The sequence below is a fragment of the Pleuronectes platessa genome, chromosome 19, assembly GCF_947347685.1.
Source record: "Pleuronectes platessa chromosome 19, fPlePla1.1, whole genome shotgun sequence".
NCBI lineage: Eukaryota > Metazoa > Chordata > Actinopteri > Pleuronectiformes > Pleuronectidae > Pleuronectes > Pleuronectes platessa.
Window position 1 is genome coordinate 4,146,953 of NC_070644.1, and position 141,295 is coordinate 4,288,247.

The following is a 141,295-nucleotide window of genomic DNA, read 5'->3' on the forward strand; positions in this document are numbered from 1 at the left end:
TGATACATTAAAACAGTGAAGTTAAAAGGAGGGGAAAGTATTCGCTCCGGACCCTGACCTGCACATTAGCCACATCTTTCATTCAGCGCAGTCTGAGGGATACTTTTGAAGTGGATTTTTTTTTTTTGTGGATGGCATATTTAGAAAGTGAAAATGAATAATTTCTCTTTGACATGTACGAAATATGCTTTCAGGGACATACAGTAAATACAACTGAGGACACTGAGGTCAGTTCGGAAACAACTTGGGAGAAGTTTACATTGGATGCTGCAATAATAAAATATTTTTATAGTGATGTGGTTTTTTAGTGTTGGTCCGTCCACAATTCTGGTCCAGACTGAAATATCTCAACTTATCCTTTGTACAGAGATTAATGAGAGATGCCTCAGACTTTCTCCTCCCTGATGGCTTTTCATTTAGTGCAATTATAAGGTTGAACTACTTAGAATTACGATGGTGATCCCTTACTTTTACCTATAGTGCCATCATCAAAAAATAGCATGACACTTATGTGAATATGATCTAATTCTGCCAAATTCGATGAAAGGCTCATCATTTCTTGGCAGCATTTTTCATCTTTCAGCTCCTTGTTTTTATTTACAGCCTGGGGCTTATGCTTTCATTCCCTCTTATTGGTCTCAGTAGCGTCTCATCCAGCTTGCAGCAGAATATATCAGATGCAGTTTAATGACAAAGCCCCCCATTGGCTGAGGTTAGTATGACAGAACTGTTGGAGGAAGTCAGGTTGCGAGGGCGGTTGTTCTTTTTCCAGATTACCACTGAGAGCCAACACAGTTTTTCTTTAAAAGTAAGGCCACGATCATTTCCTAACCCTATCCACGTATTCATAACTGTGATGAAGCCCTTAAATATGCCTGGATCTTAATTTTAACGATCTATGTAGTTTCAAAGCCCTGGGTACAGCTCTGTTCAGAACATTAAGTATATTCACAGGTGAATAGAAGCCTTTGAGGTCTGTCAAAATGACAGAGACTATAGTAAGCCAAAAGTAAAGCCAAGCGTGACCAAACAGAGATGTGTGTGAGACAAGAAAAATCCAATATCTGTCCGTCTGCTTGATGTAAGAGGGCAGAGAGAAGGAGTCAACCCCTCCTCCATTCTCAAATCCTAGAAGGGAACCAAACCCACCCCCATCCAAAGCCACACCGCTCGTATGAGAATATCTTAAATTCAGCCGGGATCTGCAAGTTTCATGAGCTGGCCGTCTCCCTTCTCAATTTCTCAGCGTGGTGTCAAAGCAATCTCGACAGTGACATGTGACAGTCTGAGCGCTGAATCAGAAAATCAGCTCATTTCAGAGCGAAACCCTTTTCTCTCTGTTATTAATCTATTCTTATCTCACACCCTCAAAACCTCTCCCTCTCTCTGCGTCCAGCCCCAAAATCTCATTATACTGGAAATTTGAGGGGGAAAATGTTACACCATAGGATTACCTATTATCATCTGGCACTTGGGGGAGAAATGGCAAAGAAAAGAAAAAGTCTCTAGTGATGCATGGAGCTCTGTGTTGATTCCAGCTAACTCCAAACTTAACATGCTATTATGCTCAACCTGACCAAGGTAATTAACTTCTTCAAAGCAAGTTAAGTACTCATGGGGCAGATTTGGAAGCATTGACATTTTTGAGTTACTGATGTTGCTGGATGAGACTCATCAAAGTTGGAGAACCATAAAAAAATTCAAAACCATCTGGTCGGTTTGGAGATATTTGCCAGGATAAGTGAACAAATTTGGCCTGCTGATGGCACTTCGCCAAAATCAGTAGGATTCATCTTCTGGGAACATCTGTACAAAATGTCATGGCAGTCAAACTGCTTTTGGACCAGCACTGAACTGAGCTGAGAATATCCAAATATTCTCCAGAGATTCGAATGTCCGAATGATCCTCCTCTTCAGGATTCACCGCTTGCGAGTTGATGACAAATAAACACACAACAGGCTCAAAAAAGGAAAAACAAACAAAGGAATCCAAATATCTCTGCAATAAAAAGCGGTGCCATACATGTAGAAGACACTGGTGAAGATGTCAAGAGAGCTTTTGGTGATAATAGCGAGCACCAGTGTCGATTTGCTATAAACAAAAACATGCAGCAGAATTTATTGCCATATCCTCCTCTGCCTGCTGCGGAAACCCTCACCTGAACAAACCTGAGATTTCTGTGTTCTTGTGAACTTGTCGAGAACCGTTACACCTCAATGCCTAAGTATTCAACAAATAAAACCTCTAACCTTCTGTTTCAACTAAAAGAAAAGTCTGAGGATGGCCAAAACTCCTATCATTCATCCCAAAGCTGGCCTTAAAGTCTCTACTAAATGTCAGTAATCCATTCAATAGATGTGGAGAAACCCCACATATTCATGACATCGCTAAAGAAGTCAGAAAATCACAAAAGTCATAAGGGTTCATCCTCTGGAAACCATGAATGTTTGAATAGCATTTTTGTACCAGCTCATTGAGTCGCTGTTGAGATAATTCCTGTTCTGCATTTACACAGTTTTCTGAATGGGACGTCTCAGCCTACAGTTCCTGGAGCAACTGTGATAAATCAACCAAAAACCAGTGGAAGTGGAAGTGGAAGAAACTGAATTTGATAGGCAAATGTTACCATGACAACATATGTGCTCCTCACTGGTCGGGATATAGACAAGATTGAATGAGGACATTGGATTTCATGAAAATCATCATTTGCAATTATAATTTTCAAGAGACACTTTCCAAACACATTCAAGGATTTACTTAAGCTCCTCTCTGCCTGTTCAAAGTATCCATTTTCCTTTCTTTCTGGGAAGAAAATGTGCCGACTCCCTCCTCTGACCCGCGCCAGCCGTGCAGACAGTGCTGAGGATGCTGGGATATATGCCTGGAGTGGTTGGAGCTCCTCTGTGACCAAATACTCATCTTCTCACTCGTTCCAAAAGAACCCATTAATATTTCAAATTAATGCAAATAACCTTAAATGATGAAGAATTGCCCCATATCAAAATTCAATTACTGTTAAACACTGATGAATCACTGATTGAAAATTATGAATAATTTCTTTGACACAATGAGTCTCACAGAAAAACGTGGCTCTCTTAATAAGGACCGAGAGTTAAAATGTGACTACAAAAGAAGGCTTTCACAATAAAAGCACGTTATTTCACCGCAGACCTGTACCTTTCTCTGAATATCTGTCATCAAGGGGTTTTACTGTAGGAATATAAGTTGTAGAACATTTCTCTTCGCTTGCATGTGAACACTCAATGTGTTAAAAACATTGTTTTCAATGTGTGTACGAATCTGTAAATGTGTTGTACTCGCTCGTGTACTGAGATTTGTGAATGTATAGAATAAACATATGCATGTACATAAATCAGCAAATATGATTTTAGTATATTCAAAATAATCTTTAAAAATAAGGTATGCACTTTAACATGGGTAAAAGCTGTAATAGTATTGCTTCAATAGTAACCCTATTTAACACGAGGCTATGTAGATATATGGGGGAGGGGGGTGTTATTCCCTCAACACACCTAGCCTGTGGCAGTGTGAGGTGGGCGTGCTTGTCAGTTTTCTTGTTCATGCAGTTGTGTGTATTAAAAGGAGCAGGTCTCTTTTTTTATCATCCAGATGAAAACAGTACAAACTGAATTGGAACGCAGTAGAGCACATACCTCCCCCAAAAGTCTTCTTATTGTAACAGCCTTAAAATTCAGTCAAGCTGCCATCTCTTAGATATCAGTTCCCTATCTCTTAGATATCAGTTCCCTATCTCTTAGATATCAGTTCCCTAAAAATCTGAAGAAATAATCCCTGGGAAATCAGTCCAAATGTTGAAAAACCTCCTATCTTGCCAAATTTCATGAGTTCTTCTCTGACCCAAATCAAGTTTCCAACAATTTCATAAAAATCAATCCAGTAGTTGTTGTGAAATAACAAACAAACCGACCAGCAAACAGACAGGAGGTAATTATACTATCAGTCAGCAGTCAGTGGGGCCGGGCAGGATGCTAACTGTCCGACTTCTGTTACGTCCTCAGATCAACTCAGTGGTCGTCAACTGGTTCAAACTGCCGGTCAAAACCACTGCCAGATCATTTTGATGATTTTGATTATTCCTATTTCACCATAGTGGACTGACACAGACATTCTTGTGTCGTGGGTAGCTACATTCACAGAATCACTTCCTGTTTGGTAATTTGTCCTGAAAACAAATGTTTTGCTTATGCTTTGAGCAATGCTTTATGGAACAGAACTCAGAAATTGCTGACATGCAATGTGCGATAAAACAACAGCAGTTCAGGAAATCATTCAAACTAATATATAAACCGCTGATATGAATAGTAATAAGCAAACTGAGTTTCATTTGATGGATTTAATGATAAACTCTTCATTGCAGATAAACCAGGTAGGATGTTTTCTAACTTCACTCTGCACCATAGACTGTTTATAAAAAGATCTGCACACGACAAGCAGTCCACAAACAATAAAAAGAGACAGTATATTGTAGAACTGTTTAAGGAGGACTCACTAATGACAAGGAATAATTCTGAAGTAGCTCCGGAGCATTAACACAGGACTAGCAAACAGAACATTACAAACAGACAGGTTTACAACAGGTACTGCACTAGTACATAGAAATGTTGTGTCTTTGCTCTAGATTTGACCATTTAACTATAGTAACAATCTAAGTGTAAAGATGTAACACCATGCTTAGTTCTTTAGAAATATAATGAACTTCTCTCCTGCTCTTTTCATTCACATAGAGGACACATGCTTAATGATTAATGCTGTGCTGCCTGTGGTTTACAGAGGCTCATACAGTGAGTAGAAGTTTGACTGTTGGGCTCCAATCAGAGAGCAAAGGTGAAATCCTGGCTATATTCACACCTCAGCACCTCAAGCCAATGGGTGTCCTAAGTGTAATTGTCACATTGTGCCCCCTCCATACAAAAAAACCTTCTCCACTGGAAAACAGAATTAACAGAACTATAAATGCAATGATGACAAAAAAAATGAATTCTTTGAATTTCCCTCTGTACTTTAGTTTAATGGAACAAAGCCACAATGCATTATGTTACAAACTGCAGAGTCAGATGTCAATATTTCTGTGGGACTTTTGCACTAAATTGAAGGCCAAGGTCACTTAAAGTGGTTCTCTCTTTCCTGCATCTTCCACAGATTCCCCCTCTGGAGTGAAATGTGAGAACATCATTCGTTCCTCTCCACGCTGCACTTTGGTGAAAACAGCTGATGTAACTGCTCCATCAGTAGGTGTTTGCCATGTGTTTGCCCTGACGATGAAAAACGAATTTCCTCTCGGGACAAGCACAGTCACTACAAGGCCGGAGCAGCAGTCCATCCAACGCGTGTTGCAGCAGCGCCACCTTCAGGCGTTGCAGCTGCAGAACAGGTTCATGTGCGTCAGTGGCTCAGGAAACACTATGAGAACAAAGCTCAGTAAATCATGTTGTCGTTGTCAACACAATCTTTCCGCTTACAAACGCTGTATTTCTAAAACTTGGATCGACAGGAATAAAACTGATAGAGAAGGGAAGAAGCCTGACACTTATTCACACTGCATTATGAATGTTTGTATTTGATGTAACCTCCATTCAAATTTATGTTATTCCAAATAATCAGCTGAAGGCTATGATTTCCACTACTGTACATTTCTATCCCCTAACGTGATAAATGAATAGATAAATATAAACATGCAGCTTCAAGGTTACATGATGTGCAAGAAAACCCAGAATACAACAAACTGTTATCTATAAATAAATATAAATACAAAGTGTTTAAACTACAACTCAGCTGTCATTTCCATCACACCGCATGCACTTATCTAAATAATTATTCAAAGTACAATAATAAACATACCAGAAAATATTTAACAGTAAAAATATGTTGATATCCAAGTCCTGGTTGACCTTGATCAAATCCAAACTTTGTGATGTGGCCCAGCCCAACTTAAAAGGAGTGTTAATGGGTGTCTATTCCATTTGATCTAACATGTGACAGATACTTTGTGTCTCATCTCCTATAATTAATCTTATATTAATTTTACATGGGTTGTAGATGAGAATATAATTTGTTTTTATTACCTTTTAATATTACCTGTAGGAGAACTCTCTCCCACATGGTGGAGCCAAAGTAACAATGTATGTGCTACAGTCAGTGCTACAGGTGGAGGAAAAATTCATAACCTTTACTAAAATAAAATTACCAATACAACAAAGTAGATATATTCAATAACAGGTACAAAATTCCTTAAAGCACTAAAGTACTATAGGTAAAATTTTGCTAAAAGTGTCTGCTGTCCAATTTCCCATGTGAGGGATATATTGTTATAAATTAGACAAAATAGATGCATTAACACATTTTTTAGTTGTCAGTCTAGGCTATTCAGCCTGGAAACTGTCTTAACAGTGAAAACCTCTGTTTACCTGTTTACTGTGCAGTGCATTCTAGTTACTGCCTGGTTTCAGGCACAGGAGTGCACACCTCCAATATGAAAAAAGGGCTTCAGGTGGTGCTAATGATAATAAACTCTATTCCTATAGCACTTTACAGACTAAATCAAACTAGACACCGCTATGTACAAGTGTTCATAAAACTGGATCCGAAAAGCTACCAGCAAGTCACAGTCAAATTAACACAGATATACATAAAGTGCAGTATTTGTAAAGGAAAAGGTACAACATTTCCCATTGAAATGCAATAATCTAATAGTAGTAGTAATGGAAAAACTCAATCAAAGTTGTACTTAAAGTAGATGTACATAAATGTACTAATGGTCTGGAAAGAATTCAGATACTATGTATATTGTGAATAAACAATAAATATTCCTAACACCTTAACATGGTTTGCCTGCACAAAGATTTATACACCGGACTCAAAATGACAGGAAGTTCATACAAAGGTTCATTAATATCATTGCCATTTATTTCCCCTCTCACTAACTTTCATGAGCCAACTCCCAGAGCAGTCATTTGTTTTTAGAGCTGCTTCCTCCTACCTTCCCTCCCTCCCTCCCCCCCCTCCCTCCCTCCCTCCTTCCCTCCCAGTCCTTCTTCCTCTCTTTCTTGTTGCTCCTAATAGAGCATCGGATTCCTCGCGTGAGAGCGTCATGTTGGGTCTGGTTGATTGTGATATTGGGTTACATTATTTTTCCTTGTGTGTAATCCCTCATTCAGACAGACCAGGGAGCCTTTTCTTCGGGGACAGCTTGGATTTCGGCACAGGATGTAGATGGCCTTTAAAAAAATGAAAAAAAGCTCAACTACAGGTCTCAAGCAAATGTTCCAAAAGTAAAATAATGGTGTAGCATTGAATTAGGTGATTGCTCAATTAGAAACCACTCCTAATGTGTTTGAGGACTCAAACCAGAGACACTTTGGTTCCAAAAGTAAAAGTAGAGTCAGTGTCTACAGCCCACATGAAGGATTATTAGTTAGTATTCAACAACTTAACTTGGAAGGAAATCTATAGTCATCAGAATTGGTATATACACAGTACTTTCAAAACAACCAATATTACAAAATAAATGAAGAGCAGAATGAATGGACTGAAGGGACCTACCTGACAATAGGTCCAGGGGCCCAGGGAGTCAGGCTGCCACAGCTCAAGACAACAACAAAGAGGCAGACAAATTATCCCAGAGATGCAAAATGACCAAAAGGATTGGAAATGTCCACAAAGAGACATGCAAACGATCACATAGAGACCAGAGAGATTCACACAAAGGATCACAGAGGTGCAACATTACCAGAAAGAAGCAAAATGTCCACAAAGAGACATGCAAATGGTTAGAAAGAGACATTAAATGACCAGAAAGATACACACAAACGAGTGTGAAAAGCAATAGTCCATATAAATATAAACAACCTGCCAAAATGAAATTGTACCTGTCCATATAAAGACACAGCCACACCAAGGCCTTTTTGAGTAGAAAAGTGAGATGAACTGGTTACAGGAGTATTTCTATGAATTCCTATATCAATATTTTTGAACAACAGCCACAGTGTAAATGCAACAATACCAGAGGTTCACCTTTCGGACAGTGAACATGGTAACACATTAATAATAGCTTAAGACTCATTTGAACCATTTTATCATGTTTACTTTTCTGTTTATGCAGAAAATACTGATCAGATTTTATTTAATCTTATTGAGGGCTATGGGCCAATGGAGAAGAAGAAAATCAATCATCTTTTATTTCATGTTATTTTACATTGTGAGACTAGGGGCATTTTTCAACACGTTTGAGAATTTCTCAACGAACAATTCAGAAATCTTTAATGAAAAAAAAAAAAATCATCTTGAAGAATCATAATAACAAGTGAAATCTAGTGCTGATCCAGATACTGATGATGATATAGCTTTTCGTAATATTGTGATAAAGTGGCCAATAAGACAGTTCGCTTTTTAACTGTCGGACTGAAAATCCTAGTCTTCAATTGTATCTTGGCGTCGTCAGGTGTTTCAGCTATTTAATCGTGATAATGTAACAAGCCAAACCAGAGGGTACGCTTAGGCTAAAGGTGAATCTGACTGGCTACTGGCTTGGATGGCAGCAATATGAAAGCCATGTACAGTGCCTTGCATAAGTATTCACCCCCCTTGGACTTTTTCCCATTATGTACTGTTACTAACTGGAATTCAAATAGACTTAAATAAACTTTTTCCCGTTTGATCAACAAAACATGCATAGTACTTTGGAGGTGCAAAATAAATTTTATTGTGACACAAACAATAATGAGAACAAAAAAGTTGACATCTGTTGGGTGCATAAGTATTCACCCCCCTGTGTCAATACTTGGTAGAACCCCCTTTCGCTGCAATTACAGCTGCAAGTCTTTTGGGGTATGTCTCTACCAGCTTTGCACATCTAGAGATGGAAAGGTTTGTCCATTCTTCTTGGCAAAAAAGATGAAGCTCAGTCAGATTGGATGGAGACCGTCTGTGAACCGCAATCTTCAAGTCTTGCCATAGATTCTCTATTGGATTGAGGTCTGGGCTTTGACTGGGCCATTTTAAGACATTAACATTCTTTAATCCAAACCATTCCTTTGTAGCTCTGGCTGTATGTTTAGGGTCATTGTCCTGCTGGAAGATGAACCTCCGCCCCAGTCTCAAGTCTTTTGCAGACTGCATCAGATTTTCTTCAAGGATTTCCCTGTATTTGGCTCCATCCATCTTTCCCTCTATTCTGACCAGTTTCCCTGTAGCTGCTGAAGAGAAGCATCCCCACAGCATGATGCTACCACCACCATGTTTCACTGTTGGGATGGTGTGCTCAGGGTGATGGGCAGTGTTGGGTTTTCGCCACACATAGCGTTTTGCATTGAGGCCAAAAAGTTCAATTTTGGTCTCATCTGACCAGAGCACCTTCTTCCACATGTTTGCTGTGTCTCCCACATGGCTTCTGGCAAACTCCAAACGGGATATTTTATGGATCCCTTTCAACAATGGCTTTCTTCTTGCCACTCTTCCATAAAGGCCAGATTTGTGGAGTAGACGACTAATAGTTGTCCTGTGGACAGATTCTCCCACCTCAGCTGTGGATCTCTGCAACTCCTCCAGAGTGACCATGGGCCTCCTGGTTGCTTCTCTGATTAATTTTCTCCTTGTCCGACTGTTCAGTTTGGGTGGACGGCCTCCTCTTGGTAGGTTTGCGGTTGTGCCATATTCTTTCCATTTTCTTATGATGGATTTTATGGTGCTCAGAGAGATGATCAAAGCTCTGGATATTTTTTTATAACCTAACCCTGCTTCATATTTCTCCACAACTTTATCCCTGACCTGTTTGGTGAGCTCCTTGGTCTTCATGATGCTGTTTGTTAAGTAATGATCTCCAACAAACTCTGAGTCCGTCACAGAACAGGTGTATTTATACTGAGATTAAATTGCAGACAGGTGGACCCTATTTACTAATTATGTGACTTGCAAATGTGACTTGTGAATGCAATTGGTCGCACCAGATCTTTGTTAGGGGTTTCACAGTAAAGGGGGTGAATACATATGCACTCAACACTTTTCAGATTTTTATTTGTAAATAATTGTGAAATCCATGTAATATTTCCCCCCACTTCCAAATGATGCACTATTTTGTGTTGGTCCATTACATAAACTCACGATGAAATAAATTTTAATCTGTGGTTATACCATGACAAAATGTAGAAAAGTCCAAAGGGGGTGAATACTTATGCAAGGCACTGTAGCTCAGTAGATCAGACGCCGGTACCTCTATGCCATTTTTAAACTAAACCAAATACCTACTCCTATAGGAAACAGAGTCAGAAGTGGTCATATTTGAGAAACTACATCAATTGTTATTGCAATAAAAGTACTACCAGAATTACAAATCCCACACAATGGACCCCTGGGATCGGAAATGTAAGTTGTTCCCCTACCCCTATTTTCCAAATAACCATACAAGAGAACCACAAACCAAGACGCCATGCTGGTTGTGGTCTTTATGAGTCTTTCAAAAAAATAGTTTTGCAACTCTTTGTCATGGTTTTGCTTTTCTTTCTTTTTTTTGAAAACTCGACATTATGTTGTGCAACGTTTGTAGTTGTTTTTCATATCTTTGTGGTTCTTCTGCCTGAAATTCCATGTCTTTTTGTACCTTCGCAGATAGTTGGTCCTTCCCTTGTTGTCTTGCGTCTCGTTTTGGTCATAACCTGCGACTCTGAAGTACGAGTCAGTGGCTTACGTGGAAGTTTTCTCCTCTCGGCTCCTCGTGAATACAAATTCAATGACGTAATGTGACCACAGCATACAGTGCACCCCGATAGAGCTGCGAGCATGACTGTAGACTCTTGTTGTAAATTCAAAGACCAGTCAGCTCTTTCTGTTTTTAAGATTTTATATCCAATAAAGAGGCCGTTGTGCCCAGAGCAGACACTGGAGAGAGCGATGGGAGCACGCCGCGTCAGGGCAGACAGAGTAGGGAGGCTGCTGGAGCTTACTTAATGTCTTGTGGGAACACATGGTATCTCAGAGGAGCAGGACGATGGGAACACAAACATTACATGTGACATCATGCCCACAGATACTCCATAGATAACAATACCAGCTGGCACTCGGGCTGGTCCTCACCGGGTTGAACCTGACACCTTTTCCTTTCTGAGGTCGCCAGATGACCCAGTTTGAAAAACAATCACACCGTGTCCTCATGCGAACCCCTCCAGAGGTAACGCTCCAGGTGCAGCACAGGGAATAACACCCAAGACCGGCCGAGGGGTTACAATTCTTTAATGGCAAAAATAAATGACACTTGTCCCCAGTGGTTATATTTTGCACACAAAGAATACAGAGGGTAACATTACCGTTAATTATCCAGACACAGAATAATATGGCAATAATAATCTTCTACAAGTACAACAAAATTTATTCAGGTGCATATTTACTTTATCAACATGACTTGACAAAACAAAACCACATTTTCATGTTGATTCAGGATTTCTTAGGTAAAATGATACAATAGCTTTTTACAGTTCTGAGTCACGCTGCCTAATTTCAATCTGTTCACAGTTAGCACTCGGTCTGCCGTCTCTCTCCCACGTCTCCAAAATAATCATGCCAGACGAAAACATTACAAAAGTGCCAAGAATCCAACAGAACGTATAAAGTCTAACAGGCTGTCTGGGACAAACACTTCGTTCTTTCAGTATCTGGCATTTGTAAAAAAAAAACGAATAAATGCTTTATAAGACAATACAATGTAGCTGTTTCTTGTAATGTTATTTGTGTGAAGCATCTGTAACTGGTTAAAATATAGTATAACACAGTGGTATTTATATATTATAAAATATGTCCTCATATTTTCTATGAATAATTATTAACTGTTTCATTAATTTATTTAAAAACACTTTTCCTTACTCTCTCTGAGGAAACTCCATCTCCTGTGACAAGCGTTGAGATCCGACTGGAAGCTCAAGTGAACTTTGAGTTCTGCTTTTTTCATTTGTTTATTCCACTTTCTCAGTTAAAGGTTGAGAATTAACTATGCAGCTCAACATGCTGGCATGCCTGTAATTATGTTTAAATTAACTCTATAACTGTAATTTTATCAATAATTACAACAAAAAAGTTTGAATGTATTTTTGAGTGTATAGTGTATAATCTGGTGCATATAGGCTGCTTATGAAGACTACACTGGAGGTTAAATAAAGTGTTTTTCTAAGATAACACTTTATTTTAACCTTCCCCAAATTTTTTACATGTTTATAATACACTATAACACGTCTTTTTATGTCACTTAGACATTGTTACAGCTTTTATAACTCATCCTCTGAAGCAGCTGTGACTGGATACTGAATAAATATAAAGCTGAACGACAAAATAACAGTTATTATGATTAAATATGCCCATATGTTTTTAATGAATATTAAATAATAAGTATTTTATGTATTCACATATATAATTAATCTATAGAAATCCATATATTAACTTATTAATGACAAATTCCAATGGTTTTGAAAAAGCTGACTGCAAAATATTTAAACATGTAAAAACATGTTTGTGTTAAAAATAAAATACAATCAGCTGATATGACCTCATCAGGTTTGTTAAACAATCTCTAATATTGTTTTCAGGTGTGGCCTCAAAAATCCAGAATCAGTGGTCCTATAAAACACTGAAAGATTTGTCTCATCTGTGGAGACATATATATCGTCTAATATGATTATAGCTGTTTTTACTTTCTTATCAATAACACAGTATCTGTTTAATAGTATTATTAATATCAACATCTGTTTAAACATTGGATTATTATTGATGCTGACAAATGCCTTAGTTCATAAACACTTCTACATGTCCTTACACCTGCTTACACCTAGGTTATAGTGTCATAAACCGGTTATTGCTCAGTGGGTGGTCTTATTAAAACCTTAAAAACTGGATTCAGGGAAGTAACAAGAAATGATCTCGTGAAATGACTTCCACAATAGTTTCACACAGCATCGTGTGTGTTTTGTTTCTTACATACTTGTTCAATACAAAGTTAAAAAATCTTTTTTTTTTAATTACCAGATAATACGAGTCTACATAAAATTGTAACTCTCAGACGGTTAAAGTTGCTCCCAACAACGCTGCGTCAGCTTTGGGTAAAGATTGATTTTTCTACATTGCACTCTTTCATTTCATGGCTGAGCAAAATCCAAATAATCTCTTTGGAGAGAAAAACAACACACAACATTAATGCAAATAACATTTTCTTTGCTTTTAAAGCCACATAAGGGGATTCATGATATCATTTACATTACATTTTACTCATTTGGCCAAAGCATCTTATAACTGGTGGACAAAACTAAAGCTTGAGCACAATATAGAGCTGGAAGTAAATACTAAGTACTGCATGTGTTCAATGAGACAAACTGCCAAAGGCAAAGTGCAGCAAAGAACTAGAATGTAATCTCCTCTGGTTTCTAGAGAGCCAAAGTGCAACCAGGACTTCAGACACTTTGTTTTGATAAGGACCATAGCTTATATAATTGTTTATTAAATATTTATTCTGTTTTAGTGGCTTGTAATAAACGGCAAACTTTCACAATTCAGCAGAAGTGCTCAGGACTCGGGAGCCACAGCGCTGCACTTTGTGAGTAACTGGTGTTATTCATAAATGTAGCGTTTACTGTGAGTACTGTCACATCTGCAGCTGATTTTCATGGGAGCTGTAGTTTTTCCTTTCATGGTCATCTTTGTAAGACTCTGTTAGAACGGTTTCAGTTTCCTATACCATCTGTTGATTTGTAAATGCTTACGATTCATTTCTTCAGGCAGACTAGATACAAGAAGTTATATATGATGGAGATGAGATGATATCATTCTCCATCCTCCAACAGCCAAAGTCTATTTCTGACTCATCAGTTGAACAGGCTGCGTTTTCCTCCCCTCTCACTTCCAGCCTGTATCGTGTTGATTGAAGATTCAGTTCAACCAATCAAGAACAGTTCTCGCTTTCCCACCTGCACATGTTTCACCAAAACAAGTCCCACAGCCCCGGGTTTGACACAGTGAAACAGCACCTCAATGACAGATCTGCTTCTGATAGATTAACTCATAAAATAAAACCATTGGTTCATGCTTCATCTCTGCTGACAGGACACTTCTGCTACATATCGGATTTATGTAAAACAGCTAATTATTGGTCAGGTCAATATTCGATGGGACACTTACATGATGATAACAAGACCGTGGTGCAGCCGAGGTTTTCTTAGATTGAAATGAGAAGGTCCATATTCATTGGTGAGCCACAGCAGACCCAGCAATCATCTCTTCCTCTCAGTGAAGGAATGATCTCAGAAGTTCTCTCTGAGTCACTGATGGATGCTCATCTATCAATGCAGGGCCGACGTCTCTATAGCCCGGTGTTCTGGGAAAGATTGATGGTCCCATCAGGAATGACGGGGAAGGCAAACTGGTCGACAACGCCGTTCAGGGAACCATTGGGAATCTGTGGAAGAGAAGTGTAGAGGGGCTGTGATTATCTGAACGCAACACTGATAATTCAACTCGTCAGCTGGTTTAGGTCCACGAATCACTTAAGTCATCCCTACTGAGAGTTCAGAGGATAACATGGTCTGGGATTCTTTGACTGTTCACAGTTTTTGGTTTGCTGGGTCCTTTTTTCTAAATTGAGGGTCCAGTGATAAGATATATAGTTACAAAATGAAAATATGGGATTTCAGTTTTGTGCAAAAAATGAATATAAATAGGTAAATATGAGGAGTTGATATAGTAGTTGATCCTTAACAGTTAGGGATAGTTAGTAACTATTGGCAGACTAGTTGGAGCTAGACAATAGACTCACAGAAAAAGTGCTAGACTGATTATTTCATCAACAGTTGATGAACCTCACATGCTCTGCACAGTCAGAGCTGCAGTGAATTCAATTATTAAAATTAGCTGCGAATATTCAGCTCCATAGTTGTGGAATTCATGCAACATAAGAAGAAAGGTGAAAAGTACACATGACAACTAGAATGGCATTTAATAGAGCACACACCTCCACCAAGGCCCAGCAGTCCCCTTATTGCCATTATGCCCCTTTTGAATTCACTAAATCACCAACACTCACCAATATCCGTTTCATGAATGTGCCATCAAGATCCATAAATTATTCTCTGAGAAAACTGTCAAAATGTTTTTAAAAATGGCCCCATTTATCTTTTAGAAAAAAAGTGAAAAAAAACCTCCTGGATCTGTACGAAAAGTTGATGAGTTCTTCCCTGACACTTTTTGTTGTTGTAATTTTGGTGACAAACAAACAAACCAACCTTCAAACGGACAGGGGTGAAAGCTCCTTGCCATAAGTAAAAAACTGTTCACCAGATGTTGGACCAAACAGGAGATTTTTATCACACTTTAATCATATAATGGTTGATTCTGCATTATGTTGTGAAATCACTGTTACTGTAACTAAAAAAAGTTAAATAAGTCCCTGAGGAATTGTGTGGATTCAACCTTTCATCTAACACAAACCCAGAATCTGATGTTGAAGTGATTTCTAATGCTCAGTGATTCATCGGATTAAATCTAAATCCATTATTTTAAACTTGGTTTCAGACCTTGACTTCTCTCGATTCTTTTCTCATATACATGTTTTCTTTTGAATAAAAAAGCAGATATTTTCTAACAATTGATCATCATCTGCATCGATGATGAAACCTGGAGAGTTTTATTTCCACTCAGGCCTCACAAATGCTCCCACTGTCAGTCCCTCACATAACTCCTCTAACTTTACAACTTGATGGATGGCTGAGGTGCAGGAGAGGCTCATCCAAACTGTCAGGAGCCTTTACAAACTGTTCCCCAAGACAAATCATGACCATCTGGACAAAGAGCTGAGAAACACTCGGAAATCTGAGCCCGACTTAAGTTTAACATTCTCAATCACTATTCTTCCCCCTCTTTTCTTAAGTCAAAATAAATCACTTGAAACTCATCCTACCTGAGCTTCACTGTTCCAACAGAAGAATGACGACTGTAATAATCCGTTTTCAGCGCGATACTCCGGTCGATGCGTCCCTACGTGTGCGTCGTGTCCACTCAGGTGACCCATGCTGATGTTGCCCACATCTGTGCTGGGACCGGACATCATCCCCTGGTTGATGCCGAGGTGAGACAGGGTAAAGGTTGAAGCGTTTGTGGTGGTCCCTGCAGCATGTGTGGCTCCTCTGGTACACGCGGGTCCCAGGAGGGGCCCGTTCGGTCTGCTGAGTACAGTCGCACTGTTTGGTATGTGACCTTCTCTTTTTTCATACATGCAGCTGCCGGATAATCGCTGTGTTCGTGGGTGAGCTGTTGAGTTCACGCTGCCTGGTGTGTGAGAAGAATGTGAAAGTGTGCGGTGGTGAAAACTTTGCGACAGCTGCCGTTGTTGTTGCCACTCTGCGGGGTCCTGAGGCCGGAGCTCCTCGGAGGTCTGCTGTGAACCGGAGTGGTTTAGAGAATAGTGCTCACTTTGGTCCATCACTTCCAAGCCAGATTGAAGTCTGCTGTGAATAGTGTTAGTGTTTTGTGTGGATGGAAGCCATGACAGATGTGTCTGTGTTGACATCATCTCATTGCCACAGTGGTGATTGCTGCTGATTGGAGGCCACAGAGAAGAGGAGTGTCCCTGCTGAGTGATTCGACACTGACTGGGTGTTAGTGTGCTTGGCGTTCCCTGAACAACAGCTTGTGAAGCACTTTTCAGTCTGTACCTACCAACACCACCAGGAATATTTCCCAACCGAGCTTCTCCTTCAAACCCAGTCTGATTAGATTCCATGTCCGTCACTGGCTGCCACTGTGGCACATTATGTGACAACCCAGGATGCTCACCTTGAATGGATAAACTGCTGATCATGCCAGAAACAGGACACCCAGTCTGACCTGAAGCCTGGACAGCAGGTCCATCAGTCTCTCTCCTCAGAGCCTCCTCCACATATGAGAACACATCATTAGCCAGGATGTGATTGAGATCATCCGATGTATTTTCCCTCTCTTTATTCATCCTGATGAGGGTTTTCTCCCACTCCCTCAGCTCGGTCTCCTCCACCTCAAGGCCCTCGATCCCTCCGTCCCCGATATCTCCCAAAATCTGCTCCAAAGATTCAATCATGGCCTCTGATGCGAGGTCTGCTGGGCTGGACCTCTTCTGCAAGGTCTGGCTCTGAGCCGGCACACTGAGCAGAGCGTGGCTGTCCAGAAAGGCTTGTTCCAGGGACGGCTGGGGTTGTTCAAAATCAATGTCCTCTGTTTGGGAGAAGAATGGGAGCTGGGGACTGGGATTCTCTGGCTGCGTGTAAAGAGAGCGGTCCTGCCGATGAAGGGATCCCATGATCGAGGCTGGGTCCAGAGGTTTCTCCGCTGTGGGCTCGGAGGTTCCTGGTGTGCCGGTGTCAGGAGAACCAGGGATGGAGAGGGGGTCCAGAGAAACGTCATACAGGACACCTTCACCGGTGGCAAGGTTGAACGGGAGCTGCTGTCTTCTCTGGCGCAACTGTTCCTCTCCTTCTTCATTTCTACAGAAAATGAGAAGTGACAAGCAAAGGTTATTACTACACTTCACAATCCAATCGACACTACACACAGGAAATAAATGCAATGCCACTTTTGCTGTACATGTGCATATACATATATATATATATATGTAACTATATATATATGTAAATATATACACACATTGATTCAGTTAAGTTTATTTCATTGTACAATACCAATTTTGCTTGGATATGAAAGAAATTTCCTAAATTGCGACCTTATTTTTCAACCTTATTGTAAGTAGCTTTGAATAAAAATAAATGATTTGTTATGTAAATTGTGCAAAAAAAACATGATATAATATTTAAAAAATATTAAGATAGTCGTGTTACAGCAACACATTTTGTTGGATTATATATTGTCCCAGAAGTAATTGCGATAAATCATATTATTGTCATCCGTATTATACCACTGATGAGATCACTGATATAAGGATAATATAATAGCATAAGCATGCAAATACATCCTTTCATAGAGCAATGAACTTAATTATTGACAATATACAATGAAATAAACCACACAACCAAAACAATGAATTAAATGAATGCTCTGGCTGTCAGGTGTGTGTGTCAGCTCATCTCTGTCACTCTTCACAAACAGATGATCAGGTTTATTAAGTTATAATCAATGATGACGGATCATGAATCCAGATCGATCCGGTCACTTTAACCCTGATGTCCTGGCTGTGCGTGTCTTGTGTTGTGTGTAGCAGGGGAAGTGAGTGCACACAAAATGTTGGACTTTTATAATGTGTTTAAAAACTCTGAAGCGAATCAGACAAACACAAAGTTACAAAGCTTACAGCTTCTTACTTAGGGCCTAATTACTTGTGAGTAGTGTTTGTGTTTATTGCAAAAGTGAGCGTGAGGAGGGAGCAAAACCTGACAAAATGTAAATTGAGTAAATTTCGGCCCCTTTAGGGCTCCTGATTTTTTTTTTTTTTAAATCCTGCTCGTCTGCTGCATTTCTGACAAAGCAGTGTTTGAAGATCAGTCAGCGGCGCTTACGTGAGGGCTTTCTGCCGAGCGATGATAAAGTCTGGTCTCCCTTTCTTGAAGACTACCCGAGCCTGGGCCTGAACCCACAGCCACTGTTTTGTTTTAGTCAGCAGCCTGAAGATCGTGAAGCCACTGTCTACGGTTTTCATCACTGAGGACAGAGCAGGTGGACAACAGACACACATAAGGCTGATGATAAGGTAAGTTATGAAAAAAACAATGCAGATATAAAAAGATGAAGGCAGTAACTCACTCCTGAGGTGGTTGTCAGCACAGTACATCATGTCAGCAGCGTGGACGAACTGATACCCAGAGCCTGGTGTGACCAACTCTACCTCCGTATAACCCAACACCAGCTTCCCCCTGAAAGGAAAACAAACACAGAGCGAACAAAGGACAGACTGTTAGAGGTGGAAAATGTTGGACTGGATTGGAATTATTTCACTCTCCGGTTCAATGTCCCTTTTGAGAAGGAGACATTTGACAACATATGGAGAGTAATAAAAAAAAATCTCCAGGATCTACCTTGTGTCAATGCTCATAGGAGCAAAGTCCATTCTGTGTTTGGTCTGGAAGATGAAGGTTTTGGTGCGGATCTCCATGACCGAGGGGGACTGCACAGGTGTGGCGATGGCGAACAGAGCGAGCTGAGGATGCACCACAGTCCCATCGGCCCCGACATTTCCCTGGAAGTGCAGGTACTTGAGACGCCCACTGAAGTTTAGAGCCTAGGGTGGAGGAGACACAGTTACATACAATGGGATTTATATCGACGCGGCTCTTAAACCATCTTTTTTAGTTCACCACTATAACCCATTCGATTTTGTTGTTTTCGTGATTTTACCTCTAGTGTCTCAATGAGGTTGAAATTTGTGGTTCAGGGCAGAGGTTACTCCCTCTATTAACCTTTTCTGCCGAAATCCAGATGAGAAGAAATCTGAGCTGTTAAAATGTATCTAAGTCATTTTCATTTATTGCCGTATGACCTTTGCCTTGTTCTAAGAATAAATATCGGCTGTCTTACAGTCACACAGCTAATACATCTGGTACATCTTCCACTTTAATAACTTCTATCAACACATGTATGAAAACCCCCAAAACACATACAAACTAACAAGACTGGCCAACAGTTGAGTGCATATCTCCACCAAGACCCCACACTCCCCTTAAATTCTATCAGGCTGCACCATATGTCATACACTCAAATGTCTGTAGAAATCCAGGAGAAGTCGATGTGAGAACACAGCAGGGAATCCTCAGCTGGATTCTCACAAGCAAGTGGGGGGACTTGATGAAGCTTCTAACACGCAACAGACACATTGCTATAAACATGATCATGTTTGCTACACAGCTAACTTAATATGTCACTTCCTGCCTCTGCCTGCTGCACCCGGCTGCTCCACCTCTCGCCAGAGTAATGCGGAGGATTTGTTGTTGTTGTGAACCCGTCTGAGCAGAGAACCTCCCGCTGAGCTGTGCATGTGTAAAAGGCAAACTCCATAGCCAATTCTGTTGGGGTTTACCCGGAGCTAATGTCTGACCATGGCTGTAGTATATTTTCATTTGATTTGTCTGTAAGTGAGCAGGTTGACGGAAAAACTACTGGACAGCTTACCATGAAACTGTTTCCCACAGAATTAATTCAATCTATGCAAGCACGCAGCCAATGACGCTGCATACAGCTATACAATTCAGCAAGAGCAAAACCCAGAGTTAGAGATCTCTTGTTGGGCCGGTCGAGATAATAATGAATGAAACACTGCTTTGATAGGGCAAGATATATGGCATTAGCCTTGAGGGAGGTATACGCTGTCAGAGTGCCCCTCTAGTTTACTTTGGTGCAAACAATCATGGTCCCTTCAGGATGAACTGTAACAACATCCCTTAACGTTTCATCCAGCACCATGATCCAGTCAAAATTCTATTTTATGACCCAGTAGTAGTTGAGATAATGACATTCTGACATCAGCCTCAGCTTTACTTTGCACATTGGCATGGTAACACTAAACTAAGACGGGGAACATGGTAAAGATTATAGCGCGGCTGAAGTCTCCTGTTGAACAAATGTTTTGATAGTGTTACCAGGAATCCAGAGGTGTTGTCCAGGAGGCAGCGAACGCGGCAGCAGAAGCTTCTCTCCAGGAAAGAGGAGTTCTCTGGAGGGAGGTACTGAGGCAAGAAGTTCTGAGAGCTGGACTGTCCGCCTGCAGAGAAACAATATTTAGTTTAAATGTCTGGTATGTCTCTACACTGTATCCCATCATACCTGCCTTCTGGGTTCTTCAGCATCTGTTACTCAAACACTGTATCCGTCCGAACGGCACTCAGAACAGACAGACATTTGATTTCTAAACACACACTTGTGGTATAACTGTCTTACAGAAGACTAACAGCTATTTTAATTTATGTTTCAATTAGTTGATGATTTTCTCCGTTATTTGTCTATAAGATGAAAAGGGAGAAATATCATCCTCAGAGTTTCTTAAATCACGTCATTAAATTCATGCTCATTTTTTTGCCAGTCCAAAATCCAAAGCTAAGCTCCCAACTGACGAGAGCAGTGATAAGGAGCCAGTGCCCATCATTTCGGTAGTTTGAGTTGTTGTGTATGTTTTAGATGTTGGTTGTTAATTTAAATGAATAAACAAATAAAAATGTAATTATAGTTGAGTTATAATGAATTTTTCTTGTGGCGTTTTAAGAGGATTCAGGTAAACCAGATAAAAGAAAATCACAACTCAAGTGCAACAGTACATGAGCGATTGCAAGAAGAGATTGATTAGTTTTAAGATGCATTTATAGGATTTTTAAGATTTAAAATCTCAGCTGATAAAATATTTACCCTCTGCTATCATGTCTGCGTCGGCTTTGCTGGGGTTGAGGGCGAAGTGGAGCTGACACTTGAACGTCTCTCTGTCATCCACGTGAACGAGATCATACACACTCTGATGGAAGACATCCGACTGATGACAGAGGAAAGAGTTTGTTTAGCTTCTTGGGGTTTTCTTTCAGTACCGTACACAGAAATATATTTACACTGTATTGAGTGTAACAGTTTAACCTGATGGAAGCCCAAGAAGTCCCGGATGGTCGGGGACGAGTAGAAGATCGTGCCATCAGTCGTCACAACCAGCACGAAGCCGTTCAGAGCCTGCGGAAATAATGAGAATGTATACACATTTCATATTCTGAACAAACACTTCAGCACTCATGTGAACCGTCTCTGCGTTTTGTTACCGCACCTGAAGCAGGAGTTCTCCCTCTGAGAAACCGACTCCATCCAGGGACACAGTCTGTCCATTTCTGCCGTTTGCAGGCATGAGAGGAGATGACCTCGCATTTTTCCGGAGCACCGCTGCAGGGTACAAAAATCACAACACGTCAGCCTCTTGTGCACACAATATTTAAGCTGTTTCAGATGCAAACACAGGAACATCTTCCATCTGTGAGCATGGAGGAGATGAGAGATGATGAAGGGGCAGTTCACCCAAATGAAAAACAAGACATTTTTATTTGCACTGAAACAATTAGGTGATAAATCAATTAGTCATACAAACAGTCAAACAGTCATTTCAAAATCCAAACTCCCAGGACTGCTTTTACTATGGTAGTATTTATTCTTGTAGTTCGTATTAAATAGAACCACGTTGTTAAGAACAGTTTTAATTACTACATTTTGATGCCTCACAACCTAAATTCACCTCCATTGTCCTGAAGTAGCAGCGCAAATCAAAGCAAATCTAGCTGAAGCCTTTTTGAAACCATTTGTGTGAACAAACTTTCATTTGCAACATTGGGAGACATTTTACAGTGACGTCGGGAGATTACCCCGAGCCACGTGGATGTCAGCAGGGAACTCCCAAAAGAAGCTGACTGTTTGTATATGGTTTGTTTCCACTATAAACTGGAAACACTGTTATGTTCTCGGATCAAATGACTACATCTGATGTGGAAGATGACAAACCTTGGGATGAACCAACTAAGGATAATCACCTAACAGCATATCTGCTCATCTCTTCGAGGCACTATCAGCTCACTGATTTGGTTTTACTGAAACTTCACTGTTTGGCTTCGCTAAAGTGTCATTTTCAGACGGAGCAGGCAGCTGTCCACTATACACAGCAGAAAGTAAGAGTCTCACACTCAGTCTGAGACATTTAGCTGCTAAGAGTCAGATATTTTCCTCTGCGATTGTAGGAGACCAAAAAAGAGCTAAAAGAGGGGGGGTAATGAGTATTGGTGAGTATAATAATAATAATAGTCTATTCAGAAGCCATTTTGAGACATGAAGCTCTGAGGTTTTCCGCAGCTTTGGGTCTGGACTTTCTCCAATGGTTCGTTTCACAAATGAACAATACAGCACAAGATTCTTCGCTCAGACTCATTCACAACAACACAGAAATCTCCAGAGCTTTCAGGTGAGGGGTGGCGCAGCAGACAGAGGACGAACGTTATTCCTGTGTTTACCAAGGGGACTGGACAGAGAAAACTTGCTCGTTCATAAGCGTTCACAAATACAGCCCCTCCACAGCTAGAGTGAAGGAAACGCAAAACACTGTCTGGTATCCAATACTTGTAAGATCCCCGCTTATGTTTCACTGGTTTATTTGTGGAGCAGACAAAGTGTCAGTGACGTCCTACAGGCAGCTTTTAGCTGGACGACAGGAGGCAACAGAAATCCCACAGAAAATGAGAGCATGTGCTTTTTTTCATGGATAAACATCTGCACAGCATCAATGTAGCTGTGAAGCGATACAAACATTTCAGAATCTGCTCACCAGTAAAGCCATGAACCTGTCTACAGACATTATTCGGTTTTATTTCGATCAAACTTTACAGAACAGCTATTTTCCTTTGTGTTAAAAAAACAAGTGGATTTTTTTAGGCTTTGGCAAACTCTTTTATAATCTAATCTGTGATCGCTGGCATTCAGTCAGCTAAGCAAAGCCTCCTTTCCTTTCCTTACAGTAATGACTCTGTGGCACGCTAACAAACTTCCCTCGCCTCCCTCCTCCTCCCCTCCCCCTCCCCTTTTTAAAACAAACCCACTGGATCTGCGTCTCGTCTCCACTCGACAAACCCAGGAATTTGCCCTGACATCTCGGTCAAGAGCAGCTTTCTACAAACCCAGACGACCGACTGAAGGAATCCTGGGTTTGTTATTATTGCATGAACACTAACCAACTTAGGGGATCCACTCAAATTGGTGTAATACATCAAAATGTCTCAGAGCATTAAGCTCAGAGTGACACCACTACACACAATATGCAACACGTGAATTAGATGTGAAAGACTAAACATACTGGACTGAATGGCCATTAAATGATTTAAACTGAGTCTCCTGAACAACATAAAAACATCTCATCTCTGTCACCCTCTGTTCAGCACACATCTGGTTAAGAGTGAGACTGACCAACATATAGAATTATTTACATCTCACAGGTTAATTACAACAGTTGTTGTATAAAATCTGCATCTAAAATGTAGAGATACTCTGTTGAATATCAATCGTAATATTTGAAAAAAAGAACACCATTAGTCCAAAAATCTGATATTAAAGCACTGAGTCAAGATTATTTCACCTGTTTTCAATAAAATGTAAACTTTTCTTTGTCTATCTTCAAGATCTTGACACTCATTTCTGTAGAAGTCCAAAGATAAGAGATCTGTTTTTGTCTGAGGCTACTTACAGTAAGTCTAGACAATGGATGTTCAGTCAGAGTAACAGCGATGAACATCAACCATTTGTTGTCAGCTCTGAGGTGTGTGGTCACTGTGAGGGGCCCCAAGGAAAGTTTGGGTAGCACAGTAGGCCACACACACACACACACACACACACACACACACACACACACACACACACACACACACACACACACACACACACACACACACACACACACACACACACACACACACACACACACACACACACACACACACACACACACACACACACACACACACACACACACACACACACACACGGGTATTTTTAATCTATAACGAGAGACTGCTGTATTCAGGCCTCGGCAGAGGAGACACAGATTTAAAAATGCAGCCGGAGGCTGAGTTAATGGCAGCACTGACCTCGCCGCCACCTCTCTCACTCCTCGTTATCAACAAACGCAGGAAGCAGACCTGAATAGTCCGCTCGCCAGCCACACAAGGCGAACCCGCTGGTGTCAGACATCCTGAGAAGTTTAGACTGCGCTGCTATGGTGACAAAATATCACTATGGTAACCAGCGAACCTGGTGGTGCAGCCGCAGCATCACCTGGGACTGATTGAGAGCAGGAAACAAGGCGAGCGCGTGATGAAGAGTTTGTTGACACTGCTGCACTTTCTGTGTGCACATCAAGTCACTGGTGCAGATCTAGTGCTCATATTAATGCTTTTTTCCACTTCCTATAGTAGGTCACGGCTTTTTGTGAATGTAAAAGCTCTGTTAAGTTTCAAAGTCAGTAACATGTCACATGTCTGATTAGTTTGACTCTAATTGATTTAACTGCAATTGGTTTAACTCCGGTGTCAGAGTTACCGTGGCGACAGCTGATTGGAGTGTCTTAGGGTAAGAGGTGTGACATTCTGAGAGGGCCAGCTGACCAATCAGAGCATACTGAGCTTTTCGGGAGGCAGGTCAAGAGGTCAAAGGGAATATTACAGACAGAGGGTGAAGAGAGGTGCTGCAGCAGCAAACTGTATGAGACAAGAAGGGATGTCACAGGAAAAGATACTTCTAAAAGCATCATGGTCTCAATCAGTCCCAGGCTGCACCACCAGGTCTGGTGGTTACAATAGTGACATGTCTTTTTAACAGTACCATAGGTAGGGCAGACACATATTGCATGTTCAATATCATTGAAACGTGCTTTTTAACCCGGCCACATTTCCTCACTCCCCTGCTGACCTGCACTCACTTTACACATCAACAGTAAATACCAACACTAATCAGAAGTTATTTGGACCTGAACAGGTTTACTTTGTGTTTGTTATTGCGATTTTTATAGAGACACATATTTAAACACATAACACAAAAAAGGTCCAAAACACACACAACCTGAGATGTAAAGTAACACCCACAGCTAGCACATCAGGGTTAAAGTGACCAGAGCGATCCGGATTCATGATCGGACATCATCCATTAATAATTAAATAAATGTGATCGTCTGAGTGAAGCACAACAGAGATAAGCCGACACACAAACACACACCGCTGCAGACAGGAGAGAAGTTCTTCCTGCAGATTATGACACAACACAGGTTATTATAAAGATGTTTTGTATTTCGTTTTTTTCCATGGTATCGGATTAGGTATCAAGAATCCTGAAATCTCATTGTGTCTGTAACAAGTACTAATGTAATATTTGTCTGTAATATTTAAACAATCCAAGGTAGACCACAAGCTAAGAGATTATGAAACAATGTTATATGCTACTGTTGAAGGCGCAAGTTTGTATATCAACCGTGTTTTAAGAAAAACGTTAGTTAACTTGTGAAGCTGAGGAGACGTACTACACTACTGTTAGTTACATTTACTGAACTAACTGTAGTGTCTTCAGAGGCCTTCCAAAAAGCTGATTTATTGTTGAGAGATGCAAGTGAAAGGAAGGTTCAATATCGGATATATCGGATTAAGAAATGTTATTTTTGAATGGATGTTTCCATTTTAAGTAAATTTTTATACTTGTGATCACAAACCTACTTTTTCTGATATTCTGTTGTTTATGTGGACTGGAGGCAACATATAATGGGTGACTGCAAACGGAGAAGTGTTTCAGAGTCAAACAAGGGGTTTGTTTCTCATCTTACACTCAAACTAAAACAACAAGGCACCTCATAAGACTGCCACTCGCTGTGCTCGTTCCCTCTTCTCCATGAAAAACCATACTCAAAACAGCCAAACACTTCAATTATAAACATAAAGAAGACATCAACAATTGCGTGAGTACGGTATGAAAGTCCTTTTTGTGTTCAGCGTCAGCCGTAAAAGGCTTTAAGCATTATTCCGCCCTGAACAAACATCCTCCACAATCAGAGGAAACTGCTGTGGAAGATTAGCTGGAGAAGCAGCAGAAGCCCAGGCGGCCACAGAGAGGTCTTCTCTCCAAAGACAATGACAAGTACAAGGCTTTCATCCTGAAGAACACGTAATCGACATCATTTTAAGCAACACTTGTGATAGTGGTGAGTTGTTCAGCCCACCATTTTGTCCAATACCTACTATCCTCAAGTGTGTGTCTGTATCTGGAACGCATTTTTTCGCAAACCATTTGTCTCTCATTGCACATGGCATGTTTATTATTAGTCCCAGGAAGAGGTCAAGGTCCAAGTTTGGTGCAATTTGGACACGGGATATGTTCAATTTGAATAAAATTGGAATTAACGGGCAACCAGTACTTTGTAGCAGTTATTGGGGGCTGGGCAGACCGAGATGAACTTCTCTACGTCCTGAGGTAAACTACAGCAGTGGTTGGTAACTGGGTCAAAATCAGCGCCTATTCATAAAACTTGATTATTTATATTCCATCATATGGGACTGACAGACACAGATGGACAGTCCTGTGATGGTTGCTGCTGATCTCTGCCATGGCAACAACATTCATAGAATCACTTCGTGTTTGTCGATTTCACTTCAAAATAAAAGCACCACTATTTTGTTGCTGCAATGCTTTATATCGAGCTGAATATATATTTTTTTATATTGTGAACTTGGGTCTGAAAATGTTGTCTGTTTCTTAACAGATCTCTGAAATACTCGACATTCAATGTATGACAAAAATAACGTTAAATCATATAAACTACACACATGAACAGCTATAAAGAAAATTCAGGTTTTTTTTCATATTTAAAGAAAATTCTAATATCTTCATTGCAGATAATCCAGGTAGGATGAACACAAAGTTTTCTAACTTCAATCTGCACCACAGATTGTCGAGCAAATAGAGCAGAAGTTGTCAATTCAAACCCCTTTAACCCCATGAAACCCCATGCTTGTTTTATGGGTAAAGGGTTAAGTTAGGTAACATTACATAAGACAACACGGGTGCTCGTCGACAGCTAGTGTGTGATGTTGGTCTGACGGACATCAAAGTTAAGAGATAACGTGTTCACAGCATGACATACAAACAGTAGAATGTGCTGGTGTAGACACAGTCTTCATCTGATAGGCGCTCAAGCAGCCTAACTTCGTCATTTTCACAACTGCTTCTCTTCTTCCCTCATTACACTACATCCACTCACTCTTTCCATTTCTGGTCAGACTTATAAAAGGGTCAGTTGGTTTGTGACGAATAAAAATGACTGATGCAGCGGTGCTGAGTGTGTTAGTTGTACAAACGTCTCCATTCACCAACATTCCCATCTGCACAGCCTTGTCAGGAGCCCTCATGTCGTGCCACTGTGCTTCAGAGCTTCGTTCCCTCCTCCGTCTGCAGCCCCCTTCTTCTCCATCAGCAGCAGTGATCAGGCGGCTGATAGCAGAGCCACAGACGTACAAACACACAGGGAAGGCTTCCAGGACTCTGCCGTCAAATCTGTAGCCACACCCCCATGTTTTTGGTTTCTCGTAATTTTGTTCCATATGTTGACCAAGCTTACATAATAATAATAATAATGATAAATTTGGATTGCTTTTGCCCTATTGGTGTGTTTTTGCTATGACCCCCGAAATTGTATTCTGCAGATTGATCCACACAATTGATTCAAACACCACTGCAAACAAAATAGTTTTCTATTCATATCTTATACATTAAAATGCTAAATTTTTGTGAAAATACCCACAAATGTACATTTCACAGCTTTTGTGCAACCTACTAAGCCTAAAGTCTAGGTTTAAACCTGGATTTAATCATCCCACAGAGGCTTTTGATCATGACTTGTTCCAATGTGATCTTAGTATGAAAAAACCAGTGAGTTGCCCCTTTTTCTTGCATTTTCTCAAAACAGAGAATATTAGATTTCAGACATGCTAAGCATTGTAATGAACAAGTGTTTCCTCTTCCTTTTTAATACCATAGAAGGAATACACATTGACAAATTACTGATATCGATCAATACACATGTTAATAGTTGTAACATTTAAAAATGCAGAATTTAACTCAGCACCACAATTGGTTATCAATGTTGCATTCTACACTGGTAGCCGAGGCTGATGCCAGTAGTGAGACGAATTGTGATTTGTGAATATGGGCTCTACAAATACAATTTTATTGATAGTTTCATGTAATCATGTAATAGGAGCGTGACAAATCACAAGGCTACGTCATGACCGAAAAGACCCAATCAGCAAGCGCTTTTGATTGCTAAGCCATTGTTTCCAAACATCTCTTGACCTCCAGGCGTCAAGTGTATCCGTAGCAGAGTTGATGCATTTTCAAATAAAACATGGTTCAGACGGACAACTCACGATCAAATGTTTATTGCAATAGTAGAGCAGGATTAGTGTTTGGCGTCAAAGCTCCAACTTAATAACTCCCGCATATCATTACACAGGAATGATGGGACTGATGAGCAAATACTTGTAACCCCCCCCGTCGGAGCCTACAGGTGGATGCTGGGGGGGCGGAGGGGCGGAAGCAACATGTAGCAATACTGCAGCAGCAGTGCGAGCAAAGGGAATGATGGGAAATTGTTGTTGCTAATGGGGTTGTTTGTACTTCTTGTCACCTGAAAAGTCATCTTACTATGCAGCTTTTACCAGGCTTGCCCAGACTTTTAATAGACAACTGTACCTGCATGTAGATGGATCCTGGGCCCTGTCGACACAGGCAACCAAATGCCACCTTTGAGTGGGTGTGTATTTGATCAGCCTCAGAATAAGGACCTACTGTTCCACTGGGCCTGTCTCATGTTTCATCTTGCCAGGCTCCATCTGCCCCGCTGCACACTCTCCTGTTTCCCTCCCATCAGGGATACCACTCATTATTCACAGTGTCAAGTTCTTGCTCTGACGCCCCCAACACTCAGAGCTCAGCCACAGAAATGTGTGGAGCACCATGTTTAAACATTTCACACACACACACACTTTCAATATCTCACACACATATTCAAGTTACATATGGCCTTTTCTATGTTTATGTAACTCTTAGTTACTACAGCTATGTGGGTGTGCATTGAAAACTAAGACGTTAATGTCACTGACCGTGAAAGTAGCTCTGAAGCTTGAGGTATCCCACACTGAGCCGGAGCACCGACAGTTTGTCGAGGCGACCTCTGACCTCCTCGGAGAAAGGCAGCATGCCGGTCAGTCGGTCCAGCTCTATATTCAGACGGTCCCGGTGGCGTTTGGACGGATTGGTCTTCACTGGTGGAGTTTTCACACTACAACAAGACAGGAGTTTATGTTCAGTGGCACTGCCTGCTAAGACACGTCTGCTATTGTAGACAATCACAACACAGATGACAGGGGAATTGTGGGTGTTTTAGGTTCAAGACACATTTTTCATATCCTGTAAACAACTTCAATTAAAACATCTGAACTTCTGCATGAGTGGATGTGGGAGAGTTCATACTGACTGTTCCTGAAGACAAAAGATCTAAGAGTTGCTTTTCCAAGACACAATGTCCCAATTAAACCACATCAAACAAAGCTTCAACAATATGCTTTGAAGAGCCAGCACAGGCTGAAAACACTTTTTAAAATTACAAGACTAGGGAACACACACACACACACACACACACACAAAGATTTGTTAACGTTTATGTGTGGAATACATAGCGAGAAATATTCAGTATACTGAGTATTGAGTACCTAATCCTAACCATAAATCAAGACAGAAATACTAGATCTGATGACCACAACACTATAACCAATCCGAATATAGTGGCCTTCCGAATTAATTCTGCCTACCTAATTAACGTATGGACAGAGAAATGCATAACCAAAATAACCAAAATAAATGTAGAAATAACCAAAAAGAAATCAAAAAATGACTAAATGTAAAAATACAGAAAGAAAGAAATATACCTAGAAATAAATTATTAAATGTAGAAATACAGAAATAAATAATTAAATGTAGAAATTAATTGATTAATGAATAAACGTAAGAATTCATTAATTTAGAAATAAATGAATGACTAAATAATATAAATGTATAAACGTAGGAATGAATAAATGTAGAAATACAGAAAAAGACATTATCATTGCAATCTGTATTTATTTATCGATTTATACTTTTGTCATTGTTTGTCCTTTATAGCTAGCTGTATACAGTATTAGTAGTTAAAACGACAGAACAACAGTACATCTACAACAGTAAAATATTGCTCAATCACTGATATTTATGCAGAATTTCAGTTTGTTTAAGGACATTTTGCTGATAATTATTAATTAAATGTTACTTGAGTAGGGTGTGATGCGGTCAGAGGCTATTAGGAAAGACTATAAAACTGCAGGGGGGGGCATGAATGTAAATGGTAAATGGTTTTGTATTTATATAGAGCTTTTCTAGTCTTGACGACCACTCAAAGCGCTTTACAGTACAGTTTTACATTCACACATTCACACAGACATTCATACAGTGCATCTTATTGCAGCACTTTGTTATTCTATGGGGGGGGGGGGGGGGGGGGGGCATTCAGGGTTCAGCATCTTGCCCAAGGACACTTCGGAATGCAAATGGGTCAGACTGGGTATCGAACCGCCGACCTTCAGGTAGGAGGACGACCACTCTACCCCTCAGCCACAGTCCTTCAAATGTCGAATGCAATCCACCCAATCGTGACATTTCACTCAAAACCACAAATGTCATTGTTAATGGAGGAGTCAGGAGGTTAGCATTCATCCTCTGAGGCCCAGGATCGTCTGGTTGTGAATCGTTGTTGAGACATATCTGTCTATAAATAAATAAATACAAGACACACTCTGACTATATTTATTTTACAGTCTGATGATCTTGGCCACATTTTACCACAGATGATCACAAGGCTGTTCCTCTGCAACATGTCAGCACATGCAGCCGTCCAGTGTGCCATCCCTCCCCTGACAAACACACTGAACCGACACAGGAGACGGAGGGAAGAGGAGGGGACAAAGCAGCTGGGAATGAAGAGACGAAACTCTCAAAAACACAGTGGGATCACAACAATTGCATTGGTTCCATTTTTTTAACTTAAAAGTCGTCTCTGAAAGAAACAAATGCAGCTTCAGACTGTATTTGGGAACTAGACACTGACAGATGACTGACTGATCCACTGAACTGACAGAAGATCAATATGCAATTATTTTAATAACTGATTTATCGTTTTAATTATTTTTAGCCAACAATTTATTATTATTTGAATTTGTTGGGTTTTCTTATGCAAGCTGATTGCAACAATGATCCTATTAATCATTGAGGGCATCAACAGATATAGTCAAATATTTGCTGATTCCAACTTAAAAAAATATGGCCCTGTACACACCTGGTATTAAAATGTGTTTTTTGTAATCCGATCACAAGTGGACAGCTCTAAGTACAGATGTGAACGCACTCAGATCAGACAACGATCCAATCACACCGGACCACATTCGGAGTGTCCGCATTCTTTTAGCAGTGTAGAAGTGAATCCATCCTGGGCCACCTATGAAGGACCTCATACCCACCTGACATCATCTGATGTAGTTTTACGATTAGATAGATAGATAGATAGATAGATGGATACTTTATTAATCCTGAGGGAAATTCAGATTAATCAAACTTTTATTTCCTCTTCTCGTTGATTTGTATGTGACAATATCAACACTGATCACCACATAATGATCGATACTTTCATTTAATTGGTCAAATCTTTCTTAACAGCACAACTGCACGAGATTCATTCAGCCTCTCCCGACTCATCTCTCTACCTCTCGTGTCGACACACACACAAACGCAGTGACGCACATGTCGACTCAAACTGGGTAACATAACTACAACAACTTGCTCTACATGAACAGAAATGACGTATGTGTTTGTTTGAAGAGAGCGGGGAGGTGAGATCCGATCGCGAGACGCACGTGGGGCCGCCTTTTAATGCCAGGTGTGACCCAGAGCGGTCCACTTCACAAAACCACTGGTTAATACCAGGTGTGTACAGGGCCTACGTGACTTGATGCTTTTCTTGATCATACATGATAGTAAACTGAACCTCTTTGGGTTTTGGACGGCTGGCCACCCATCTGAAGACATCAGTAAATGCCAACTAAAAGACTTGAATTGAATTATAACGACACACAACTTGCATTAGCAGTCAGTATGCAAACCTTAGACTTGCTTTCTTAAAGAATGGTGACTCTTATCCCACATCTTAAACCGAGCCTTTGGCCAGAGATCACTGTGATCACTGCCCTGAAGCAAGAAGTGCCAGTCTCAGGTGAGTCAGATTACGTGTGCAGATTATTTGTTCCTTCAATGGTTACGTGTCACACTGCTCTTTCATACAGTGTTGTCACAATGACATGTGGTGCAAGACATGATGAACAAAATGTTGTTTTTTCTTAGTTCAGAGTTTGTTGCCCAAAACAGTAAAGTAGCTTGTTATGGTGTCACTCTTTGCTTTCCCCTTAGGCCAGCCGTTGGTCAGGAGGTAGAGCGGACCGTCCACTAGGAAGAAAGTTGGCGGTTTGATCTCATTCTGCATGTCCAAGTGTCTTTGGGCAAGATGGCGAATTTGAAACTTTCTCGTCTGAGGTCTGTGCCCCTAGTGTGTGATTGATGCATGATAAGAGAAATAGATGCTGAAATAAATGCTGGTAATAGATGCACGTTATGAATGGTTGTGAATGGTTGAAATGCAAAACTGTACTACACAGGATTTTGAGTGGTCATCAAAAGTAGGAAAGCACTGTAATACAGATCATTTACCAATACAGATATGTGAACAGTCAAAGCAGAGGGGTAGAGTAATCAGTATGTCCATCCATTTCTGTTACTCATTTCCCTTCCAGAGCAGCACTTGGATTGTTCTTTTCATGACACAATTAACAATGATAATCCAATAGTGGAGTGGTAAGTTTGGATACTTTGGGTTTCATGGGAGAAATGAGAAGAAATGGGACTTCAGGTAACTTTGAAAGCACCATATGATCTGCTCTCTCAAGTGTTGTGTTCATCTACTGACTAATCAATTAATCATTAAAAAGTCCATCATAAGATCCAGGACGATGTTTAGTTTTGTACAATATAATCTCATAATTACTATTTAAATTATGTAAAAATTATAATAGGCGCAAATCTTCATCTTGCAGAGATTGAAAAATGAAGTAGAGGTAAAAACGTTTTTCATATGACTGCCTCTACCACCACTGGCTGATTTGATGGCTGTGACCTTACAGAGAGAATAATGTCCTCCACAGCCACCATGAGGGGCAACAGTAATACCTCACTGTAAAAATGCTCTGTTGTAAGTGAAGGTTCTGCTTCTTCAAAACCGTATTTCAGTAAAAGTAGCCTACAAATATTTTAGCTACTACAAAGAGCGAATAAGTGAAAGTATTCTAAAATGTGTGCAGTTTTCAAAGAGATAAACACAATGCAGACTGTTAGTTATTATTCCATCATCTGTGCAGAAGTCCATTCCCCTATTTTGGAAAAAATTATATAATTTTTCTGGTAATGATATTAAATACTGCAGAGTAACTTCATCTATAGTTTATATGTCAATTATATTTTGTACAAATCAATAATCTGGTTGTGCAGAGTAACTGAAGGTGTTAGATGAATGTAGTGAAGCAGTTCCCTCCAAAACTAGCCAACGGTTAAATAAAATGAAATACTAGAGGTAGTAGAGGTACTTCAAAGTTGTATTTATGTAGTGAGCAATTGTACTTAACACATCTGCCGTTACGTAGCCGTTACCAGCTACGTATGAAAAACAATACCAGCAGTTCAGTTCATAATTCAGACCACACACGTGGACAATAATGAGGGCAACTCAAGTTCATCTCATCATAAACACTGAGTATAAAATGTTTACTGCAGATAAACCAGGTAGGATTGAACACAACGTTGTCTAACTTCACTCTGCACCATAGACTGTGTATAAAAAAAATCTCTGCAAACAACGTCCAGCACACAAACAACAAAAAGTGACAGTGTATCATAAACAAAAAAACGTTTCTAAAGGGTTAAGAGTTACTTTTTCTGGACGGGCTTCCTCCTCCTCTTCACTGCGTACACTCCTCCGTTCCCCTGCATGGTGCTGCCTACTTTCTCTGTCCGTCCTTTCACTCGGAAGAAACGAACCAAGTCACCTTCACACCACCATAAAAGATACGTGTGTTTGTTTTTATGTCCGCACAAGACACACCCTGACTTCTTCTTCTTCTCTGGCTGCCAGGCTCCTGCAGCAAATTAAAAAGTCCAGTTTGTCAGGCAGTAAATCCAGTTCAACACGACCCCGGTGAGGAGTGATCCCAGCATGGGAGGTGAGGCAGCATATTCACAGACACTTTCTCTCTCGCTGTGGGTCAAAGAGGGTCCTTGTTTTTTGAAGAAGTGGTATAACTTTCTGAGGGGGAAGTGCTTCACCTCTCGCACCGTCTGGTTCCTCTCCCGCCTCAGCCAATCAGCAGCCCTGTAACGTGTGGCTCCCTCCGTGTCACCGTCTGTGATTGGTTCCAAACCTTTGCCCTTTGTTTACCTTACTCGTCCTCAGCTGGAAAATGCAAACTCTGCACATGAAGGTTATTCACAGACAAAAAGTCCAAGCTAAACTTTTTCCTCCCGTTTTCCTCTGCAGCTGCTCAGGCTCACAGGAAGTGACAGCAGCTCAACTTTCATTCATCTTTTTAAATCTGTTCCTGCCTATTATAAACTGTTGCGTTTCCCCTGACCTCTACTGCCACCTAGAGGCAGCGACATCTTGTTGCAGGTTGGGGCTTACAAAAAAATAAATGAACAGTGTTGGAGGAAGCTTCTGAGCCCTATATTCAAGTAAAAATGGTAATATATATACATATCAGGTGAGTCCTGAACCATCCCCTAGTTATGGTGCTGTAGATCTAGACTGCTGAGGGAATTCCCATCATCCACTGGGCAGTTCTCCCCCTCTGTCTGTCTCTCTGCCCCCAAATTCATTTTTTCACATGTCACTAACCTCGTGTCTTTTTCCTCCCATAGTCTCCCTGTCTCTTTGCAGGTATCTCCGTCTCCAGAGCTGCAGGATAACCATTATTCTTATTCTTATTCTTATTCTTATTCTTATTAACAATAATACCAAATATTACTTTATATATGAACTGTTGCAGCTACCATTAATGATCAATAGCATCTTTACAATGTTATGGTTTTCATTATAGCTAGTCAGAGCTGAAACCTGATGCTGCACAAATGTTCCTGGTCTCCCTCTTCTCTCTCTCCCCCTCCCCTCCCCCTCAACCTCTTTTCCAACCATCTCTCCTCTCCTCCCCATCCCTCCCTGCTCACCCCAACCGCTCTAGGTATAGGGCCACATTGAGTCTGGTCCTGCAAGGGAAATAACTCCCAATTCACATTTTACAATTATTATTTTTAATGATGAAAGTAAGAAAGCATGTGAAGTTTTAATGTCGAAAGGTATTCATTTTATTTAAGGACTGCACTTGAGAAAGAAACTTGAGGGACCTGTCCTTGACTTGTGGAATTTCCAGGTAATGCTAGTTTCTATTTATACATTTATCAGAGACATTTTGTTGCAGGTTGATACCTTCAAAAAAAGACAATAAAGCACAGTGGTGGAGGTAGCATTCATACCCTATATTCAAGTAAAAGTAGTAATACAATACTGTAAAAAAAAATGTATAAATCTTTATTTATCAATCTTGAATATATCTTTAAAAACTTAGTAGGTAAATGCTATTCAAATATCAAAAATAAATGTACTCTAGAACTTTTCACTTCTGTCTGACTGAAAGAATGACCTCTTTCCTCCAATTAATAGAATAATATAATTAGGGGCCGAGCACTAACAATACGAAGACCGTATTGCTTTTGGTTTGATTATTCAGGAAAATGAATCACATTTGGACGGCTTGAAGATACCTGAAAACTCACCAAAGTACGGGCACATCAGGCCTCATGAAAATGTACGTATTCTGGAGTAATTCAAAATGGGAGTGGTAAAAGGGCTCTACAGCGCCCACTGAAACGCAGCAATAGACAGAAAGAACTAGTCCTCGGCACCAATTTGATTAAAGCAACAGGAAGTCAGCTATTTTGGATTTTGTGGCCATTTTGGTGGTAGACACTTTCATCAGATCATCTTCAAATTCTGTGAGTGTCAGAATAAGTAGAATAAGTCTAGGTCCTCAGCATCAGAGATTTCAGACTCAGAATCAAGACCAAGAATTGCCTCCTCATTTTCCTCCTACTGTTCTTCATCCAGCATCTTTATGAACATGTCAACCGTAAGTCTGAAATGAATGGGACCAGCCATACCAACACTCTGGATAAAGAAAATCAAATATATATTTTCAAATGCATATGAATCAATCTATTTATTATATACTGTTGTATTTCGAGTTTTCTTTTGTTGATCTAGCTATGGTTAGCTAGCCAGAAAAGAAGCTAGTTAGATAACAGTTAGTTAGTATTGTACATATTTCTCTTTCTCACTAGTAATTGATTGTGAAATAAGACTTAATGCATCAGATGTGCAAAAGCAGCTGTGTGAAATGAATGGGAGGTGTTCCGTACTGAATACATAGTGTATGGGTCATTTTTTTAACCACATTTTCTGTTACATTTAAAATTAACAAAGATACATCCTTCAAGCAGGCGAGGAAAGTAAATCCCAATTCACATTCTACATTAGTATTTTTTAAGATGTTGAAAGAAAGATTTTTTTTTTTTAGCTTTAGTAGTGAAAGGTATTAATTTATTTAAGGACTGTACATGAGAAAAGTATTAGATGTACCTGTCCTTTACTTATGGAATTTCCATGTTATGCTAATTTCTATTTACACTCCACTGCATTATCTGACAGGTACAGTCACTAGTGATGTTTCAAATGCATACTTTACAAATACAATATTATTTGTAATATGATGTGTTGAATGTCACAACTGTAGTATGCTACATTCACATAAAAGTACTAATGCTGTCAGTTGTATTAGCACAGTTGACAGACTGCTGATAGGAGGTGTGACATGTTTCCTTTCCTGCTACTTCACAAGTTAACATGCGAGCGTGGACATTATTTTAAAACGCTTTCACATAAAATGGCTTCAAATTTGTGTTGGTTTTATTTCTTTACTTTATCCATTGTCTCTGGCATTCACTTTTGTAATTGCTCTGCATGTGTTTTCTTTTTTATATCTGTGTATTTTTAAGAGTGCTATGTAAAGAGAGCGTGTTATTGTTTTTATCTCTTGCTTTAAAACAACACAAATGAACTCTCACCCCCACGGCTGCCCACAAACTGCTGAGGTAACAAACTGCCAACACAGAACCAGGAAATGAAATGAGGGAACTAGGCCCCTTGACTTTACTGCCTTGTGGATATCCCTCAGTTGAAAACACAGAGCCCTTTGCTCACACCTATCAGTTCAACGCTGGCCTGCATCCATTGCTCTGACCGCTCATGGTATGTAAATCTCAGAAAAACAGGGAAGTTGGAATTCGTAGTGTGTCTAGTACAGTTTCTATTTCTGTTCTTGTGCGATGAATATGTACAATAGTTGTCGAAAAGCAGGAAATGAATGTAGTGCATGTTCCTGATCAGACTAAATCGAAGTCTTTGTGGTGCTGCTGACTGTCTCTCGCTAAGCCAATGAGACTTTGATTGAGGCAACAGGTAGTTAATGTGTTACAGGGCAGAGGTGCAACCTTCAGCAGACATTTGTTCAGCTCTTGTGACTCGATCACGGGAAACACAGGAAGGACAGGAGAGGAGAACAGGGCTTCGTGAGCAGTTTAGTTTCAGTGTCTGAAGCTGAGTTGTTTTGTTGGTTTGGACTAAGACACAGAGCTGCGATGGTGAGTTTTGAAACCTACTTTCTTTTAGTTTCCATATTGACCTTAAACAGATTCACTTCCAATCACTGGAAATAACTCTGTATAGGTGTTTATGACATTTTATTAACCTGGTTTACTGTGTGAGATCAGTGCTGGAGGTTTTCATGTGACACAGGCCTTGGTAAACCGATCGCTCGGTTTCCTGTTAACACAGTTGCAGGAAGCAAGGTTGGGACATGAAGAATTTTGATTACAGTTTGCATTTGGCTGGCAGACTGCGACTGGAGTTTGCCTGGTTGTAAATATTAGGAGATGGTGACTCATGGAACTGCAATGGACTCTGTTTTCACAGGCTGACTCAAACTCTCAGTCACCGGCCGATGGCTCGACCGCCAAGTTCGACCAGGTGCAGGGTCAGGTGAACGAGGTTAAAGTTATTCTGACTGACAACATCAAGAAAGTGCTGGAGAGGGGGGACAGACTCGATGATCTGGTCAGGAAGACTGACGACATGCAGGCGTCTGTGAGTATTCCATCATGCACCGCGAGCTCACTGTGCTTCTGTTTGTGGAGTTAGGGGGACTCTTTCAAAAGATCTGATCGTTGTAATGATTTATGATCCATCTTTTTGGATTAAGATTCTATATTTACAAACACATGATAAACCTCTAAAATACCAAACATTGTTTAAGATTAAATCAGTGGTTTTCAATCTTGCTTGGAGTTCAATAATCATTTTACACACACACACTAACCCATATATGTACGAGTACTCTTACTTTTGATTCCTCCAGTACATTTTATTATTAAAACTTCTGTTATTGGATATGTCATATTTTAAAGGTTTTTTATGGTAACCTCTATTTTTGCATCGTCAGTTTGTACTTTAACTTAACCAAAGGACAAACAAATATTTTCTCCACTACTGTTAAACACAATGTACAGTTGGGACTGATAAGTTAAACAAAATATTGCTTATAAACCAACAAACGAATGGAGACAGAGGTGAAGCCTCCTTGGTCGAGGATATAAAGTTTATTCATATTAAGGGATGTTATTGCAATTCATTTTAGACTATGGTCGACAGATCTAAATTAAGAAATATATAAAAGTTCCACATGAGACCTTTTTATTGGTCTATACATGATGTACAAAGTGTTTTGGTAATCAAATACATTTCACCATTAAATTATATTATTTTATTTGAGTGGGGTTTTATAACCTGGACTTTCAGTAGGAGTGAACGTAAACATACTGTAGGGATTTAGAACTGTGGTCAAGTAAATTTGTTGGACAAATAACAGCTTGAAACAAAAAAGCCCAAAATTGATTCTGCAGTAAATCTATCCTACACTAGTAAACAGACTCAATGGTAAAATCAGTGTAGTTTATGTTTTCGTGAAGAGTTGAGAACTTTTGTTTTGTTCTCTTTCCAGGCCGACTCCTTCCAGAAAACATCCACACGTGTGGCCAGGAAATACTGGTGGAAAAACGTCAAACTGATGATTATAATCGGCATCATTGTGCTGATCATAGTTATCCTCATCATCCTCTTTGCCACTAAAGTCATATAAATCTTTACAGGCTCAGGACTGAAAGCAATGAAAATAGTGGCTAAAGTTCACTTAAACAGCCGACATATATTGAGTAAATGAATTCGATTTCTTCAGAATGATTGTCTCAGCTCTAACAAGGACGCGTTTGTATGTATACGTAAATATCTGCATTTGTTTTCTCTGCAAAATCATCAGATGTAAAGATTAAATTCAGAACAGTTAAACAGTTCAAATTGTAATCAAGTTTGCTGAAATATTTCCTTTAACACTCCATGTGATGACATATTAATATTTCACACAGGACCATGAATCCAAAAAAGTGTTTATTATTTTATTTGTCACATTTCTTTATGTCCAAGACACTGTGTGTGTATATATATATATATATATATACTGTATGTTAATGACTGTCAAACTCTGTAATAAATGTAATATATGACTGATGCCTATGATAAACAGAACATACTGGCATAACAAAGCACTTTTATCTCTGCTGCCACTATACGTGAATATATGCATGATCTGCTCCGACCAATCTAAACTCTCAGCTATGGGATAACTCAAGCAATTCACAAATATTAATAGACAACATTAAATACAAAAGCAGAAAGGAACGAGGAACTGCTAAAACTTTGCAGCAAACTAAATGAATGCAAAACATTCAAATCCAAAACTTTTAGGATACAACAAATACTCTGGTAAATATATAGAGGAAATAGAACGTAGGTCATAGTGTTCTTCATATACTTTCTTACAATCAATTATGTGACCTTTGCTGGATACCATCATCTCTTTGGCCAATGAACCGCCAGTGAACTGGAGACTTTCATCACTCTGAAACCTATGGAAAACAAACAGAAACAAATCAGCTGTAGTCAAACAAAAGGCAGGTGAAATTGCAATTAAGTTGGAATCCCCCGTGTTTAAAATGTCCAGTGTAAAAGAAACAATAAGAAAAAACAAACTGAGAACAATTATTTTAACATTTTACAGTTTAAAAAAAAAGTTAGTCCATAAGCTAGAAATCCTGAAGTGCAATAAATTGAAGAAGTCAAAGCCAAAAATACTAAATGGAAGAAACCTTCGGCTGGTCAAAAATACACATTAAAAGACAGCATTACATGCAAATTACTGGAGATGTTGTGACACTTAAGGCTTCTTCTTGTTTTACAAAAGCTTATAAGAGGAAAATTTGTTACAGGAAAATTGAGAAAAGAGGAGTCTTTTCCATCACTGTCAGTAAAAAAAAAACAGAACAATACATGTACACAAAGTAAAGCACTTTATCCCCCATCACAGAAGAGTCCAAATACGAACCAGGATTTAGCTCATGGACTAGAGGCTACAAGAGCTAAATAAAGAAACAAGCATTTTAGATTAAGATTAGAAATGCATATATTAACAATAGGGACTGGAAAGTCCAGAGAATGCTGTACGTATCCTTTGAAAAGCAAATAGTTATTTTTGTCATATTTACAAATCATTACTTGTGGGGGAGTAAGGGCCTGTAAAAAATGACAATTACATTTGTATATTTTACGTTTACATTACATACAGTTGCAAAGAAATTAAAATGGAAAGAAAGATGACAAAGCTGGACGTGTCCCATACTGTTTAGTTTAGAAATGCTGATACAGGATGTTGTAAGACCATACCAAATGGCAGCAATCGAGAGCGTATGCTTCTCGTACCCAGTCCGCATTGAGCGGGCCCTGAGAGTATCTGGGAGTCAGCTCATGGCCTGCAAGGAAGCTCCGCTGGCAGGTACAAACAAGGTATGTCAGAGTTAGGAGACAACATTCTTCCTTTGGTTTCCTTGCACATCCTTAACTTTGGCATCCATTTACTGTAGTAGCAGTACTTTACCTGTTAGCTTTACAGTTTAAAAAAAAAGAAAGAAGGTGCAAAAGAGGCAGCAGAAGGCCGGCTGATAAAATAATCGCCACAGAGTGTAGCCTCTATGTTACCACTACTGTAAAGCACTTGAGGGTGCTGAGAAAAAGAAATTTATAAGAGCAAATTATTCATAATGTTACCAAACAGCAAAGTAAATATAACTACTTTAAAATTAAATGAAATGGTATATTTCTGTCGCTGCATACCTACTTGACGATGAGGGTTTCTCCCATTAATATGGCTTGTAACTGTTGGTGTGACCGATGCGCCGTGGCGACTTGCCATATCCACCAGATTGATCTGCTGAAAAGCTGCATGTTAGACCTTTCAAAAGGGACAGAAGATAAATGGAGAAGCCGACATGACACAGGCTGGTCTACTCACTGTCGTAGTCACCGTATCCGTAGTAGTTGTTGTAACCAGAGTAATCACATCCACCATATCCTCCATACCCTTGGTTATTGTAACCATAGTTGCCATAATTTCCGTAGCCTTGATTCCAGTAGTTGCCATAACCTTGGTTCCAATTCTGATTGGGACCTGCAAATAAATAGAATTTGATCAAATTCACATGACAGTTTCACCCAAACATGCATTTACCTCTTATACCAAAAGCTCAGATCAAGTTGCAAGCGTTTGATCCTCCACCATAAGACTTTTCAGAAATGGACACATGTAACTGGCTAGGGTTGGGTTTCCATTCTGAATCCTTCTTGATTCTCATTAAATTTAGCTTTAATCATTAGGAAGAAACTCATTTATTACATTCATTTTCAGTAAAGCAGACGCTGTACCAGACCACCCTCAAAAGTCATGAGATTTGGGTAATGACCTAAAGTACGACATCTCAGATACAAACGACTGCAGCGAGTTTCTTCCCAAGGCTAAAAGGACTCAGAGTAGAGTTGATGCTCTTTCGCATCAAGAGGAGTCAGTTGAGATGTTTACTGATCTGCTTAGAACGCCTCCAGGGAACCGTCAACTGGAAATGTTCCAAGCACTAACTGGTGGGAAGGACTGGGGTAGACCCAGAGCATCATGGGAGAGATTATATATCTTCTCTGACCTGGGAACACCTTGGGGTGCCCCAGGAGGAGCTGGAGAACGTTGCCGGTTAGAGGAGAAGTGCGCTCCTGATTTAAAACTGCAAAATAGAAAATGGGCTCAAAATATTTATTTGATGTTTAAGAAGTGGAAGTGGAACTCTCCCTTATTTCAAAAACTGCTGTCGGATGAACTTTTCTCTAGAGGAGTTTCCACTCTGCTGAAGCACAGACACAGTTCACTGGTCACTTGTTCTGACACAGTAACGTCCTCATGATCCTTTATTAGTCCCACAATGGGGAAAATTTGCAGAAAGCAACTGTTTTTATCATTAAGTTTTGTTTGGGAGAATTTGATTTTGAACGTGACTTTGGTGTAGGTTTTTCTTTACACAGTACATGGGACCATGAATGTATTCTCTACTCACCACCTCTTCCTCGCGACCCGGATGAGTATCCACCTCTGCCTCCCCAGTACTGCTGCTGCTGGTACTGCTCTTTAGACATCGCCACCTTTATCTCACACTAACATAAATAACAATAAAATGCATATAATATGCTAAATTAATAAGGAAACAATGTTTATCTGAGAGAAACGGGTGCCTGTACCTTACTTAATCCAATGTTGTGGTACTTTTTCTCCATGATCAACTTTACCGGTTCCTCCTCTTTGAACGTGATGAAGCAGAAGCCTCTCCTTTTGTTTGTTTTGTTCTCCATGGGAAGTTCAATCGACTCCACCTTTATATTATCAGTAAATATATGCAAATAATATTCAGTAGCTTGTGCTTACAAAGGGAGGCAATGAGACGGTTATTTCTGATTCACTGTGGCTTTGATGAATGTGTAAACAAGTCATAAGCCCTAAACAGTCATGTAAAGCCACTACAAACATATTCAGATAATTGATCAAATAATATTATCCTCATGAGTCACATCAACAGCTATAAACTAAAACTGGAAATGTAAAAAGACAAGCACCTCTCCGAAGGCATCAAAGTACTCTCGGACTTTCTCTTCAGGAGTGTCTGGAGAGAGGCCGCCCACAAAGATCTTCTTCACAGGCTCTTTGCTCTTCATGGCCTTGGCTCTTTTGGGGTCAATGACCTTCCCGTTGAGTTTATGTTCCTTTTGCGAGACAACCTTCACATCAAAACAATCAAATGACACAAAAGAAAAATATCGAAATAAGTTTTAGGTGTTATACATAACTTATTATATGTGCTGAATTATAAAAAAAAAGGCATCTGAGCCCAATTCAAAGGATGTTTGGTTTTTCTTAGCCTAATAATCTAAATAAATCAGCTTTTAGAGTTTGCTCATTAATTTCTTTAAAGTCAATGTTATAAAATTGTAAAGCAATGGGAATGGCAGTCTTTCAGACATGCACAGAACTTCGGACATTTTCCTATGTGAGAGCGCAAATGTCAGTTGCCCGCAAGAATGTGGCTGCGTTTACAATTCAAAAAACTAAAGTAAGACTAATATCAGGATGAATAAGAAAGCCCCACACAAAGAAGACAATCAAGAAGATGTCAACTCTGAAAGACGAGATCTGAGAGCTTTTGTTGATAAGACACCCCTCGCCTAAATGTTCCAGAGATTTCCCTGTTCTTGCGAACCCATCTCTCCCCTGCAATCTCCTGCTGCGTCACTTATATGTTAAAGGCAAAGTCTGGAAAAGACTCATTTTCTATAGTTCATGTCAGGCTCAGCTACAGCCCCTCTGAACTTGTTTAGTCTAAAAGCTGAAAACCTTAAGAACGTAAATTTATTGTTTTTGCTTGATAAATAACTGAAAGGGTGAGTGGATAATCAAAATACTTGTCATTTATTCTTTTGAAGAATTGTTCAATCAATTAAAAATGTCAGCTCTACTCTATTCATTCACAATTTCAATACTGAACAAATCAGAGATGGTGGCAAAGGTTTTGCCCCGGTTTTGGGCTCATGTCCCAGTATTACATTAAAATGTGAGCTAAGCGTTTGTTGTTGGTTTGCAATCTGCCACTGCATTTCTTAAGCCAAAAAAAAATGTTGGCAGCAGAAAAATACACTTTACATTCAAAGAAGATATCATTATCAGGTTCAATGGTATATCCTTGTGGTTCTTTGCAAGTTTTTTTATTCCAATCCAAAATTAGTGTTGATATGCTTTAGTTTAGCAAAAATAGAAAAAGACGCAGGTTACTTAAGGCTACTTGGACGAGGGAATACAGTCACAACTTGAGAAACGGGTTAAAAACTTTATTATCATTTTCTTCTATCCAGATGTTTAGAGATGTCATTCAGGATTCTGGAAATACTTTCAGGTCACCAGTAATTGTTTTTAAATGATTTCGGAGGTTTTCTCTCATGTCAGTCGAATGATACAGATAATTTAATCCCATAAGGTATTACTGTATTACTGTATTACTAATGTAAACTGCCTAGAGATAATGTACTGTATGTTATGATCTGGCGCTATACAAATAATATTGAATACTCTATTTTACAATGAAAGCGAGTACTTTTTATGTATCATTGTAAGTGTGTTGTGCAACAGTTTTTAGAAGCTGGAGACATTTAGATTATGAATCCATCGCCTCAGGGAAGCATGTAAATAACTCAGGTGATGGGTGGTACTGGAGGCGGAGGCCGGATGTAACGTATTCATTCGGCTGTAGATTTCACATGTTTTTGTCTGCAGCACAGATCTTTTGCTGTGCTCTGACATGAGCTCATTCAGATATTCTCCAGTGTGCGAGCAGGAGAAACCCGTAGCCTCTCACTTGGACATTTTCATTCTCACGTATTGCCCCTGCACAGACTTTCAGGAGATTAACCAGAAATGAGTGCATGTCGGAAAGTAGCTTTAAAGAAGTACAGGGAGTCCCGCAGCAGATGGTCTGGAACCCACAGGCAGGCCCTGATCTCAGCATCATTGGAGTCAGGCAGGGATCACATCAAAAGACAGAAGACACTGACATAGACTGAACCACTGGGGCAAGCAGAAGCATATGAAAAAACTGAGATTTGATTACGGTTTTTGTCTGCACTTTGTAGTAATAATAATAATAATAAAAATGTGTATTTATAGGAGCCTTTCAGAGCAATAAAGGTCACCTTACACAGCAGATAAAAAGCAAAACAACATAAGAAACAATGTATCAAAAACATCCTTAAAATAAATAAAATGAAATGAACAGTGAGTAGAAAAATGGAGGACAATACAGTAGTATGTTGACTGACAAATACAAACCTATATGTGCCGCATCGTTGGAAGCATCCTCACTTTTCTCTTAGTGCCTAAATGTAAACAGCACAGAGGAGGAGCGGGACGGTACCTTATCGACACTGTCTGGCTCTTTGAAGAGCACAAAGCCGAAACCTCTCGAGCGTCCGGTCATGGGGTCCAGCTTCAGAGTGCAGTCCACCACCTCCCCGAACTTTGAGAAGTAATCTTTCAGGTCCTTCTTGGTCGTGTCCCAGCTGAGCCCCCCGACAAACATCTTCCTGCGGAGGAGGAGGGGGACATGACAGGTCAGATAACGGAGCGCGTCTACAGGCGCTGCACCTGTGAGTTGTTTATCACACAGTAAGGTGCGTCCAACCGTGGGAACTGGTCCCAGCATCGAGAGGAAACCCATGTCACTTTACCCTTCGTCCTCCTCGTTCTTGCTGGCGTCGATTCTGGATCCCTCGGCCTCGCCCCCCATCAGGCCACTGTCCCCGGCCGCGGACATCGGGTCGTCGCTGTTCGCCTCTCCGTCCTCCTCCATTCTCATCATAGTCGTATCGTCGCTGAATTCATAATCATCCGACATGTTTGCGTTCCTTAATGATACACGATACTATCACTAAAACTGACAAAACGACACGGCGTCGAAATTCCCGACGAAAGCTGACTTAACGGCGAGCTAACGACAGCTAGTGGCTTAGCTAGCTGATCTTTTGATGTTGTTTATCTTTGGCTAACACACTAACAAGAGCCAGATAAAAGGTTTGACTAAATGCAGCGCCCTGTAATGTACGTATAAATTTAGACTAAATTAGTTCCATTGAGGCAGAAACACTGTCACGAGCTGCAAACTTAAAGATTAAATTTTTTTTTATAAACGAATGTTTTAATCGCTGCCTCGTTCTTCTTCGTTGGCGGCGATTTGCGGCCGCTTAAACGCAGCAAAAGTATATTGCTGCCCCCTACAGGCCATTTGTAGAACACCACCAGTTGAATCCTAAACTTGGGCCTGTGCAATGAAGCAAAGCACCTAGGATAGGTTTTCTTAAACTGGCTTCATTGAACCTCACCTTTCTTATCCTGGATAACCTGTGCGACGAAGGGGGTTATCAGTTGACCCATGGGCGGCTGTGGCTGAGGGGTAGAGTGGTCGTCCTCCAACCTGAATGTCGGCAGTTCGATCCCCAGTCTTCCAAATCTGCATGCCGAAGTGTCCTTGGGCAAGATGCTGAACCCAGAATTGCCCCTCATAGAACAAGAAAGTGCTGCTAACAGATGAACTGTATGAATGCGTGTGTGAATGGGTGGATGTAAAACTGTACTGTAAAGAGCATTTCACCGGAGTCCAATTCATAGTATGTTGTACACATGTATGTCAAATATTGTTGATTCAGATGCAAACAAACTTCATTACATTATGTTGACAAGTGTTCTTATTATTTTGTCCAGCTCCTCAAATCAACAGCTTTTTGACAGCCACACAAACTACTGCCTTCAATGTGATCATACAGTTTAATCTTGAAGTCTTAAATACACTGTCAACACAAAGTGAACATTCACAGAGGGAAGGTCTACAGCAGATAAGACTTATTGCTTTTAGCCAGGTGTTCCCTGATAACAGAAATTATGTCATCCATCACTTGCCAAATATAAATTATAGCAGGCTGTATAGTCGTGTAAACATGCACATATTGTAATTCACCTCATGTTTGAAAAAAGTAACTTCCTGTATTTGAGTAACCATTTAATACTTATGTCCTCCTGTTGTGTACTCCTTCCACCCCCCCTTACCCTTCACCTCTGGTTTTCCTATTAACAACTTTCCACATTGGCTTGTACACAATAATCATAGGATTATATGTATTTATCTCTGCTCAACTTTGTTGTTCTTGTTGTTGCACTGGCCTGTGTCAATCTACCATTGTGGTATAACAAATATTGTTAATTAAAAAATGAATCTACATTTATTGAAGACTGTGTAGGGAAAATAACATGTTCAGAGTTGGTAGATCTGATGGATGGAAATGTTTATTATAGGGAGAATATACCCTGGGTTATATTCATAAAACATTGCAACAGTATCTCAGTTTATTCAAAACTATGTATACAATGCCTATATTTTAAACTATAAACCATTTTATTGGATTTGGCTACAACACTGTTTACCCCTGAAACACAAAAAAACGTTTTGTGGACTCAAACACTTCACATACACCTCCATCGGCATGGTGGTGAGTAGATAATGTGAGCTTTTTTGGTAAATTATCCCTTTGATGGCATTTCTCAAACAGATATCTTGTTGCATTCAAGGCCATTAGAATTTAGACGCAGAGATGAATTATATTGAAAAACACCCTTTTTCGCAGAGAGTCTCACTTGAATCGTCCAACACTGTACTCATCTGCTATGTGTTACTGTACTGAAAAAGCCAATAAAGTTGATTCTGCTCCTAATATTCTACTGCAGTGGTCACCAACCTTTTGGAGCCCAAGATCCCTTTTAAATTCCAAATGTAAGCCGAGATCTACCACTCTGATATCTTCCAAGAAACCCACTTAGGAGGGTCATACTTATTATTTTTTGCAATTTCTGTTAAAGGTTGAATGTACAAGAAATAAAAATACACACAGAAGGGCATATGTGCAACTTTTCTATTCAATGCACAATAATTAAATTAATATCAATTTATATTTACAATGCACATATGTAGCTTCTCAGTTCCACAACATGTTCTGCAGAGGAGTTGCTACTGCAGCGCAATGTTTTTACATATAGGCTTTGATTTGAATATGGCCACAAATATGATTATTTCCCTGTATGAAAGAAGTCCCTTGTACTCATATAAATACCAGTACTATACATTGTGAAGCCGTGCATCTTCAGCTCTTGCAAATATTTCACAATAAAAAAAAACTTTTAAACAAGGGAATGGATTCCATCAACAGAAACACTGGAGTGCTTTCATGTTTTAAAAGGCATACAGAAAGTGTTGCAATCATTTGTTTGTGACATAAATTCATCAGATAAACATTCAAACTAAGGTGAAGGATCATCTTCTCTGTTTATGTTGCTTCGAACCACAATGTGTATCTGTCTATTACACAAATATATTTAAAACACTTTCCTCACCTTCTGAATCCACACATTTGTTCTTAACGGGGCTTTGATTGTTATCGACAGACCAAAAGATGCGCATCTCGGTACTGTAGAGTCATGACATTTACTTTAGTACACAAACCAACTTGTTCTTGAAGAGAATGCGACCACTGCTCTACTGTATGATCCATGTGGAACTTCTGAAAGGCCCGCACTCCCGAGCACTAGATGGCGGTAACGTGTGTCTGTAGTCGTCGCTGAGCTGGACAGTGAGCGCCGCCCCCCTCCGGACTGGAGGATGAACCGACACCTGAACATGTGGGCAGCTCTCCGCTCCTACGGCCGCGTCACAGCTCCAGCTGCCAGGTGATGGAAACAACAGGCAACCGACGGCCCCGCACCAACTGAAGTGTCCCGCTTGTTTTCTCCGAGTCTCCTCCGTCCCTCCTGCTCTCCTGCCCGGCTCCGCTGCACAGCCACAGCCGGTCCGACTGCTGCACCGCGCCGCTGCTAATTCAGCTAAGGTTAGCTAAAGGGCTAACCAGCTGCTTGCAGGCTCCCCCAAAAATGGCCACTGTTCCAATTCCTGCTGGGACCAGTGCACTCTTACTGGACATCGAAGGCACCACCACACCCATCACATTTGTTAAGGTACGTTATGGTCTCAGGGTGAAGGGCAGATTCATTTAACAAGCTAATTTTGAAGCTAGTGCATAATTAGGCTTCCTCCGCCATGCTAACACCAAGCTGTCTTTTCTGAAATCTTTGCTCAACAAATAAATAAATGCCCTCCTGAGATTGTCAAATGTGAAATGAATAAATGAATAAGCAGTTCAAGGAAAGCTTATAATGGTTTAAAAGGTCCTGAATCGTTATTGCATTAATAGTCTTATTTTGAAGTTTCTAAAGTGAAATATTATCTCAGAAGATGTCATGTATTGGCAACATGATTCACATTTTGATTTCAAATTAGAAATTAGGACTGTAGTTGTAAATGGGAGAATTTGATTTGACAGTCTTTTCATGTGTTCTGTAGATATGAACACAGTTCAATTTTGATGTGGCTGCACCAAATTATTATTTTCATCATCACTTAATCATCAAAAATGTCCCCACTTTGCAGATCTGAAGATGATGTGTTAAAAGAATAAATAAATAAATAAAGCCTTGGTGTCAATTGAAAAACCTATGTGTTCTAAAACTAGGTGTTAGGTACAGAATCCGTAAATTCTCATCTAACTATGTTGATGGAAAATAATTCCACCTTTCAACTGGTTTTTCAATTGTTTACTGTTTCTTTCTCAAAGCAAAGATTGCAGGCAGAAATGACACATCAGCGCCAGACTACATAATACTACTTAAGAAACCTGGATTAGATTATAAAGTCATTGTAGCTGTTTTTCTATGTAGATGGTTAGAATAGTATTAAAGGCTTTTGAAAAGAGTCACAGAACACCAGTTTGTGTTGTTAAACAACCTACTAGGGTATTTCTCCAGGGAAAAGAGAATTAAAAATGAGAATGGAAAATAGAAAGGTTGATTTTGATTTTCATAAATACATATGAACCAGTACATTTTGTGTACGGAGTCTCTCATAACACACCTAATGAACTGTCTTTGTAATTCCCAGGATATCTTATTTCCATACATCAGGGAGCATCTTGAGGAGCACCTGTCGAATCACTGGGAAGAAGACGAGTGCAAACAAGATGTTCATCTTCTAAAAAAACAGGTAAAGGTGTGAGGAGTTTCCATCTGGGATTCCCCACTGACAGAATCAAAAGCAAGTTTTACTTTCTTCTCAGGTCTTTAAAGGTTGGACTTTGCAAATAGTTCTTTAAAATTTACATTTATCAACTAGTTAGGAATACACCAGGCACTATAAGACCTGTACGTTAAAAAATCTGGAGATCTGTAAAAGAAATGATAAATGATATGTTAATACAAAAGGTTGTGGAAAGTTCTTGCCTCAGGACACACTACTGAACTCCCACTACCTGAAATTACATCCAGAAATATCGTTAACTATAATTCGATGCTGCTGTACTGTTGTGGCAGATTGAAGAAGACATGAAACAGAACCGGTCGTGTCCTGTCCATGCCGTGGACCAGACGGTTCACACAGATGAGGAGAAGGCCATTAGAGAAGTGGTGGATAATGTGCTGTGGCAGATGGCGGCAGACAGGAAGTCGACAGCACTCAAACAACTCCAGGGTCACATGTGGAGGTCGGCGTATGCTTCAGGGAGAATCAAAGGCGAGTAAGTACACTGATCATTTTCCTCTCTTCAAAATGTATGCATTTGTACAAAGGATCTGTGACGAGACGGTGTAGTCAAGGCGATTATTTACTTACTCCATCAACCAGGGCTTTGCACACAATATCCAGTACCACGTTACCACATTAAAAACTGAGAGGTTGGAAAACAAGACGACTCAGATGTAATGAAAAGCGATTAAGTTCAATACAGAATGTCACATTTTCCATCGAGCTCAATTTGAGCTGACTTCACTTGTCCTACTAGCCTGACGTTGTCATACTCATAATTCTAGTCAGAATGTGAGTCTGATACCGCTCCATTGGGCTGTGATTATGGGGCGTGTTTCAACCGAACCAGGGAAAAAAATGCCTCTTGTCTCAATTGGATAGACCTACAACCAATCAGAGCAACGTAGTATGTGACGTATGTTAAGCGACGCATTGTGAGTCATTTACTTAACACCGGGTTCACACCGGACACTGAAGCGACGCTGAAGCGCAGCGCAGCGCCAAGCCTTAAATAACAGCTGGCTCCCATCCTCTCCCATGTTAAACCTTTGTGCTGGTCACAATTGAGGCTGAAGCGCAGCGCTGTACCAAGGCTGCCTCGCGCCATGCAGCGATCGTTTCGGCGTCGAGTCTATTTTTTCCGCTTGACGCGAGTGTATCACACCAGGAAACACACTGAAAAATGATTTTAAAACGATATTGATGACATATTTTATATAATATAAATTATCAAATATGCATCCCATACTTTGAATTCCCCTTCTGTTGTCCTGGAGTTTTAATTTTACCAATGACATTATTAAATGTCCCCCTCCGCCCATCCACTACAGCCACACAAGCAGTGATAACGATAAAAAGAGAGAGGGGGGGGCTACGTATTCTCCACATAGGCTTGAGTGGAGAATACGTAATTTGCCCTCGTCCTTTGTGAACAGCCAAGCGCCGGCGCGGCGCTTTGGCGTCGCCTCCGCGTTCTCTGTTCCTCTTTCAAAATGAATGCGCTGTCGATGTCTTCTAAAACAGACTCAATGGCAGCATCTACACATCTCAGCTTTCCAGCGGCAGGCATGTTTGTTGAAAACGAATTCAACCTAAGCGCACTTTAATGACGTGGTTGATTACGTTACCGTTGATCATGTGTCCATCATCGTATAAAGCCCGCCCTGACAATCTGATTGGTCCGAACAGTTTCTGTTCGGGCATAATTTCTCCCCAACGGAGCGACCTCAAATGTTGTGGGCGGGGCTAAGTTCGTCTGGCATCCAGGCTATTGTCCTACTAGCGTCGATGAAATTTAACTAGTGAAAGAAAATCCTCACAAATGACAAACTTGGACAGTTAGCAGAAAGATAAGTCATTGAGATAAGTCAGATTATTATTTTCCTGTCAGTCGACAAAAGCTCCTGGAAATTAAATCCAGTTTTTTTGGCTTTGTAAAATAAATTTATTGGTGTTTTTTCTGACGCTGGGCTTGTTGCCAACAGGATCTATCAGGACGTAATCCCATCCATCAAAAGATGGAAAGGACAGGGCCTTAAAGTCTACGTATACTCCTCTGGAAGCGTGGAGGCACAGAAACTTCTGTTCGGACACTCTGTCGAAGGAGATGTTTTAGACGTAAGTGCACGACAATAGTTCAAATTTTCTGCCTTGGACATGTGTCTTGATTGGTTAAAGGCATCTGTAGAATACTGCTAATGTCGTGTTTATATGTTGTGGCTAATGCGATGTTTGCTTTTTAATGTTTTCAGTTATTCGATGGTCACTTTGACACCTGTATAGGAACTAAAGTGGAAGGAAAAAGCTACGAGAAAATTGCAGCGAAAATTGGCTGTCAACCGGAGGAAATCACGTTCCTGACAGACGTCGCTCGAGGTACGTGTGTTATTACATGTTGCACTAAGGATATGTGTCAGTGTTAAGGTTTTCAACGTTAGCCCCGCCTCCTGCCGTATCATGGTCAAGGAGAGGTTACACCTTTTTCTTCTTAATATATTGAAAGATTTGGATTTGAACAGGTTTTATCAGATTTCTCAAACAATAGCTTACCTCCCGTGCATGTAAACACACAGCTGGTGTGTTGGTGGGACAACAAGTTCAGCAACATTGTTGGTATTCAAACCAAATGCTGCTTGATTTCTTCCAGAAGAGGGTCACTGTTGATTAGTGGAGGAGTGTGAAATCTCTTGAAGGACTGTATCACATCACATCACTAAACAAACCTTGTATAGAAAAAGCAACTAGAGGTCAAACTTCTACAGGGAACCTTTAAGTAGGCCTAAACATTCTGCATTCTATTGTTGGATTGGCACAGCTAGCAGAAAAGTCTAAATGCATCATCTTACAGCAGGAGTTTGTCATTCAAGTCTAGATTCAATGTTGGATTCACTATAAGTAAATTACTCATGGATTTGTCATTGCAGAGGCCAAAGCAGCCGAAGAAGCTGGGCTGAACGTGCTGGTGGTGGTGAGAGCTGGAAACATGGAGCTGACCGACGAGGAGCGGGCCAACTACAAACTCATCACATCCTTTAACCAACTTGAACTGATGGGTCGAGTTTAACGCAGAGGAAGACGAGAGGAACTCCTCTGACTTCCTGTCATAATGACCTTTTCCTTCTCCTCTTTGCCCCCACCCCTCCCGACAAACCCCTTTTTTTGCAACCCTGTTGTTTTTATCTTTGGTCAAAGTTGACCGCTCCGGCGGTGGAGCGGATGCTGCTGGAGTTGCAGTCAGCCATCAGCAGGGCTAACGAGGTCCATCTTTCCAGTTTCAGTACGCCTTTCACATCAATGGAAACATACACAGAGTGGAAAATCACTCACATTGGACCTTTGCTTTGACTGGGAAGACGACAGAAAGCTGTAGATATGACGTGTGAGATTCCCCTTCCTTTTTACCTTTTTAGATGAACTGTATTTGATCGCCACTCCTGAACGTCATCAGTGTTGATCGAAACGTTCCAACTGTCTGTGTGTGCAAGCAAGCATATTGTATTTTGTCACCATTTTGTATACATTGTCCACTTGTTTCCTCCCTCCACGTGTACACGCGTTGCACATGTATGATGTAATATCCTGTAGTCAAAGTGTAATGTTGTAGAAAGTAGAACAGTGTACATGTAGATGCACCCAGCAGAGGTGCTGCCAAGAGAGAGTTCTCAATTCAAAACGTGCTGGAATGTCTGAATGTGTCTATTTAACTGTGCCATCGTAGTTCATATGTGATGTCGGTTTCTGGAGTAGCCTGAAGTAGCTAAATCTCTAATTTATGTGTGAAACAACATTGTTACTGTTCAGGAAAATGACTTCCAATAAAAATGCCGTGGCTCACACACAAGCCTCCTCACTCAGTTCACATGTTCAGCCAAGTCTTAAAATATTGTGCTGTAATTCACCTGGTTGTTTATTAAAGACAAATCATCTGAAAGGCTCAAAAGGCTTGTTCGCAATTTATCAAATACATTTGTCACACTGTCACTGGTGTTGATTCATACAGATACTCATGTTGCTTTTGAGACAAATGTTTCAAAGGACATTTTTCAACATTATGGGAAATAGACAAAACTGAAACAAGAATGTCTCATGAAATTTGGGTTTATAGACACTGACGACAAGAGACAAATGTTTCTGTATTTGTATAGATTTTATTCTTTACTGTGCATATCAGCATTCATTGATCGTCAGCATTCACCGTCCCAAAAAACTAAAGCATTTGAAAAGTATTTTTTTTTATTAGATATCTATAATGTTTGAAAATAACACAAAAAAATGATTGTACAGAACAGATCTTTGGTGTAACATATAAAGCAAGTCCACTTTTGAATGATTATGGATTCAAAACATAAAAAATCTAAAGAAAAGTGTGAACATGGGACGACGGCGTCTTTGACTCTGAAAATGGAGCAGTTCGACCATTAACCAGAGGGACAGAGTTTAATGCCCAGTGCCTCCAGTTCAAATAGCGATGTCCTCGTTGAAAAATAACAAACCCCAACTTGCCTAGGTGAAAGTGTACAAATAAAAAACAGCATATAGTTTGTGTGGATTGGAGTGCAAAACACTTTGGATAAGGAAAACCTCTTAAATACAGACCCTTAAGTGTCACTATTGGTAACACTGTAGTAAGAAATCCCTCAGATGTTGTAAAGGCCTCTGAGACCCACATGCGCCTCGTGCAGTTGATCCTGATTATCTTCAGATGTGAGTCAGTGTAGCATCCCTACAGTTGGTCCAGCTCGTTCCTGTACATTTCAGAGTGGGTCTGTATGTTATCTGTGCACACCATCTCAAAGCGGCTGTGACGAAAGTCAATGGCAAAAGTGCCAATGAAGGCGAGGAAGAACATGACCAGCGCCCACTGGCATCGGGCTCCGTGCATGTGGAGGTCCTCCACCATCAGGATCGGACCTGCACCCTAGTGGGTTAAGGGTAAAACATGCAACGGACAGAATTACAGGACACAAGTAAACAACCTGTGAGACGATACTGCCAACCTCAATCTGCAGTGAGGGTTGATGATATGTTTACAATGATTCTTCAGCAGTTTGAATCATGAAGTGAATCAAATCCAGTGTTTATCCCACTAAGTTAATGGTCACTTTGGTCATTTTTTCCTACGAGTTAAGTTGCGGCCATTTTAACAATTCAACCTTATAACATACAATGGTTCAGTAATTACCATTTAACTGTGTCCATTACTCTTTGAAGCTGGTTTGAGTTAAAGGATACGGATGATCATGCAGGCAGTGACAGCTCCAGACAACAGGAAACGACTGATTCCAACCTTCCTTCCCTCGTTCCTGAAGTCCACCTTCAGGGTGATGTAGGACTGCACCCAGCAGAAGAGTGTTCCCAGTCCAAACGTCAGAAGTGTGCCCAGTTCGTGAATCTTTTTATCAGTGAATAACTAAAACCAAAACAACAAAGATCAAGTTCTGAAGCTGGAGATGAATCCATCCTTTGAACCAGTGTTACCTCCGCCAAAGAGGTTATGATAGGATGTTATGTTTTTATTGCCGTTTGTTTGTTAGTTTGCAGCATTATGCAAAAAACTACTTGATGGATTATCACAAAACTTGGTGGAAGAATTGAAAAAGTGAGATAGGGCGCTTTTTGATATTTGAACTAGTGTGTGTGCGCAAATTGGTGCTGGTTTATGGACTTTAAGGGGCCTGTTGGTTCTCGGTGGAGGTATGTGCTATACTGAGTGCCATTCTAGTAAAATACATGTACATTTATCTGCTGATGTACTACTGTACCTGGACGTTTCCTACGAGTGTCATTCCAAAGCAGACAATAGCAAAACCCACAAGACAACTGATATTCAGCCATGGTTTGACTGTGGTGTGTTTCAGCTGAAGGTATCTTAGGACGGCAATAATCAACCCTGTAATAGAGAAGGAACCAATGGAAGTGAATACAAATAAAGAGCTGGCTTTATTCCACTTTCATAGCCCATCACATGCATGTTCAATATTTTGTTTGTCCTGGTGGTATGTTATTATCTGTAGCCTCATAGTTTTCACAGGGGAAACACCCACTGCTGCCAAGATTCTGGCTCCAAATGACGTCACAGGCGCAAGATGGCAGCAACCGTACCCATTCAATTTTAAATTTTTTATGGACATATGGATAACCCTTTATTTACAGTCTATGGTTTAATCCTATCTATTAAATCATGTGCCGTTCAATCTATAAACTTTGGGGGATGAGCAAATACATTGTTCAAAGATGTACCAGACTGGAGAACACACTCAGATATATCAGATTAAAATTTGGTGAAAATTAGTTATACTGTATTTCTAAAGTATCTCTACTTTACTACATATATTTGTAAAATCAGTACGTGTGCTTTTACTTGAGTGGTTTTTAACACAAATATCTGTACTTTTACTTGAGTATAGAGAGCATATACTTTTCCCACCTCTGGTAAGGAGCATCGGGCTGAAGGCCATAGATGGGGTCAGGAAGTGAGAATGTTTTGAGACAGTGTTTGACTGTCTTGTATTATAACTACAGTGTGTAAACTGTGATCACTGCTCTTACCCACAAATGCTGCCAGGTTCATGACCTCACTGAAGATGCAGCTGGCTGGTGGAAAGTTGCCTGCAACACTGAGAAGAGGAAGCAGGAACATTTTGTATTTGCTTTAAAAAATAAACAGTCGCTGTGCGTTTACTGTGAAAGGGAAATGTGAATATGTACCTTATGTACGGGGGATACCGGGATCCATTTACTTTGCTGAAAATAAATGTAACAAAGTATAATATTATTCCAAAGGGATTGAAAAATTATTATTTGCAATAAAGGATATTGTTTAGAATCTTACCTTCCTTGTGAGCTCAGGGGGAAGATCTGCTCATCGTTGACAGCGACAAAGTATCTATTGAAATGCATCAAAATACTTTATTATAATTTTACTGTATCTTATTTAAAGTTTTTTATGAAAAAACATACAACAAATATTGTATAAGATTTGGTTAGGGCCCTTTGGCCTAGTCAGCCCATTCAGTAACTCAGTAACTCATCCATGGAAACAGACGTGGTGGTGAAATGCAGTCCTGTAATGAACTTACACCACCCAGAGTCCAGCGGCTGTGAACAGAGAGTAGACAGGAGGCAGAAGAGCCCAGGGACTGCAGTTCCACATCGTGTCCCCTGGGACACCACAGAAGAAGAAGCTGTGTTAGTTTGTGTGGAAGATACTGATTGATGATTATAAACAGACAAAATGTATTTAAAAAGGCAGATACATGAAACATTTCTGATAAGATACGTTGTTATTCTAACTGCCCTATAAAGCAAAAGATAATGGTTTATTAACTATTAATATTGGTATTCACAGCTCATAAACCATGGAAAGATTATGATATGATGGAACACCTGTGCAGAGACATGCTCTAAGCCTCCATCTCCTCCAATAGGAGTAAGGAGTAAGACAGCAAACCAAGCAGTCATTTTGTCTCTTTGTTGTCGTTCTGCATCTTCATATTTTGTTAGTCAGGTGAATACCCCACCCAAGTTTCTGAATGATCTATAAAGCATGAGTAAATGTGTCAGTAACTATTAATAGAAGCATATATTATGAGTTCAGCAATGAGCCCAATCAATTTGCTGGGTCTCCTGTCCATCATTTCACAGTGGTTCAAAAACTGGAGGTCCTCCTGGACATGTTTTCAAATTTTTGGGCAACAGGTCAGAAGTGTAGTGAAGGCCTAAGAACCACATCTGCACTTGCTTATATTAAAAAAAGATTGTTGTGGTTTTTTTTTTATGTCTGCCTCTTAAGGTGACATTGAGTGCTCTGAACCGAGCCTATAAATCAAATAAATAAATGTGTTATTATTATTATTATTATTATTATGGTTAGGGCAACCCTTAACCCTAAGACACGTTCACATCATCTATGCTTTTATCTCCTATCTGGAATAATATCCCTGTCCCAATTTAGATAGTTTTAGAAATTTTAAGTCCAACCTTTCAAATCTTATTTTTAATTCGGTCTTCTTTTATTATTTCATCTTAGTTATTTGTATTAAATTAAATTAATAATAAAAATGAAAATAATAAAATAAAAATATATATAATCACAAGTATTATTACGAATTTATTAATTAATGTGACGCTCAGTCATTTAGGTTTCTCGTTTTCTGTCTTGTGTTTTCTATTTCCTGTTTTATTTTGTAGCCTTGCTCTCACTGTCTTGTTTCAGCTTCTCGGTGTCTCACTTCCTGTCTGTGATTGTGATCTCCAATCCTCATGTGTTTCACCTGGTGTAATTGCCCCGGCCTTCCTGCTTTGTATTTAAGCCTCTGTTTCCCTTTGTCTGGTGTCGGGTTGTACTAGTTGTTTTCTCCCCACGTCGTGAGAAATGGTTTGTTTGTTCCTGCGGTTTCGACCAGCTTCTCCTGCTTCCTCGTTCCTTGTTCTGAGTGCGCCTTGTCGCCAGTGTTACTTTTGTTAGTGTTCTTGTTTTGTTTTTGTCTTGTTAAAGACGGTTTTGTATATTAAATCCCCTTTTTGTTATAACCTCTGCATCTTGGGTCCATCTCCTCCTTCAAACCGTAACATCAGACCCAATTTAACATAGCTAAAATATCATGCATAAAACAAGCACAGCACACTTTAAGAATCATAACACTGCAACTGATATAATACAACAACCGCCTCCCCGCAGCCCATAGGTATCGCCGTCCTGTCAGGTAAATTAAACTTTATTAAGAATTTACATCATTACACATACGTGAGTTGTATATACATACCAACTGTGTAGTTTCGTTTCAGCATCACATCTGATATACGCATGGAGCTGTCAGTCACTAAGGTACCACTTCCGGTCTGGGCGTCTACCCTTCCAAATGAGAGGGCGGAATTATAAATAGATGGATTAAAGATACAGGGTATGGAGGTAAAGGGGTTGGACATAAAGGGGATGGAGGTAAAGGGAGGGAGATGTAGGTTGGGGATGTAGGGGATTAAGGAGCAGAGATGGAGGTGAAGAGAGGGAGATGTAGGTAGGGGATGAAGGGGATAAAGGAGAAGAGATGGAGGTGAAGGGGTTGGACAGGACAGGTTGTGTTGTTAACAGAAACATGCAATCTCCACAGCAGAATTTATACGTTCTATCCTGCTGCACCACCCCTCACCTGAACGCTCAGGAGATGTCTGTACTGCTGTGACTGAGCAGAGAATCTCTTGCTGCCTCGTTCATGTGAGAAAGGCAAAAGGCGGCTCAAGTTTACTGCACATTTATCCCTTGTTGTGTATAGTTTTATCACATGTTAAAGTCAGTACAATTAAATGGGTTCTCCGAGACCAAGAGGGCCTGATGAGTTTGAGTACCTTTGTTCCTCTCAACTCTACCCAAAAAAGGTTTAACTGTACAATACAGCAGACGGCAAGTCAAATCAAAACAAGGCCACATCACAGGTAAATAAATACAATTTATTGAAAATATTGCATGTAGTCCATCTAAAACAAAGACCAACCGAAGTTGACCACTCAGACTGCAGCCCTCATCACTGGAATGAAAATCAGGTCAGTTTCCAGTTTCCCTCTGAGGTCTGGTTAATTAGCAGGTAATCACCTAGAATGCCATTACAGACGACTTCTAGCATTGTGTTAAAGCATGCATATTTTCAAAATTCCATAAAAGCACGGTCTCGTTTAAAAAAAAAAAAAGTCCATTGCACTTAGCGGAGCCTCGTGATTACATATAGAAGAGAACAAAAGAAGACGACAAAAATAAAACATTAAAATGTCCTTAAACACGGCTTGCATTGCTCTGCGTGGACATATCCCACACACTGTCAACGTCTTGGTCCTAAGTGTTGCATGTAGTGACATCAGCGGTGAAAGAAAGACATTAGAGGCATGTTTAGAGTATTAGCACGTCATATTAAGCACATTAAGAACATAAACAGGCATTCATGTTGCTTTAAATGCTGTGGGAGGGACTACTGGTTCAAAACATGACAGCCAATCAGATGTCCTGATTTCAAATGAATTCATTTCCTGTCTCCTGCTGTTAAAGGAATAAAAGCTTCTCCTCTGCTTGCATCCCTCTGTTGCAGCTCTACTGCGAAATGCATGCAGGTATTGATGTGTTCATATGTGAAACATGATTTGTACTTTTAAGAGAAAATTATATTAACTGTGATCTGAACATTGTTGTATTGCACAAATATTGAAAGACTTTATAGATGAAACAAGCTAATATTTCTTACATGATTCTTGTCTTCTATTAATGCACAACTACTAAAGAAGGGTTGTTGTTTTTTGGGTTTACCACATTTATTTGTACTGATCAACACAAATAGAGAGAAATGCCCTTAAATTCCAGAATCTGTTTTCCTATTTGCTTTCATTCCTTCGATTTAACATAGTCAACAAATTTGTTTCCACTTCTATCTACTTTCATTTCCATATCCAATATGTTGAAACTGTATTCTTCATATTTAGCTTGTCAGTTTGGAGATTAAATAATGCTTTTGTGGGAGTGTTGCCATTTTATTCCAAGATTACGTATTAATCCATGAGTAAAATTCTGAATTAAAAACAAATGTTTAGAGTCACTTTCTGGCAGATTGAGGCGGAACTTTAATCAGACTCTGTCAGGCGAGTGCGACTGATACTATGGCTTGTGTTTGAGTTGTGTCAGAAAAGGTGAATGGCACTTGAAGAATTTAACTGTATTTTTCATACATCTCACAATTCTTCATCATTCGCATTCGAGTCAAATGGAGTTCCCTGTGAAACAATGTATAACGCCCATCCTCAGCTCTACCCCTGCCGGCTCACTCTCCACTGTCCGCCAGTCAACGACTCGGAGGGGCGAGGAGGCGGTGGGGTTTTATATCCTGGCCCGGTCAGACCCCGAGTTTGTTGGCCTGTGTCAGCACCACCTTGAGTACAGGCATGAATGCTGACGTCTCGCTAAAGTTGCTGTTGCTGACGATGTGGGTGTGGATGTTGAGGCCCTCCATGTAGGCTCGGGACTCTATAGTCCTGGCTATGTTGTGTAGTCCTCCTACGATGGCTGGAGAGAGCTGGAGAGAGGAAAAGCAGAAAGTGTCAGTGAAAAGTCAGCGCTCTTCATTTGTAAATAATTCAATAATAACCATCAAAGCATGAGAAATGGCAATGGAAACCTAGAATTATTTGTTAATTGCAGGAGTTTATTCATGTGGATGTCTAATTTTTGTTGCTGCTTCAGAGCTGTGTAACAATAAATACTTATAATACCATGAATTCATCATTAAACACCTGCCCTGGACCAGGAGAAGCAGCAGAACATGTATGGAAGTCATAATAATAATCAATATATTTAAGGTCTGCATCAGTTGTTGGCAACACTAGATTTGGGAGATTTTTCATCCATTTTCTGATCAAATCAGATAAATAAACATGTAAGTGGTCTGGAGTAATGTGGGTTGTTTACACCGGGGTTAGGATTTGTTATTTCGCAGAGAAAAGTTGGACTAATGTATGATTAAAGAGGCAGTGCTGGGTTGAGTATATGAACATTATGTATATTCATTTGGGGTTTGAAATTACTCAGATTACTTCGCCTCCACCACTGAGAGGCACTGTTCTCAGAAGTAGTTTGATTTTAATGATTGAAATTTGTGTTATTTAATTAAGCTTGTGGCAAAATCTGCTACAGTGCTTCTTTTCTCTTTGTATGAGTTTTTGTTTTTGTACATGGTCCCCGACAAATAAATGTAAACTCGACTGAAACTAACTTTGGTCTCTGTGATGTTTAGTTCTGAGGAGCCGTGAACAATGAAGTTGATCTGAGAATCCAAATAATGATGATAATTCCTCTTATTCATGAGGGCCACCATGTCATCTGCACTTGATATCCTAAACTCACATCTCATAGTTACTCAAGTAATAAATTCAGAGATTCAAGATTCATATAAAGCATTTTAAGCCTAAAGAGGTGAATGTTAGACTAAACCACATTTATTCTCCATGTTTTTGTTGTCGACCTCTTTCAGGTCAACCCTGGTACTCACCGTCTGCTCTCTGAGTTTGTCATAAAGTGCTTCCAAACGTTTGTTGGCATCATCGAGCTTCCTCTTGGTTTGCTGTGAGAAGATAAAACAGAATATAGTCAAACATCTAATGATCCACTTTGTTAGAGCAGAGATGAACTCTGTATTTATTTATCCTCGTCAGACAGACTCACAGGGTCGGTGGCTACAGCCAAGCACTTCTGGATGAGCCCCTCGAAGGTGGTCTTCAGGACCACGTGCTCATCGGGGATCGGCTTCTTCATGATCTTTTCAGCAGGAATGGACCGCATAGGCTGAAAGGGAGGAGGAGAATGTAAATAGTGCAAATCCAAAGATAAGGACCTGTTACAGCCGTAAATCAAAGTCTCTCAAGGAACCGTTAAAATAGTTTCAACCAAAAATATTAGCCGAAATTAATTAAACAGATTGGATGGGAAAATACAATGATACACATGTAAGACAGTAAAATTAAACAATGGTAACGCATTACAAACTCTGCAGATTAATACAATAGTTGTAGACGTCCAAACCAGTTCTCTTGGCGTGATGAAAACCTGGTGAGTTTGTAAGGTCTCAACCTTACAATGTAAGGTGCTTTGCAATGCCTTGAGAAACTCAATTGAATTATCACACTAATGATTGTTAACGTGTTCATTTTGAAACCTCATGATCGACAGCTGAGACTCAATTGTGATTGGTTGTGTGTGTGTGTGTGTGTGTTTTTGTGTGTGTATGTGTATGTGAATCGGCAAGAGCTCGATATCGAGTCAATAGCTTGACTCCACGATGACTTGACTACTGTGCAGACTCTGGCTCTAAATATTGTCACTGTGCAAGATGGAGGTACCAGTATTTAGGATATTTTAGCCTCAGTTTTTAAGGGAACCTGAGGCAGCCTCACATTTTCAAAGCTGTATTGTTTACATTCTGTGTACCTGAATAACATCTCCAGTAGGTGCTCCCGGGGCCCCCTCCATACTTGTCTTGGGCATTGCAGGGTTCATGGTTGTCGGGGAGAACTGCTGCTGCTGCTGCTGCTGCTGCGGGTGGTGCTGCTGCTGCTGCTGCTGCTGGCTCATTCCTGAGTAAGGGATCTGGGCACCCTGTGGGCCCTGGAGCATGGCCGCCTGAGGATCAGCACCCAGTGGAGACAGGATGGGAGCAGTGATGGGTGCAGGGGGAGTGTAGTTCTCTGGAACCTGCTGAATTATATAAATTAGTAGATATCACATGAAACATACGCCATCCACTATCTGTCTCTTTCTACAGCTTGGACACATACAGAGAAGAACAACAGTTACAGATATACACTTCTATGACAGAATGCAGTTATATTTAATTTAGGAGACGAACCTTCTTCTTCTTTGTTGCTCTGCTCAGAGCAGGGGGGTCATTCCAGCCGTTCTGAGGCCCTAAAAAACAGAACCAAACAAAATCCTCATGATTCACCCTCTCTCACTCTACCTGTATATATGTGTTAGCAACATTTATGGTTCACGTTAAGCAGTGAAATATTTATTTCAGAAAAGTTGGGACTTTTTCCAAATAAATGTTTCTAGCAAGGTTCAGTTTAAATTATAATCATCACACTGGTGACAACTTCTCTGTTGAGGGTCTACAGAGTCTGAACACACATCTCTCAGCCAACCTGACTCTGTCTTTAGCATCTTTAAAGGGTCACAAGTTTCATCCATATGCCAAATAGCTTCTAGTTATGTTCTGCATACAATTTCAAACATAAATAATGATGTTAAAATTCCAATTGCAGTCATTATGTGTGGTCTGTTTTTGCTAATGTACAGAACGCTGATGACCTCAGTGCTGTTCAGTGATCTCAGGGATGAACATCATCATTATTTATAATAATTTTGTGTTCAGTTTAAATGTTGCAGATAATTTTGAAGCAGAATCTTTAAGTTATAGTCTCATAGACTCAGTTCTGTCTGTGCGCTCTTGTCCTCGTCATTACCTGCCTTTGTCACTGTCTGCATGCTGAAGGGTGCCAGAGAAAATACCAGACTTTAACATTGTTTCATATTAATGCACAATATGAAATTATTATTAATTTGTGTCAAACACAGATGAATAATAATCAATTGATGATTTCTAAAGGAACAGTGTAAATTGATCAACATTGCATTTAAGGAGTACTCACTGTTGTTGCATTGAGGTTGTACTTTAACTTTGAAAGTCGCCCATCCAACATGCTAAATTTTCACAAAATATAGGATCTAATAAATATCCTCGACTTAAAAATAATAATTATATATAGCAAGATGGTTATATTTATAATAATTTAATATTTCAGTTGTATTGCACATGGGTGTACTCAGTTCTGTTGTATATTGTAAATTTAAAAAAAATCTAATTTATCATCACTTAATTGATTCTAATGAAACCTTCTAAAAGTGTGTAAGTATTTGTATGGCAAAATCTCTAGAGTTGTTTTTGATTGAGTTCTGTATCGACTGTGAGAGCAATCAGAGCCATGCGGACCTGTTCCCTGAGAGGCAGGGGTCAGCTCGGGGTCAGGGTCAAGCAGTGTACCTGAGAATCCGCTTGTTGGAGGAGGAGGCATGTACGACACAGGAGATCCTGGCCCGCCATGCTGGAAAGACGCTCCGGAGGACGGAGGAGCAGAGAAAGAGAAAGAGGAGGAGGAGGAGGAGGCGGCAGGGGAAAATAAAGGAGGATGTGAGGGTGGAGAGGAGGACAGGCAGTGGCTGATGGGAGGTTGTCCGGGATAGAAGTGTTGTGCTTGTTGAGAGGGGATCGGCTGAGTGTACTGAGAGAGAAAGCCTGGGGGGTGAGGCGGAGGGGAGTAGGGCTCTGCAGGGGCAGGTGGTAGAGGACCTTGAGAGGAGGAGTATTGAAGAGGCTGATAGACAGGTACCCCCCCAGCTCCAGGTGGATACTGGCTGACCTGAGGGTAAGCTGGGGGTCACACAGGAAACAACAGATGCTGTTAGAGAAAAACTGCTGCATGCTATAATACTGTATCATGCAACAAGAAACATTCCATTAATATAAGTCATAGTGCATGCTACAAAGCTTTTCTTAGCTGGTAAGATACAAAAGACTCAACAGGCAAAGAGCTGAATAGTTATTGAACCAAAATACTGTTGTGTTCTGGTGGTGACTCACAATGAAAACAACAGCACAGAAGATGAGATATCTCAAACATTGTCGACAAGGAAATGTTTGCAAATGTTTTAAAGTCAAGAGAGGAAAGTGTGTGTGCTGCTCATGTGCCACACTCCTATAAATGTGAGGTGGTTGTGGAATTCACACGATCATAGATGGTTTAAATCCTCCTCTGCTCATCTTGTCAAAATAAGATTAGCTACAACTAAATCCACGCGAGGGTGCTGCACCATTCCACTGAGAATAGGTGCTTGTACTTGGTTTCTGTTCTGTCAAAGCTGCACAAGAGGGGAACTCTCTCACTGGACACACACAGTTTACTTAGAGCTCTTTTACTTTGAGACATCCAATGAACTTCTCTCTCCGGAGGGGCTGTAAGTGAGAACACAAATGTGTGAGTGAGATGCTCTGGACTTTCTCAGGAGTTTCTCCAACCAGTCCCCTAGTTAAAATAAACTCTGGAGGAAGCCCAAATGAGACGATTTAGAACACAGCAGGATATCCATCACAAGATTCACTGCGAACGAAAAGGACACTGATGAAGATGTCAAGAGAGTTTTTGGTCTCTTAGTCTGACGCCGGTGTCGATGTATAGATGCTGTATACATGATCTCCGCAGTGGTTTCTATGTTGTTGTGGACGGTTCTGAGTGGAGGATCTCTGCACGTGTGTCTTCTAACTGCATGCTTATAAATTATCTAAAGGACTGAAGTCACATGTTGTCACAGGTAACCCAGAATGGATTGAAAGTAAACAAATTTAGCATTTGCTACGACACAATTGATTGAACTGGCAACATTTTGGTAAATTAGCAACATTAAAAGTGTTGCAGGATTAGCGACTAGCTACAATTACATGCGAAGTATTCGCAAGTGTACATACAACTATCACTGCATTACTTTGAAACTGGTAAACACCTAAAAATGTTATGATTCCCAGGTAACTTCTGGAGCTATAGCTTGTTAAAATCTCATTAGCAATGTATACTTTATAAATGCATAAGAGTCATCACATTTTAAAAATGTCTTCAATTCAAAGTAATACATTGAAAGTTGTCTAGATATCATTAGCTACATTGCAAACAGGAGCTGCTAACAGCACTTTTATGAGACATTAATTTGCAGAAATGTGAAGTAAACTGTGATGTGAACCGTAGACAAAAAAAAAGGTATAAGGTTTAATTTTAGCAGCATATAGTCAGATATTGAAAACCTTTGCTTTTCATTGTCTCACTGTATCTGTGGTCGATACGGTTAGAACAAATAGGTTCAAACAAACTGGTTGTCAATGACCCCGGTGCTAGAGAACGCAGTCTTCTTCAGTGGCCTTTGAAACACTTACGCTGGTACTGTTGGGAGTACATGAAGGCGGAAGCCGGAGGTGCAGCAAAAGCTGTGGAGGAGGCTGGCATCCCGTACATGGAGTTTGGAGGCTCTGCCTGCAAAAAAACAAAGAAGAAAAAGAGAGATCTGAAACCATCCCTCAAAGCAAAGGAGAGAAAATTGTTCACTGAGCTCTGCAAGAGCGGATGAAGCCAGACAGAGTTTGCAAACAGGGCAGAATGTGTGTTAAATCTACCTATTCGGCTTTTTAGTGAGTGACACTCATTCACCTATGAGGAAGTTGAAGCATTTTCACTATAGTTCAGTCATAGTTTGTTTAGTAGCGAGGAACGGCATGCATGTCAGGAGTGGCAGGCAGGTTTAGAGTGTGAAGAGTCATGCAATAAATCACATTAATAATGGAGCAGCAAGTAGAAACACTAAATGGAGTACATGCATCACAGGAGACAGCGGAAACAGGAAACAGGATGTGGGCTGGTGAAAGTGAACGGCATTACAACAGACATAGTGGCCACAGAGGAGTTTAGCATTTCAGGCATTGGTCCTATTATTGACAACAGTTTAGTAATTTGCAGCTGTTAAGGTCGACTGTTTTCAAGCGCATCAGCAGAGGTGGGTGTCGAGGCTGGATGGGTGGTCAGTTCCTGTACCTGTGGCTCTGAGGCGCTGCCTACTTGAGGAGGAGGAGGGATATTGGGGAGGGATGTGGGACTTTGGTTACTCCAGGAGGTGACAGTGGAGGCAGCCCTCATCTGAAGCACACAAGAGAAACACGGCACATACTGATGATGGCCGCGGCGCAAGGGGGGAAAACACCCAACAACAAACGCTACAGCGCACAAGCACTGGACCAGCAAGCACGAGAGAGAAGACATAAGAGGAGCCAGGGTTCAAATAACAGTGATACTGAAAACCAAGTTTGCACATACAGAATTATGTATCTTTCCCTATTCACACATTTATCCTTAATATTTGGCCATCAGTGTGTAATTTAAACCCTGGCGAGAATGGAATTCCAGTAACTGAAGCAACACAATGGAAGACTGCAATGAGCACTTCACCAGACAGACAGGTGGTTAGTGAGAGTGAAGACGGGCTCAGGGAGCGGAGAACAGGGAGCGGAGAACAGGGAGCGGAGCAGCCTGTGTTGAGGCTTAATAAACACCAAACTCAAATCTGTTTGGGTCCTGAAGTGTGGTGTTTAGAGTCTGAAGATAAAAGCTCCCGGGTCTGGATGTATAAACCATACGAACGCTGGTATTTATAACGGAGCAATGTGTGCACTGCACGCACACTACAGAGCAACCAACACATATTTTGTCCAGATATCTGCCAGTGATATTACTGAGAGGAGGTGAGAGATATAACCTTATCGTGAAACAGGTTGTTATACTGATTGTGTTCATTTTTTATCCTATATCTTCACAGCTTTCTGTAAAATGTCGATGACACATTTATAAACCCAAAACCAAAGCCCTTTTAAGATATTGTGTACATTTACATACAAGCCTTAATTTTCTTGTTATTGATTATTATTATTGGTTATACATACATACAAGTTTGTACATGTATCTATTTCATAATGTTATGGTGTGACTCACTCAACTATATAAATAAATCTCCTCCTTCTTTTAATCATTACAGATGTCTAATTGTGGAAGTGGAAATAAGGCCTGTGTGTGTGTTTGGCCAGCTTCCAGTGTCTAAGATGTATAAACAGAATCTTTTGTTTGTGTGGATTCATTAAACATACAACAAAACGATTTGTATGTATCTGGTCCCTAGTTTCAAAATTAAGTTAATGAATAATAGAATTACAAAGGAAACAACTGTGAATAAATAAATAAATAAAAACGTGGATCATTGTGTGAACACTTGTGTGGGACAATGGAAATTCGTGGAACATACGGGCTGGAAATACTGTGGATGGGCAGGTGCAGGCGCAGAGGCAGGTGTGTGCATCGGGACTGGAGCTGCACTGGGCTGAGTGGGCTGAGGCACCATGGTGGGCTGGACCGGGGTAAAGGGCTGGGGGGGCAATGCTGAGTTGTGTTGAGCCTGAGGGGCAGGTTGCTGAGACTGAGCTCTCTGGGTTTGGACAGGAGCTGCAGGAGCCACCACCTGCTGCCCGAGAGCCCGACTGAGGCGGTCACGGAGCTGCTGTATGGCCACCTGCATGGACAAAACATGAGAAGGTGGACATTGGTTAACCTCTGTGTCTCCCGTGAGTGTTTTCAGTAAAAATGCTTTAAAGCAGTAAGAAGTCAAGACTGTTATGTTGAAACAAGTTATTTTCACGCTTTACACAGTTATATCATCTCTACTTTCCCTCTATTGTCGCATAGTGATGTTTCACCTAGTACATCATTCAGGTATTAACAAAAGTAACTGGTGACAGAAAGAAAAAAGTGTATGATGTATCCTGTCACATATGAAAAACATTCACTGGCTTTAGTTGTAATATAGTTTTGTGCTTAAATGTTAATAAACAATGTTTTTTTGTTTATATCATTCATGAATAATAAAAATATTTACTATTTTTTATAGAAATAACTGTTTAACGTACATCATACCATCAGTCTTAAAACCCCTCATATACTCAGTTTGCTATTTTTATCAATAATCATTTATTAATGAAGTAGGATAAGGGTCATAACTTCTTCTTTCTGGGCCGATTGCTTGGACAATCTTTTGAATCTTCTGTCTGTTCTGCCATGGTTACAGTTAATAAGGAATACACATTCTAAATGACATCTTCACTTTGTCTTACTATGTTATACCATAACTTCAACACAACCTTCAACACAAGTACTAATGAACTTATAGATAAACTTGCATAACAGGTTGCTGCACTGCTTCGTACCTGGTTGGTGTTGTCGGGCAGGTAGGAGATGGCGGTGGTCAGACTGCCCTGCGAGGCCAGCAGGTTGGCGTACTGGCTCATCTTCTCGGCCAATAGGATGCCAACAGCAGCGGGATCAGAGCGCTGGGTCTGTTCGACTGCACGACGCAGCACCACCACTTTCTCCACCAGGTCCTGAGTAATGGAAACAGCACATTAGCATGGCTGAAACTGATTTGTGAACTGTCCACTACCTGCTCAGCATCAAACAGCAAGAAGACACAGTAAGTGACCAGCAGGTGAACATTGTGGAGCATTTAGCAGTTTAAGAGTCTGTTATATCCCTTGTTAGTTGGTGGAGACCAAAAACACAAGATAAAGGTTCAATATTGGACTATTTGTAAAGGATCAGAAGCACAACTACGTATTAATGACAGTTTTGTCCTGTAAAGGCCGGCGCATGCTTCGGCAACTGCGTCTGCGGCTTTTCACGCAGCTGTGGCGAAGGACTCGTTGTCATTCATGCTTCTCAAACTGTTGCACGTGTTACAAAGCAATTCCCCGCCAGAACACTAGGCGGAGTAACGCTTTTTGTTGAAGACGGTTAGAGACGCCTTCTTTCCTCTTCGTTGATTGTTTATTTACAAAGCCACGGCGGCTTCTCATAGTCTTTTTCTGGCGGACAAATCCTCCAGTCAGTGACGGGTTATACAAGTGGACATACTTTCTGATCTCTTCTGCCTAACGTTCTTCTATTTGGTCCATATTCTATCTTCTAAATCCTCTGTTGTTTCTGCCGGTATTATGTGGCATGAAACCGGAAATGCGACTCCGGACAGGATGTAGTTAGCAGACCGATCACAGCCTTGAGGGCTGGGTCAGGCTTGCGGAGCTTTGCCGTTTAGTTAGAAAAATTGGGCGACGCACGTAAGCACGTAAGAAGAGATACATAAGCACGTAAGGGGCCCGGACATTATGAAATGTCAACAATATGATTCATTCTATCATCACACCTGGAGAGAGAGGGGACAGTGTCCATCCTGAGCTTTGGTCCAACAAGACACAAGTTTCTCCACGTTGCCGGCACAGATGTAGCACAGGCAGGCCTGGACTCGGAGCTGAGCGACTTCTGCTGCATCCAGTCTGTTCCCAAGAATGTCTGACAAACAGAGAAGGTAAATGTCAACATACATGACCGAGAGACAGTGACATTTAATGAAATGAAAAAAAGGAGGAACTGATGAAACCCAGAACAAAGACACATCGAAGAATGACCCACGGACAACAAACAACCATTTGCATGAAAACTAACCACAGAGGGAAGAGAACTCCTCAGGCTGAGCGTAGGTCATGACGGCAGCTAGAGCTTCTTTCCAGTTCTGCAGGTCGCACGTCTTCAGGATGTCATGCCAGTCTTTCATCACCACTGCACTGATCAGCTGCAGGACAAACACACAGTTATGACACTGGCAATAAATTCTCAACTCTTAAAATGAGTTGCCAAAATGAGTCACTAATCTCTGCACCTTAGAACCGCACGTGCCCATAACTCTCTTACTATATATATTGTTGTTCTATATTGTTGTTTTATGTACAGTGCACCAACCACACCGAGGCAATTTCCTGTATGTGTAAATATATACATGGCAAATAAAATAATTCTGATTCTGATTCTGATACATTTCCCTACTGGCCATTACAAACCTTGGTTATCTTGCTGTGTGCTTTTGTAAAATATTTCTTCTGGGTTTTCTCCAAGAGGTCGGCTCCTCCTGCGATGGCGAGAATGATGCTGTCCGCCATCCGGTTGTCATGGAGACAGAGGTCCACAGCTCCCTCGAAGTCTCCGGTCAGCAGAGCCTGCGTGATCAGCCCGTCTACGTCTTGCAGGGAAACAAAAAGGTTTCAATATTTAACAATAACCAAATATTACAGCCACAGATTTAGTTAAAAAAATTATAATAATCACACTGGCCAATTTTAATTTAATAAATACTATTCTATGTTCATACACACACTATCACTGAAAGTGTTGTTACCTTGACTGATGCTGAGACTGACTCCTCCTGCAGGAGCTGGAGCTGGGACCTCAATGGCCTCCTGAACCAGAGTCTGAACCGGAGCCTGAATCGGAGCTGGGACCTCAATGGCCTCCTGAACCGGAGCCTGAACCGGAGCCTGAACTGGAGCCTGAACTGGAGCTGGGACCTCAGTGGCCTCCTGAACCACAGCCTGAACTGGAGCTGGGACCTCAATGGCCTCCTGAACTGGAGCCTGAACTGGAGCTGGGACCTCAGTGGCCTCCTGAACCGGAGCCTGAACTGGAGCTAGGAACTCAACCGCCTCCTGAACTGGAGCTGGGACCTCAACCGCCTCCTGAACTGGAGCTGGGACCTCAGCCGCCTCCTGAACTGGAGCTGGGACCTCAGCCGCCTCCTGAACTGGAGCAAGGACATCAGCCGCCTCCTGAACTGGAGCGGGGACCTCAACCGCCTCCTGAACTGGAACTGGGGTCTCAACTGGAATGTCCTCCTCCGCTTCCACTGATGCTGTCGTCTCCTGAAAAAATAGAGAAACTTTAATTGATGTTTCATATTATTATTTTTATTTGTTTTTTGTTTTTCCCCCTGTGCTACAGAGTATTGAACAGTTTTCAAGGGCTAGACTCTATGGTCATGCTAGGTGCTCTGCCAGGCCTGTAATTAGATTTAACCAATCATTTAATGTGTTAGAATGCAAAGATTTGTTAGACTGGTGGGAATGTGATTACCTCATCTACAAAGAATGTTATGTTTTAATCAGCCTATGCTTCAATGTTAGGTAGCAGCAATACACAAAAACTCTGGACAGACGACCATGCAACTTGGTGGAAGGATGTTGAATGGGTCAGGGAAGATTCAATTTCGGTAAGGATCTAGATCCAGGATATTTTTTCTTTTCTTTCACATTGCAAGAAAGGGCATTTTTCCACATTCCCACTGTTTTCCCAGAGAATAATTCCTGCAAGTACATGAAGGCAGGTGACTGATATCTATGAGTGTGTGCACTTTGCTGCAGCTTGATTGAATTTAGAAGTCAGGGCTTTAGCAAAGTGATTATAATTCATCATTAAGGGGAAATGTCTGTACATATAAGATGGCATGTATGAAAATGCAACATGATGACATAATACCTCATCTAAGGGGATCTCCTCCTCCTCCACCTCCATCTCCTGCAACACCACCTCCTTCCCGTTCTCAGCGTCTCCCAGTGGGAGAACCTGTTCAACAATTTCTTCTGGTTCATCAGTGAGAAGATCTTCCTCTAAATCTTCTACTCCTTCTGGATTTTCACCCTCTGCTTCAAGAGTGGAATCCAGTTCAAGTGTGGCAGCCGGCTGAAGGTTTGCTGCAGCGATCATGTCGAACACTGACTCCGGAGTGTCTGCAGACTGCATGAGGCTGAGGTCTGGTAAAGGCTGCAGGCTGACTGGAGCAGGCACCTCCACCTGAACAGGAGCTTGTGCCTATTTCAAATAGTAGTATGGTGATAAAGTCAAGTTACTTCTGGACTCCTGAGATACCAGCCCAGTCAAATACAAGTAGAAATACTCATATTTTCTGATTATTTTCAAAGTAAATGTTTTCACAAGGATATGTTTGTAAGATAATTCTGAAATTAACATAAAACTCAGTTGAGAAAAATGATTTGCAAGTGAGGAGTTTGTGCAGCAAGGTTAGATCAGGTTGGCACAGTGTGGGATCAGCTTGCTGTGACCTGACTTGGTTTTCATTTTGTGGGTAATAACAGCTCAGTCCACTCTCTGGTCCACATTAACATGATGAGATGGGGCTCTAGGTAGAGGCTATTTTTAGGTAGTCCCCGAAGTAAAATTTTGTCCAGCAAAAGGCCCAGGAAACCTCTAACAGAAGAAAGATGGGCACTACTAACTCGGGAGTTCTTTGAGGTAAGTGGTGGAACGTAAATGTGAAAAGATGATAAGTTTACACCTCAGGGAAGGAACAGTTCATGTGTAAGAGAGGAGAGTGAAATGTGTGTGACATTGTCTCTGCACTTTATTCCAGCTTCCTCTGACTTGTGACACTTCCTCATTTAAAAACTGTAAGACAGATACTTAACAACAATTCAGCTAAAAAATGTGGCTCCAATTACTGCCAATAGCACCAAATTGTTGGATATAAAGCAATAACTTTGCGGCTCCTAAAATGTCAAACTATTCCTTTAAAATACCAGCAATTAATTGAACTAAAACTAAAAAAAACTCACCTTAGGAGGATCAGCAGGTTTTTCCTCTAGTGCTGCTGAAATCTGAAAACAAATTCAGATTTGTCAGGAGATGTACTCAAACGGAAACACTGGATTAAAGTATGACAAAGAATGTATTTTGAAAAAATATAAATACCATCATAATTGTTGAACACTAGCCAAGAAAACGTCTCACCTTTAGGGCCAACTCCTCTTTGTTGTAACCCAGAAGTTCCAGGAACTTGCTGCGGATATCATTTTCAAAATTAGCCTGAAAATAGAAACAAGAGTTTATGTTAAAAAAACAACAATGTACATTTCTGAGTTGACTTTCATTTCTAGGAGAGGGTTCTTTCGTATTTTCATACCTTGAGGAAAGACCAAATTGTCTTTTCAAACTCATTTGCAGCTGCATCGATCTTTTCCTGGCAGAAGTCCACAAAGCTGCCGGAGCTCAGAGTGGCCTGCAGCTGATCTGAGCGCTTCAAAAAGGCTGTTTCTGTAACAACCTGACTGACGTGTACAACGTGGGAAGCGGGCTGCTGCAGCTGCTGAGGGTTCGGCTTTGGGTTCTCCAAAGATACCAGCTTTCCACCAAACTGCGAGTAACCAAATAAAACCACAAGAATGTAAGTGGGTCACATAGCAAAATATCAACACTTATCCTGATGTAAGGCAAGAGAAACAGGACTCACAGCGAACGAGGCCCCAACAGGTCTGCGGATCCATTTGGGTGGTTTCTTCAGGGGGTTTACTACAGCTGGAGGGGCAGTGGTCTGGGGCAGCTGAAGCGGAGGCAACGTTTGTCCGGTCCCAAAAGGATCCATGTTCCCAAATGAGGTGCTTATCTGTAACAGTCAAGTTAGAGACAACGTAAAATGACTTGATGAAATGTTGATGGAATCAGAGGTGGGTTGGATTAGAAGAATCCAAGCATCAGCATCTAAAAAACACTCAAAACAAAACAAAAACATGTGATCTCCCCAGCAGATTTATACATTATACTGGACTTCTCTGTAACACATTTGAGTTGAGAATCTCCTGCTGTACTGTTTATGTGTGGAAGGAAAACTCAGGAGAAAGTTTGGAGGTAATTCTGTGGCAATCTCTGGAGGTCATGTCTGAAAATGGATTATGTCTGTCATCTCCTCAGATAATTGTATAATACACCTTTTTCCATTGAAATATTGTTAAGGTTCTATTATACAAATCATCAGACACAAACTGCCTCATATTCATCTCAGTTTATAGCAGACATATTTTTGACTGACGAGACTGACTCTTACCTGGTCAGTGTCTCTCGTGCTCTGCGCCTGGTTGCTGCCTCCCATGATGGAGTAGATGTCGATGTGTCCGCTGAAGCTGGCAGCCGACAGCACCGCAGGGTTCCTGGGGCACCACTGGATGTCGAAGCACCACTGGCTGCTTGTGGGCAACTCGTACAGCACCTGCATATTACAGCAGGATGTTTGTTAAAGAGGACAACAGCAGGACAGTCTTAGTCAAGCTGCATCAATTACATCGATAACCTACGTTATGTATTAAAGACATTTGCAGTAAACTTTTACCTCGGCTGTGTTTGGATTCCAGCACAGGATCCTGTTGTCCTTCCCACAGCTCAGGAGCAACTCCGGATCAGCCAAGCTCCAGGCGATGGACAGGACACCTCTGCACAAAAAGACCAGCACTGTTACAACTTCAAACAGACCAGGACTGTAGAGAAACACGCTGCCAATATTTTATATTTTTTCATTGTTAAGAAATCCCATTAAAATGTGTTTTGTGTGATAGTCGGCATCTTAATACTCTGATATATTCAGTCTTTCAGTGGAACAAGTTTAATATGTTCAACTGGAGATACATTCTTTTGAAACGCAGTCACAAATAGAACATTTAAAGGTTTTTCAAAAAGTTCAGTAATTTCCTTCAACAGCTGCCTACTGGAGCCTTTCCTTTTGTGCTCTACTGGGAAAACGGGGCAGAGAGATAATAATCCCCGTGTGTAGAATGAAGGAATACGTCAACTGGTGTAATTATGTGGCTCACTCAAAAGGTTTTTGAACACCAATGGCGCTTCACAGCACAGAAGAATAAGATTCCTCATTATTGTCATTTTATGGGATGCTGACAATAACAAAAATATTAAATATCACCAGGGTTATCGTTAAATACTGTAAAGGATAGATGAAAGCTTGCTGTGCTGCTTAGTGTGCACAATCATAGATTGTTTACCGTGTGTGATTCTCTAAAATCTTGAGAGGAGAGGTAGCAAAACGTAAGTCCCACATCTGGATTACCGGCATCCGATCGTCTTCCGAGGCCAAGACCAGCTGAGTGGCTACTTCTGGGTTCCAGGCCAGTCCGGAGCAGTGCATCTACGAACAAAGACATGCACATAAACAGTTTTGAGTATTCAGTGCCTCTGGATGTGAGAAAACATGATTAAATTTGACTGGAAAAAGACCAACGTACTCTGTTGCTGTGGTCGCTGACTTTAATAATGAGGTCGTTTTTGCGGAGGTCCCACACTGAGGCTCGGCCACTCGGGCTGGCAGAGGCCAGGATGTGTTGGACCTGTTGGTTCCACGACACGCAGCTGATGTCCTCCAAAGGCTGTAAGACAAAACCATGAGCTTTTGTTCTAAAGAACTTTTCTGTCACCAGAAGGGCTGAGAGTGTAGCTGATTTACAAGATCTACCTGTGTTTTAGGTCCGGGAGTCATTGGAGAACCAAAGGTATTCATGTCCCAGATGTAGATCTCAGACTCATTCCCACCTGATGCAAACAGGTTTGTCTGCAACAAACAGAAAACAAAGCGCAACATGAGTAACAGCAGTTTTAAACACAGTGAATGTTAAATTCAGCGTCACATGATGAAGTGGATCATACTTGGAACGGGTTGACGTCGAGAGCTCTCACTGGCCCCGTGTGTCTGTCACTCTCAGCAATGATCACGTCGCTCTCTCCAGCCATGATCTTTGCAGGGTCATACAGGATGACGTTGCCATTCTCACTTCCGGCGATAAGGACGCCAGATGGGTGAGCGTCGGAGTCCATCCCATAGGGACCCCACACCAATTTGTGGTACCTGCAGGGAGAAGAAAAAAAACATGAACAGACAGAAATTTCAAAGAAACAGGGGACTAGTAATTCTTTGGTTTCAGGTTACAGAAATCTCAATAGATTCTCAAATGATAAAAACAGACGACAAAAGGAGTGTAGTCAGTGGTGATTAATACCTGTGAGTGGAGGAGAAGCTGCCACATGACTTCATGTCCAGTGACCGCTCAGCCAAGTCCAGCTCGAAAAACTCCAAGGAGGCATTGGTGCTGAAGGAGGCATCTAGCTGTTGGGCTGATGTTCCTGCAGAGAGACAGAGCACATTTAATGAAGAGCTGCAGTGGTCAGTCGAAAAATCACTTAAATAATCAACAGAAAATTGGTTGGCTCTTATTACAATAATCAATTACGACAATTTCAAGCAAACACAAACTTTTGACACAAACATTTACTGAATTGTGAGAGTCTCTGTAATATTCTTGATGACATGACTACTCGCAGCCTATAATAGTTAATACAACTAATTTGCAATAACACAACTAAAAACTTCTATTCTGAAGCTTTTATTCTGAAGTTAGAGAGGGGCACCATAGGGATCTATTAGCAGATATCGAATATAATATAATCCTAGTGATGTTTTCCCAAGTGTGTTTCATCTAAAAAAATGTAATGGTTGTTTTCTTTAGCCTACAATGGCCCTTTTATGTTGATATACCTTATATTTTCTTCAGGAGTGGGTCCTCTCTTTGGACGCTGCCATTTTCTACAGTAGCCCAGGCTGGAGAAACTAAACACCTTTTGAGTTTTTATGACAACTGAGGGCGGCCACAGTTGTTTTTTTCATGTTTGGAAGGGGAGGGTGATGTGATGGGGATTCAGCTGGGAATGCAACATCACCAGTAGATGTCACTAAATTCTACACACTGAACCTTTGATTTTACAAGTCAGTTCCAAATTTTCTCCTCACGATGCTAATTAAATACTCCCCTAGCTTTACATAAGGACCACATGGGAATTGAATCTTTGACTTGAATGATAAGACAATTGAAGAAAGTGCTCTGATAATTTAGTTTAAAAAATAAAGCAAACATTTTAAATGTGAGGGCTTTGCTTTGCCATACGTATTTATAAACTGAAGGTTTTCACCCTGTTATTCGGGGTAAATAACAAGCGTTTTCATTATTTTCATATCGTCGAACTCAAATGTACACAAATATAAATAATAACATTCTATTGTTAAAATCAAAGAAAATAAATATCTGATTAACCAATAATGAAAGTACATGTCTGTTGCAGTCCTAAACTTTTTGGTGTTATCCTTAAAAACATTGTAGTTTTGCTGTCCTCCATCTCCTAGGATCAAATAACCTAAATACATTTAAAGTTGAAAATCATTTTCTTTGTTGCTGTCATTTCCCAGTGAAAAGTCGAACAAATAAAACTGGGAAAATCAGTTGAGTGAAAGCAGCCGCATGAATGGCTAGAAGAATTACATAATGTACTGTCAGAACACCCGGCTGTAACAGCAGCAACAGCAGCGGCAGCAGGCCTGTGCCGGTGTTTGCTGCATGCTCCTACCTGTAGCCAGGTAGACAGGGTGGTGCTGAGCAGGACTCCAGCTCTGGATGGCCGTGCGGTTGATCTCTTTGAGTTTCATCCTGAAGTGGAAAAGGTGCAGACTGTAAATGACTGTGCAGTCATTCCTGGAGTAATCACAATGAATCATAATCTGGTATTTTATGTGGCTTCTGGGAGAATCGCCGCAGATGACGGAGCATACAATATTTCTAGAGCCTTGACTATTGGGTTTTAGCATATGTTCACTTCTTTTCAAGTCTGACTTAATACAACCCTTACATGCACACATATGTTTAACATAGTCTTCTATTTTTAGTATTTTCTTATGATGCCTTTAAGAGTTGTCATGTATGATCGTTGAATTGCCTAACTGTTGAAATGTACTATTCAAATAGACTTGCCTTGCATAGCATTGACAGATTTGTAGGGTATCTGCAGTTGTTATTGTCTATATATGAATGTATGATAATGGGTGAATGTGACTTATACTGTTGTGTTTTGAGTGGTAAATGAGACTGGACACGCTCTATGTATAAATACAGCCCATTTAACATTAAACATGGGCTGTGGAAAGATCCCTTCTTAATCTGATTCCACTTTAAGTGATCTGGATCTGTGCTTTGCTGAGTTTGTTAAATCAAGACAATATCTTTACAGTCTTTAAAGATTTTTTTAATCCCTCTTTGTTTCTCTATCCCTCCATAACAAGACTGTAACTGATTGAAATAGTATTTTACACATAACAAATGCAAAATATAGTCCCAAATCATTTGAGTTGAAATCCCATTGGGAACTATCTCATTCAATGTACACATGCCAGTTGTATGTTTATATTTACTTGAAATAATGTGAATCTACAATTTAAAGGTAAGATGAGGCAAATACATACCAGTTAAGTCATAAGGTAATAGTAGTTATAGTATTACATGAATTGGACATGTTATTAACATAGAATGTGTCTTTTATCTAAAAATGTAAAGTATTCTGCTGTCATAAATACAAAAGTTGGTTTTATGGGTAATATTTCACTGTAGAGCTGAACAGTGGAATGATATTAAAAGTCTATCCATGAAAATCAGTTGAAATAATAACACCTATAGCTATTTATTGAGCGCTCTGTAAAATAAACCGTAATGCCTCATCACACGTGACCTGCAGAGATAGGGGGTTTAACCAAGTGAAAAATAGCTCATTAAATAAAGGAAAGAGGTCTGCAGCACTGAAAATGTACACTGCTCAAATCAGGAATCAAAACACCTTCTACCATTGCTGTTTTGTAAATTAAATGTAAGTCTTTAAATTACACTCTAGTGCTGTTTAACAACCCAGACCAGTGTTTTTAATCCCTTTAGGACCTGTACGAACCCAGGACGTTGTAAATGTATCAACTACCTCTACAGAGATTGAGTCCTGAGTGTTGCGTTCAAATACAGTCAGTTAGCACGAAGCTAATATTCTCAGTAGCAGTGGAAATGCATAGTAATTTGTTGTCACTTTTTGTACCTGGTACTTTGTGTACTAGTACATGCCTAGGCTGATACATACTATAGTAGCCTGTTAGCTGCCTGTGCAAAACACCACAGTGAGCACAGATACACACACACAGATCTCCGTACTTCATTGAAGCAGCTTACCTTAACTTCTGTGCTCCGTCTTACACGAACAGACATAAAACACGTTGACAAACACACGCAGTTCCTCTTTTAGAACCTGCTCAGGGTTTAATGGCTGAGAGAACACCAGGAGAGGAGGCTACCGGGTCCCGGCGTCGGTCTGCAAGATTTCCACGTCCCCACTGGTGTCCATCAACGTGGCACTACCCGGAGCAACCACTCCTCCACAAGCGAAGAAGAACGACAGCTTCCGGGGGACGTCCGCCAAGACCCACCTCCTCAGAGATAGCACCATGCTAACGATGCTAACTGCAGACTGTTTTCGGAATAAAATTTAAACTCTTATCCTGGTACCAAATATCCCTAAACACCCAGACTTTAGTGTACAAAAGTAGGCACTATGAAATAAATTGTGTTTTCTTATGTAATGATAATATTTTGACACTTGTTTTCTCATGTTGCATATTTTCATGTTTGCTAGAGTTCACCATTATAATAAATATATAAACTTCTAAAAGAATACTACAAGTGAAAACATTTGAAGGTATTAAATATGGAATAATTCAGCTGTGTTGTTTCTTTTTAGTTATATACTTCTTGGTGAAGTATTGTAACTTAATACGTAGAGGCATTTCTAAGTACTCAGATCCTGTACTTAAGTTAAAGTAACAATACCACAGTGTAGAAATACTTAATTTACACTTTCTAAATGAGCATCAAAATGTATTTTAAACACAAAAAGCTAATGTGCCTGTGCAGAATCGTCCATATCAAAACATGTTAAGTAACTAAACTACAAACTAACTAAAATACAGTTTAATAGCTGTAAGTATTTCCACTTTTTGCTAGTTATACCGCTACTCTCCGACATATTTTAAAAGTTAACTGCATTGATTTGATTACTTTTGACATCTCAGATGATGATCGGCGTAAAATCTAATACCTTTTGATGTATCATTTAATGGTGAAGATACAGAATTAATTCATACCCGAGTGAGGAACTTGCATGCTACACTAGTATATAAATTAAAACTAGCGCCATCCTTACCAACTGCAATAATACAATTAACACATTAGTGGTAGTAATCCTATAATAGATAACTCTTATCAAAACCAATTGAAAATAATGTCTTAAAGTTGTAAATAACATTACATTGAAATTGATTTCAAGTATCTCAATATTGAACACAACCAAAGTACTTTAATTAAATGTGTCACATTCACCTGTGAAGCCCAGCTCTCTATAGACTGAAAAGAGGATTAGATGTAACGATAAACAAGTTTTGTTTTAAAGCAAATATACCTGTAGAACCTGTAGTAAGCAGGAAGACAGGTGAAGAATGCATTAAGTGTCTCAAAACAGCTTTGGAACACAACTTCCCCACAAACCAAAAACCAAACACACACACCAAGTTTATTCCACAACTTTTTTTATTGTGAAACTAAAATCCTTGAATAATAAAAACAATCAAAGACAAACCCTTTTTGTTATTGTGGTAGATGCCTGGAAACAGAAGCTCTGCCGTGACATCAGCAGCTCGACCCTGGAAGAACGATACAAAGCAAATGGAAAAGTTAGTTTCACATCCATTCTCCACCCAACAGCACCAGAAAACTCGAAGAGTGCCAAACCCTCATTTAAGTTCATAGATAATCTTTCCCAGACATGTGAATGGGTCAGATGGGTAGTGATTGGTATAATCATTGGGATGGCAGCTCACTTTATTAGATTCAATGACTGCAATACCTACATGCGAGGCCACGAGCTCAGTTCACTGGAACCCATTTTGTTCAGGAGGCCTGTAAGAAGATGCAGGTAGATTTTTAGATGTTCACAATGAAGATTCGACCTTTTACCTTTAAAACAAACACAGAGAAAAAACAAAAGTGACCTTTGTATGTGCAATAGTCTAAGCGTTTGGGGAATTAAACACACTAGAATACATTTACACACACCGAAATATTGCACAAAAATCTAATTTATGTTATATAATGAACGCCGAATTGAAATAAACATTGTTTTGACTTCAGAAGATATTCCAACGTGTTCTGATTCATTGCCTATATCCTTAAATTTTCGAGAATTTAACAATCACCAATATTCGAACCGGGGTTTGGCGTATCGCTTGACCAACAGGACTATTCCTCGCCACGTGGCCTGCCAGCGGTGGGTTTACCCAATCAGGCGGATCGATTGTGATGTTTGAAACACGCAAACGATAAATATAAAAGTAATGGATCATTTAGTTGGAAGACACACTCACCTAGCCGTCTTTCGAGCCTCTCCACGTGTTCACCGTTTCAGCTAAAGTTGCTGAACGAAACGTTGTGAAAAAAAAAAGCTTAAAATAGAGGCCTAAACAAGATAAGTAGCTGTAAACAGCATCTAGATTCATTTAATATTTTTTAAAAAACGGCATAATTTAACGCTTGTGAGTAAAATCGAATTGCTCTGACCCCCTCAACATGTTTCCTGAACACCAACATGCTACGAACACCAGCGTTCTTCTTCTTCTTTACTGAGATTTAACTCTCTACATCACTGCCACCTAGTGTATGGGATGTGCACTACAATATATTACTGTGACCCTTGCCTCTGAATCATAAACACAAGAAGGGTGTAATATAATGTCACGTAATTTCTGTGACACATACGATAAGGAGGGAGGGCTGAAATATGAAGCGAATACAGAAGAGCCATTTCCTAAATCACCACAAGAGGCTGGCTTCAGGAGCGAGTCAATGTTGATGAGAATGGAGCCACATTGAAATCACACATCACATAGAAATCTGATCAAACTACAACCTCACACAACTGATGAAACAGCTCTAAGAGGAACACTTCAGAAAACTAAACAGGTAAGTATGTTGCAGCCACATCTTAATTCTAGTATCAATTAATCGTTGCAGCTAAATATTAATTCTAGTATCAATTAATCTGCCGGTTGCTTTCTCGATTTATATTATCATCTGTGCAAAGTGGACTGAAAATTGTGTATAAATCTGCTGCGATGATGAATCCTTTTATTTAACATTAAAACAACTTAAATTCCAATGAATTGATTAACAAAATAGATGCTTTAGTGTCAGAAAACTAAATGTTGCTGCCTTTCAAATTTTGTTTAGTTCTCTTTCTTTTAGTTTTGGAACTTTCAAGTTATAGAGAAATACTTAAAACATAAAGTTAAGCATACTTGAGTATTGTTTCTATACCACTAAATACTGATATACCTCGTAAGAACAAGTGAGACTTTTGGATAAACATTTTTAATAAAACCAGACTTATCTATAATTTAACACTTCAAAATTAAGCTAATTGGCTTCATAATGACTGTATGACTGGTTTGATTAAGTTTCATTGTCAGTAACCTGTCAAAAAAACATCACTGTCATCAAAGTTGGATTTGTAAAAAAAAAAAAAAAAGGCAGTTGAAGATGTAACCTTGGGCATTCATTCCAATTTTTTTTCTTTTACATTTTTCTAGACAAAACAATTAATTGAGGGAAGAAAAAAAAAAATCAGCAGAATAATTAATAATGAGAATGACCATAAGATGCAGCCTTATTCAACAGTTTGACAGAGCTTTCAGGCACCTAAAGTGAGCCGGTAAACATCACCAGGACTTTGGAAAGGAAAAAATGTAAATGAGAAGCAGCCATGTTTAATGCTCTGTGTTTTTCCTGCTCGGAAATGTGTCTGTGCCCCATCAGAGCAGCTTTGGACGGATGAGGTAACTTTAGATTTCAGGGTCAAAACTTAACAAGTCTCAATTATTTTCTAATTGATTGTGTTTTTAATGTACAGTAAGCATTAAAACAGGAAGCAGCACCAGATAAAAATGTGTACCTCTGCCAGTCTAGCCAACTACTCTGAGCAGTGCTGTGTGTGTGAGAGCGCAAAATGCATTATGTGTGCATTCATATAACAACTGGATTTATGATTAAAATCTCTTCTAATCATTTTCATTAAAACAATTTAGCCTAGCCGCAGTGAATAATTAACAGTTTGCAGCACTATAAGCCACACAATATTAGCGCTCACAAATATTTGTCAAAATAAATATCAAAAGATACATGTTCTGCTTGTCTACTGTAAGCAAAAATGTATGGATTACATAAAAAGTACAGGCATTCTTTTCAAAAACTTCAACATGGGAAAGACAGAAAGTAAAAATAGAATAAAAATGGATCAACGAAAGTGTGGAGAACACAGATTTGACCGGGCCCTCTAGGGAAAATAAAGTGAGGAGATGTTTATAATCCTGTTCAGCACTTCCTCTCTCAGTCATTTCTATCCATCACAGCCAGTGGAATGGGTGTGATTAACAGTTTCGAAGGCAGATCCACCATATGCGGCGTCCATTTGTCCTTCAGTTAGAGGGTGAACAGCGCAAACAACTGTTCCATGTTTATTATTCCAGCTGGCCTTAGCTCGGCCCAGGCAGGGGAATCCTTTTACTTTGTTCTGCCTCCTGATGAGGGAGATAACCTGTTTTCCTGCAGGAAAGAAACTCCAGGGGTCCGAGACAGAATGCAGAGTAATCTGTGCCTCTTAGCTCCTTAGCCATGGCAGGTTAGAGGGTGGAGGGCCTTGGGAGGGCTCTGCCTAGCAGTTGATAGAGGCGCAGTCTACTTTTGCCTTCCCAGCGGAGCTAATTATCCTCATGAGGCAGTGTCCAAACTCCTCCAGGATCACCCTCTCTGCTTCAGCCTGAGGCTGATGAGTCTGTTCTGCCTTTTTGGCCTGTTCCATAAGACACTCGCATGTTGCTTCAAGCACCTCCTTTGTTACAAACGTGTATGGCAGTCTATGGAAAAACAAAAACAAGGCCTTGAAAAGACAATACATCATCCCTCAGTTCATCAGCAATTATTCACTTGTAGCAGAGGTGGTGACTCCTTTTAGTAAAGTTTTTATTAAACGGAGTCAGTGTGGGCAATAGAAGAAGACACACTCTGTGAGGGGGGGACATTTGAAGTGAGTTTTTTCTTATCAATAGATAAGAAAAACATGAACCATAAGAACAATGTAAATACCAATTTCCACCTGATCCATCCCTTGAGTTAATCCTTGGCCTGAAGTGACAACTCTGACTCAGCTCCAGCTTTGCACCGACTCACTTTCATGAATCATTGGCCTAGCCGTGAACAGATGTCCTTCCTCATCCACCTCTTGAACAGCAATAATCCGACATTAACTCGATTGACCCAAGATGTTGCCGTGCAAACAGCATTTTCTGATTACCTTATATATGTATATGTATTTTCGGGATAAACAATAATCAAAAGAAGGTACAGAGTATTCTCACCTTAGTCACATCAGGTAGACATGTATACATCTTAAATGCATTATAACGTCCTACAACTGCATTCATCAACATGTACTGCAGTTACCAACTGCTTGAAGTCATAATCAGACTAGGCTCTGTAACATGTAAATGTTACATGTTAAAATGAATATTCTATCAGTACCTCTTGTTAATGTCATAATCAATATGAGGCCTTTTCAGACCAAGGTCGACCATCATCATCACGACAGCTTTATACATTTTAACAATATCGGAATATACTTTTCTTCAGAGAGCTCCTGTAATTCGTAGTTGTTGTTTAAGGGTAAAAGGGTAACTCTACCTTCCGCTTTCACTTGAAATTACAGGTGTGGACCTCATGAGCAGGTCGGAGATCTGTGACGACAGCTTGGTCCTGGCTGCAGTCTGCTGCAGAACTCTCACCTCTGCTGCATCGGCCAAATGCATCAGAGTCTTCCTCTCCGGGCTCTCCTCAAAGTTCTTACAGCCGATGCATTTACAGATGGACGAGCACATGATCTTCGCCTGAATAGATGAAACAAAGGAAATACACAAATGTAAATAATGGGCTATGTTTTCAATAATAAGAACAAATACATAAAGTTATCAGATCCTTTGAATCAATGTAGTGACAGAGAAAACTCACCTCGTAGCACTCGCAGTAGTTCTTCAGGCAGCCTGAGCGCTTGCAGTTGCAGCCTTTGCTGTGCCGACGGTCTGACTCTCCCTCTTTGCCTTTACCAATTTTAGGTTTGAAGGCCTCTGGATTCCGGTCCAGACACGTCTGTGAAAGCAAATAATCACAATCAAATAATAGTTAATCTGTCTGTCATGGAGAAACTTCAATCAAACAACTAATTCTGTGAACTTGGTCCATACCTTTATAGCTTTAAGACGTTCCGTTTCATGCTCCAGGTTGTTGAAGCAGTTGTTGCAGTTACAGTTATTGCAGAACTCTCCGTTTGCAAAGCAGTCGCAGTATCTGGAGAAAGAAATACACAGCTCGAATGAATTAAAGTAACTGAAAAAAGACTGAGTCAGCAGCCGATAGGACCGTGAATTAGGAACATGGCTGCAACTAATGATTACTTGCATTATTGATTAAACTATTGAGGATTTGTTAGGATTAAAAAAAAATCTTTTGATGAGATGTAAGAAAAAAGTTTTAAATAAATTAATAAATAAATAAACTAAATCAACTAAATCATTCTTAAACTCATTCAGGATAATATCATGAAAGAAAAAAGAAAAAATATACATCAAAGAACATGCCCATTTTGGCATTTTGATCTTTCTGATTATCCAACTGTTTCTCCAACATATACATTGATATGTTGCACTTACAGTTTGAGACACTGTGACTTGGTGCAGTTGCATGGTTTCCTTGGTCTTGAGGTCGCTTCTGCTGTCGACAAGCTGTGGGCCAATGAGAAATATGGCTGGGATTAGAATCGAATCACAACAGATTTAATTAGTCGATTGGAAACGGTATCATCTCAGTCATAATTTAAAAATACTACAAAATATTAACTTTGTGGTTGACGCATTACTTCATTGTCAGTGTGTGTTTTCTTATAATTATGAGAAGTGTAAAATATCATTTGGTTCATTATGACACTTTGGCGAATTTGTTTTGCTTTTCATGGTTATTGTGGTTAGTTGCTTGATGAAGATTATGTCAAATTTAGGTTCTAATTTCTAATCTGGTGAACACCTGTTTAAACTGATGGTAAATTATATAGTTTTTTCCTCCACACAATAAAAAAAATGTATGTCCCTTCTTACCCATTAAGTGGCAGTCTGGCCTGAGTCTGGATACCAGTGGCCGCAGGGAAACCAGAGCTGCTGGCAAGGGTCACAAAGGGGGACTGCTGGAGCTACAGGAGGCCAGAAAAAAACAACAGAGAAAGCTCAACACATGCCTATCGAAGAGAAGTGCTTATTATACACCAATAACACGACAGGCCAATATCCCAACCAACCTGTGTAACGTATTGTGCTGGCACCACCGCATAGCCCATATTCCCGCCCCCGGGTGCTGGTGCTAGGACGGTGCCTGGAGGGAGGTTGGTGAAGTTGGGCTGGATCTGGGGGAGTGGAGTTGCAGGCATGATCAGGCGTTGCTGGGTCTGAGTGGTTACTACTTGTGCTGCCGATGTCAAGGGCTTAGGTGCCACCTACAGGGAGTGAAGTCCATGAATCAAGCTCAGGGGAGATTTCACACAAATTGTGGACATAAACATACTTGTGCAGGAAGCCAAAGGTACCTGTTTCATGGTCTGTGCTGCGATCATAGGGACAGACATCCTCACTGCTCCTGTACTGACCACCATAGGTTTAGCTAAGGAATGTAAAAATCATCATGAGTTTCCACACGCGGCTTTGCTAAACAACATTAAATGTCCCCTAGGTTTCTTGACTGTGGAAAGGTCTGTTCATAATTCACCTGTCTGTATAGAGCTGGTGCTGGGACCACTGGCCTGGCCTGTGCTGCTTGCCGTGGTCGCTGTGACGAGGCGGACGTAGTGAAACCTGCTCCCTGGCACCTGGATCTGCTGAACGTTTGACTGGGTGGCCAGCGGGATGATGGTCTTGAACTGGGAGCCACCGACTCCTCCAACAGTCATAGACTGCATTGTTTTAAGATTCTGAAAATGAAAATAGAGCCGTTGAAGTACGAATGACAATAGGACAATAAACATTCATCATAATGACATGTACAGTGTTTCTCGGGTGGTGTCTCTTTTCACTTATCAGATGTGACTGTGGCCTCAGCGACATAGCAACAGCAGAAACTGTTAAACTGTTAACATGTGCTTCATTGATAGAGCAACTCATCAGGTCCTGACCCCATGTTCCCTTACTCTTGCACACAATACATGCTCTTACCTGTACTGTGCCTTGGTTAGTGGCCATCTTGACTGGAGAGGAAGACGTGGACTGTTGGACTGTGAGGATCTGCTGGCCGAGTGCTACGTTGACAGGCAGCGTTACTGACTTCTGAGTGGAGTTGGAGGTTGGTGAGGCCACAGATACAACAGTTACCTGGTGAGAGACCAGGAGAGTGTGAACTATTCACCTCATCAAATACTAATAAGATACAACATATACCTGTTTTTCCTCACACAAACAGTGTCAACTAGCCAGCTTGAGTTTACTGACAATACAAGTCTCTAACAATCAATGATGAATGTGTGATCCATCTACCTATCCTACAGTGGCTATCTTTATCTGGGGAAACATGTGTACACAGAAACATAAATGACGGCTGCATTTCGTGTAGGCGTGTCAGGTCCACTGACATGGCCACAGACAGTGTTTCATGCAGTAGTGTAGGTTTAGGTTATTAATCACACTCGTCCTCTTACTGCTTGAATTAAGTAAAAAATACTGTCATCATCGTCAGTGTGGTATTAGTGGTACTTTGAGGCCCCTGTTACTGGACATTTTCAATAAAACTGCAGCTACTTAATACAAATAAAAAAGGAACAAGCTGTTGTGAAAATGAGAAAGAGTGAGCAGAATTTACCTTGCTGGGAGACTTAAGGGGTGAAATAGCAATCTTCTTGCCAGGGAGGCTCTGTATACTAGTGTTGTGGGTTTCAGTGAGAGTTATTGTCCTCGAAGGCATCCCTGAGGAGTTCTGTGTCAGGACCCGTCCTGCGACAACGTAATGAACGATTCAAGAGAAGATAGTTCAATAATATTAATCTAACAGACAACATTTCAGCACTTATTTATGGGTTTAAAAAGTTAGACCGAGTGATCTTTATAACAGACTACAACAAATAAAAAGTCAGGAGTGTGAAGTTATAGAACCCTGATTTTTTAAATAGACTTACCAGTAATAACAGAAGGAACTGATGTCTGAGGACTGAGGCCTTTGCTATTGATAGTTTTCGTGATGATGTACTTGAATGGTGCCGCGGATGATGTTGGTGTTTTCTTCGCAATCTGTGGAGATAGTCAGAATTCATTTTTGACTCCATTCTTTTAGCCTGATGTCAGACTTTGAAATGTGTGTTTTAATTCACCAATAAAAAAGCTCCAGGTGCTGGCTTATAACAAATACTGAAAGTGATTTGGGAGTTTGAACTCCAAGATATCGAATAGTATCTGAACAGGCAACTATTAGTTCATTATTCATTTAGGAAATTGGGAAAAATAAATTCAAACGATTTCAATAATGGATTCATTGCAGATATTTTAGCTTGGGGTCAAAGAGCAAGGATGGTCTATGAAGATTGATTTGATATTGACATATCTCAAATCCTTCAGCTTTCATTATTATAATGTTTTCTTCTGTGTTTGTTTTTACTCTGTCTATCTATTTTCTTCAGCTTTGTGCAAGTGTTAATTCAACCCCCCCCCCCAAACTCTTTTTTCATTATACATCAATTGCTCTGCATCTTGTGCAAAACTCTTTACTTGTGAGGTTGTGCCATACAGCCACAAAAGATGGGCAGAAAACCTTCAAAATTCAAAGTCTTAAATTGACAGGTTGGGTCTTTTAATACACAGATTAGAAAAAATAACCAAGGTGAGGTAAACTTAGAATAACGCATCAGATCCAGTCTACAAAGATTATTGACTCGTCTTTGGTCCACAAAATAGTAATCATGTTTAAAACTCTAGTGGTGTCAATCCAGCTGACATTGGGGAGTCGGGGGGGGGAGTTACACCCTGGACAGGTCCCCAGCGAACCACAGAAACACAAAAACAGACGACCATTCTCACTCACATGCACATCTACAATTAAAAGTCCCCGATCAACATAACACCACAAACATTTAATTATTGCACCTATAATAAAATAATCAGTGTTACCTGTACAGCCTTCAGCTGCTGAGCCTGTAATGTGGTCAACTGGTTGCCAGGACCGCCCAGCATCGGCTTCAGCTCCGTTCTCCCACCGATGGTCACCACTTTAAACTGAGGGGCGTGAGACTTGGTGTCTCCTGAAGTCTGTAAAAAACCAGGCTTGCTGCCCGTGTGGGGTAACTGCAGCAATATAGGTTGCCCTGACTTTCCTATTGATGTAACCAAGAGTTTTTGTCCATCCTGCTTGATGACTTGGGGCGACGGGCCTGCAGCCTTCGCTGCTTCAGTTGCCTGAGACGAGGCCACCTTGTTGAGAATGATCTGGTGGTTCGCGGGAGAGATAGTGAACGGGGCTGTGAGCCTCGTTAACCCACCCGTAGAGACACTACAATCAGTCGCAGTCACAGTCACACAGTCTGTAGTTTTGGTGGTGGATGTACACAGGGTTGATTTGAGGGTAAGCAGGGGCGACGATGAACTGGAAATTGAGATCGGAATTTGACTTCCCGAGATGATGCTGAGTGCAGAGTCTGTGGTCGTGGTCAGAGCCCGAGTGTGTTCTGTTGAAGCGGCACCCGAACACAGGCCCAAGCTCTCAGAAGCCATGGGTGTATCCGTTTCCATGGGGACCGGTGTGTCGTCACTGGCCCCTGACAGGACCATGGCGGTGGCTTCAGGTTGTGTGTGAGGGACGTCCTCTATGGCCTCAGTATCCATGATCTCATCAGGCAGGAGGCTGTTGAGCTCTGGTGACACCACATCCATCCTGGCATCCAAGTGTCAGCTCTCTGTTGATACTGACAAGAAGAGTAACACAATTATTTTTCATAGTCACTGGAAAATGTTAAAAAAAAAAAAAAAGTACAACTATGCACATTTTTGGTGAGCACATATAACCTGGAATGTCTTAAAAAATAAATATATTAACCATGTTACTGGCTGTAGCCGCATATCAAGGCCCATTATGGATGTATGAACAGTTTATTAGGTTCACCCTTATGGATCTGTAATAGCTCTGCTGTATGTTCAAACTTTAAAAAGTCTCTGATGATCAGGTTTTGTTGACATTGTTGGAAATGTGTAAATTAAAGTATATGTATATCACTGAAATCATTGTTTTAGGGGGAGTTTAATTGTACACTGAGGTGTGTTTTTACTTCTTGTTTGTATGTGTATTAGAAAAAAATCTCGACATAATGCAGCCAAGTCTGACACCATCATAACCTCTGACCTCTAGAGCCCAACTTAAAAAATCTTCTTTACACGTGAATAATAAAGATGCTATTCTTTTGTACCCAATCTGTAGTTAGCCAGTTTTCCACTGCAAACTGTGACACCCACTACATGATGAAATTGTGAGGGGGGAAAAAATGAATGAAAAGAGGACCTTTTAAAAACAATTACATTTCTTGTCATTTATCAACTTATCTATGTCAATATCAATATATCAGCTATTGTGGGCCGATTTATTATTTTATGAATGTCTCTATAGTGATCAAAACGCCTGCACATTATGGGCTTCATACGAAATTGACCCTATGGCAGTACAGCTGCATTGGATTACATTAGGATGTACAGTTATAACTAAAAAAGTAGCTAGAAACCTCAGAGACCAAGAAAATGTGGATTATCTCTCTCACACAGGATGCAATGTGTATTTGATCACTTTAGATTCCTTGCTGTAGTAGATGATTAATAGATAAGGACACACAGACACGAATCCAGTCTCCTGGCAGAACGCTTTGCCAGGAAAATAAACAAATAACCCGGGCAGCTAAAGTGAGCGAGTTAAGGCCAATGTATGCTTCTCCGAGTCCGTTAGGCTTATTCACAGCAACAAAACAAATACCTGTGAATAAGTTTTCAGCAATCACGAGAGTCACGTCTGAGATCTGGTGAATTTGACAGAAGCTGACAGCTGATGGTGGGTTAGCTAGGCCGCACCGATCATCGCAGGCGGATCTTTGTCCTGCTGCTCTCTGCTCAACATTAATCCTATGAAAAACACATATGAACCCTCCCCACACACACACACTCTGTGGACTGATCCTATTGTTTCCACGTCCCCGTGCGAAAGCCACAGACAGAAACGGTGCTCCTCTCATCCACGTGAAAACAGCCCCCACGACTGGTCCCAGTTAGGTCAAAGACTGAGGAAAATACGACAAGCTGTCTGTTGGCTGCGTTACTATTTCAGGCCGGGGTTGGATTTCGAAAGATCCGCCATTTTTACCTCGTCATCAGCCCAGTTAGCTCCCCGGCTAACACTGAGCTGTGGAGGATGGCGTACCGTAGTTTCACATCCCTCGCATTGGACAAAGACACTCACCCGCAGACCCAGCAGTGCGGTTACAGTGGAGCTGGAGGGAGCAGCCGCTGCTAGCAGGAAGCTATTAGCAAGGAACTAACTCTGACAACGTAAACAATGCTTGCTCTCAATGATCCCTCCCCCCCTTCCCCTCCATGTCACTTCTTCAGGTATCCACACGGACTGAACTACCCACTGCACCTTTACATTCACCTAAGGACACGGATAACCGTTGTATGGGAGCTATGGTTTGATTGAGCGTGTTACTAATCAGGTATGATTGCCACTGGCACGCTACAAAAAGCAAAGCGAGTCTTGATCCATGACCCAGGTGAGACACAAGAGCTGTGTCTAGATCAGAAACCCCACAGACCTAAAAACAAGTTTGGAGCCAAGAAACTAGGAGCCAACCTGGTGACATGTGCTGTTATCATTTCTGACAGCACCTGCACGCGCGCGCACAGGAACCCACAGGGACACAGTGCCATCAAAACAACATTCAAGGGGCAGCTAACTTAGCTTTTACTTTGCAATGAGCGGACACTTAATGTTAATCAGTTACATGTTAGTTTGAACCAAACTTTGTCTCTGCTCAATAATATCAGGAGCGATCGCTTGCAGGTTATAGCCCGGCCCCTATGCTGTTGTCTGCCCGTATCTTCTCCATGATCCTCATCATGAACCTCAGAAAGCCAGAAGCCCAGCGGGCAGGACAACTGTACTAGCAAACTTGCTGAGCTTGCTAACCCGAGCTAGCTAGCTACAACATTATACCTCAACATTTAAACACGTTCTCAAGTGTGCGGCTTTCCACTGGACCCGCTGGGGTGGGCTCCACGGCGGGGCAGCAGGTGGTCGATCTTACCCGAGATTTTGACGCCGGGCGACGGATCCAGATAAAGCGAGGAAAGGAAAGGGCGATTGTTCAAAATACCGCGCCGAGCGCCATTCCTCCCTGACATTTCACAGGCCGGCCACGCCCTCCGGGCCTGACGTCACCAGGACGTAATATTTAAAGGCGCAGACAACTTTAAAATGTACACAAATTAAAAAACTTTACAAAAATGTAAATCTTAATTCTTATTGTTTTGATACCACACAGTATCTTTATTTTATTATTTTTACAAACTAGTGGCCTTTAATTCATCACATCTGTTACATCTGTGCTGAGGCCAGTGATCTTTGTTACCATGGATATTTTAGCGAGATCACCAATCAGTGAAATCAGAATTATTGACAAAATCAGATCAATACTTTCCTTCAGTAATGCACAGATTCCCATTCATGCCTTTGTCTCCAACTATCCGGATAATTGCAAGTCTCTAGAAGCCCCCCAGAAGTCAACCTACAACCTCCAACTTGAACAAGACACAGCAGCTATGGATCTCATAAGACGTCAAACATATAATTTCTGTAGAGTCAACTGTGTCGAGCGATGAATGCAGCCATAGCTTGTGTTGCTGTGGAACTCAAATTGAATGCTACGTTGACAGGTGTTGCTGCTATTTTGGTAGGCTTATGCTATAGAAACAGCTATGAATATCTTGTTGCGAGACCAAGTGCCCTGTGCCCATACTCTCTGTCAAGTAAGCTGAATTAGAATCAGGGTGCAACAACAACAACAGCAACAACATCAAAATTTATAGCAAACTTAAACTAGCCAGCTGAATTAGAATCAGGGTGCAACAACAACAACAGCAACAACATCAACATTTATAGCAAACTTAAACTAGCCAGCTGAATTAGGGAATCAACTTTGATCTCCTTTGTTATGGTTCTCGTCTTGGACAGGGAAATCTAGTTTCAATACCGAATTTTTCAGTTTCTGTTATTCTCTGTCTTGTAAAGTGGTGTTTAATCAAACTGGTGCCATTTTCTCTTCATGTCACAAGTAATTAACAAAAGTAGTATTATTCAATTATAACAGAACTGTAACCAACCAACCAACTGTTTCCATTACTCTGAGGACTGTTTTAACCAATTCTTGAATAGTTGATTATTAGTATTATTATTATCACTAGTTGGCTGATTGATTAGTTGAGTGGGAGAACCAATCCCCACTCTGCTCTCTACATTAACGTTTACGTACTTGATATTGACAGATTTATTTACCCACTTGTTTACTACTCACTGCACTTTATTTGTCCCCAAGTATTATTTGTTCTGTATTTCTTATTAAGTGTTGTCGTTCATTGTGAGGGGCTTGAAGGTTAACTAACCGTTCCCCCTCCTGGGTGGTTGCTTCAGGCGCCCTCTAGCGGCCGGAGGACCGATCCAACGCTGTGCCCCGACTCGCTTCCCTCTTGGCGGAGGAAGCCGCCGCTTGTTGACACTTCGCAGGCGACAATGGCGACCGAAGTGAGGCAGGAGCTTGCACAGCTGATGAATTCAACCGGATCCCACAAAGACCTCGCTGCCAAGTACGTAGCACCGGTTACACAGCGGCGTGTGTACCCACCACACGCCTGTTTTAAAAACCAGAGAGTAACGACGCAGTGTGTAGCAGCGAGATAGCTGTGGTACACTAAGCTAGGCTATCGCTATTTATTAGCATTAGCCTTACAGACAGGCGAACGGTGGATTTACTGACTCAAACCGTGAATGTGCGTTAAAAAACGTTATTGCGCAAAGTGTCCGTTAAACTCCCGTGACGCACAGTCTGCCGTTCACGTCTCTGTTACATTTCATTACATTAGCATCTATAAGCTACTGGTCTGTAGCTACACAGCCGAGGCTAAACAGCAACCACATACATGAGGAGTCTGACTTAGAGCCAGTCACCATATCTCTTTAACGTGTGTTGTCATTGTGGTATTTAGTTTGTGATGTCTGATGTAATAAACGTGTTTTAGTTGTTTAGAAGTGCTTTGGTCAAAAAGTTGTTTCTAACCTGTAAAATCTTTTGTAGATATCGACAAATATTGGAGAGAGCCATTAACTTTACAGATGCTGATCAGCTGGAATCCTTGAAGGGTTTTGTTGAAGCAAGTATGCTGGGCCTTTTTGTTCTTTAATTTAATCAAGCTTTCTTCAGCATGGATAGTACATTTTTACATAAGCAGGATTTCTCACAGTAAAGTCTGTACCTTTTCTATTACAGTGGTCAATGAAAATGTCAGTCTGGTCATCTCGAGACAACTGCTCACAGATTTCTGCACACATCTGCCCAACCTGCCAGATGCCACGGCTAAAGCAGTGTATCACTTTACTTTGGAAAAGATTCAGCCGAGGGTCATCTCCTTCGAGGAGCAGGTGAATGCCTCTATCTCTCTTTCACAGCCCCGATGATAATTAGCCATCAATCATTCAGTCGGTTAGACATCAGTGGAAGTTATTCAAATGTATCATTAAATTATGTTCCTCAGGTAGCTTCAATCAGACAGCATTTAGCAACCATTTATGAAAAGGAAGGAGACTGGAGGAACGCTGCCCAGGTTTTAGTTGGTATTCCCCTGGAAACAGGACAGAAGTAAGTAAGCTAGCGGCAGATTTATTTCTTGGAATTGAATGTGTTTGACGATCCCATGTCTTTAACAAACTTCTTTGTCTCTCTCCTTAGGCAATACAATGTTGACTATAAGTTGGATACGTACTTGAAAATTGCCCGTCTCTACTTGGAAGATGACGATCCAGTGCAGGCTGAGGCCTACATCAACAGAGCCTCATTACTTCAGAATGAGTCCTCTAATGAACAGCTGCAGATACACTATAAGGTACACAATCACTTCAGTGAATTCAGGGTCACATTGACCCCATTAAGACCTGGTATTCACATCTGTCCTGAGAGAAGTGGACAGCGCTAAGTAAAGGTCTGAAAGCCCCCAAATACATCCTCAATGCCTCTTGAACACTCAGACCACATTCAGATTCCTCTCAGTGCCCTTAAGTTGGTATGTTTGTGGTCAACGCCACAATATCTACACTGAAAACCACATAATGATTGAAATGCTTCTGAAATTGGTCTTTCTTCATAGAAGAATCTTATTGATACACTTAGCCTCTCCTGACTCTGCTCTCTATCTGTCTCTTTCACGCGCAAACACACATACAGATGCATTTGCAGCTTACACATCTGTATAATAAGACAGGGTAAAAACAGCAATATTTGATATTAGTAGACAATAGAGCGAGGAAGTGAGATCCGAACACAAGTGCTCAGAGGAGACACATTCAAGACTTATTGTAATGCCAGGTGTGAACAGAAGAACATGGCGCTGTCCACTTGTGATCGTATCTCTCAGGACGGATGTTAATACCAGTTCAGAACGGGTTCAAACTGTATCTGTTGTTGCTCCTGCCCACAATTGAAAGCACCTTTTATGAGGACATTGCAGTAAACAAGGCCTGTTGTCATTAAGATCAACTCTTCACACTGTTTTGGTTCTTAGGTGTGCTATGCGAGAGTCCTAGACTTCAGGAGGAAGTTCATTGAAGCTGCACAAAGATACAACGAGCTGTCCTATAAGTCAATTGTACACGAGAGTGAACGTCTAGAAGCACTGAAACATGCTCTCAACTGCACTATACTGGCCTCTGCAGGTACCACTTAGACTAAGGTGCTTAGATTCATGTATTTAAAAATCGGGTGTTCCCCGTACTAAAACTATTGAACATCCTCCTTCCTTGTAGGCCAGCAGCGTTCCCGTATGCTGGCTACTCTCTTTAAGGACGAGCGATGTCAACAGCTGGCAGCCTATGGTATCCTGGAGAAGATGTATCTGGACCGGATCATCCGAGGAAACCAGCTCCAGGAGTTTGCTGCAATGCTGATGCCTCACCAGAAGGCCACCACTGGAGATGGTGAGCGGCGCTCCATGAATATCTTCACACATCCACACAGAGTTGCTTGTTATCTCTAGGGCTAACTACACTTGAGCTAATCACATGATGATGATGCTGGTGTGTAACGTTATCTTGGACAGTGTAGACACTATACAGTTTATTGCAGCTGACACAAAAATTGCATAATTTTTGTGTCATGTTTTATGCTTGAATGCTGTGGATGTATAAATAGCTAAATGCTTATTTTATTAACTTTAAAAAATAAGTCCCTCATCCATCACAGGTTGCATGTATTAGCTGTATGTAGCTTGTGAGTTGTGTATATACCAGTTACTTCTAATATATGTGAACTTTGTGAAGACTTTTGTAAAACAGCACAATCGATATGATTGTATCTTGATTAGTAGCATGCAAGGACATTTGGGGAGAGTAAACACGACATGGCAAAGTCAAGTCTTTCTTGTGCGCTGGCAAAAGCAGCAGAAATTAAAGCACGTATTTTTCGTCACGACCCTCCTGCCTGTTTACTGTAGCCAGCCGGATGTCACTGTCCAACTGGTTCCAAACATTCTGATTAAGATAATGTTGGTAATATGAAACTGTTCTTCTCCCTTAAACTTTTAATACAATTTAAGGTCAGAAACAAACCTCACGTAACATTTGAATTACGAATACTTCAGCATTTACATTGTCATAGTCAACTGGGGCTAGCTGGTCCAAGATGAAGCACAAGGGAAAGGAAATCTAAATGTGAAAATTCATGTTAAAATGGACATACCTATAATAAGTGGTAGATGGGGCTGGGCAAAATGACCAAAATGATATAAAGATAGAAATTCTCATATTAGTATTAGTATTATAATTGTCAATCACATTGGGTCCGGGGAGAACTACATACATACGATACAGAAATCTCTATAATTTAGAGATAGGGCTTTTTTATAATATTTTCCATTGTTCTCTCAAATTCAGAGAATAATTCATAGATCTTGATTGGAAATGATGACGTGTATAGGGAGTTATATTTATGAGTGTGTGCAATTTGGTACAGATTCAAAAAAACAAACTGGATCTAGTGAATTTAAATGTTGGGACTGTTGGATCTCTAAGCAACTTTCTAAATCCCTGCTAATGGCAGAACATCACTAAAAGAGGGAGTAGATGACAGTGGAGAGTCCAGTACACACTAGTCTCAGTTTCCACATCAGTCGGAATGTGTGTGAAAAATTGACACTGATGTGGAGACCTTATTGTGCAACCAGTGTTTACGGAGCCTCTCTTTAAAGTCAGTGAATTGCCAATGTCTTTATATTGGCTCCACACCATTCTCCGAGTAGAATACATAATTAGCCAGACTTAGGCTTTGCCATTGTTTGCATGATTCCCCCCAAAATGTTCAAATGTTTGAGGCACATTTGTATTTCTTTGTTGATAAATTGCAAAATGTATGTGAAACAGATAAAGAACAGGTTTAATATCACATGGCTTTTTAAGGTGTTCTCACTTCTTCAGGCTCCAGCATCCTGGACCGAGCTGTGATCGAACACAACCTCCTGTCCGCAAGTAAACTCTACAACAACATCACTTTTGAAGAACTAGGAGCATTGTTGGAGATTCCTCCAGCAAAGGTGAGACATGGATTAGATGAGCAGATAAACAAAATAGATAAAATCATCTTAACTGAACAAGTTGGTTCCAAAAAAACAACGAATTCTGCTGGTGATAACTGTTATTTTGCGTGACACACATAACTTGTGTTGCTGTTGGTTTTCCATTTTTTTTGGAGAGATTATATTGTTCGTTTTTTTGTCTTTAGGCTGAGAAGATCGCTTCCCAAATGATCACCGAAGGACGCATGAATGGCTTCATCGACCAGATAGACAGCATCGTACACTTTGAGAGTGAGTACTGACAGCTGCTGTGTTTTTACATCTCAGGGATTTTGGGAAATTTGATTCCGGTTACAATCCAATAGATTCCAACACATTTAGTATTTAACTTGTGTTTATGACAATACAATAATAATTTTTATGTTTTCATTTGATTTTGTAAAAATCTTGTTTATATTGAGGTTATTTGAGTCAATTAAGGAACCAGATGTATGTCTACCTGTGGCCAGTAGGGAGCAGCCTTTTCAAACACGAGTGTTATTAAACAACATAAAACTCATTCCGAGTTCATCAAAAAGGGCAGTGTGGTGATAGGGCAGCTTAAGCAGTCATTCACATGTAAATCTGTTCCTCAAGTGTGAAACATGAATTGGAAATATGTTTGATTCCCTAATGTTGCCTTCTTCTTTTTTTCAGCCCGTGAACCTCTTCCTACCTGGGACAAACAGATCCAGTCTCTGTGTTTCCAAGTCAACAACCTCTTAGAAAAGATCCGTTCAGTTGCTCCAGAGTGGGCTGCACAGGCTTTGGAAAACCAGATGACCCAGTAAACATTCCCATCCTGCCCTAAAAAAAAGAGATAATCCCTCCCTCAGCCTGCTCCAAAGTTCCATCTGCCTGCTCAACAACGTCACCACTTGACGTCACCACCAACACAGAACCCTCTGGTTTTCTCTTTTTGCAAAATTTTCAGAGAGCACTGTTTTATTAACTTTGCCCACTGGGATAATAGTTCAATGTTTCTCAATACTTCAGATCTGTAATTGCAATTGTTGTATTCACAGGAGAGGTATTATAAAACGTTTGTCTTTGACTTTGGATATGATTCATTAAATACTTTTCATGTCCCTAGGGTCAAAAAGATGTGAAAATATACAAACAGTCTGTCTGTTTAAGCTTTTGTGTTGAAAACATTGTTTTTTTTTAACTTAATATAATGAAACAGCAGTGTTCATCTGTACTCATGGACTCTTCTCGGTCCACCCTCATGAAATTACAGCACAAAGAATTAAATTGAAAGCTGAGAGAAATGGTTCAGTCGTGTCATTTAAGTTCTTCAGAACAGAAGAAGACTCTTGGATGAGAAGTGAAACAACTTTGAGAAAAACAAATCAGGTCCGGCTGCTGACTGTATGTTCACATTTTCTACATCAGTAACAATTACTTGAAATGACAGAACATTTTTAACTCAACACCCACACCTCAAAGTCATGAAATCCACTTTGTGAGTTTGTCTTTTGGACACACTTTCAGGCACACCTATTGGGGTTAGTGATTCCATCAGAATCCACAAACAGGTTTTACCATCAAGGTTGAAATTATACACGTTGAAAAGTGTGAGTTGGTTTATGTTTCATACACAACTTTTCTGTTAAATTCAGCTTTTAAAAAGCTCTTTACTGTTGCACCTAATGGGCTGCAGCTTTCTGTATAATAATATATCGAACAAGCTGAATTATAATTTTACCCATTTGTAGTTAATTTGATGTTTGAAATATACCCAACTACATTTGTAAACATTCACAGAAGCAGAACAGATGTGGTTAGGCCGTGTAACGACAGAACCTTTAGTGGACTATTTCATGGAAGTTCCTTTTTCTACATCAAGTTCAAACTTGATTTATGTGATATCTCAATTGGATGTTCTGACTTAAATCAGCACAAATTGAGAAAATATTGTGGTACCTTTAAATAATAACAATCATAATTTCATTATTATTAAGTTCAAGACACCAAATCTAAGAATGTATCAGTTGTATAGCCGAGGCCTTGTGACATTGAGCAACAAAATAAAATAATCCATGCTGCTACATGGATGGACAGAGTGACACCAAGCTCTGTAGATGGACCAGATGAACCAGAGTCTTGACACCAGCACAACTAAATGGCATGCAGCCCTTATCAATGTAATGCGTGTTCTTTGAACCATAAATGTCTTGTGCCAATTGAGCAAGTATGTTCGACATATTTCACTGTGTGAGGGAACATTTTGACCTGTTGGTGGCGTGGGATGAAACACAGGGATCATCCAAGGCAGTGGGATTCATCCTCTGGAGTTCAGACATATCTGCACATGCTTTGTTGAAATAACAGACTGACATTGGCTTAGCTAGCTAGAGCAGAGCTGTGACAAAGGTATCAGCGGTTTTCAGTCTTTGTAATGTGAATATCTTTGGGTTATAATCGTTGGTTTGAGGAAATGAGTGACTCAATTGATTCCGTTGTTCTACATCCACTCTGAAAGTGTGATTGGTTAAAGAAAGATTTCCCCGTGAAAAAAGAGAACCAAAACTGAAAACGAGGATTTAATCATGCAGCATTGGACAATACAGGAAGCAAAACAAGGAAAAACCAGCCCTGGGTGAAATTGAAGGTAAACGCTTAAAAAAAAAAGGTTCATCAGGATCCATTTCATTGACATCTTCCCTCCCCAAGTTGCAAAAAAGTCTGTGCATTTTACGTTCAAGTCTGCAGTCAACCTCATGGTCATGCTGCACAACTGAAGTCAACAGCGATCTTCTCATACAGTCGACTGCTCAGGACAACATAGATATTCAGACTTTATTGTAACTGTAGATTGTGTAGCTTCTTCTCCACCATCAAGGTGCCAGCTGACTAATGATCAACTCGCTGGAGAATGTGACAGTCATTGATCTCAGAGGATTATAGATCATACTAAAAAAGTCACACAGAGTAAATTACCTGCATAAAATGCAAAAAAGAATTTAATCAACAACTGCAGCAGACACGGAGCGGGGTTGAATCAGCAACACGGCGGCCAAGCAGATTCTCGACTTCTCAGCATCTAGAAGGCACAAAGGAAAGTCCTGATTTTACAACTGCTACATAAAACTAAATGTAACATAGCAATTCATCATGAGGTGGTAAACGTTGCGTGTGTGGGGGTGTTTTGGCTCCAAGACGCTCACCCATTCAGAAAATGCCTTGCTCCTTTCTGCGGTCAATGTCTCTCTTCAGCTGGCAGGTTACACACATTGGAAGACAACATGACATCATGAAGTCGTTACACATTGAACCCTAGAAACACAGAGAGTTGGTGAGAGAGAGTTAACAGCCCTGACGTGATTATCACTGTTTTTACACAGTTAAAGTAGGTGGGGAGTATCTAGTGGGTGACTTTGATACATGTGTCTCCATCTATCTAAACTTAGGCAATCATACACTTTGTTCTCTAAGGCTAAATCATGTCATTTTCTATGTGAATATGCATATATGTTCTTTGGCGTAATTTTTTTGTTTTTTGTCAGGATCCCCACAAGAAGTCGTGATAGGAATCGAATGAGTTGCAAGGTTATTACTGGTTTAGGGAACGAGTACAACGCTGACATGCTGAGGTTTTACAGGTATGGTATTCATCATGTTTACTGTCTTAGTTTGGTATGAACACACAGACCAAAGTATAAATCCTCTGACCTGATGGTGGTGCTTAGTCAGGGGAATTCATCCTCTGGAGTCCATGAGTGTCTCTACAAAACGTCTTTCATGTTCCACTCCAATTTAATAGTTGTTGAGATATCATAGACCACAACAAAGTGTTGGACCAGTGGACATAGCTGGCCAACATTGAGATACAGAGCAACTTGGCACACGCATGGCTGGCAAAATAAATGCTGCTGCAGACAACTACATATATTTTTCTATATTTTTATCTCCTTCTTTCTATACATTTGCTTTATTTTATGCAAATTGATCTTTTAATGAACAGCACTTGTCTACGTTTTCACAACGGCACATGAGTATGGTTTGATGACTGTCCTCAAAATAATAATAATAAAAAAAATTGAAAATAAAAATGCTATCCTTTAAAATTACAATTTTCAAGTTCAAAACAGTAAAACAGAAAAAAGGAGAAATTCAGAGAGAAGTTGAAACAAACAGATTTGATCATTTCCTCTCCTGTTAATGATCTCCAACTTCCTCAGTTTTATCTGGTGACCCTTCAGAAGAGCCTGCCCCCTTGGTCGGGAAACACATGACTAATGCATCAGTATTAATTATGATTGATCACCTCCTGTTCTGCAGGTGTATGTTGTAATATCACACCTTACCTAACAGTTCAGTTTTTTTTTATATACATTGTAAACAGGGAGTGCCGCACTTACTCTGATGTTGTATCTGGTCCTGTAGACGCTGCGGATGGGCATCCCCAGACCGCAGAGGCAGCACTCGTTCATGTCACTGGCGATGGAGCAGCCCATCCACATGTAGCAACACAGACCACAGATGCCTGTGGCAAGAGCAAAAACAAATGTTTTGCTTACTTTAGCTTTATTTCATACACCTAGTTTCCATCAGCATATAAAAAAACTAAAATAACCAAAGACAGAACAATAAAATAAAACCATGTGATTACAAAGGATCTGTTCCCATGTTTCTTTATACAGTGTCAGTTCAGGCCCAAAATCTACATTTTTAAGTCAGTTTATCAACACATACATTAATATATACAATTCCTCAACATAGCATGAGAGGCAGCATCATCTCTGGAACGTGTAGTCCTAACCCTCCTCATATTGCTGAATGCTTACAGGTTTTACAGTCGTCGCAGCAATCACACGCGCTGGTCTGGAAGTCAGAGGGCTGGAACATGCCTGGTTGGCGGGTCACAGCCATGATCGGGATAAAAAAGGTCTCTCTGTGGGAAGAAAAGGGTTCGTTATCACTGATCTTGGGCCTAATGCTGAAGAGCTGTGGCCTGTTTTGTGGTCATTACTTGTGTTTCTTCCCCCAGCAAAGATAACCTCTTTTGAACATGAAACAACACGGGAAAGGAACATGCACGAAAGAAATCCATTTGGGATTCTCAGCCAGGCCAGGTCGTTACAAGGTAAACCTTACCAGATGGTTGAAGAGGTGGAGGACGGTGAAGCTGACAGCGGAGGCTCCTGGACAACAGACTGAGAAGGCGAGGGAGTGGGGTCTTTATAACCAGTCAAATCGACTGACTAACTCGGCTTTATCTCTGGTTTATAGGGCAGAGATATGCCTATCACCTTATTACACCCACCCACACCAAGTCCAGGAAACGTATGGCAATAAACACACACACCTCATCAAGTTTCAAAACCGGTTGAACTTCAGGAACAATGTTAACCGTAAATAAAAGCACTTCTTCCTTCTGAAAATGTGGAGGTTACATGGATCCGTTATTAAATGTTTCTATTGCATCAGCAATTATATTAATATTTTGCAATTCAACAATTGTTTTTGTTGATTGCTTTTATATGATGATATTTTCTCAAGTAGGGATCCATTTCAGAAAAAATAAGCTTAGCTTTTTAGAAAACAATATTATATTAAATTATTTTTAAATACAGCTGATATTTCGACATGTCACATTTTCAGTTTAAGTGTCACAGTGAGCCTGACCCCTGTAACCGTAGATCTCATCTCATCTCATCGTCATCCGCTTATCCGGGGTCGGGTCGCGGGGGGAGCAGCTCAAGCAGGGGGCCCCAGACTTCCCTTTCCCGGGCCACATTGACCAGCTCTGACGGGGGGATCCCGAGGCGTTCCCAGGCCAGTGTTGAGATATAATCTCTCCACCTAGTCCTGGGTCTTCCCCGAGGTCTCCTCCCCACTGGACGTGCCTGAAACACCTCCCAAGGGAGGCGCCCAGTGGGCATCCTTACCAGATGCCCGAACCACCTCAGCTGACTCCTTTCTAAGTAAAGGAGCAGCGGCTCTAATCCGAGTCCCTCACGGATGACTGAGCTTCTCACCCTATCCCTAAGGGAGACGCCAGCCACCCTTCTGAGAAAACTCATCTCGGCCGCTTGTACCCGCGATCTCGTCCTTTCGGTCATCACCCAGCCCTCATGACCATAGGTGAGGATAGGAACGAAGATCGACCGGTAGATCGAGAGCTTTGCCTTGCGGCTCAGCTCTCGTTTCGTTACAACGGTGCGGTAAAGCGAACGCAATACCGCCCCCGCTGCTCCGATTCTCCGGCCAATCTCACGCTCCATAGTACCCTCACTCGCGAACAAGACCCCGAGGTACTTGAACTCCTTCACTTGGGCTAAGGACTCATTTCCTACCCAGAGTAAGCAATCCATCGGTTTCCTGCTAAGAGTCATGGCCTCAGATTTAGCGGTGCTGATCCTCATCCCAGCCGCTTCACACTCAGCCGCCAGCCGATCCAGTGAGTGCTGAAGGTCACAAGCCGATGATCCAATGAGGACCACATCATCCGCAAAAAGCAGTGACGAGATCCTCAGACCACCGAACTGCAACCCCTCCCCACCACGACTACGCCTCGATATCCTGTCCATGTATATCACAAACAGGATTGGTGACAAGGCGCAGCCCTGGCGAAGACCAGCACCCACTGAGAACGAAACTGACTGGCTGCCGAGGACCCGAACACAGCTCTCGCTTTGGGAGTACAGAGATTGGATGGCCCTGAGGAGAGACCCCCTTACCCCATACTCCCGCAGCACCTCCCACAGTTTCTCCCGGGGGACCCGGTCATACGCCTTCTCCAGATCCACAAAACACAAGTGGACCGGATGGGCATACTCCCAGGCCCCCTCCAGGATCCTTGCGAGAGTGAAGAGCTGGTCCGTAGTTCCACGTCCGGGGCGAAAAACCGCATTGTTCCTCTTCAATCTGAGGTTCGACGATCGGCCGAACCCTCCTTTCCAGCACCTTGGAGTAGACTTTACCAGGGAGGCTGAGGAGTGTGATACCCCGATAATTGGTACACACTCTCTGGTCCCCCTTTTTGAACAGGGGAACCACCACCCCGGTTTGCCACTCCTTTGGCACTGTACCCGACTCCCACGCGATATTGAATAGGCGTGTCAACCATGACAGCCCCTCAACACCCAGAGCCTTTAGCATTTCTGGCTGGATCTCATCAATCCCTGGGGCTTTGCCACTGCGGAGATGTTTGACTACCTCAGTGACCTCCACCAGGGAAATTGACGACGAAACACCATCAACCTCGAGCTCTGCCTCCAACATAGAGGGCGTGTTATTCGGATTCAGGAGTTCCTCAAAGTGTTCCTTCCAACGTCCGACGACCTCCTCAGTTGAGGTCAACAGAGTCCCATCCTTACTGTACACAGCTTGGATGGTTCCCCGTTTCCCCCTCCTGAGGTGCCGGATAGTCTTCCAGAAACACTTTGGTGCCGACCGAAAGTCCTTCTCCATGACCTCTCCGAACTTCTCCCACACCCGCTGCTTAGCCTCCGACACGGCAGCAGCTGCAGCCCTTCGGGCCTGTCGGTACCCTGCAACCGAGTCAGGAGTCCTCCAGGATATCATATCCCGGAAGGCCTCCTTCTTCAATCGGACGGCTTCCCTGACCACCGGTGTCCACCACGGTGTCCGAGGGTTACCGCCCCTTGAGGAACCCAAGACCCTGAGGCCACAGCTAGCCGCCGCAGCTTCAGCAATGGAGGCTTTGAACACTGCCCACTCCGGCTCAATGTCCCCAACCTCCACAGGAATGCCAGAAAAACTCCGCCGGAGGTGTGAGTTGAAGATACCTAGGACGGGGGCCTCCTCCAGACGTTCCCAGTTCACCCGCACTACTCGTTTGGGCTTACCAGGTCTATCCGGAAATTTCCCCCATTCCCTGATCCAACTCACAACCAGATGGTGGTCGGTTGACAGTTACGCCCCTCTCTTTACCCGAGTGTCCAAAACATGTGGCCTCAGATCAGATGACACGATCACAAAATCGATCATTGATCTTCGGCCTAGGGTACTCTGGTACCAGGTACACTTATGAGCACCCTTATGTTCGAACATGGTGTTTGTTATGGATAATCCATGACTAGCACAGAAGTCCAATAACAAACGACCGCTTGGGTTCAGATCAGGGAGGCCGTTCCTCCCCACCACGCCTCTCCAGGTATCTCCATCGTTGCCCACGTGGGCGTTGAAGTCACCCAGCAGAACTACGGAGTCCCCTACTGGAGCCCCATGCAGGACTCCATTCAGGGTCTCCAAGAAGGCCGAGTACTCTGAGCTGCTGTTTGGTGCATACGCACAAACAACAGTCAGAGTTTTCCCCCCTACAACCCTTAGGCGCAGGCAGGCGACCCTCTCGTCTACCGGGGTAAACTCCAACACCGCGGCGCTCAGCCGGGGATTTATGAGTATCCCCACACCCGCCCGGCGCCTCACGCCCTTGGCAACTCCGGAGAAGAATAGAGTCCAACCCTTATCCAGGAGTACGGTACCAGAGCCGAGACTGTGCGTGGAGGTAAGCCCCACCAGATCTAACTGGTAGCGCTCCACCTCCCTCACAAGCTCCGGCTCCTTTCCCCACAGCGAGGTGACGTTCCACGTCCCCAGAGCCAGCTTCTGCCGCCCGGGTCTGGTCCGTCGAGACCCCTGACCTTCGCTGCCACCCATGTGGCTGCGCACCCGACCCCAACGGGTCTTCCCACAGGTGGTGGGCCCATGAGATGAAGAGAGGGGGGGTGCCACGTAGTTTCTTCGGGCTGTGCCCGACCGGGCTCCGTGGCAAACCCGGCCACCAGGCGCTCGCCATCGAGCCCTCCGTCTGGGCCTAGCTCCAGACGGGGGCCCCGGGCTTCCTCCGGGCCGGGTCACATCTCCTCTTCCGTCGATATTCATTGAGGCTTTTTGAACCATTCTTAGTCTGGCCCCTCACCTGAGACCACTCTGCCATGAGAGACCCTACCAGGAGCACAAGGCTCCAGACAACACAGCCCTCAGGTTCACAGGGACACGCAAACCTCTCCACCACGATAAGGTGACGGTTCCAGGAGAGGTAACCGTAGATTATGAATGAAATTCCGCTGTGATCAATTTCATCATTTACACCAGTACTTTTCCTACTGGGATGTGTCGTAATATCCACATTGATAAAGACCTATGAGTTGTAACCTACGTCACAGTAATCTGTTGTAATAAAGGGACTTAAAAAAACAAAACAATTCTGATGTACTTGTTCAATACTTAAATGATTCTAGTCAATATAAATACTATTATAAACTAGGGCTACGTTGTATCACTTGAATGGGCCTGAGCCCACGCATTTTGAAGCCTGTTGCGGTTAGGGCAAGGATAAACGCTTCACTTCCTGCGTCTGTCATGCACCGCTGGACCACGCTCACTAATCACGCATTACGGTCCACCCCATCAAGTTTGATCCCATAGTGAAAACTTTATCTAAATCGAATTTAGTTTTAAAACAAGGCTTACCTCCTTTTGGCAGTAGATGGTGCTATCGCTATCATTTGTTGCCGATTTTTGTACATGTCGGCCAATCTTAGTGCCGGGGCTTCACTTTAGGGGGCGCTAGTCAGTTATTTTGTCACGCCCATTCCTTAAAACCATTTAAATATCTTCAGGGGGGTGCTGTTGCTACACAAATGTATTTTGAGGGAGACTGAAGCATGAACACTGAAGTTAGAGCAATTTCGTGTTTAATGGCGAATTGATAAACTTTGAGGCTACGCCACTAATATGGCGTTTGACGAAAAGTCACAGTAATCTTATGCCACTATCAATGTCTTGAGACACTTTTGACACAGTTTGACATGGTTGCAGTCAGTGATGAGCAAGCATAATTCCAAGACATTTCCTGTTGCCACCAGGGGGCGCTGTGAATTTAATTAATAATTAATCTGTGTAGATGTCATCAGGCCGGGACTCTTGTCTTACATGTCTAGTTTGGAGTTGATTGCACCATGTATGTCTGAGATACAGAACATCGTGGTTTTTTTTTTGTATAGTCATGATACACCTGCCCTACGATTTTTGTGAAGGTCGGTGCAAGCTAACTGAGGGCCTTTTCCTTAGATGGCGCCGTTGAGCCATTTTGCCACGCCCATTTCAAATTACTCCAGAATACAATTACTTTTTTCGGTAAGAATTTGAACACGTCTAGGCCCTGAAAAAGACCAAAAGAGAAATACAAATCCTTCGAAATACAATAGGGCCTCCCACTGTAGGTGCTCGGGCCCTAATAAATATTATACTAATGCAGTTTAACACAGTAAATTAAGCCACAAAATAGGAGCCTCTATAAAGAATATCTAATCATCTCCATTCGTGCTAACCACGACCATAAAAGGCTATTGACATAATAATGTGGTATAATATATAACAAAATAACCTTTACCGTCAGGATATTTATTATTACTGATAGCACTTCCTTATTTGTAATCATAATACTGCAGTATCTCTACATAGTGCTGATACTTTTTCCACTGCTGAACAAAGGTGACACTGTGATTGTTTTACTGTGACAAATGCTCAGAGTAATGACGTTCATATGAATGACGCACCATGACCTGATTTACAGCAGCAGAAACCCTGCAAGTGACCTTAACTCAAATTCTCTCTGAAAGAGCATGGCACACTCAACTCAACAGCGTTGAGTGTCATTCAGTGATTGAGTGTGGTTTTCTTTTAAAAACAAATTCAATTCATTATTATTAAACTTTCAAACCCTTGCTGTGCTCCTTTCAGACACACGGTGGCGCTGCTTCCCATCATCTGGCTGCCACCCACTCAGGCTGTGCAGGAGGAGCACAGTAATGAGGTCCTGACTGTAATGATACAGGCTCCTACATAATGAGCAGCTGTAACTGCAGCCCAGGAATAGGCATGATTTTCAATTTCCGACAGACTAAAGATAGACGAGGGCTAAATTACACTGAAATGCACGGGGTTGCCATTAGCCTGCGCTACAGCAGACCCTTCAAACGACATTTCCCCAGAGGGCATGTATCCACTGTTCCAGACGCCACACTTTAAGACCCGAGGCCTTATTGCCAATAAATGTGTGTATTGTGAGAGGCCTGATAGGTTGGTTTAATTAATTATTTCAAGATACAACACATTTGATATCAGTCAAACCTGTGTAGTATTGTTGTTTTAAGCATGACATCAGTTTTCATTAATTAAATTCAAAGTTGGTGCCAAACAAATGTCAGAATAGGTTATTTCCCCCCGATATTGTTCCTTGTTTATATTTGTGGTTGCTGGGTGATAATTCTCTGTCACTCTTATCACTGTTCACCAGATTTAAACTGCAGGATATTACTGTTCACCAGTGGTGGGAAGTGCATTTACTCAAGTTCAGTTTTGAGGTAGCTGTACTTTACTTGAGTATTTCTATCTCATGCTGCTTTATATCTAACTCCGTTACTTTTATCTGAAGGCTTTAGTTACTTTGCAGATCAAGGTTTAGCAAACTGACCAACTACAAGAAAGTAAAGTACCACTTATATGTTAATGCATCAGTAATGACAAACCAATAATAAAATAGTTTAACAGACAGAGTGCTACAAGTGCTTAGTTATTCACTTTCACTTTAATAAAAGATTTAATTCACTTTAACTTGCCTCTGCTTCACCCTACAATGGTGGAGGACGTATTCTCATCAAGAATACTACATTTCAAGTAAAAGTCCTGCATATACAATTCTATTTACATAAAAGATTAGCTAAATGTACTCATAGTATCTAAAGTAAAAATACTTATTCTGCAAAAGTATTGGCTTGGACTGGTTATTCTTCTACCGTGTGTCATCAAAGGATTCTTAATACTAATGCATTCATTCTTCAGCAGCTTTTACTGTTGTAGTTGCTGAGTTGGAGCTACTTTTCACTACTTAATATACAGTTAGACAGTTTAGTACAGTGGTTCTCATCATAGGGGTCAGGCCCCTCCACAGGGTCACCAGATAAGTGTGAGGGGTCGTGAGATGATTAAAGGGAGAGCAAAGAAGAACATCAAAAGTTGTTTTCCTTCACTTTGATTTTTAGTTCCATTTTGTAATCTTTTTTTCCCGTGATGTTTATCTCTGCATGTGGGCTTGAGGCGATCATAGTGATGAGAAGTTTAGAGGTGAAATGTCTCTTTGGTGAAACCGGAAATAAGCGATAACCATCTGCAATGTGACAAGGACCCAAACTACACACTGATTGGGATCATATATTGGGATCTCACATAAAGAGTGATGCAATATACCAAGGTGTTTTCACTTAGGCAGTGCACTTATGCACTTAAATATAAATACTTGCCTAATACTTTATAACTGATACTCCACTGTAGATCAGAGGGACATATTTTACTTTGTACTGCACTGACTTATTTTTGTATTCACAGCAACTAGTTACTTACTCTAGAAACCAATACAGTTTTACATTCAGCATGATACATTTACATCATAATTATCTTATAATGTAAAATGCATTATTAGAGATTTTAGCACCCAACAGTGTATAGAATCGTTAGAATTAGCTTGACACAATAAAGTGGTAGCTACACATGAACTGTAAAAGTAATAATAATCTCATTTTACAATAACATTTACAGGGGATATTTTTCTTCTCGTTTTTTTTTTTTATGAATCTTATGTACTTTTACTTGAGCAACATTTTCAGGAAAGTATTTTTACTTTGAAGGCAGTATTTTTACACTTTGATATTGCTAAAAATAAATAAATCTGAATACTGCCTCCACCGCTGCAGGTGAAACAGGCTGCTGGTTTGATATTCTTAACTTGGTTTCATATAGTTTTCAAAAAGTGAAATCTTTCCTGAAAATTTAAGTGGAGTACACATACAAATAGCAAAAATGGGAAATACTCAAGTAGAGTGCAGATGCCAAACTACATTACTTGTTGATGCAGTTAATGTGAGCAGCATTAAATACTATCAAGATGGAGCCAAACTTAATTAACAGTGAATCATATAAGATCATAATATGTCTGACATAATTATTTATCTGACCGGCAACTAAAGTGTAATGGAGTACATAAAGAAAGTAGCAAAGCTCTAAAATACATAAGTCAATACTGTCTATCATCAATACTTCAGTACTTTAACTTAATTTACATTTGGAATGCAAGAGTTATATTTGCTATGGACTATTTTTAATTATAGAAGATGTCTTCAGATCCACTGCTTAAGTAATTATACCACAAAGTATGTTGGATAAATGCAGTTAAAGTAACTCAGACATTTCAATATTATTTTATAATGTATAATAGTTCAGTAGAGTATTATTGCTGATACATTATTTTTAAAGTAGCATGTATAGTCCAAGCCTCCAATTCTTTTTTAAATAGATACAAAATTGTTGAACTAAGTGATACCTGACTCTCTCAAAATCAACAGATACAGTTGGGTTCTTTGATTGATGACCAGCCAACATATTTATTATATTAATTATGAACAAACTTGAACTTTTGTCTGAAGTAGCAGCCATCACACAACTGTTGAACAAATGTCGGGGGGGGGTAAAAAAGTAAAATATGTTGTGGACCAGAAGTATAAAGTTAACTCAAGTACAAGTGCAGTACTCAACATCGAGTACTTTAAATTGTAAATAGCAGTTGTTGTCATTGGTAATCAGCTACCTCACACCTCTGAAAGTGTTGCAAATATATCTTTGTACTTTTCTATATCATCATATATTCTATGTATAATGTTAATATAATGTGTATTTATGATGTACTAAATGTATTGCCACTTTAACTCAAGTAATCAGGTAGCCGTGATGATCTGAAAGTTAAACCCCCCTCTCCTCGTGTAGGGTTATTTTCTTCCAGCGCTGAGGTTGAAGTGTTATTTCAGGGCAGCCCAGATAGACATGCGCACAGCTGATGGGAGAGAGGCACATCTGCACTGACGTCCCCCCCCCCCCCCCCCAAACCCAGCCGCAAAAAAAAAAAAAAAAGAAGAAAAAAAAAAGCTGCCAATTTGAAGCTGTCCTAGACTGGGACACCCGGCCTGTGCAGATGTAGTGAGGAGGAGCAGCCCCGAGCCAACTTGTGCTGGTGTTTGCATGCACGTCTCCCCGAGGCAGGTCCGCCGCTGCGCGCTGAGAGAGAGACCGTGGCACAACACCCTCCGCAACCTCAACTAACTTTTTAAGCCAATCTGTGCCAACAGCAGCAGCACAACAACCACCAGCAGCAGCAAGAACACAAAGTCTAGATTATATAGACGACTGATGGGCTGGAAATAGACCCTGGAGGAGATCCAACACTTTGAAAGGCTGACTTTGTGTGTGCGTGTGTGTGTGTGTGTGTATGTGTGTGTGTGTGTGTGGGACAGTGTGTGGCGAGAGATACTGCTGCTGCTGCTGGACTGAGAGGGAGAATCACAGAGGATGGCAGAGTCCAGGAGGAGATGAGAAGAGCTGAGGAGGTCTGTCTGTTTGCGGAAACGTCCCAGTCTTTGTGTCCTGAGCTCTCTCCCTGCACAGTTGGACCGGAGCTGACACTAGGAGGATGAGCATGGTAACATTTCTCCCGTTACGCTCCCCGTCTGTTCAGAGTAGGACGGTCTCTTTCCGGGCACTTTTCTTTCTAGTCGGCAGCAGATTCGTGTGAGCATTTAAATCCTCTCAGGGAGGCGGACATTGTTTGCAAACCAGTTGACCCGCTCATAGAGTTTCTTTGCATGCAGTGTCAGTGTTGGTGTACTTTTGGAGACATTTACGCACAGTCTCTCCAGCTGCAGGGTGTCAGTTTTGCACCGTTGCAGGTCTGCAGTCAGTCCGCGTCCGGCTGCTCTAACTTTACCAACTAGAAAATCAAAACTTCCCGACAAAGGGAGGTTCACGCCTTTTTTGCGGCAGCCCCGCGGTCGCTTTGTGACCCGCAGACGCTTCTCGGAGGTTGTATTTGAGGAGGCACCGGTGCAATGCACACGGGCCAGCGGCCAACTGTCTGGGTCAGAGTGGCCAAGTAGGTAGCGCTGTCTGTCTGGTGTGTCTGGAGCGCTGCAGCTCCGTGCACAGCTCCACATGTAGGTCTCAGCAAAGGCTGCTGCTTTCCAAAAGGCTGTCTGGCTCAGCCGGCCACTTTTTCGCCGGCCACCATCCCTCTATCTCCCGGATCCGCTGACGTCTGTTTATACTGGTGTCGCTGGCGCATGCTGCCGTGAGACGCGTCAGTGAGTAAACCCACAACCTGCACAGATTAGGATCGTGTCGACTGGTCAGATTTATGCTTCTCCTATAGTGTGGTTGTTTCGCTTCGGTGAAACCTGCCTTTTATCACATCCAGGTCTCTGGCCATGAACCTGTCATCTCCAGTGATCGATGTTTTAATTGATAGGGAAGCGTCACTTCGCAGAAAAGTCCCAAGAGTCTGGTCGTTTGTTCTTGAAGTGACACATTTCATGTTGGATTTAAAAGACGTGTTGACTGAGGAACTGCAACTCAATGGTGATGAACTTTGTGAGGGATTTTCATTCATTTACCACAGACTACAGCTGTGACCGTTTCCTTAAAGCTGCGATGATCAGTTGATTGATCAACCAGTTGACCAACAGAAAATTTATTTTATTAATCACCTGGTCATTTCAGTCCATTTCTAAGCAGAAATCCAGCTAAATAAATATGGAGATATGCTACGTTTTGGGTCGTTACATTGTAAATGAAATATGTTTGCGTTTCTGGATCTTGGTCAGATTTAAAAAACAATTACAAGATGGCATTTTGGGCTAATTGGCTTTTTTTTTTCAAGATTTTGTGGCTTTTGTTTTTGACAAAATGATTGCTGGGATAATCGATAATGAATATAAATATTAGATATGTCCATATTTTTCATCACTGATTCATCTGACAATTATGTGTTGATTAATTGTTTTAACATTTGGTCCATACATGTTCAGAAAAGAGTGGGACATGTGCATTAGATCATCATCAAAAAACAGTATTAGATTTACAATAATGTTTTACATGTTTCACAGACTGACAAATCAGCAAAGCCTCAATTTTTAAAAGCTGAAACCAGTGAATTTTTACTTTTTTCCTGGACAAAATAGATCGATACAATATTTTGATAAGTTCCAGTGAATTTTCTGTTGATCGAAAAATCGACAATTCAACTTTTCTGGTCTCAGCTCCACAACAGACAACAATCTGAAAATGAGTGAGCGATAATTCCAAGAGAGCGAGAAGATCATTTAATCTCTGATCGATATTCTTCACAGGAATGCAGATGGATTGGTCAAGACAAGTTCCCAATATAGAGCTTCCTGTTTGGTGTTGCACCTGAGAGTCACCCTGTCTGATGGATTACGGTGTTTTCTACCAGCTGCTGACATGAATTCAGAGGCCAGTGGGATGTGGAAGCGCTCGCCTTCACGAGAAATCTGAGACTCGGATGAGCCCTCGAGCACAACGAGAACTTTTAAGTGAAGGAGATAAACCATGGACTTGTTATGGTGTGGCATCGGACCGACCCTGTGCTTTTAACCTGTTTGTAGCATCCTCTACCCCCACCCCATGTCACATCTTTCCCTGAATTATGGAAATTTTGTGGAAGACGCTGACTTGGACACTGAGCCTGGTGGTGATGGCTGCTTCTGAATTTCAAAGCGTCAACAGACTTTCGCACAACTCTCAAGGTAGGATGCAGACAGGTGAACAGGACAATTTTAATTGTATCTGTATGTTCATTATCAGATCATCTTCTCGTCTCTCTTCTTTCTTTTCCTTTTCTCCTGTAAAAGAGGAGTTCCTGTCCAACCTGCAGCACTTCCAGCTGACTGTCCCGGTGCGGGTGGATGAAAATGGAGAGTTCCTGAGCTACACTGTGAAGCACCACCGGCCGGGCCGACGGAGACGGGGGGCCGTGGACCTCATAATGGGTCCAGTGCCGGCGTTGGACCCGGACCCTCCAGAGTCCCGGCTGTTCTACAGACTGTCAGCGTACGGAAAGCACTTTCACTTAAACCTGACACTCAACCCCCACCTGGTGTCGAAACATTTTACAGTGGAGTACTGGGGCAAAGAAGGGCTGGAGTGGCGTCATAACATGGTAGATAACTGTCACTATGTGGGATTCTTGCAAAATCAGCGCAGTACGACCAGAGTGGCACTCAGCAACTGCAAGGGCCTGGTGAGTACAATGTGCTGTTGGAATTATTATTTAATGTGATCAGTTCCCACTCTCTAACAGCCCTTGGTGCCACAAAGAGTACAGACTACTTACCTCAAACAAACCCCCTACTTATACTAATGTCAGAATATATACCTAGCTTGTGCTGCTCTCATGTCAGCCAATCTTTCGGAGGCACGGCCAGAGGATTAGACCAATTGTAGTTTGCTTAACACGATCTTGGCCTCTTTCCACTTGGCACACCGAGTCTGGCAGCTCAGAAACAAGGTGATGCTCATGTAGAGAAATCACATCATCACGCTTATCCGTGAGTGTTCTGCATCAGGGCTTTTCTCTCCAATCCGTCCATTGAATATCAGTCTTGAGGCTCTAATTTTAAAAGCCTCAGTAGTTCAGCTCACATTTCTTCAGTTGATCCTTTTTGTGATCTGTAAAATAACGTGTCTAACTCCTCCTTATTACCTCATTTCGAAGCGTCTTTTCAAAAACAAAACTGATAACCACTAACAAGGCGTCTAATTATCCTGTTTAAGCGTTTAGTCCTCAGGATTTTATCCTCAGACAGTGTGACTGTCCAGCTTCTCTTTGCTAATCAAGGAATTGGAAGAAATTTTAATAGCCGCTATCCCTCCTTGCTTCAGAATAACTCTAAAGAAGGAAAAAAGGGCCCTGCTTCTTATTGTCAAATGTAATCATGTGGAGAAAACGTGAAGCCAAATGTGTTGGCAAGGCCCACACCGAGTATCATAAATTGAATTAGTGTTTGCCCTTTTTTCTAAGAACACCAAAAATGGACAAAAATGTGTCTGCACTTTAATGCAATCAGCGATCTGCACAGTTTGGGATCTTGACATCACTCACCATTAAAAAGTCTAATATGTTTCTGTTTCCTAGTGTGATGTGGGGTTTATTGCTGTCATTGTGGGTTTCACAAAATCAAAGTATTGTTGTGTACAAACTTTTTTTGTAAAGGACTTCTCACATTGCCATTGGAAGGCAGAGAACAATGTTTTCTCTAGCTATATAAGACTTTGAGTCATGCAGCAGACACAATGTACAAGGAATGCCAAAAGACTGAGATTTTTAGTCCCCCAAGTATCAGTCTTACTTAAACAATAATGTATCCTACATTCCCCAAAATGCAACTTAATAGCCTTTGTCATGTATGTACAGATATGTCAAACATCATGGCCACAACTTTTAGTGTCAGATTGCTGTAAAGAGATGACATCATCAAAATTAAGCATCAGAATGAGCAGGGTTATCTCAGCTTAAGTTGTCAGAGTTACGGAAATGTATAACAGTATATTTAAATGTATAATTTATATTTATCCACAGAGGAACTTTTTAAAAACTTGAGGTCGTGAAAGCAAAGGCTGTTTTCACCATGCTAGCTATTAGCCAACAATAGCCTACTAGCAGTAGCTAGCTAACAGTAGCCTATGAGCTATCTGCTGAGCACAGCGTCCAATGTGAGTTGTTTCTTGATAAATCTTCCCTACAGCAGATTTAATGATATCATCATTGTCATATTTATTCATACAACTCGACAACACTCTTATAAATCCATCTCTTCAACTATCATAGTTGTATGTATGCAGTCTAACCTTTACAAAATTAAGTCGTAGTTAAATTTGAGTTATTCGCGTAGATACAAAATTGGATTTTTGGAACAGAACGCGTAACTTTAGCTTTCACTTTGCTGTTGCATGCATGCATCACATCAAATCTAAAGTTTGCTTTGCAGTCTGTCTGAACACACACAATTGAACTTCATGTGTAAAATTGTTGGTTTCCTTTACAAAATAATAACTACTTAACATGTAAGCCCCCCCCCCCCCCCCCCCCTGCATTGTTTAGGTAGATGCATTCACTTCAGTGCTGATGTTTGCTTGTGTTTGTAACCTGTATCTTTCATTGGTTTTCTTTCCAAGCATGGTGTTATAACAACAGAGGAAGAACAGTATTTAATAGAGCCATTAAAGAACATATCCTCCACCACCTCCAGCGAATGGAACCTGGAAGAAGCACAGCAACATGTTATTTATAAAATGTCTGCCATTCCCTCACCGCAAGAGCATAGCCAGGAGTTCAGCTGTGGCATTTCAGGTTGGTGAACCTCCATCTGGGTTGGACTCTGTGTGGGTGGAACTGACGTAAAGGAAGAACTATACATAGCAGGTTAGAGGAAGTTCTGGTTTGGTTCTAGGCCCAGGTTCTGGTAGACATGACCGGGCCTCTTGTGTGCTATAGTTGCTGCTGGCCTGGACACCTTTCAACCTGTTGGAGAAAGTCTCCCTCCAGCTTTCGTAAAAAGCGCTTCACTGCATAAAGTGAAGTTGGCTCTGACTTTTACTGAAGCACAAATGCTATTTATAGAGCCAATAATCATGTTCAGATTTTGAAATATAGACAACCCAGTGCCCCCAAATACTCACACTGCTGAGATATGACGAATTGGAAAAAGAACCAGGTGGATATTTAGGTATTTGGGCCAAGGTCTTATAAGAAACAGCAAAGGCTGTCATCGCCAGGAAGCTAACATGCCCTAACATGCACCACCCTATAGCTTTTTCCCAGAGCATCTGGGTCATAAAGCAAAAGGCTTTAGCCGCAAGGTTCAAAGGGGCAGATTCCCTATGTGCATCAACCACACACAAACTAGCTCTATCACAAAGATGATGCATCATGATTTTGGTGTAAATTGTTGTTTCAATATTTACAATAAACTGTTGCTGTCTCCCTGTCATCCACAGACCTCATTGAAAGCGGTGCACCTTGCAAGCATAATGCAACTTCCCCTGTCCACTCGTCCCCTGTTCCCCAAACCAACAGCGAGCGCTCGAACAGCACTCACAGACAGAGACGCTCTGTCAGCACCGAGCGCTTTGTGGAGACGCTAGTGGTCGCTGATAAAATGATGGTCGGTTACCATGGACGCAAAGACATTGAGCACTACATCTTGTCTGTAATGAATATTGTAAGTTTGATCCTACTTTTTGGTCATGTTGTCCTGTCTTATTGATCTGTTCATTTTAGGTTATCTGATTAATTGTTTGATTGTTTGGAAAATGTCACCAAACAGCCCAATGTGAGGCCTTCAAAAGTGTCTTGTTTTGTCTGACTAACATTCAGTGTAACAACATGCACAAGAAATTCTCACATTGGAGAGGATAGAACCAGCAAATATTATGCAGTTTTGCTTAATACTGGCTTAAACAATTACTCAATTATCAAATAGTTGCTGATTACTGTACTAGTGTGGCGACTGAAAGTACTTCATGAAGGCAGATTGGATGTTGTGACATATGGACGCAATTTGTCTGACTTTGTGTCTTTTCTTCTTTTCTGGAGGTCAGGTTGCCAAACTTTACCGTGATGCCAGTCTAGGAAATGTTGTGAACGTCATTGTGACCCGGCTGATTGTTCTGACTGAAGATCAGGTAAGACAAAAAAAAAAATCTCCTTTTCTTCCTGAACCCTTCTCTGTGTCACAGTTTCATTTATTAATTTCCCTAACTTTGAACTGTCCATGCAGTATTACCACAGTTATTACAATGAGCCTTTTTTTTTATAGCGTCTGTAACCTCATATGTTATGAGTATATAACTTATACGTCTGGCTTGACTGAGCTGCAGTATTTTATGTGATTGCTTTGACTGAAGGGGAGAGAGGAGAGACTATTCACCATATGGCCACCGCTTAAGATAAAAGATGTGCTTAAGCATCTTTCCTCAGGGAGCATTTACATGCATTGTACATGTGTATGTATGTGTGATGGGAGAAACAGCGTCCTAGCATCTGTTTTATTCAGGAGGGGGTCGTAGAAGCTCCTTATGAAGCATCAGATCCAAAAATCCAGTTTTCATGTTAAGTAGAGCCGCACTTTGATCCACAAGGATGGCTCATCCGTCAGTCCTGGTTTGGGATGAGCTCAATAGAAAATACAGCCTCAAAACATATTATGGTGAAAGTGATTCACTCATTGGCCGTTGAGCTGCAAGCTGAATTCAGCACATCTTCATCTTGTAATAGATAAATATAATTAAAACTAGTACATAAGGAGATTCATTTTGCAGACTCCACTACAACTTCCCCAGTTCTTTTCCTACTTTCCACTTCTGCTTTTTATAAAATTTCAGCTTCAGCTTAAAATAGAGTATCTTCTCTCCTGCTATAAAAGGTTTTACCTCTACCAGTACTGAATATAGGCGTAAATCAAACACAAAAAAAGTTTACACTGTGCCAAAAACTTGTTCTCCAACCTCCCTCTGATCCCAGTTCAGTCCTCCTTCAAATAATTCATCCAGAATTACACACACACAACCGTTCCCCTCAGGCGGCTGGAGTGGTTCAAGTGTTGTCAGCGTTGTCAACACATGATAGTTCAGTGTCACTTTGTCTTCGATGTTACCTTTATTGGACAGTAGACGATTGTGACGGACAGAGAATGAGGAGAGAGAGACGGATGTGACATGGAATAAAGGTCCCTGCCTGTGATTGAGAACTGAACTAGGGTTGCTCAGCTATGTGACACCACCATGCCACATGCTTTGATTTATATCACAACTGCTGTCATTCAGTCCACAAGTGTTCTCCATGAAAAATTGGATTTAGTACTTTAGAGTGATGTGAATTATTCTAGGAAACAATATAAGGTGACATGACATGCTACAACAGAATAGGGTACAACATGTTATAACACAACACAAAATTATACAACCCGTCACTACATGATATGACCTCATGTAAGCACAACGTGATGAGCACAATGCAAAGCAATACAATGCAATACAAAACACACAAGATAACCTTACTATAAGGGATATACAAATTGTCATTAATTGACATTATTGTTAGTAAGTGACTAGTAAAAACAAACAACTGACAGGAGAGGCGCACCTCGGGGGAGTCAATCAGATTTCAGGTCATTGCCCCCCTGGCCCCACCCCTGGATCTGCCATGACAACATGACATAGTTAAATAATATCCCAAATGATACAACCTGACTCTACACGCGATGTCAAGATACAATACAATCGAATATGACATAGTATGATACTATACAAGCTAAGACAGGATAAGACATGGCATGGCACACGATGCGACAGAATAACGTCAGTAAATTATATGACACAACACCATTAATTGCATTCTTTCACACACTGAATACAATATGACACAATTCTATATGAATCAATACAACACGCTCAAAAGGAAATCACATAATGAAATGTGACAACACAACACAACACAACACAATACAGTTTAAAGAATGTAACACAACACCCCATGATACATGACACAATGGGTTTGACGTAGTAAGACGTGCCATTATCCTATGATGTGATATTGTAATCAACTGGAAGAGACTGTAAAGGTTATTGTAGCTGTAACAAGTGTAACACGGTTGCATGTGCTGCTTGTGTTGAATTTGCAGCCTAACCTGGAGATCAACCACCATGCTGACAAGTCTCTGGACAGTTTCTGTAAGTGGCAGAAGTCCATCTTGTCTCATCACGGCGACGGCAACAGTATTCCTGAAAATGGGATGGCTCATCATGACAACGCTGTCCTAATCACCCGGTAAGTGTAGGCTCTCATCCACGGGATCATCTCCTCACATGCAAGTATAATGATGCTGCTGAGTTGCTCTTTCGGCTGCTACTTTCGCTGGAAGTAGCGCTAAGTTCCTAATTTTGAGCAAATAGGTTGCAGGTTGTGTTCTGTACTGTTGGCTCATAAAAGCTGTGCAGTCACGGTTCAGCTTGAGAGTGTAGTCATGTGTGTGTTTGCTAATAGAGGTGGCCAGCAGGTACGGCAGTGAAACCTCCGAAAGTCCAGTTCTTGTGCACGCCCTCAACCTGTAACCACTAAAGCCGATGGGAGTAAACACCTCAGTTCTGAAAATAAAATGTGCTGTTTCAGACTCGCTCTACCTGTCACGCTGCAATTTATGTTAAGGGTGTTACCATAAAACAGCAAAACTCTGTCATTACCTGGAATAGGCTTCATTGTTGCCAGAACTGTTTTGGCTACATAACCTAGCAACTGAAAAGTACATTCCCCCCACTGGTTTTGTTTAAAGAGAGGATGGCGTTCTGTGATTGACATGGGCTAAAGCCAAGATGTTCGACTCGGTAGGCTCTGCACAAAACAGCCTTTCTATCATTAGTGTGCTCATGCTTGTTGTCTGTCAGTTGATTTTCTCCAGCTGCTTTGGCTCACGTTTTTTATTATTGGTTTTAGCGTCACTCCGTAAGAACCAGCAGCAAATACTTAGTAGCTTAGTGGTGTCTACAGACAACAGTCATGGGATTTATCTCAGGCGCTGTAATTGTTTCTAGTTCTTCTGTAGAACATGATATAACATGGTCCTATGGTCATCGCTTAAAGATGCCAAACATCTCTTGGGACTGTTTTGTAGCTTAGTCATTCATATTTAGCAGCCATATTCTCCACATAGGGTAATTTGGTAATTGTCAGACCAGGTCTTCAAATGCCAACCTGCACCACCCATAACGAGAAGAAAGTAACAACGGCAGCAACAGTTTAGCATTACAGATGGACACATGTCAATGTCGCCACTTACAGTACCTTAAAACCTTGTTGTAGCTAAGGTGCTAGCGATAATAGCCTATATTTCTACCCTTAGCAGAGACAGACCAACAATAACATCTCAATGGAGACCTGAAAAATATTAGTTTAGGATTAACTCAGTAGCTTTCAACTTTGTTTGGTTCTTCGACAACTCTGCGAAATTGGTTCCTCAGAGCTTGATTGTCAATAAAGATATGTGCTTCACAGCCAAAGATATTGAAAGGATTAAATTGTCCGAAACTCAATTGGCTAAAACGTTTTGCTAGGTGCTATAAGGAAAAAGCAAAGGCCAATAACAAATGAGCTAACATGTTTTTGTGGACCATACAATGACGCCTTATAACTTAAGTGATTACCCGTTTTGTAATAGCTCACAACTGTTAATCTAGTGCAATCATCAAGTCAAAAATGTCAGTTTGAAATTTTCCAAAACTGCAATCTTCCCAATTGCCTGCAGGTGGCATTGACTTTAAATTTGTAGAATAGTTTTTGCCTGTAGATGGCGCACATCAACACTGCAGTTACTTTCTATGCTGATGTGTAGCCACACCCCTGATTCACCTCAGTGGTTCGAGTCAGTTCCAATATGGTGGGACATCGGTAACCTTTGAGTAAATATAGCATCGGTGAACCGTGAAACCAAGGCAAAGCGTAGGCGAGAGATAATGAGATAATAAGCTGCGGGGAGGAGGCCCCAGCTGAGCTCAGTGATGCTAACACTGGAGATAGTATAAATAGCTGATGGTCGACACCAGGAAGCTTCTATTAACCACCATGTCTGGAGGAGCAGTCTGACATTCCTTCTAGGAATGCGTTTACAAAGGTTTAGATTTAAAGATGGCGGATGCTTGCAGCGTTTACCTCAGAGGACTTTTAGTAATGAGCTGAAACTGTGACTGAATTTCTTCATTCAACACTGGATTAAATATACATTTAGTTAAATATTCATCAGCTCATTTTATTTGTAATTGGAAAACATGTCACATATAGGTGGGACAAAAAAAAGACATGCCACATTTGGCTTAAAGAAAAAGCCTTTTATGACCAAATGATGAATAAATATTCATTGGAATAATTGATAATGAAAACAATTGTTTGCAGCCTCCGATTCAAGGCATAAGATTATACTATTGTGAATACTAAATGGGGAAGGTGCGAAACATGTAAGAGCATGTGTCTTTTGTGTTGGATAGATAGCAATGTTTTACTTGCTATCTACTGGTAGAATGTCTGGATAGATTTGTGAAGAATAAAGTTAAAGCACTGATGTACAATACAAAGGGAAAACTGTTTCCAGGGGACATTTCTTTGGCTTTATGTGGATGAAGGGTCACTATTTGCATACTTCTAGTGAAGTGTATTCTAATTATGTATCCAAAGGTCCTCATTATACACATGCTAATCATTACTTACTGAGGCCTTCGTGGTCTAGTACGAGGTACAGAGCTGGACATTCTTCCTGCATTCAGTATCACTATATTCTACGTCTACTACAGCTCAATCAACACCGATCAGTGCCGCTCCCCTTAGAGACGGACCAGCAGGACACACTAAACTCAACCTTCCTCAACACTCTGCTCTTCACCGCAGCAGTAAATGGCAAATTGTCTGTATTATTGTAGCACTTTTCTGATCTTGATCACCACTTAAAGAGCTTTACATCCCAGTTTTGCCATTCACCCATTCAACAGGGCTTCTAAATGCAGCTCTTTCTCCATCACACATCATTCACACACTGCCGGCACAGACAACGGGGGCAATTGGGGGTTTAGTTTCTTGTCCAAGGACAAACCAGCACATGGGATGGGGGGAGCCGGGAAATGAACCACTGAACTTCTGGTTAGTGGACGACCCGCTCTACCCCTCTTGCTCCTTTGGTAGTTTGAGTTACCATTCTGCCAATGTGTCCCATCACAAGGGGAAACTATGGAAATACGTCAAAACAAACAGATGTCCTGAACGAGGTCATGGTTGTACCTCGCTAATCCGCGGTGAAAGAGGGAGCGTCATCGAGGGAAAGCAAGGAAGAAAGGAAGAGGAGTTTATGGCAAGCAGGAGCGCTAATACGGAGAATGAAATTAAATCAGCTGTGCCCTTGTTTTTAATAGATTAAAAGCTTTTGGAATGATTGGATCTTTCATTTTAAATGTATGATGTGGCCCACTGTGTTCAGGCCTTGTTTTTCCCCTTGGCTCTATTGGATTACCTGTGTGTGAGTTACGGGAGTTAGCAGTTGGGACACGGCATGACCGAAGCTTTAACTTTATTCTCATTGACATTTGCTGTGTTTGCCCTGTGACATTTTGCCAAAGGCTCATGCTATAGATGGAGGGAGTGAACCAGGTGTTTTCACAGCTTTCATTACATGCTATTGTTATGCTAAAGATTGAGATTATATCTGGTCAGACTGTGATTAAACATGGAAAGAATGCGCTGCAAAGTGCCAGTGGAAGAAAATACTGTACATATAAAAAATGTAGAGTTAATGAAATTGTTTCTGTTCTTTCCCCTTTTTTTCAGATATGACATCTGCACCTACAAGAACAAACCCTGCGGAACCTTAGGTGAGTGGACTGAAGAGCAAAGTTTCTAAACACTGCTTTAACATGTGTTTTCCTGCCAAATAGGTAATCTTATACCATATGATTCTCTGGTGTAGGAGCTCAATTCTTTTTCTTTTCCCCCTCTGGAGAGGTTTTCATTTTCACCTCCAGCGTGTCCTCAGACAAACCTCATTCTGCAGCCTATGCAGTCTGCCTTTAGAAGAACACCAGACAGAACCAGAGGGATGTTTTCACTTTGGTTATTATAGCTCCTCGGTGGCTCTCCTCTGTTGGTTGAGGCCAGGCGTGCCGATCCCGGACAGCCGTGGTCACCTCCTTGCATGGCCTCCAATTTATAAAACCTGTCTGTCTCTCTCTTTCCTCTGCCTCCAGCCCCAGTTGGTCTGAGGTGTTTACACTTCCACTGGGGCTGAGGAAGAGAAAGAGAAAGGTATGTGTTGGACAGGCCAGGCAGGAGACTTAGGGTGGAGTGTGGGGGGGGGGGCAGGTGGCTACAGAGGAGAGTAGTGACAGAAGGAGGAGAAGGGAAAGAAGAAGGGGAGGAGTTGAAAGGAAAATGGAAGGGGAAAAGGACAATTATAGGGAGTGTGAGAGTATGCAGGAGGGAGATAGAGTTGGTGATATGCCGGTTGTGGAGGTTATGGGGGTGGAAAAAGGACAGCAGGCAATGGCACACACACACACTCACACACACATCCACCCATCTCTCACCCTCTCTTCTTCAACTCCCCCACGCCACCCCATCTCGAACCTCCCACCCACCCAGGCCTTCCACTCTCCACATCTTATCTTTGTAAAGGCCCTGCAGGCACCACAGTATATCTTGAAGGTAATATTGTGACTTCAGGGGTGGTTTGACAGATTGACCGCATTCGTCACATTCCCCGGTCGCTTTAATTGCCCTGGCATCTGCTTGGCTTCCTCGTAGTATCACCACCACCACCCTGACCCCACCCCTCCTCTCCTCCCCCCCTCTCCTCCCTCTCCTCTTGGGGATCATGCTCCCAGGTCAGTTCGCTGGCCTTTAAGGTCGGCGAGTAATCACGGGGCTGGAGATAATACACAGTCCGTCCCAGTGTTAAGAAAGAAAGACCCTTGCAATGCGATTTGTGTGTGTCTGCGCTCACCCAATGCTTGCGCGTGCACACAGTCACACACACACACACACACACACACACACACACACACACACACACACACACACACACTTCACTCTCTAACACACACATTCTTAAACTAATCGTAGAGTAGCCACCCTCCCTTTCCTCCTCCTTTCTTCACCTCCAGGCTCCCTCTTTCCCTGCAGTAATGGTTTCAGTGGCCTCCTGATTTGCGAGTCTATTCTTGTTTAGCCTCTTAGCAAAGAGGATACAAAAGCCATGCCACTTCAACAGGGAGCCAGAGTTCATGCAAACTATACAGGGACACTGACCAGCAAAACATGATTTATGTCTTGGCTCACTGTAGTGCAAATGGGATGGTTCATCAAGTTTATCCATATCACGCTTTGCATAGAACGCTCAGCGCTCATTTGGTCTCTGACTGGAAGTTGCAGAACTGAGTTCATGCATCACAAAGTGAGAGCTTGAATTTCTTGAGATCAATTCAAAAAGTCAGTCGACACAAATTACAGGTTTTTTTTATTTAAATTATTACGGGTTTTGACAGGTGTTTATATCGTTTTATCTGACCTTTTTATACATTAAATAACCTAACTTTAAAAACATCTAGTTTTATTGTTATATGCCTCCTCCCCTTCAGGAGAAATTAGTTCCAATTGAAAAGTGGTGACAGTAAGTTCCGTCATGTTCCATGCACCGGTCTGATTTTAATTGTGTTATCTCATTAGTGGTGTGCAAAGCTGCAGTTTCGAGAACTGAGAGTTCGGGGTAGAGTAAATGTAGCAACTACTCATTTAGATATTTTACAAATGCCAACTTGTCCAGGAGCACCAAGGGGAAATCTGTGTCTGCCCTCATCCCCTTTCTTATGTCCAACAAGAAAGCTTTGTTTAATAATACCTGCGTCTTTCCACCGCCCTCCTAGTGGCTGTTGCCCACGCCTTGAGAATAGTTGCTCTCCTCTTCAGCCATGGCAAACCAATCATCACTAGATGACCTAAAAACACATCACAGTGTGGAAACGTTGCCATGGGAACCCGATTTTAACTGGTGCTGATTTGGCTAAATCAGTATTGGTTGAACTTGAATGTGTTGAAATCCAGCTCTCCCACTTTAATAACACCTGACCAGAGCATCAGCTCCAATGGCTGTTAATCGTGCTGCAACCAGTTCCCAATCTTCAAATTAGATGGAAATTCAAATGAATTAGAATTATTATATTAAGTGAGAGTTTTTTGTTTCCTATAGTGTGCACTGACCTTTTATGGTTTTTACATTTTATATGTCTTCAGCCAGAAAATAATGAAATATGTTACTATGTGGAAACAAAAAAATTGAAATGCTCTATCCTTCCTATGACACACATGCAAACAGATGCACACAAACAGACACACACGCACACACACACCTGCTTTGGGCTGTCATATGATCCACTCTCCAGTCACCTGTAGATGTAATCTGTGAAGGATTGCCTCCTGTCTCCCTATCTGACCTGTCAGGCATTAGGAGAAATAGGACTTGCGACACCTGGATTGGGAAGAGGTTTTAACTTTAAACACCTTCTCCTCTCCCTTTCTCTCTCTCCCCTTCTCCCTCGTTCTCTTACCCCACTTCAGAAAAATGAGGAAAACATATATATATTTTCTGATGGCTTTCTGATGGGGCACGGTGTTGGTCAGGGGGTTGTTATATTCCCTTCCTTGGCTCGCGTTCTGGGGATCCCTTGTTACCATGAATTGAAATGTATAAATCTAACCCCTGTCTAGACATTTTCCTGCAGTCTCTGTAGTATGCAAGAAATAATGAAAAAAAAAAAAAAAAACTGTCTAGCCGATGATGCTTAATTCAACTCCCCAACGCCCCCAAAGTGAATGTATAGTAGCAGATTGTCTTTCAGCACTGCTGTAAACAAGTTGATCATATGTGTGGAAACCCAAATGTATGACCATGCCTCCTAAGAATGCTATGTCCTCACCCTGTGTTTGTGTGTTTGTCTGGCATGTGTGTGTGTGTGTCTTTTGTTGACAGGCTTGGCCTCAGTGGCTGGAATGTGTGAGCCAGAGAGGAGCTGCAGCATCAATGAAGACATCGGCCTCAGTTCCGCTTTCACCATTGCGCACGAGATTGGCCACAAGTGAGTTTTAAGACTTTTTAAGAGATCCCGATATAAATTATCGAACTTGACCTTACTTTTATGATCTAAATGGAAGAGGTGTGACAAAGCAAATGGGTTTTGAGCAAGAAGCACTCGTCCACACAGGTCAAATTCATGTACAAGAGATAAAGGAGGACTTTCTCTTAAAAAATGCACGGCCATGCACAGATAATCTGCTTTTCTCTATGAGGAGAAACTCTTGGACAAATATAATGCTGTAATCAGTGAATTTGAAGTTTAAACATGGTTAGAGCTACTATACTTGTTCATTTTACTAATTATGGTTACATTTTGATAAATCAACTGAATCGATTTCACTAAATTTCACTGAATTCCCTGGTTCTCAAATATGAATAATTCCATGTTTTCTTCATCTTGTATAACAGTAAACTGAATATTTGCTTTGGACTCTTGGTCAGACAAAATTAGACATTTGAAAATGTCTTTTTGGGTAATTTCTGAATGTCATGGCCATTTGTTCTATTTTCTGACATTGTATAAACTCAATGATTATTTGACTAACTCTGAAAATCGTTGATGGCTCAACCTATTGAATATTGTTATTCTGTTCAACATATTGTCATCTTCATGGGTTTCCAGTTTACTGAGATGTTTGGAGTTTTGTCTTTTGTCTTTTCTTCCTTCCTTCAGATTGGTATTTTCTTTACTGGCATAGTTTCAGATGTTTAGGAACAGGCATTTCAGTTCAGAGCGGCCCAAGGGTCTTTACTCTCCGACCAGGAGAACATTTTCTGTAAACAGTGTAACTCACCCACTGTATAAAATTCACTACTTGTCCTTATTTCTGTCAGTCCTGCTCAGATCATCATTGTCACTGGTCCCCTAATACGATTACATGACTACATATGCGACTACCAATTACTGACAACAGGCCTTGAAGCTCTGTGATGCAAAGTTCTGGTGTTTGCTCTTGTTATGGATGCCACCTTCACACAAACAGAACGAACAGGCGACCTTTTCATGCCAAATGTATTAACTGATTGTTATCAAATGTCACATTTTAGTTAGGAGAGAATGTTGAAAACCGACTTGGACCGAGCAGGACAGACATTTTTTTTACGACACATTTAGGAAAAGATTACACAGATGTTCCTGCTTGAAACCAATTGTTTTGTCTTCGACCTCAGATGAATCCCAATGACTTTGATTGTCACCTGACGTTTAGTCCAGGAGGTTCACATTTGTGTCCCGCTCAGGACGAAACAAACGCTATTCCCGTCACTCCTAATTGTTTGGTACTTATTTGCAAACATTAGCAAGTTAACGCACTAGACGAGGACAGTGAACTCAGTTAACATGCCTGCTTAATAATGAGCTCAGACACCACTTTTACGGGGTGTAGCGGCACAGTGTGGGACATCAAGTCATTCCAAGTCGAAAACCCTGAAGTCCAAGTGAAATCACAAGGCACTACTGGTGAAGTTCAAATTCAACTTGTGAGTCTTTTGTGATTTTGACAAGTGGAGTCCACATTCATCAGATTCATGACGGGATACTGACTGGAGTCCAACTCATTGGACCTGTGTCCACACTACTACCAATGAGATTCCTTCTTTTGCTTCAGATCCTTGTAAAACCTTTTATCGCTTTCACGACTGGGTGCTCTAATAATTGCTCTTAAACAAACATAGCTGACTGCTTGGGCTCGCCAGACCTGCATGTAGCCCCCTCTTTCCCCCAGCAGACGACTTGAACTGTATCTCCACATAATTCCTCATGTAAATGTCAGTGTCTACATACCTCTGGCTCTTTCTTCCTGAATATAAAGCAAAATAATTATGATGTATTAGTCTACATATCCCTCTCTCGAGAGTTCAGCAAGATGGCGATTTCCTTTATTATGTCTCATGTCTGCTTCTGTTGTGGGGCAGTTGTAAAAATAGTCTCTGCTTCTAGAGGATGTATAAAAAAAACACACTGCAGTGGGGTTTCAACTCGGCTGATTTATTTCCAGAGTAGGGTAAAATGTCATAAACGCCAGCCTTAGAAAAACAGGTTCAGACTGTGCGATGTGGTTGGGTTTGTTATATACATTAGACCTGATTTGTGCTCCTGGACTGCAAGGAAAAGTAAACTTTGACATCCTGCTGAAACTTGAGATTTTCTCTCAAATGATATCCAGACAGATAAGCTTCTTTTTTTTTTATGAATTGTTAAAATGATTTATTTTCAGCCCTCAGTGTGAAATAAATTCTTGAGGAGCTTTCATAACAGACTACAGGGTTGGGAGGTGTTTGGGTTTTGGGTCTTTCTCTCTTTTTCTTTGGTGAGGCCACTGATCTAAAGGACCCCCCCCCTCCCCTCCTCACCCCATCCCCAACCCCGCTCCAGTTGGTGTAGACTCCCACCTCACGGCCTGCTCAGACCTGTAGGCGGTGATTGACAAGCAGGCATCAGAGTGGTGATTAGAACTTTTCGTTCCTGCGGAGCTCCAGACAGAGTTTGACCCTTGACCCCTGGCTCTCCTCCACACAGCTGTTTCAGTGCCAAAGAGCTCGAACATTACAGCCAGGGCCAGTGAGGGAGACATCCTCCATATAGCATGCTGGACTTTCCAATGTCATTCCATCTAAACTGAGCAGTAAACTGCCAAAGAAATTAATTCCATTTTTTTGGTGTGTTTCAGTTTTGGGATGAACCATGACGGCATCGGGAATTCCTGCGGCACCAAAGGCCACGAGACAGCCAAACTGATGGCCGCTCACATAACAGCCAACACCAACCCTTTCTCCTGGTCTGCCTGCAGCAAAGACTACATCACCAGCTTTCTCGAGTAAGTGGATGATGGTTGTTCCCAGTGGGACTGTCTGAGTGTGTTTGAGTTTGCCTCCATGTTTGTGTGTGTGTTTGTGTGTGTGTGGAGTACAGAAAAAGGTGCAGCCTGCAGCCGTCTCGCTTCACAACCCGCCTGCCACTGGCCGGCCCTTGTGGTGACCCGCTAGCCAGCCTTATATGAAAGTCCTTCCCCACTTATTCACATCCATGTCATCACTAAGACTCCTGCCAGACCTCCTTGTGGCCGTGTATGATAACTGGGTGCTTTCCACCCATGCATCCCTGCACCACAAGGCGGGTGATGTTAGAGCTCGTGTGGTCCTTTGTGGTGACGTGTTGGCCAGCTGCCCTCAACCACTGCCCCACTGTTTAGTGGATAGGTCAAAGACGACAACACATTGGAGCACACAAATACACAGGAGAGTAACACTGAGACATTTCAGTAGAATGAGTCCTGCCAGTCTGGAATGACAAAAAACGCTTAGAAGCCCTCCAGAGTCTAGGATATGAAGGATGTGATGATACTGTGACGATGGAAGGACTGATACCCCTACGCCTTTACCCCTACTGTGCCAGTATGCAGGACTTAGTTCCGCATTTTTACCAACCATCAGAGGGAAAGAGAGGGTGGAGACGGAGACATTGAGGAAGGCATTACAATTGCAAACTAGTCTACCGTTTAGTTGACTTTCATTGTACACTTTGCAACACCCATGTTGATTTCAATGCATCCTTGATTTCATTGGTTCTGCACAATACTATTGGAAACAGGGACTGTTTCATTGGGTATCTCTGAAGAGATCTGGTGGAAGAACTTGAGCAAAGTTTGATTCAACAGAAATGTCTTACCTTTAACCATCATTGGATGAAACTGCCTTGCCTGAATGAGCAGCATTAATTGAGTTTTCACAGCTCATTTCAAGTGGAGAAAGGAAATAAATAAATGAACAATACAAATTAAATTCACTCTTTCTTCTCCACTAATTATGGCAATCCATTTTGTCCAGGACAGTATCCCTGAATTCCAACAGCCTGGTCTCGAACAACTCTCTTTTTACTCTGACATTGGGGAAGGCTGTTTGCTCCACAGACCGAGCTGAAAAGTGAATTATAAAAGTGCATTATACTTTTTCCCTGAGAGGGCTCAGCGACTGCTGGGAAACGGCTTCATTGTTTGGGAATAACAATCAGAAAGTGGTCAGGATTGTTCTCTCAAATGAGAAGCATGCTATTCTACTTTAACTATCAGAGAATGAGGTCAAGGATTCCTCAGCAGCTCTCTGAAATGGCTTGCTCTCAGCAATGGCATGATGGCTGTAAACTGCTGCAAGGAGCCACGCTGACTCTGTGGAACTAGCGGACAGAACCAAGTTGTTCAGCAGAAATTGGAAAAACATGCCAGACACAGCTCAGAGTGAGTCACAGTGTCATTTGAGGTGATCTAATCAATATTTTTGTATTAACAACGGATTAAATTGGCGTGTATAATGTGTTTCTCACTTGTAGTGAGAGAGACACATAATCCAATTCCTCGGTTTGAGTTTTTCAGTGTCTTACCTCATTGTTTTAATTTTTTGCAACTTTACTGTTTTAATTCAGCCTAACTGCTCTCATCTGTGTTGATTCTATCAGGCAGCTGTTAAAGTGGAAAAAAGGCTCTGATAAGCCCAGTGGTTCAGCGCTATAAACTTACTAGTGAGAATAAGAGTGGACCTAGGAGTTAAAGAGACAAATATTCCTCTAAGGAATTGGCAGAGAACAAAACAGAGCTACAAGCAGTGTTAAAACTGGACTTGGTGTCCAGAAATATGTCTCCAAATGGATGTTGATTTAAATATAGGCACGTTGGCTCAAACATGTACCAAATCAACTTATAAATTTGAACATACTGTCAGGTCTGTGTGTGGTGGCTGGTGCAATTGCCTTTAAAAGAGCAGACTACCTCCAAGTGAAGTTGAACAGGATCTTATAGAGAGGGAAACAGCTGAAGGTTCATGCCAGGACACTGCTGCTGACTTAAAAACATTGGCAACATCACTGTCTGAAAGGAAGTTCTACTTAAATCGGATTTTTATGCTATAACAGGTGTGGTTTAAGTTGTAATCCTCTAGATTTCAGTCCTGGTTGATGTTAGGACACCCAGTTCAATATTACAGCAAATGCTCCTTCAGCAGCGTCTTCGTCCAGCAACAGAGGAGCAGCTGATGTGTCCGTTTACAGTGCACCCAAACAAAATCACATTGTTTTAATGCAGATGTCAGTCAAAAATAATTGCAACCGCAGTCTGACCCCCTGCAAGATGTAAAACTGATATGCCGTTGAAAAATGCAGAATATGACCATATCTTTTTTGGTGGAGCTGCTGCTGTCAACGCAACGTTCCTGTGGCTTCTTCACAATAAAACACTCCATGAACAGAGAAGATATTGATGAAATATCAATGCATGCCTATTGGCAATAACTACCAAGTAAGAGAGGTAGTACTGAATATAAGTACAGTGAAAGTCTAGTTTAGAAATGAAAAGCTGACCATTAATAGTATCAAAAATAATGTTTGACTTGATCCTGATTTGAAATCTGAAGGAGACAGTGATGTTAACAAGTTTATGGTTTTGTTTGGACTGTTACCTGACTTACAAATGAGGTCAGAGGTCACAAGCTAGTGACAGAGAGTCTTACCTCAGGAGCTGGGAACAGGGACATCCAGTCCACTCCTCTAAAACCATTACCCTGCTCTGCTAATATGCATGCTCATGTATAAAGACTTAAATGTATCTGGCTTCCTATGATCTGCCCGTGGTAGAAAGATGCAGAGCACATTATTCCCTTTTTTATCCTTGTCTTTTATTGTCATCTTGATAATAGAGCCCATATATTTAAGCTTGCCCCTGCAAAGAAGAACCAGACAGGGTTCCAATTATCTAAATTTTTTGTCACAGACCCAGAAACAATGAACACAGAAATCGTTCCTTTTCAGTCTTTGCATAGAGGACATTTCTCACTACATTTTAGCTTGATCGCTCATCACTAAGACCTGAATGCTGCTTGCAAATCCTAATAATACACAACCCTGTGGTGAAGTATTGATGGGATGTGTTGCAAGTCTGCGGTGTGTCTCGGTGTGTGTGTGTGTTTGTGCATTCTTGTTTAGTTAGCAAGGCCCTCCAAGAAAGCGGATAATAGCGGCTGCGGTTGTCAGATGATGTTTCCGGCTGAAAGCTGTTAAAAGAGGGTTAGTGAACAGCACTTGTGACAGAGATGACAGTATTATATGCCAGCTTCCAGCTGGGACACAAAGAGCCGCTTCTCTGCCGCTCCGTCGGGTTCCTGTCCATTTCTGGCTCAAGTATCTGAGGACGACCGAGACTGTGCTCCAAGGAAAAGGAGACATTAAGTTGTTTCAATGCGTCTCAGAGCAGCATCACCCTTTACTTTGTTTATTATACCTCCGTCTGTATCACTCTGTTGCTTCAGTTTTTGTCTTTTCATTTGGGTTTTATTGCCTTAAGCTTTTATGTTTCTTACAAAAGGGTTCTGTCTGTAAACTCCAATTATCCTCCCTTTCTCTCCCTCAATCAGGGTTTTGGATATCGCTCATGCTTCTCCTTGCCAAGTAAACAACTTTGGCTGTGGTGTTGGCCTAGATTCACCATCTTGCTCGAGCAATATGTGCTGCTTTGTTTGGGTTTTTTAGTAATGGTTTCTGAATGCACTCATAGTTCACTCACAGTTTATTCTCTCACGTCTGCATGCCAGTTTGCAATAAATGTTAAAGGGGACATATTATGCCCATTTCACCACAGTTGATATGGCTCCTTGGGGTCTTAATGAAATGTCTGTAACATTTTTTGGTCAAAAAACCACAAGGATCATTTAAAACAGCACCCTTTTAACCCTGTCTAAAACAGCCTTCCTCAGATTGACCTGTTTTGAGTGCCCCGCCCCCCCCCCCCTCTCACCGCCCCGCCCCCGCTCTCACCAACAACCCACCCCCCTTCTCACTGCCCCGCCCCCGACACACACACACACAGACACACACACACGCAAGCACATCCAGTTTCACGTCTTAAATCTACCCTTAGCATATTTAAGGTTGTTAAAATCATTTTAAGTCACTGTCCTACACATATATTTCTGTATCTGTTTGTTGTGTTTCTTCATTGAAGCTACAATTTTCAAACTACTACACCTTCTGATAAAGATGTACATTATTTAAATACATGCATTAGATATGTGTGTATACACTATATAATTGTATGTGTATATTTATTCTTAGAGGGCATATATTCTGAGCGCACACACACACACGCGCACACACAGATCGTTGAGGGGCTACAGCTCTGGAGGCTAACACTGCTGCTACTTTTGCGGCGAAATGCACTTAAAACCCCGGGTATGAGTTTATTGAGCAACGGAGGTGGCAACAAGCTAATGGTGACTGGCACCGGTGCGTGAAGCTCGGGGTGCGTGGAGCAAATCTGGACGGGCCACAAAAGTTATAAGGCGCAGCTCTCTCCCCCCCTCCTCCTCCTCTGCTTCGCCGCCCGGGCATCCCAGGAGAGGTTGTCCGCTGAGCGAGCGCCAAAGCACGGGTACAATGCCGCCGGAGATCGGGACTGCAGTAAAGTGAGCCGTCATCTGGGAAGCCAGCCGCCACTCGGGTTTTTGTTGCGTGTCTACTAGTGCCTCATAAGGTAAAGCGGTAAAGCCGTTTCACCCAACCATGCTGTTTTACCGTAAATCCACGAGTAGACGCGCAAAAAAACACGTTCCGGTGCTATTTTATAACAAAGCTATCACAAACAGCTGTTTTAAGTTATACCTGCTGTTTCAACCGGGCGACAAACACAGAAGCACCGACTCGGGTTAGCCTCCCGGCCGGGGTTCCACTTGCAATACTGCTGTAAAAACGTGCACAAGCAGCCATTTGAAGCAACTTTAAACACAAACTAACAGCTAACTAGCGTTAGCCCGCTGCTGCTAACCGTAGTGGGACACACACAGGGGACACACAGGCTGGAGATTTGTCACAGATCGATAATGATCAATGATGAAAATGAGACATACCCTGCAGACGTGGGGAACCCTGATCCGGTGAGACGTGTCCGGGTCTCAGGTGTGTGAAGTCAGCGGGACCATCGCCAGCCTCGCAGTGAGCCGCCAGGGACCAACCCGTCACCGAGCAGCCGGCTGCGGCTGCCGACGACGCCGGCCGGCAAGCCGGGCACTGATTGCTATGAGGCTAACGCCACCTAGCTTACATGTCACCGTCAATTACCGAAACAAAACAACAGCTTTTCTAGTTGAAGACACTCACTGTGACACGAGACACGCACCGTCAACGCTCCCCTGTCCGTGGGGAGATCAGTCAGGCGGCTGCTGCCAACCGTAAACAAACACCGACAGGTCCACCAAAAGCGAGCCGCAGACATGGATCCAGCAGCCCAACATCACAGAACGAGCCCGAGCTGAGGAGGCGGCTTTGGCATGTGACTTACCCCGACAGCAGGCTCTGCTTCTCGGCCAGATCTCTCCTGCTTCCCGGGTGGGCTGCCACATGCAATACTGCTGTAAAAACGTGCACCAGCAGCCATTTGAAGCAACTTTAAACACAAACTAACAGCAAGCTAGCGTTAGCTCCCTGCTGCTAACCGTAAACAAACAGCGATAGGTCCACCAGAAGCGAGCCGCAGACATGGGTCCAGCAACCCGACATCCCCTAACGAGCCCGAGCTGAGGAGGGGGCTTTGGCATGTGACTTACCCCGACCGCAGGCTCTGCTTCTCGGCCAGATCTCCGCTGCTTCCCGGGTGGGCTGCCACATGCAATACTGCTGTAAAAACGTGCACCAGCAGCCATTTGAAGCAACTTTAAACACAAACTAACAGCAAGCTAGCGTTAGCTCCCTGCTGCTAACCGTAAACAAACAGCGATAGGTCCACCAGAAGCGAGCCGCAGACATGGGTCCAGCAACCCGACATCCCCTAACGAGCCCGAGCTGAGGAGGGGGCTTTGGCATGTGACTTACCCCGACCGCAGGCTCTGCTTCTCGGCCAGATCTCCGCCTCTCACCCCGCTCACCGGCTGGTTAGTGTCCCCCCTCGGCTAGCTTCCCAGCTAACACCCGCAGCCTCGAGCTGAGGAGGGTGCTGTGGCACGTAACCCGGTCTCCTCCTCCACCAGATCTCCGCCTCCAGGGGGGGGGGGGGGGGGCTATGCCATGTAGACCGACTGTGACGTCAATCCTGGTCGTATTCCCATTCGACGCACTCTATGGTATAGTTTCTTACATAGAGGAACCACAACAAATCAAGGGAGTTGTTTTTTTCCAGAGTTTTTGGGACGGTAGACATGCCAGATACCCACACTAACGTGTAGAAGCACTACAAAAGTGGATTTTTCATAATATGTCCCCTTTAAAAGGCAGGCGGATTAGGGGTTATTAAACTCACTGAGATCATGTGCTCTGTTGATAATAGACTTGGATGACTTGTGCCTTATGATAATTATTAGGTCAGTCGGATTTAATCATTCTGCTGTGTCATCGTTGGTTGGATCCAAGCGGGACGGTTAATATCTACATGAATGACCGGTGTCAGAGTCCGAAGGACGCCCATGCTCCTGCATATTAAAGGATATTTCCGCTCAGCATAATGAATTTGGCTGAATCCACCAGACAGGAAGCCTTTGCGACAGTGTCAAATAATAGCCCCTATGTTTAAACTTTGACTATTTTGTCTCCCTCCAAACCAATAAATAGTGAGGCTTGCCCTCAGTGCAAAAGGAGTCTGGGGGCCTCAGAGGCTCTCTGTGTGATGAGAGGGTCCTCCGGGGAACAAGAGCCAAGAAATAGGATTATTCCATTCAGTAACTGAGATCAGTGGATGGGGAGAGGAAGACAAGAGAATGAAAGCAAAAAGGAAGGGAGAAAAGGTTTGCTCCTCTCAGTCTGGAGCATTTAAGTTTAGCTTAAAATGCTTTTTTGAATGTTCCGCTCTGTAATGGAAACAAACAGCATGATCCAGATGTCTTGATTTATTTAGTACAATATTGTCGTAGAGAACATATTTGATAGACAGTGCAGTTCATCACTTAACAATGACAAATATTTAAAAAAAAGTTGCATATTTAAAGGATGCATACTGTTTACCTAAAGACTGTTCTAGTCTTTTCTAGTGGAAGTAGAGCTGCGTCATCCATCTTTATAAACAGTTTGTGATACATTTATACAGAACTTTCCAGAGCACAGTATCTAGAATTATAAAATGTTATGCTGATGACATCAGACTAAATAGTTAGATTACTTTTGTTTGAAACACTTCCAATCAATCTAAACTGCAACTTCCTCTGAAATACACTTTTCTACTGCTCACAATACATATATTGGGACGTTTTTAAATGAAAATTTGAACAAATATCATAATATATCTGAAATTACAAGACATGCAAGTAATTCAAGTGAGACATGACTTGACAAATAACTCAGAGATGAACTAGTCTATCTGCATATAACTAAAACTAAGTGAGATAAAGAGATATTTTGGGGGAATTGGGTGAACCATCTGTTTAAAGTTCTCTTAGTTTCAGTCCTCAATCGTCTCCTCTCTCGTAATCTGGGCCCAAATCTCGGTCTGCTCAATCACAAAGCCCAGCTCTGCGTTATTGTTGTCACCAAGCCCACTTTTCCTTTCGAGGGATGGGAAGAATTCCACTGCATGTTGCAGCTGCCACAGCTGGAAAATAGCAGAGTGTTATAGTAAATAGTTGTAGTAATATTTTTTTGCCTCGAGTGAATCCTCTGACTCATGGAGAAGCAGAGATTAGCCTGAAATGAAATACATCTGTGTTTGTTTATTGGAACTTGTCTTATCGTATGATTTCAGTCTCCTACACAGAAAAGGTGACAGGGTCAAAAGAATAACAGAGAATTATAATGTGTGATTCGTGTGTCGGGATGAGAAAAAGCATCCATACAGCAACATAGAGAGTCAAACATGCTCAGCATCTTAACCCAAAACAAACATACACACCAAAGACACAAAACAATTTTTTCTGCTAGAATACAAAACTAGTGTGTGTGTGTGTGTGTGTGTGTGGGTGGGTGTTTGTGTGTGTGTGTGGATTTTTTTCTTCTGAGAGTTCTCTGTGAGTGCACATATTTCTATCTGACAAAACAGACTAAACATTATCCTAGGCCCTGGACATATGACCCATAGCTCACTCCAGACTCTTCTCCTACTTTCCCTGCTCTGTCATTTTATTGGCTCCTCTGTGGATCCAGCACAACCAGTGAAACACGCGCACAGAGCCATATAATCAGAGAGAGTTTGTGCTTTAAGACAGGCAGCTCAGCCGACAGCCTTCCCCCTTCGCCTCCGGTAAAATGTCTCGGCTTGTGCTTCAACACTCCCTTTGATTAGCAGGTGTTGATGTGTAATATCAACATGAATTACATGTAATTTTCAATCTTTGACAAGCTTCCTACAGTGGTAGTTTGGTGGTCAAATTAAATGAGTCAAACAGCACCTGCCATGGTCTAATAGAGAAGAGGCGGGGGCGGGGGGCTTTATTGGTATAGAAAGGTTCCTTTGTGTAAGAAACAATCCTATTATAGGTTTGTTTTTTTGACAGCTCAGGTCGGGGGACGTGTCTGGACAATGAACCTCTGAAACGAGACTTCCTGTACCCAACAGTGGCCCCGGGGCAGGTGTACGACGCAGACGAGCAGTGTCGCTTCCAGTACGGGACTTCCTCCCGCCAGTGCAAGTATGGGGTAAGAAACCAGCATCTTTCAAGCCACTCTGCTGATCACATGTTCTCCTCTCACTGAGCCAAAGCGACTCCTCTTACATGTTTAACAAGTTCACATAGGATGATGTAGACGAAGATATCTCAAGGTTGATTTGCGGAAACACACACACTGTGTACATAATGCTCCTAGGGTCCAATCTGAATAGGACTCATGTGATTAGAAGAACTGTATCATTTGATTATAAACTGTTGATCAGATTTGGAAATCTTTTTTTGACATGGACATTTACAATTACCATGTTGCCTGACATTTTATAGCCAAAATAATCTAAATGAATAATTAATTTCAAATTAAAATGTAATCATAATTGCCAGTTGCAGCCCTAGAAATCACTGAAAGAAGGTGTCCCTTACCTCTATGATATCAGCTAATAATCGATCATTATAATCAGAGGTAGCCAATGG

The 141,295-nt window shown here is 41.4% G+C and overlaps 10 protein-coding genes and 1 long non-coding RNA gene across 26 annotated transcripts in view; 4 read left to right on the forward strand and 7 right to left on the reverse strand.

Annotated features, from left to right (window-relative positions):
- Window positions 1-11,245: 11,245 nt before the first annotated feature.
- Window positions 11,246-35,210, reverse strand: LOC128424520 (aryl hydrocarbon receptor). The gene is made up of 11 exons (XM_053410721.1): window positions 34,635-35,210; window positions 29,680-29,858; window positions 21,780-21,892; window positions 21,599-21,688; window positions 21,380-21,500; window positions 20,620-20,741; window positions 19,063-19,265; window positions 18,791-18,900; window positions 18,547-18,688; window positions 15,963-17,520; window positions 11,246-14,465 (listed from the first exon to the last, which is right to left on the reverse strand). Exons 1-11 carry the CDS (start codon window positions 34,691-34,693, stop codon window positions 14,370-14,372), a joined length of 2,793 nt encoding a protein of 930 aa, XP_053266696.1. The 5' UTR covers window positions 34,694-35,210; the 3' UTR covers window positions 11,246-14,369.
- A 2,691-nt stretch (window positions 35,211-37,901) lies between these two features.
- Window positions 37,902-40,426, forward strand: si:ch73-234b20.5 (uncharacterized protein LOC449923 homolog). Of its 3 annotated transcripts, none has more exons than XM_053411456.1 (4): window positions 37,903-38,060; window positions 38,289-38,452; window positions 38,784-38,954; window positions 39,868-40,426. In XM_053411456.1, the coding sequence occupies exons 2-4, from the start codon at window positions 38,450-38,452 to the stop codon at window positions 40,003-40,005; spliced, it is 312 nt and encodes a 103-aa protein (XP_053267431.1). In that variant the 5' UTR covers window positions 37,903-38,060; window positions 38,289-38,449; the 3' UTR covers window positions 40,006-40,426. The 3 variants fall into 3 exon arrangements, with proteins under 3 accessions (XP_053267433.1, XP_053267431.1, XP_053267432.1); XM_053411457.1 differs by having other exon boundaries at window positions 37,928-38,060; window positions 38,294-38,452; XM_053411458.1 differs by lacking the exon at window positions 38,289-38,452 and having other exon boundaries at window positions 37,902-38,060.
- LOC128424980 (heterogeneous nuclear ribonucleoprotein D0) lies at window positions 40,298-47,086 on the reverse strand. 8 transcript variants are annotated; one of them, XR_008333076.1, is made up of 9 exons: window positions 46,566-47,086; window positions 46,253-46,421; window positions 43,908-44,069; window positions 43,536-43,667; window positions 43,355-43,451; window positions 42,268-42,423; window positions 42,094-42,183; window positions 41,643-41,744; window positions 40,298-40,828 (listed from the first exon to the last, which is right to left on the reverse strand). XR_008333076.1 is itself a non-coding variant. In XM_053411453.1 (8 exons), exons 1-7 carry the CDS (start codon window positions 46,730-46,732, stop codon window positions 42,116-42,118), a joined length of 951 nt encoding a protein of 316 aa, XP_053267428.1. In that variant the 5' UTR covers window positions 46,733-47,086; the 3' UTR covers window positions 40,298-40,828; window positions 42,094-42,115. The 8 variants fall into 8 exon arrangements, 4 of the variants coding, with proteins under 4 accessions (XP_053267428.1, XP_053267427.1, XP_053267426.1 ...); XR_008333074.1 differs by having other exon boundaries at window positions 42,090-42,183; XR_008333073.1 differs by having other exon boundaries at window positions 42,094-42,186.
- Window positions 47,087-49,535: 2,449 nt separating this feature from the next.
- Window positions 49,536-54,851, forward strand: enoph1 (enolase-phosphatase 1). The gene is made up of 6 exons (XM_053411454.1): window positions 49,536-49,893; window positions 50,873-50,974; window positions 51,301-51,503; window positions 52,996-53,128; window positions 53,263-53,386; window positions 53,935-54,851. The coding sequence occupies exons 1-6, from the start codon at window positions 49,810-49,812 to the stop codon at window positions 54,072-54,074; spliced, it is 786 nt and encodes a 261-aa protein (XP_053267429.1). The 5' UTR covers window positions 49,536-49,809; the 3' UTR covers window positions 54,075-54,851.
- Window positions 54,852-55,138: 287 nt separating this feature from the next.
- Window positions 55,139-59,866, reverse strand: tmem150c (transmembrane protein 150C). The gene is made up of 8 exons (XM_053411455.1): window positions 59,776-59,866; window positions 58,090-58,171; window positions 57,843-57,896; window positions 57,719-57,754; window positions 57,560-57,627; window positions 56,773-56,900; window positions 56,243-56,420; window positions 55,139-55,921 (listed from the first exon to the last, which is right to left on the reverse strand). The coding sequence occupies exons 1-8, from the start codon at window positions 59,816-59,818 to the stop codon at window positions 55,734-55,736; spliced, it is 777 nt and encodes a 258-aa protein (XP_053267430.1). The 5' UTR covers window positions 59,819-59,866; the 3' UTR covers window positions 55,139-55,733.
- A 577-nt stretch (window positions 59,867-60,443) lies between these two features.
- On the reverse strand, window positions 60,444-81,081 carry sec31a (SEC31 homolog A, COPII coat complex component). Of its 6 annotated transcripts, none has more exons than XM_053411445.1 (28): window positions 80,881-81,081; window positions 79,247-79,326; window positions 77,848-77,971; window positions 77,498-77,696; window positions 77,307-77,402; window positions 77,080-77,220; window positions 76,840-76,982; window positions 76,176-76,275; window positions 75,894-76,055; window positions 75,303-75,455; window positions 74,976-75,206; window positions 74,804-74,878; window positions 74,629-74,670; window positions 73,535-73,867; window positions 72,402-72,921; window positions 72,067-72,245; window positions 71,675-71,801; window positions 71,376-71,521; window positions 70,384-70,557; window positions 69,429-69,692; window positions 68,171-68,272; window positions 67,519-67,615; window positions 65,581-65,967; window positions 64,387-64,445; window positions 63,969-64,232; window positions 63,207-63,326; window positions 63,034-63,105; window positions 60,444-62,061 (listed from the first exon to the last, which is right to left on the reverse strand). In XM_053411445.1, exons 2-28 carry the CDS (start codon window positions 79,323-79,325, stop codon window positions 61,882-61,884), a joined length of 4,569 nt encoding a protein of 1,522 aa, XP_053267420.1. In that variant the 5' UTR covers window position 79,326; window positions 80,881-81,081; the 3' UTR covers window positions 60,444-61,881. The 6 variants fall into 6 exon arrangements, with proteins under 6 accessions (XP_053267420.1, XP_053267419.1, XP_053267421.1 ...); XM_053411444.1 differs by having other exon boundaries at window positions 63,969-64,235; XM_053411446.1 differs by lacking the exon at window positions 68,171-68,272 and having other exon boundaries at window positions 63,969-64,235.
- Window positions 81,082-82,272: 1,191 nt separating this feature from the next.
- Window positions 82,273-83,368, reverse strand: LOC128424907 (uncharacterized). Its single transcript, XR_008333066.1, has 3 exons — window positions 83,124-83,368; window positions 82,611-82,659; window positions 82,273-82,403 (listed from the first exon to the last, which is right to left on the reverse strand). It is a non-coding gene; the product is annotated as an uncharacterized LOC128424907 (long non-coding RNA).
- A 742-nt stretch (window positions 83,369-84,110) lies between these two features.
- On the reverse strand, window positions 84,111-94,294 carry lin54 (lin-54 DREAM MuvB core complex component). The gene is made up of 14 exons (XM_053411069.1): window positions 94,163-94,294; window positions 90,996-91,786; window positions 90,011-90,122; window positions 89,698-89,828; window positions 89,058-89,213; window positions 88,615-88,816; window positions 88,436-88,509; window positions 88,151-88,345; window positions 87,954-88,045; window positions 87,513-87,584; window positions 87,048-87,150; window positions 86,815-86,952; window positions 86,491-86,693; window positions 84,111-85,667 (listed from the first exon to the last, which is right to left on the reverse strand). The coding sequence occupies exons 2-14, from the start codon at window positions 91,752-91,754 to the stop codon at window positions 85,466-85,468; spliced, it is 2,439 nt and encodes an 812-aa protein (XP_053267044.1). The 5' UTR covers window positions 91,755-91,786; window positions 94,163-94,294; the 3' UTR covers window positions 84,111-85,465.
- Window positions 94,295-95,555: 1,261 nt separating this feature from the next.
- On the forward strand, window positions 95,556-100,999 carry cops4 (COP9 constitutive photomorphogenic homolog subunit 4 (Arabidopsis)). Of its 2 annotated transcripts, none has more exons than XM_053411071.1 (10): window positions 95,556-95,717; window positions 96,206-96,285; window positions 96,398-96,549; window positions 96,663-96,766; window positions 96,857-97,010; window positions 97,686-97,836; window positions 97,927-98,097; window positions 99,574-99,707; window positions 99,896-99,980; window positions 100,386-100,999. In XM_053411071.1, the coding sequence occupies exons 1-10, from the start codon at window positions 95,644-95,646 to the stop codon at window positions 100,517-100,519; spliced, it is 1,239 nt and encodes a 412-aa protein (XP_053267046.1). In that variant the 5' UTR covers window positions 95,556-95,643; the 3' UTR covers window positions 100,520-100,999. The 2 variants fall into 2 exon arrangements, with proteins under 2 accessions (XP_053267046.1, XP_053267047.1); XM_053411072.1 differs by having other exon boundaries at window positions 99,592-99,707.
- A 1,332-nt stretch (window positions 101,000-102,331) lies between these two features.
- Window positions 102,332-105,003, reverse strand: LOC128425077 (placenta-specific gene 8 protein). Its single transcript, XM_053411572.1, has 5 exons — window positions 104,829-105,003; window positions 104,519-104,625; window positions 104,093-104,217; window positions 102,899-103,007; window positions 102,332-102,774 (listed from the first exon to the last, which is right to left on the reverse strand). Exons 2-4 carry the CDS (start codon window positions 104,601-104,603, stop codon window positions 102,903-102,905), a joined length of 315 nt encoding a protein of 104 aa, XP_053267547.1. The 5' UTR covers window positions 104,604-104,625; window positions 104,829-105,003; the 3' UTR covers window positions 102,332-102,774; window positions 102,899-102,902.
- An 8,887-nt stretch (window positions 105,004-113,890) lies between these two features.
- Window positions 113,891-141,295, forward strand: part of adamts6 (ADAM metallopeptidase with thrombospondin type 1 motif, 6) — a 62,351-nt gene continuing 34,946 nt past the window's right edge. Inside the window, exons 1-11 of the mRNA XM_053411305.1 lie at window positions 113,891-114,231; window positions 115,934-116,350; window positions 116,456-116,844; window positions 118,779-118,953; window positions 119,601-119,824; window positions 120,204-120,287; window positions 122,285-122,430; window positions 125,965-126,008; window positions 129,158-129,263; window positions 131,932-132,078; window positions 140,711-140,852. Of these exons, the coding sequence (XP_053267280.1) occupies window positions 116,251-116,350; window positions 116,456-116,844; window positions 118,779-118,953; window positions 119,601-119,824; window positions 120,204-120,287; window positions 122,285-122,430; window positions 125,965-126,008; window positions 129,158-129,263; window positions 131,932-132,078; window positions 140,711-140,852 (1,557 nt within the window). The 5' untranslated portion in view covers window positions 113,891-114,231; window positions 115,934-116,250. The remainder of the gene's footprint in view (window positions 114,232-115,933; window positions 116,351-116,455; window positions 116,845-118,778; window positions 118,954-119,600; window positions 119,825-120,203; window positions 120,288-122,284; window positions 122,431-125,964; window positions 126,009-129,157; window positions 129,264-131,931; window positions 132,079-140,710; window positions 140,853-141,295) is intronic.

Bases quoted from the DNA above. Each gene is read 5' to 3' on its own strand.
- LOC128424520 (XM_053410721.1), bottom strand. From the start codon at position 34,693: ATGCAGGGGAACGGAGGAGTGTACGCAGTGAAGAGGAGGAGGAAGCCC. The intron at 21,893-29,679 runs GTCAGTGACATT...TGTACCCTGCAG, and splicing joins GCTTCAGAGCTACTTTCACG to CGGTGCTCCGGAAAAATGCG. The intron at 17,521-18,546 runs GTAAGCGCCGCT...CATTTTCTGTAG, and splicing joins GCTCGGCAGAAAGCCCTCAC to AAATGAAGAAGGAGAGGAAC.
- si:ch73-234b20.5 (XM_053411458.1), top strand. The intron at 38,955-39,867 runs GTGAGTATTCCA...TTCTCTTTCCAG, and splicing joins CTGACGACATGCAGGCGTCT to GCCGACTCCTTCCAGAAAAC.
- LOC128424980 (XM_053411451.1), bottom strand. From the start codon at position 46,732: ATGTCGGATGATTATGAATTCAGCGACGATACGACTATGATGAGAATG. The intron at 43,452-43,535 runs GTACAGGCACCC...TATTTATGTTAG, and splicing joins ACAACATTGGATTAAGTAAG to TGTGAGATAAAGGTGGCGAT. The intron at 42,424-43,354 runs GTGAGTAGAGAA...ATTTATTTGCAG, and splicing joins CGGGTCGCGAGGAAGAGGTG to GTCCCAATCAGAATTGGAAC.
- enoph1 (XM_053411454.1), top strand. From the start codon at position 49,810: ATGGCCACTGTTCCAATTCCTGCTGGGACCAGTGCACTCTTACTGGAC. The intron at 51,504-52,995 runs GTAAGTACACTG...TGTTGCCAACAG, and splicing joins TCAGGGAGAATCAAAGGCGA to GATCTATCAGGACGTAATCC. The intron at 53,387-53,934 runs GTACGTGTGTTA...TTGTCATTGCAG, and splicing joins CCTGACAGACGTCGCTCGAG to AGGCCAAAGCAGCCGAAGAA.
- tmem150c (XM_053411455.1), bottom strand. From the start codon at position 59,818: ATGCGTATATCAGATGTGATGCTGAAACGAAACTACACAGTTG. The intron at 57,628-57,718 runs GTACATATTCAC...TCCTCTTCTCAG, and splicing joins CGGTATCCCCCGTACATAAG to TGTTGCAGGCAACTTTCCAC. The intron at 55,922-56,242 runs GTATCCTTTAAC...ACTAGGGTGCAG, and splicing joins CACTGCCTGCATGATCATCC to GTCCGATCCTGATGGTGGAG.
- sec31a (XM_053411444.1), bottom strand. From the start codon at position 79,325: ATGAAACTCAAAGAGATCAACCGCACGGCCATCCAGAGCTGGAGTCCT. The intron at 72,246-72,401 runs GTAACAACACTT...TTTCCCTGCAAG, and splicing joins CAGTCTCAGCATCAGTCAAG to ACGTAGACGGGCTGATCACG. The intron at 71,802-72,066 runs GTTTGTAATGGC...TTTGTCCTGCAG, and splicing joins CACACAGCAAGATAACCAAG to CTGATCAGTGCAGTGGTGAT.
- lin54 (XM_053411069.1), bottom strand. From the start codon at position 91,754: ATGGATGTGGTGTCACCAGAGCTCAACAGCCTCCTGCCTGATGAGATC. The intron at 88,510-88,614 runs GTGAATTATGAA...TACATTCCTTAG, and splicing joins CACCAGCTCTATACAGACAG to CTAAACCTATGGTGGTCAGT. The intron at 86,953-87,047 runs GTATGGACCAAG...TTGCTTTCACAG, and splicing joins AACGTCTTAAAGCTATAAAG to ACGTGTCTGGACCGGAATCC.
- cops4 (XM_053411071.1), top strand. From the start codon at position 95,644: ATGGCGACCGAAGTGAGGCAGGAGCTTGCACAGCTGATGAATTCAACC. The intron at 96,767-96,856 runs GTAAGTAAGCTA...CTCTCTCCTTAG, and splicing joins CCCCTGGAAACAGGACAGAA to GCAATACAATGTTGACTATA. The intron at 99,708-99,895 runs GTGAGACATGGA...TTTTGTCTTTAG, and splicing joins TGGAGATTCCTCCAGCAAAG to GCTGAGAAGATCGCTTCCCA.
- LOC128425077 (XM_053411572.1), bottom strand. From the start codon at position 104,603: ATGGCTGTGACCCGCCAACCAGGCATGTTCCAGCCCTCTGACTTCCAG. The intron at 104,218-104,518 runs GTAAGCATTCAG...CTCTTGCCACAG, and splicing joins CTGCGACGACTGTAAAACCT to GCATCTGTGGTCTGTGTTGC. The intron at 103,008-104,092 runs GTAAGTGCGGCA...CTGTGTTTCTAG, and splicing joins GGACCAGATACAACATCAGA to GGTTCAATGTGTAACGACTT.